The 144,179-nt window shown below is 41.8% G+C and overlaps 1 protein-coding gene across 2 annotated transcripts; it reads left to right on the top strand.

The window, feature by feature from the left end:
* Positions 1 to 43,669: 43,669 nt before the first annotated feature.
* HMGCLL1 (3-hydroxymethyl-3-methylglutaryl-CoA lyase like 1) lies at positions 43,670 to 135,446 on the top strand. Of its 2 annotated transcripts, XM_054988224.1 has the most exons (11): positions 43,670 to 43,746; positions 45,579 to 45,598; positions 65,878 to 65,897; positions 66,745 to 66,822; positions 72,675 to 72,782; positions 84,595 to 84,690; positions 88,129 to 88,277; positions 99,695 to 99,758; positions 105,801 to 105,989; positions 130,170 to 130,295; positions 135,345 to 135,446. In XM_054988224.1, exons 1-11 carry the CDS (start codon positions 43,670 to 43,672, stop codon positions 135,444 to 135,446), a joined length of 1,029 nt encoding a protein of 342 aa, XP_054844199.1. The 2 variants fall into 2 exon arrangements, with proteins under 2 accessions (XP_054844199.1, XP_054844190.1); XM_054988215.1 differs by lacking the exons at positions 45,579 to 45,598; positions 65,878 to 65,897 and having other exon boundaries at positions 43,670 to 43,771.
* Positions 135,447 to 144,179: the final 8,733 nt, after the last annotated feature.

Raw genomic sequence — 144,179 nt, 5'->3', positions numbered from 1 at the left:
GGTTTGCCAAATTACGTGAGGGCTGTACCATTCTTACTGTCTTTTAGTAAGGGGTGCAAGGCAATGTTATTTTGAAGGGCCTTCTCTTGATTCTTGGATTTATTTTAGGCTATGCTCTTTTCATTGGATTTAGGGACACAGTTCTAGATTTTATTAGTATTGATTTTATTGATGTTTTAGGTAATGTTTTGCTTATTGTGATGAAACTGCCTTGATGGAAGAGAAGTTATAATGATTGAAATAATAAATAATCCAATAAATTGTCTGTGGAGTGGACCTTTTTATGTTGCTAGCTTTATGATGCTTATTATTTATGTGCAAAGTGCTGGGATGAGCGGCTATTTTTTAAAAAGATATGCAATTTTTTAAAAAAAGTGTAAGACATATTATAAACAATGCAAAGCAACAAATAGAAAATGATTCTATTCCCTTTATTGTCCACCTGAATGGTTCCATTTTATTACAACCTTATTCCTTGTATAAAAATGTCCTTCTGAACAATTCTGTTTTACACATTCTGTGGAATGACCATAGTTTGGGAGCCTTCCTGACCTCCTCATTCCTCCCAATTAAAAAAAAAATCAAAAATATTAGAAATATACACATTAAACCCTCATATAAACATAACATTTCTAGTTTCTAGAATCAGACTCTTCTCCAAATGCACATCTGTGAAAGCAGACTTCCTGAGCCCCAACCTAAAGTTTGGTTTAAAGAATATCTATTGATGAATAACACAGTTCTGAATTTCTCCTGACCTTTTCCTTTTCAAAGCTTTAAAAAACCCCTTTGTGTTACTATATGTTAGTAAACAATACACGTTTCAAGTGTTTTTATAGTATTTAAGTAATAAACACCCATTAATGTATTATACTGACATAGTGTATGTGATTACTATAATGTGACCAGTTTTAAGAAATTTGTTAAAGGAATACAATGGACAAACCCTGGCATTAATATCACAGAAGAATACTTGCCCATTTGGCTGAACAACAGTGCTGTACTTCTATAGTGTTCTTTCTTAAAGGAGCTATGAAGTTAAGGCCTCAGGATACGTTACAAAAACTTTAGTGTGTTGTCACTTTTTTAATCACTTCAACTTCAGAGAGTAAACTCCCTGAAAGTAATAGCCTGTTAGTCCTCACATAATCAATATAATAACAACGTGCTGAAGTAAACACTTACTAATAGTGTAATTAGGTTAGGTATTTGCCTCGGGCTTTTCAAGGTTGAGCAATGCAAAGGGAGAATTTTATGCTTCTTTGTTCTTCCCCAGTTATGTCAAAAATCTGGGAGTGGCTTGACATACCCATTATCCGAGGGCCTCTTTATATGACCCTTGTGCGCTTCTCATGTCTCCCCCGTGGGGTGCCTGTCAGGAAGTCAAAGCATACAGTATGCCAGACTGGGTGGTTACAATGGACTTGAAATGTATGGGTTCATCTTCCAAGAAGGATGTTTTGCAGGCTGATGGTTTATGGGCTGAAAGAAGAGTTGCCAAGTCCCACTGGCAACTGGCAGGGGTGGGGGATGAGACTTAGCAGCTGCAGGGTGTGCTTACCAGTGCAATGACATCACAGGCAACAAGCTGACATCACTTCCAGAAGTGACATCATCGCATTGCCAGCCTTCCAGAACTACTCTATAATTTGAGCAAAAACTCCAAGGCTTTTGCCCAAACTCCAGGACATCAATTGGTGACAAGACTATGTCACTCCTGGATGTACAGGAAGTGATGTCAGCACATATCTGGTGATGGCATTATATTGCTGGAAAGTGCCCTGGCAGCTGGTAAGTCCCCCCACCATTTCTTGCCATTTCTTCCCCACTAGCCAGCTGAGCGATGGTAAGAGGTGGGGGGCTGGCAACTCTAGCTGAAAGGCTGGCTAAGTAGTATATGTTTTCTGTCAAAAGCCCCAAAGCCCAAGTCATGATTCAGTACACTACTGTGGAGTATCTTGAAGTAGGATAAATGGTGACATCCAGGGATACAGAGGGCCTGTTTGGTCTGGGAGTCTGTAGAGACAGAAAAATAATGTGATTTGTTTTCACAGTTGTATCTAGGAATTGAAATCTTCTGCTTGTCTCAGCAGATTTGGTGACAACCTGATATGAGATTGGTATTTACCACATCTGAGGGCAGAAAATCAGTGGCCTCATCCACACTCTTCATTGGGCCAGCTAAAGGATTTTGGGTGCCCTAAGCTAGGCATGGCAAGAAGCCACTACCCACCCTCGTTCCCCAGCAGCCAGTGAGGCAGGGCACCAATCCTCCCCCTCCAAAACCTTGGCAAGAAGCCACCTCTACTCTCCTCATTCTCCAGCAACCCAGTAGGGTGGGGCACAGAAGTGCCCAGTAAATTTCACTCCTTGCACTGCAGCAGGAAGATGCTGCCTGCCTCCTCAGCCCCCCTCAGGCAAGGCATGGCAGAGGTAAGGACGAAAAGGCTGGGCCTTCCCTGTTCTCCTAATGGAAGGAGGGAGAAGGATCCTCACTAGCTGCCCGTTGGGGCCACAGGTGCCTCCTGGGGCAGACCTCAATGCTGCAGGGGTGGCTGGGTGAGTATGGGGAATGACAGGGCTTGTTGGCATCCCTCCATTGCTGGCGCCCTAGGCAATTGCCACCCCTGACTCCTTATCTCATACCCACTGAGTCATGAGCAGACGATGCATGTACAAAGGTAAAGTGAAGTGTGCCATCAAGTCACAACCAACTCATGGTGACCCCATGAAGTTCCACCTCCTGAGGATTTCAAGGCTAGATGAGCAGAAGCCGGTTGCCATTGCCTTTCTCTGCATAGCAGCCTCAGTCATCCTTGGTGGTCTCCCATCCCAGTACTGACCCTGCTTAGCTTCCAACCTGTGATAAGATCAGGCTAGTCTGGGCTATTATAATAACTACTACATGTACAAAGACCCTGCCGTGATGTCTTACTGAATGAAGAAATCACTCAAGTGAACATTCTTGTTAGTGGTAGATGAATGCGAGGAATAGCTCTGAGAGAGTTCCTGATATTTGTAGATAATTGCACAGGCAGATGGGGGGGGGGGAGGAGGGAAAATCAAGAAATAAAACCTGAAACTGGAGAGTCACTGAAGCTGTGAAGAAAGCTGAACTCCAGTAGAAATGTTTACAGGCCCTAGAGGACTTCCTACAAACAGATCCATGAAACCCCTTTTGCAATATCATAGGAAGACACATAAGGTGATGCTTTGTTGCTTGTTGATACCTTACTTTTAATTTTGATATGCAGCCAGGAAGGTCCTCTCTTCTTCTGGCTTTTCGTTCACTGAAGGCTGCTTCATAGAGATTATGTTAGATCACTTTAAAGTATCACACAAAAGCATGCAAGTTGAATTCTTCTCTTGCAATAGGACTTGCCCATAATTTCCTGCCTGCTGAAGCCCAAACCTGTCTCCTAATACCTACTCATGATGCACAAGGACGAGATGGTCTGGGATGTGGCATGGTGCAGCAGTCAGGGTCTACTTTTATGACTGAAAGTGCCTTTCAATTGTGGAAGAGACTCCTCGGACCCCAGTCAGATCTGTGAATTGGACTTTATGAGCAATTTGTGTGAAATGAGATGGAGTATTTTCTTTAAAAATTGCCCAAAGAAGCCAGAGCTACCAAAGGACGGGATTGTTACTCTGCACTAAAGGATGCTTTCAAAATACTCTTGAAATAGTTATAGAAGAAGTCCATGGTTAAGTTCTCTATTTACAGTCCAAATCCTACCCCTTCTGTATATTCCTAGTCAAAAAAATTAAGCTGGGGTAGAATATTTTCTTCTCCACCCACCTATCCCTCAAACAGTAATCATGCTGGAGCAAGACTTCAGGAGCAATATAGTACATTGTAGTACCTCACCAAATACCACTGTATAAATATTTACCATTACTGGCATGATAAATTCTTCTCTTGGTCTCCCCGTGTTTTAATTAGAATAGACTTAAAATGACTACAGTTAGATGATTTGGGCTTTGTTTGTGCAGCCTACCTGCACAGGAAAAGGCTTACACATAATGATTTCCTTGGTTTGGTGTATTTAGATAGTGGAAAATGTCGCTGTTTTGATATGCAGGGCAAGAGTGGATGTAGGAGGTCAATAATTAGCGTTGGAAATGTTTATAAGTATGTCATCCATTAAACGTAAGCTTGGCTTGTTAATGACTGAAAGGACATCGTGTTGAGATGGCTTCTTTTCAAGAGTCCATATCACAAACCTATTTTCCACCATTCATCTCACTTCTGGCAGCGCTGCAATGACTATAGCTCCCTCCTTCTGAAGCCCATGCAAGGAAGGCATTTAAAAGGTTACCAGAGGTTGCCTGGCTCCCCATGGTTTGAACCCTTCCAGCATGGCTTCTAATTGGCAATAATGACTGCCTCTTTTAGCAACATCAGTAGCACTGTAGAATGAAGATGGATGGGGGGCAGGGAAGAACCTGTTGTCATGGCCCAAATGTCGAAAACGTAGAAGTACAAAATGTGTTACAATGACCTGAGCTGTTTTTAAAACTGCTGAAGATGGTAAGGGACACTGGATATTCAAGGGAAATTTGGGGGGATTATTGTAGAACTATTGAAGTAAAAATACCATAAATCCATATTGCTTTCAGAAACAGTATACATTTCAGCCTTTGTTGGCCTTGGGGCCCTGTTGAGGATTCAATTTTCTCTCTTGCTCTTGGGCAAGTTAGAAAGCCATCTCCATGCCTGGCTGTATTTATATATTTAACATTAGGCCATTCTTTTGGTAAAAGTCTAGGACTAGGGTTGCGAGGTCCCCTTACCTTCCAGCACTCACCTTTCTTCTTGTCTTCATGCATGTGTGAAGCGTGGGAGTACCCCTGAGGCCTGCACAATGATGTCATGTCACTCCTGGGTGTGACATCGTCATGTCACTCCTGGAGCACACCCAGGAGGCCTGTTTCCCCACCTTTTCCCACTGCTGGCCAGGTGAGTGGTGTCAGGGGGTGGAGGATGGGAGCGGGGGATCCCCACCAGGGGACCTGGTAGCCCTGTCTAGGACAATATGTACTTGTGTTTTGAATACGGCATCTAATCTCAGGCCTTCTTTTGTTACCTCAAAGGAATATAATGACAAAGAAGAATCTAGAGGTCTCATAGTTAGCTATCATTTATCTATATGAAACTTCCCTGCTGTTCACATAGATATGAAAGGTTAGAAATAAGGTGAGTACAAACAATAAAGTTAGCTTTGGGGTAAGTAGACCTGGTTGCGGTGCAAGATTCTCAAACTGTTATGGGCCAGTACTTTTCAATCCCTGGTAGTAGAAAGAAGCACATGACCTTTGATCGACAGGAGTTCAAAGTCTGGGCGGCTGAAGTTGAGTGGCTTTTGTTTCTCTTTGGCCAAGGAAGGCCCCATGATAGGTACAAGCAGGGCTATAACCAGCTTTCTGCACCAAGCTGGGCTGCATTATTTCTAAGTGGGACTTCAGAATTGAATGAGGGAATAACAGATTTCCTGACATCCAACAAAAACTTTTGTAAACCTGTCAGCAAGTGTGTATCAGTGACTGAAGTTAGAAAATATTTTCGAAGGAGAACTCCAGAAGAGAAACTACTGTCTAGGGGCCTGTAGCAGTGAATTAACTCTGTGACAAAAATAAGTCAAGCTTCATTTAAAGGTATGGGTGGAGGAGCCCCCCTTCCTCAGATGAGCAGGTTTATGACATCACTCATACAGGTGTCAGTGCAGAACCTTCTCTGTGGGTAATATATTTTAAGTGTTCAATATCTGTCTCATATAGTGGCTATATTTTTGCTTCTGATCTTAATGGGAAGGTGTACACTAACAATACCATTTCTCCATCTTTTCTTTTCTAGAACCCCTTCTTCTTGTACCAGTCAGCTTTTCAAGAGCAGCACAACCTCAACATTATAAGCTGTGTTCTGGTGCTACTCTAGTGCAATTGTGTATAGGTGGGTTCTGCTGGTGGAAAGAAACATATGCATCCTCTTTACTCCTTTCAGGGAATAGGATAGATTTAACTTCAGATTAGCTTTCTGTGCTCAAAGAAAATGCAACATGCAGCACTACGTAGCTCTTAGTATAGCTTTTAATAAGGGGGGAGTTAACAGGAATCTCAGGAACAGATGAAGGGGGTGTGGCAATGACTGTGCTGGGGGGAGCATGAAGGCCAGGGTGCCTGAGCAAACATTCCCAGCAATGCAATGGAAGAAGGCCTGTTTTAATTGGGTTTATGAGTTTATTTATTTCTCAGGGCTTTTGTCCATTGCAGCCAGCCCAGGAAAATGTCTTTGGGGCACATTTACCAAATAACTAATATTGTTCCTAACAATCAGAGAACACCTGAAAAGAAGAAGGATGCCTCACAAATTTCTTCTCTGGCCCAATTGTGCAGGAACTTGGGCTCAGCTACTTGTTCTGCCAGTGACTAGGACTTGGTGTTTCCATTTATAATTGCATAACTGAGGGCTAACTCCAGAACTCCAGACAATGCTTGGTTGGTAAACATATCTCGTATCTCCATTTTCTGAGCACCATAAGAGAGGCTTACACACACTCTCTCTTGTACATTTTAATTTTGTCCCACTTTCAAATTGCTCAAAGCAGCATACAAGATTTCCCCCCCTCCTCACTTTGTCCTCACTGCAGCCCTGTGAGATAGGCTAGGCTGGGAAAAGGACTTGCCCAAGGTCACTCAATTATAGCCCTATGCTGTTATCATGTTACCATGCTGGCTTTCAGCCTGATACTATGTTTACACAAAGGAAGCCCCTGTGGGGCTAACTTCCAGGTAACTCTGCATTATGGTAGTCTAGCCTCTGCTGCAAGCTCTGGGAGATTTCTGGGAAGGGGGCAGGAATGCACAGGATCAGGATATATCCACTGCCCTCCCATGCTGAGGCAAGCACTATTAGTGAAGCTTGTGAGGTATATGGAATTATGGTTGTTGTGGGTTTTCCGGGCTGTATCGCCAGCTGCTGGCGAAACGTCAGGAACTACAATGCCAAGACCACGGCAATACAGCCCGGAAAACCCACAACAACCATCGTTCTCGGGCCGTGAAAGCCTTCGACAATATATGGAATTATACTTACAAACCTACAAAATCTAACCTATACAAGTGAACATTTTGGTAAACACAAAACAAGTATCATTCCTTACAGACATTTTATGTTAAAGCTCTAGTTCAGTTTTTTAAACAATGTTTGCCATTGGGGAACCCATTCCTTATTAATTTGACTGTTCAAGGATCCTGTGTTAGAAAGGATTCTAGAGCTTCATCATGGGTCTGACCTTTTGAAACTCATTTTTAGCTCAGTTGACTTGAAAATGAAGCCAAGTGCACGATACACGCTCTCCTGCCCTACGTATTGCGAGAGAAGCCTGTTATTTGTGAACATGCTGTCTTTGGGGGGAACTTGTCTGATTTTATTGAGGAACCCTCTAAGGTTCTCTGGAATATTGTTTGAAAACCACTATATTACTTGGAAGAACAACAAATGAGTATGTTCTTCATATACAGTAAAGTTGGGTTATCCTTTTAAAAGATTTTCGTTTGGTATTATACTATACGTCCCCCAGAAGCAGCATTTTGAGGAATGCATTTTGGACTGTAGACGGTTATGTGTGTTTTCGGTGGCAGGGAGGGATTCATGCTCCGTGGGTGGAAATCATTCAATCTGTGGGAAAACTCCAGTGTTTCCAAGCTACAGGTTCTGAACTTTTCAGACAGACAAATTTACATATTTAAATTTCGAAGGTCTGAATTAATGAAACCAACGTAAAAAGCACCACATCGCTAAAGCCTTCATCCAAATTTGAAACAAAAATACTAAGTTCTCTGATTTTGCTGAAAGTTACTGGTTGTAACTGTGCTTTTATGTCCTGATGATGGGTTTGCAGAAATAAAAACATGATGGATTTCCTTGTATTGGTGTGTGTGTGTTATTAAGCTGCTACAGTTTTGAACTGAAGATGAGACTGGATAAATAACAAAGTAAATATCACTAAACACTTTATTCGTTCATGTGTCTATCAGCTGCAACCTTTTGGGAGAAAGTTTCCTTGGGAACGGTCTTAATTCTTTGAAAATATCTTACAGCCATGACCTTTCCTTATGTTCCCGAGGCAGATTGACTCATACAAACACAGGTTGAGGTTACTTCTACTAAAGAATGAAATCAGCATGTGTCTCTGTTACCCAAAAGATTTATGTGTGTATGCTGGGCATAAGAAAATCCCCAAGGCACCATTCTGGAGATGTGCTGTTGTTAGATAGTATGCATGTCTGGACACCCACCTTTGGATTTTGGTTTGTTTTACACCACCAGTGCTATTCATTTTCCAGAGAGGGTTAGCCAGGATTGCTGAGCTAGACATGAAGAACTTTTATATGGGGATTGTCACATAACACATTGTAAACTTTTGTAGCTAACTGTTGTGATGTTTCAAGAGGATGGAAAGATGGGATATGCTGGAAAAGTGTTTTCAAGATGGACAGGAAGGAGGGAATGGAGCAGCATTTTAAAAAAGCAATTAACTGTGAGTACAAGCCTAAACATACTTAAGGATGTCCTACTGAGAGTAAAAGATAATGCTTAGAATTGAAGCTTGGGGAATATTTACTGCAAATTAAATGTAAAATAAATGTTTAGATATTAAAGGCATTTGCAAAGTCACGCTGTTTTCATGTAAGCACCAGTTTTAGACAATCTTTAAAAGCGTCTTGGTTTAGGTTGTGTTGAGATGGTATCACTTTGTTTATATGATACACAAACACGTAGCAAAACCTGCGGATTGGATCCAAAGGTTCTGTTCTGACAATAGTGGAGCCTTTGAAAGAAGAATCCTTCTGCTGGCAGAGTATGCTCTGTACTACCTCTCCAGAGAACTGATCAAGGCAGCTTACAAAGTAAAATTAATAAAAATACAAATTATAAAAATTATCAACAATTAAAAAACAGCATTAAAAAAATGAATCCCAGCACTAAAAACCCAGCCAAGAGCATAAAAATGGGCTGGCTTCCTGTTCATTATGCCACTCTCTCCTCTTCCTCATCTTTCCCTTCCCTTCCTTCACTTCTCCTTCCTCCCCTCCAGGTGTCTAGTATTTTGAGTCCATTTCCCCTGGACAGCCCAAGAAAATACCAGACTGTCCAGGTGAAAACTGGATATCTGGCAACCCTACCCGCCTCACCTTTGTGAGTACAGGCACAGAAAGCAGGGCCTGTGAGGTAGGCCTTAGCTAGTGGGCTGGACTTATTTATTTTATTTTATTTATTTCAGATTTGTATTCCGCCCTCCCCGCAAGCGGGCTCAGGGCAAATAACAACATATTAAAAATACAATTAAAAAATTCATGTACATTAAAAACAACACATTTAAAACATGATGGTGGACAGCCTTCACAGGGAGGGTTAAGATTTATACACCCCTTTTTCCAGGCTGGTGGAGGCCCAGCCTCAGCCATATGCCTGGTGGAACAACTCTGTCTTGCAGGCCCGGCGAAAAGGTAGTAGGTCCTGCCGGGCCCTGATTTCAGCAGACAGAGCATTCCACCAGGTGGGAGCTAGGACCGAAAAGGCCCTGGCTGTAGTCAAGGCTAGGCGGGCCTCTTTGGGGCCAGGGACCACCAACAGCTGTTTGTCCCTTGATTGGAGTGTCCTCTGGGGAATATATGGGGAGAGACGGTCCCGTAAATATGCTGGTCCCAGTCCGCACAGGGCCTTATAGGTCAATACCAGAACCTTGAATCTGATCTGGTACTCCACTGGCCACCAATGCAGCTTGCGTAAGAACAGTGTTATATGCGCCTTATTTGGCACTCTTGTAATAACACGCACCACTGCATTTTGTACCAGCTGTAATTTCCGGGTTGGGCTCAAGGACAGCCCCCTGTAGAGTGAGTTACAGTAATCTAGCCTAGAGAGGACTGTTGCTTGGATCACTGTAGTTAAGTCACGGGTTGGCAGGTAAGGAACAAGTTGCCAGGTCTGCCGCAGATGGAAAAAAAGAGGACCTGACAACCACTGTGACCTGTGCCTCTATTTTCAGGGAGGCATCCAAGATCACCCCCATGCTCTTAACCCTCGGAACTGGCACTAATAGTGCCCCATCAAGGGCCGGGAGCCGGAGTCCCGAACCTAATCCCCCGTGGCTCATGCACAGGACCTCTGTCTTCGTTGGGTTCAGTTTCAGCCAACTCTGCCTCAACCAACCAGTCATGGCTGCAAAAACATGTTCCAGGACATCTGGGGCTGAGTCGGGCTGGCTGTCCATCATCAGATACAACTGGGTTTCATCTGCATATTGATGACACCCAAGTCTGAAACTTCACACCAACTGGGCAAGGGGGCACATATAGATATTAAACAATAATGGGGAGAGTATTGCTCCCTGTGGAACCCCGCACACCAAAGGGTGGCAGGATGACAATTTCTCACCAAGCGCCATGAGAGGAAGCAATCCTTCAAGAACGCTGCCCCCCAAGCAATTTAGGGCCTTAAAATTAAGATCCTGCAGGACTTTCCCACATTGGTGTGTGAGGGGCAGGATCAGTAGACATAGCATCATGACAAGCAGCACCATACAGCACTGATGCACCTGGACACCAGGAGGGCCCTTCCTGGGGCTGCCAGGTCACCCGGGGGCATGGGGGATCCCCTGCTCCCAGCCTCTGCCCTCCGCTGCTACTCACCTGGACAGCAGGGGGCGGGGAAGACCTGGGGAATGGACCCAAGAGGTAAAAAATCTCAGGGGCCAGCATGCAATAGGCATGCTCCCGGCAGGCATGATGACCTCACTTCTGGAAGTGATGACATCATGCCCACTGGGAGTGTGCACATGCTTTGCATGCATGTGAGATAAGCACCCTGGTAAGTGCCAGGTTCCCCCCTCATTCTAGGACGAAAAGGGGAACTGGCAACCCTAGCCCTTCCCTGTTGTCAGGCCTAGGATTGGTGGTAGGGGTGATGCACCTGGCTGCAACCCCAGACCTAGTGATGATGGTCTGAGTAGTAGAAGGTTTCCCATTGCCAGCGTGGGGGTGAGGGGAGCAAAGTCATTTGCCTAGGGTGCCAAAAACTCTTGGTCCAGCTCTGGTGCCCCCTACTCCTAACATGGCTAGTATCTCCAGAGGATTACCATTATCAATGATATCAAAAGCTGCCAAGAGTTTCAGGAGCACTAACAGGAATTTCACTCTGCCGGGCAAGATCATCACTCTGTCTGACCAAGGCCATTTCCATCCCAAACCCAGGCATGAATCTAGATTGAAATGGGTACAGTTAATTGGTAAAGTTGTCAGGCTGAGCCATGCAACCAGTAGGAGGGTTGGGGGCTCGGAGGCAGGCAGCTAGGGCTGCTGGTGGGAAGCTGCCTGACATAGCAGGAGGTCCAGCATCCTTATTAATCAGTTTCCTCCAAGACCACCTGAAGCTGTCTAGGCACCACACGCTTGAGCACCTTGCCACAAAGAGGAATGTTTGTGACCAGGCAGTAGTTATTTAGGGGGTGGGGGATCTCACGTGACTGCCTCTTTCAAAGCATTCAAAACTCTGCACTGTCATCCCGCACTTGGGTGGCTGCCAGGAAGAAAGCAAGCCGGCTGCAGAGAAGAGAGTAAAGCCACCACAATGGCGACCACCTGGGGAAAAGAACAAGCTGGCCACAGGGCTGACATCCTCCCACAGAGAAGCATTCATTACTTTCTTGATCCAATCAATCAACCCAACTTAGCTTTCCACCAACAGCTGTGAACAGCTGTGAACAGCTGAGCCTAGATATGGTGTGCCATACACTTCTAAGCATCTTATCTACTTCATCAGTTCTCACCAACTGGAAGCCATCTATACAACTAGAACTAGTGGCATCCTGAGACTGGCATCCTGTGGCATCCTGAGACTGAACTGAAACATCAGAAAAGAATCATAGTGTACCTATACATTTTCTGGGTCTACAACCACAGGGACCCCAAAATAAGAGCACTCTCACAACCTGGAAAAGCCTCACTGGATGATATTGCACAAACTCAGTGGTGGAGGAGGAGAGCACTTGTGTCACCCTCATCACAGCTAGAGAGTTGGCCTCATAATGCACACTCACTTGTCTTCAGTCTCATTTGCTTCAAACATTCCTCCACTTGTTCTCCAGATGCCTGCCTGACTGCTTTGGCACCTCAGTGGGGCATTCTGAGCTCCACTGAAGGGAAGAGGGCACCCCAGATCAATTGTGTCCTCAGCCTACACATCTTCATATTCCAAAGGTGCACTAACTATACTCTAGGAAATCATCTCAATTCATCAGCTTCCTTGGGTAAACCATCCAAACCAGCTTGCCACCTGTGTGGAAGTTCTGAGAGTCTAACTTCAATATATAGCCCATGACAAAGGAAGAGTGGAAAATTTCCCCCCAGAGAAAACCTAAGAACACTTTCCTGGCAGTAAGACCTAGTGAATAAAATGGAACTTACTTGTGAGTAGAGTGGTTTAGGATTGCTCCCTGTAAGTGGGGACCAGAATGTTCTGGATCAACCCCATGGTTTCTAGAGTGAAAAAAAAGGGGAAAGCTCAACATAAAATTGATTAGGTAATTAGAGATTGAGGAAAACCAAGCCAAAACGAACAATAGTAAGATAAATGCTGAAATTTTAAAAACATAATAATGCATCAATTTTAATGGTATAGAGAATAATAAAACATAAGATTTAAAACATTATATATATATATATATATATATATATATATATATATATATATATATATATATATATATATATATATATATATATATATATATATATATATATATATATATATATATATATATATATATATATGAGAGAGAGACCATATTCTTCTTATGTTGAAATCGTGTAAAGCAGAATAAGGGCAAACATAAGGAACATATTCAAATAGCCAGAACTAACTTTGTAATCAATGGAACACACACATTTTGGCCTTTTGTAGTTGTAGTTTCTTCTTTTCCAGGTTGGTGGAGCAGTGAAGCTGGGAGGGGACAGGGGAGCATTCATGGATGCTGTGACATCACTTCTGGGTGATGGAATATCGTTCATCCACAACATCATTTTTATCTGGCTGCTCAATTGATCAAGAACGGATAGTTGGGGGTGGGGCAGAGGTCAACTGCTGCAAGCATGCACATGGTATGCCTATATCCATACATGGCTATATTGTATAGATTTATTTTGAGCTGCACTCTAGGGCAAGCTCAGAAATGGATAAAAGATCACAATACGGTATTATGTTAAAAGTGGGTCCTTAGACTTATGACATGCTATTTCCGAACCAGGGCCTCGGCATAGAATTAATTTCTCAAGGATGTTTGGAAAGGGATAGCTAACCTAATCAAAAATTCACTGAAATGCAATGCTAATAAGAATATTTCAAAAATCTGGCTGTTGGTGTTTACATGGTTCTTTTTTATTTTAGGATTTATTATACTTGGGGAAAAAAAGATCTTTGAGGCATTCTATTTTTCAAAGGGGTGGCAGCTTTAACATATTTTTGCAATGTTTTGTTATCAAAATTACTGAATAGATTTAATTATGATTTTATGGGTAGTAGGATTACGCTTGCAGATGGTTTTTGCCATTGACTGGAATTTGGGAGAGGAGGGATTTTGCCATTCGATATTAAGATAATTTCCATGACTTGTAGGGTTTTAACCCTGTTAACAAGTCTTTTTGAAACAAATGTATCTATTCAAATACCCTTTTGAGAGGAATTTTTTAAAGGTATAAGAATGAATTATAAGGACCATTTGAAAAATAAGCTTCTGATGGGACAGTAGCATTTCCCATGTAAACAATGCTGGTCATTGCAGTCCCAGGGAAAATTTCTGCAGAATATAGAACTGTTTACTGAACACTTTGGGGGAAAATGTCATTTTATGTTATACAAGTGTGACTATTTACATATATATTATGGCCGCTCTCCACAAGAAGAACAAATATTCTGTAGTTTATTAATGGGGTTACTTTGTACAGAAACCCATTCAATAATTGCCTTTATAGTTAATAAAAGGCAGTAGTGGGCCGGCACAGATCTTAAAAGGGCCTGCTCTGAACAGTGTGTTGACATCAGATGAAAAAGGGAGGCCACCTGCTAGCTCCACTCTTGGCATTTCACATGATTTGCATTCCTGTGGCCTGTTGCTCTGCATGATCACTCTCAGCACTTCACAGCCCCCATGAGCTGCTTAATATCATGGATACCTTCCAGTCCATACAGGCCATCTCGCCTGCTTATGTCGTCCCTATGAAGAAGCATTTCCGTGCACATAACGTGATGTTTTCACTTAGTTTGCGCTCCATCAAAGAGAAGGAAATACTAGTATAAAAGGCTGGATTAAGATAAAAATAAAATCCATTATTGCCTAAGAGCATTAAACAGAGCATCCTCACCCTCCTATCCACCCCCCCAACCGGAAAGATAGTGCTTACTATTTGACTCTTAGCGAGGATAATATGAGTCAGATTGGAAGTTGCTTTCTGAGCCATTCCAAACAAACACAGAGGATCTCCACATTTGCCAACAACTTGATATAAAGGAAGGCCTGCAGACTTGTTACTGTGTTTATAAGGCTCCCACTTGATATGAAGGTAATGCACACATAACTCGAATAAAAAATCCAAGGAGCAAACAGGGTGGGAACAGTAAACTAAGAGGCACCGTCAGGTAGGATTATCTGTCTCCAGGCTGTGGCTGGAAATCTCCCAGAATTACAATTGATCTCCAGCTGATGGAGATAATTCCCCCTGGAGAAAATGGCTGCTTTTGAGGGTAGACGCTAGGGTATTATATCCTGCTGAGACCTCTCCCCTCCCAACCCCACCCTCTCCAGGATCCACCTCAAAAATCTCCAGGAATTTCCCAACTCGGAGCTGGCAACTCTACTGTCAGGAAAACAGACATGATCATTTGTATCAAGTAAGCCTGCTGTCTCATATCTATATATTGAGCGAAAATACTAGGATCATTTCTGTTATCTATATCCCATCCGCCTTCAAAGGAGGTTGAATTCACATGTTCACCACAGACCAGAGTTTGTCACTTACAGTACACTCAACAGTTCGCAAACCAATCCCATTTCTCTGATTAATATACCTGTATTATCAAACACCTGTTTGTCATATCATCCTAGGGTTGCCAATCACCTGCCCTGAGCTGGCACTTACTACCACCACCCAGCTGGTCATAAAGCAGAAAAGTTACTGTAGTGCAGGCCCTTCTTGGTGACACACTGCCAGTGATGTGATGACATCGCTGGTGAGGGCCCCCAACGCCTGGTAAGTCTTCCCCTGCTGGTTCCCAGAAGGACTCTGACACCCAACTCTATATCTCGCTGTCCAGGTCCCCACAGGATGAAGTAAAAATCTTAGATCACTGCCTGACTGCTGTGGTGAAATCGCTGAAAAATAACAAATTGAAATTGAGCCCAGACAAGACTGAAGTGATGCTTGTTGGGAAGGCAGAGATCTTGAAAGACGTTGTACTCACCACTTTTGATGGAGTTCGTGTGACCTTTGCAGACTCAATTAAGAGCTTAGGGGTTATGCTAGATCCAGCACTACTACTAGAAAAATAAACTTAGCAACCGCAAAAATGCTTAGTACAGTTTCACTCTAGCCTGGAAGATGGCTTCTTACCTCGACATGGCTAACCTGGCCACCTGGATCCATGCTATGGTAACATCGAAACTTGACTATTGTAATGCTCTATACATTGGTCTCCCATCTAAGTTAACTAGGAGGCTCCAATTGGTGCAAAATGCTGCAGCTCAACTGTTAGCAAGAGCGAGCAGGAGCATGAACATCACTCCATTGGCTACCTATCAGTTACTGTGCTCAATTCAAGGTATTGGTTATTACATACAAAGCTCTTCATGGCCTTGGCCCAGCATACCTACAGGACCTCCTCCCTCCCTTTGTCCCTCCACAGCAGCTTCAATCATCTGAACAGTGTCTCTTGCAGGTGCCAGCCTGCACATGGGTGAAATCAACTGCAGACCATACACGGGCTTTTTCTGTGGTGGTCCCTACCCTGTGGAACGGCCTGCCTGAGGAGGTCAGGAGAGCCCCTACTCTCCTGGCTTTATGCAAATGATGCAAACCCGAATTATTCAAAAAAGCTTTTTACTTAGATAAGAGGGCAGTATTGTAGGGAGAGGGTCTCAAATGCTTCACTAATGAGTTAGGGACCATAGACTCCAGCACTAGAAAATAGAGGCCAGGGTAATTCTGGCTTCAATCAATATTTGGCTTAAGCTCAGCCATTGTCCATCGGATATTACTTCCCTAATCCTTAAAGATAGGTACTGTTCTGCCTGGCTTGGGACCACCCATCAGAAATTAACAATGCTGGGCTTCTCATTTGAATCCCTACAGATGATGGCCCTGGACCAGGCAAGGGCTGTGGTCAAACAGCGTATACTGGATGTCGAAAGACAGAGGAATCTCGCGAGGGTCTCCAATTTCCTAGCCCCCCGCAAACAAGATATGTGGTTTCTCTAGCCTCTTATCTATCAAGCCTGGAGATCCCGTCCCACCGTAGGGCTTTCTCATTAGCCCGATGTAATACATTCCCATCTGCAGTACTTGAAGGCCATTATAAGAAGGTCCCAATGGCTGCACGAGTTTGTCCATGCAAGACAGGGAAAGTAGAAACAATTGAGCACATTATGCTTGCTTGTAAGTTCTACCACGAAATAAGTATAAAACATATCCAACCTGCATTGAAGAAGCTTTCGAGCCTTCCTGACACAGAGCTAACTAATAAGCTCCTGTTAGGTGCCGATCCCCAGATCACGTTGGCTAGTGCCAGATTTTTAGCTGTGGCTTGTAGAATCCGCAGGGAATGTGCAAAGGAGTAACATCTGCTTTTATTTCTAACCCTGAAAGCCCACACTTTTGTATTTATATTGCCAAGTTTTTATATAATTATATATTTATATAATTATTTTTACAAAGTGGTGTATTTTGTGTATGATACTCACTTATGTTTTTTACAAGTCTGTACTGGTTATTAACTGTAAATAAATCTGATTGATTGATTGACTCCAGCACTATGTTGCCTTACATATTATCTGTTGCTTTAAATTTGTACTCCTATATACTACCTGTACTTCATGTTGTCTAATGTTAGTCCTAGAATTTATTGTGTTCTGTTTCAGCAATTCTTCAGCTCTGTATTGGATCCTTGCTAATGCTATGTCTTTGTAAAATTGCATTTATTTAGCCTATGACATTGTTTATGGAAATGTCCTTTACACTGTATAGAATGTCCTTGATACTGATTGTACTAATCTCACACTGTGTAATCTGCCTTGAGTCTCAGTGAGAAAGGTGGACTACAAATGACATAAATAAATAAAAACCTTCTATCAACCTTTTCTCATTTTAGGCACATACTTAAAGGGGTAGAATGGCCATTTAAGGGAAATTTCCTGGTAGGCAACCTCCCTAAAAAGCCACTGGTAACCAGCAGTAAGCAGAGTCAAATGTTGACTGTTTTCACACTGCTTACCAGCCACAGATCATGCCAAGCTCCCGGAATGACAGTGTCTTCCTGGCATGATTTCACGTGAGAACTGCAGTTCTCGCACGAAATCGCACCAGGAAGATGCTGTCATTCCGGAAGCTTGGCACGATGTTCCATGGCCGGTAAGCAATGTGAAAACGGCCCTTATCAACAATGTTGAGATCCCTCAGAGAATGTGGTTCAGACATTGGAGGCAATGATTACTGGGCTGAATCCACACATACCGGCATAGCGCTAAACTGTCGGAATGCCAGCGTCTTCCTAGCGTGATTTCTGACATCATGCCACGATGCCGTTCTTGTGGTGCGATGATGTCAGAAATTGTGCCAGGAAGACGCTGGCATTCCAACAGTTTAGTGCTATGCTGGTTCATGTGGATTCAGCCCTGGTGTCAGGTGCCTCTTCCTGCATTGCCTCTAGTTTGCAGAAGGAGGCAATGTGTAGCCAATGCTGAGCGTCCCTGCCACACGGGCTTGTAGTGCAGCAAGGGCCACCCATCTTGGCTGGCTCCAGGGCTACTGTAACTGCTTAAACTGTCTCTGCACCCTTAGGAGTTGACGGAGGAAAAAGTGAGGAATAGGGAGAATTAGGGGATGTCACACATTAAAGCAGCTTTTAACCAAGAAATAGTTTCTAATGTACCAACATATTTTTACATTACATTTTTACATTACATTTCTTAAGGTTTAAATGAAATGACATTAAATCCATGATGCACAGATGCAGCAAAGCAGACATGGCAACACAGGAGAAATGGGCAATCGGCTTGCACTGGCTTTGCCAAACAAAGTCTTGCAGGAGTTGGATATAGCTGTAGAGGGGATATGGAAGGAGTTGGATAGAGAAGTGGCAGTGCCACATAGAATCCTTTTGAAAACAAAGTGTACCAGTATGGTATGTGTGGTGGAGAGGGACTCTTAGGCTACAGTTGGTTAAAGTCTTTGCTGAGTTAGAACAAGTCCAACTGTTCATACATTGAATGCAGTGTAGGAATTACTTAGTGTTTATATAAATAAAAATCAAGCATACACTGCCCATGGATTTGTATACACATTCACTATAGAGTTGTTCACAAGTTCCGGTGAATGCATGTTCAATCTATGTACAGTGTATACTTTCTTTTAAAATATGCGCATCAGGTAAGTTTCATGTGTGATACTGAATGTGTGATAATAAACCCCATATTTATCTAGATGCTGGTCCCTGACTTCAGTTGCAAAGTAAATACACATTGGCTGTTTCTTATATATACGTTTACTGTAATGTGTGGACAGGGCTACTGATATAGACATTCCTGCCAAGAGATTCAAACTTTAGACTTTCTGATTTGTAGCTTAAGGCTGTATTCAGATGTCACAATAATACTTAGTTTGTGCGATAGACTCTTACAACCCTCCAGCTGTAAGTATTAAATCCTGATATATCTATAATCTTCCAGTTGCTCTGCCACTGAGAATGCACCTTGGCTGCTACTGAGAATGCAAAACACTTCCCAATTCTGTATTACTCTCCTTCCAAGTCAGGCACTGAAGAGAGTGGTGCTACTCAACAAACTCTAGTTTGTTAAATTCTGATATAAGAAAAAACAACAATTATTACAAACTTTGGTTTATAAACCAAAAATATTTTCTAATTTGAAATCCATTTGCTGGACTATGTTCATTCATATGTCAAACTAAACATGGTTTGATCAAGCTATTATTGTTATGGTTTATTGTAATATCTGAATGTAGCCTTAGTCACTGTGCCTGGCCAGGTCTGTGAATGTTACAGAACCAAGCTCCCTACCATTTCAATAAATTAGGTCCAACTCTAAGGAATCTGGAGCTTGACACATTTCCCCAATTCCTACACTATAGAAAGACTGACTCCTCACTATGTGAGAAAAAATGTCCAGGCAGAGTTTCCATAGTTATTATACAGTCTTCAGAAGTGCAAGTTCTGACTACTCAAAATAATCCAACCATAAGGGTTCTTTCCCAGACATATGAGACAGACTGTTCTCATTAAAGAAGTAAAATTATTTTAAAACCAGAATATTGGTGTAAATTTTCCAAACATTTTGCTCTCCAGCTTCACCTGCAGTAGTAACCATGAACAGAGAGAAATGTGTTCTTAAACAAGGTGGAATTCTGAATTTGAGTAATTTTTTTTTTCTTATATACCCAGTGAAATGAAGAGAGAGAGAGACAAAGCCCTTAAGGAAAAGCTCCAGTTTGATTTTTGATTTTGACTACTATTTTGGGTAAGCTGAGAAATTTGACTAATAAAAGGAGACAGTATGATATAGTGCTAAAACACTTCCAGATGAGATCATAAGAGTTGGTAAGAAATACTCGTTTTGAGTGGAGTGTGAGGGACAGATGGAATGTGACTGTGCTGTGCTGTTCATCGACACGTCTTGGAATAGAGGTAGACTTGAGGAAGGAAATTGAGGTGTGGGGAAACTGGGAAATTCTGTTACTTTTCCTACCAATAAAAACTCCTATGAAAACAACGGGGCTTTCAAGCTTCAGTGTAGACTCTTGTTCCATGCCAACATGAAGGGTTATTTTCCGCCTTCAAGTCTCCAGCAATTTTTCTGTAATTTCAATGGTATTCCAGTAAAGGAATTAGGGAATGTTTGGGAAGAGTCACCCTTTTTATTTTCATGCTGAATGTTAGGAAGTTTCAAGGAATGGAAAGTGCCCATTCCTTGGAGAAAGTGATTTCTTTCCTCCCTCAGGTGTATTGACAAATTGTGATTTATGTGGTGGGTGTTTGGTTAATACTCATTTATTTGAATTAGCACAGTAGGCTATGTTGAATGTACAAGGAAAAATAAATCCAGGGAGATCCTGAACACATGAAGTTGCATGATACTCAATCAGACCACCTGTTCATCAAGATTTATTCAGTGTCCAGTGGCTCTCAGGGTCTCAGGCAGTGATCTTTCACATCACGTAACACCTGGTCCTTTTAAACTGAGAAGGCAGGGACTAAACCTGGGACCCTCGCTGTGCAAAAAAAAAAATGCTCTGCCAACTGTTTATATGATCTAACTGCTCTTACAATCCTTATCCACTTACAGATGATGTTTCTGTATGTATGTATGTATGTATGTATGTATGTATGTATGTATGTATGTATATATATATATATATATATATATATATACACACACATACAGAATGTATGTATGTATGTGTGTGTGTATATACACAAATATATTTTCTGTATGTATATATACATACATACAGTATATATATAACACTTTGACTCACTGTTCCTTTTAGACCGGAGGCCTAATAATGCCTGATCCCGCTAGATGCACATATGCATGTATGTGTATGAATGGATTTGTATGAATGGATGGACAAGAATTTATGAAGTGGTTGCAAACCTTGCGCTGTCCTGTAGGATTCACAAACCTTCCAAAGTTGCTTTGTAGGAAAGCCATGATGTGTGAGTGAAACTTCAGTTTCATTGCTTTAGCTCCAACCCACAATGTTTTCTTATTTTTTCATAAGAGACCTGAAAATAGGCTTCAATTGACTATTAAAGGCACAATTGGCCACAGCCAAGAATTTTGAATTCCCATTATTTCCATGTTTTTAAGCCGCTGCTATATTCAGTTGTACTGTTGTATTTGTTATTAATTGTATTGCCGCCATCAGGAAAAAGTGTGCTGCTATTTTTGTATGATATTTTTGTATGATGTTTTAAATGTTTTAATATGGAATGTTTTAAATGTTCTTAATGTTATTATCCGCCCTGAGCCTGCTCGCGGGGAGGGCGGAATACAAATATAATATAAATAAATAAATAAAATGTGAGAGTTAAGAACATGCTGAAGTATCTCTGGGACAGTAAAGAATTATTAGGGCACCTATATAATGATTATCTCTGGGTTACCCTCACAGCATTCAAACACAATCTACAAATCATGGGAAGTCAGATCACATGACTGGCCAAGCTCCATTGTTCTACAGCTGGATCAGAACCTCCAAATCCTCCCTCCCACTAGGCCCCCTTGGTGCCCTCAAATCTCCCTCACTGAAATAAGTTGTGCTCTAAATTTATATTACATTTGTAAAGAATGGTTATCAGTACAAAAATGAAATTCTACTCCATATGCTTTGTGGAGAATAATCACTCTGGTGAATTAGGTTGATGAAGTCACTGGATATTTTGTTCTACTTTCTGCATGGCTTCATACTGTTTTCATGTTTTAGAAATCTGTAATATCTCTTTATGAATCATGATAATATTTATAGATTTATTAAGCAGTGTGCTTGTCAAAGGTCAAAAGAAAGTTGTAGAGAAAGCGAAGCAGAGCTGAGGCGTGTCTTCCTCTTGCTCTTACTTAGCTCATCTGCAAGTTTCTAATCTGAAACATGGATTACAGTTTATTTTAAATAATGGCTATAACTTATTAAATCAACACTTCTTCTAGTTGACCATAATTATAACTGGGAGTGGAAGGGCAGCAAATGCAAAAAAGAACTCTGGGGATCCAGTGCACAGCGCCACCAGCACCCAAATCCAACTCTGGGGACAATGTATAGGTGGATCCCATCTCCACTGTGCCACAGTTGTGCTAACTGCGCTTCTACTAATTCAGACTATTGGTCTCCCTAGCTCAGTATTTTGTACACTCTGACTGGCAGCAACTTGAGTCAGAAACATCTTTCCCAGCACCTATTGCCTGAGAGATAGCAGGAACTGGAAGTGGGACATTTGGTATAAAAAGTCAAAGCCAGTTCTGTATACTGGTTAGGGTGCTGGACTAGGATCTGGGAGAACAGGGTTCAAATCCTTACTCTGCCATGGAAGCTCACTGGGTGACCGTGGGCCAGTCAGACACTCTCAGAGCTAAGCTATAACAGACGAATTGCATGAGGAGGAGCACGTGAAGGGAGTTGCAGTGTTAGCCAGGAAGCTGAGTTTTAAGAGAGATTGGAAGGCTTTGTCAATTTCCCCTCTCTACAGAGCCAGGGAGATGTTGCTCAGCGGGTTTGTTAATTTCCTCATTGCCTTCCAAAGTCTCTGTCAGTTTCACCTCCCCTTCTAAGAGAGGAAGAGGAAATAAACCAACCTTCCCAGCAGCCCTCTCCCTGGCTCTGTAGAGAGTGGAAATTGACAAAGCCTTCAGATCTCTTTTAAAACTCAGCTTCCTGGCTAACATTGCAGCTCCCTTCATGAGCTCCTCCTCATGTAATTTGTCTCTTGTAGCTTGGCTCTCAGCCTAACCTACCTCACAGGGTTGTTGTGGGGATAAAATGGAGGAGAGGAGAATTACGTAAGCCACTGGGCTCCCCACTGGGGAGGAAGATGGTATATAAATAAATAAATAATTATAAATAAAAAATAAAATGTATATGTTCCTTCAGTGAGCAGTCTCCTCTCTATGGAATCCCTCTCACCTTCTCTCATTATATTATCCAGGCACTTTCATCTGCCCTGCACAGATTAGTCCTGTTAGCACTTCATTGATGGGGCATTCCATAGCCAGGATGCTGCTGTAAGGATTGAGCACTGAGGAGCAGGAAGCATTTGCCATTGTAGCGGTATAGTGTGCCATGTAGTTAAGATGTGTTCTCCAAGACTGGAGAGGAGCACACTTAGGGTTGCAGGTTCCCCAGGGGCCAACTTGGGGGTGGGGAGGCAGTAGAGGCAGTGGTTGCATGGTTATCTCCCATGTGCATGCAAAGTGCCGGAAAATGATGTCATTTTCTGGCATGATGTGAAAGCTATGGGTCAATCTAGGTGTGTGTGGGGGGGATTCACTAAAATCACCCCCAAATGCTAAGTTTGTGGAGGGGGGTGATTTTTAGCGACTCACCCCCACACGATCCATAGATTCCATATTACACCAGAAGATGAAGTCATTTCCCCATGTGATATGGAAGTGTATGTGTGCTTTGGCTCATTTCTCTCTCCAGGTACTTCCCCTCAGCTGGCAAGGAGAGCAGAGGTGTAGGCACGGGGGCTGGGGATCCCTCACCCCCAGCGGGGGGTTGGCAGCCCTGGTACAGCTTTCAAATAACTAAATACAATACAATTCCTTTTTTTACAGTAATAAGATCATTCATGATATGGGATAGCATTGCTGGAAACAGGGAGTGAGAAGTTAGCCAATATTTAAAAAGTTGGATGAACACTTCAACACTGGAGTGATACAACAGATGCACACTTTAAAGCATTTCGTTAATGAGACAATACGGCATCCCCAAGTCTGCCATGGGGATGTGCTGACATTTTTTACAATTCTGTGGGTGCTGATCCTTTAATGCAGGTGAGGGAGGTGCTTATTTCTTGCTACTCAGCCACTGAGTACCAGACGGTCCAATTGGGAAGCAACAGGTTAATTCTGGATATGGCAAGTCACTGCTGGTAAATGCTTAAGTGGTACAATAGGATACCTCTTCCCACCGTGTTACAAATGTACTGGTTTACAATGTGTAGATATATTTCTGAGTTATTGATGAGTTTGTACAGTTTGAAGAAATGAGAAAACATAGTGTTCTAGAGTTTCTGAGCTGTACTTTAGTATTGGCAGCCAATGTGGATTTCCAAAGCTACTTGCTATCTGTTTTCCAAGTTAATTTACATATTCATAGGCATACATTTCTCAGTTTTGTTTTGTGAAATGCAAACTTTACACAATTTAATTGTAAATAGAGGATGCATTGCATAGATCTTATTTTAAGAGTTTTCCGTTTTTCATCACTTAATTTCCTGTGGTAAATCAGTTTGAAACTCAGTAATCTGAATTGCTCAATATTCATTAATTGCTCAAATATATCTATCATGTGCCTTGTTACAAGACAAGTTGAATAGCACTCTGGCCCTTAAAATAAATAGAATTCTTAAAATTATTGAGTACAACCATTGATGCGGAACTGAAATTAACCTGTGCATCTTAGCCGGAATTTTAACAACATAACAGCGGGCCTTCTTTCTTGTTGCCAACATTATTTCAACATTGTGAGACCCTGCTGAACAGGGTTTCCAAAGTTTATATCTCTGCAGGAAATTTCCTTGTATCTCTGTTCACAGCAGGTGGGTCTGTCAAATATGAATAATGACACCAGGACAAATCCTGTCAACTTCTCTCTTTTTTTGTCTCACAGACATGTTTTTCGTTATTAAATGTCTTCAACAGTTCATCAAACAGCTTTCTAAGCCTTCTTCTCTATTATTAAGTTGAATTAAACAATGATACTGTTTTGTCTGCAAGCGTAATGAAAAAGGGCTTTGGGGACAATCTTCTCTTCACATTCTTAGGAAATGGATTAGTCATGTGTTGCTTTAAGCATGTCCACACAGGCGATGTTTTCTTGATTAAGGTCTGGAAATATAAATCTTTACACACTAATCATAAATTATTTTGTTTCCAATTGGATTTAAAATCTTTAGTATAGGAGACAATTTGGGAAAGAATGCAACACGTTTACCCTGATAAGAACATATTGAAATATGCAAAAATTATACATTGTGAAGTTATATCCAAGCTAAGACTGGTAGTGTTGATAATGGCACAGAGCTTGGCCACTTTTTTCTGTTGTTATTCTAATCACACACAGATACACATCCTGTTTCAGAGCGTATGGGTCTCATTATTGACATCCAAGGAAGGGCATTGACTTGTATGGTTTATTAAAATTTTAACATGTTAAAAAATCCACGTTCAAAGGATGAGACACCCTGGTTTGCCTATCTGCATTATGACCGCCTCAAGTGGCATAGGAAGTTGTTTGTGGGTCACCTGTAGACAGGAGGAAGGCTCAGAGCCAAGCTACAAGTGATGCCTGACACAGGTTGGACACTTGTCAGCTTCCCTCAGGTTTTGATGGGAAATGTAGGCATCCTGGTCTTGCAGCTGTAATTGAGAGCCAAGCTGTAAAACCAGGATGCCTACATTTCCCATCAAAACTTGAGGTAAGCTGACAAGTGTCCAACCTGTGTCAGGCATCACTTGTAGCTTGGCATCAGTACCTGTGGATGTAGTATGACTGCCAACCTCCAAGTGGGCCCTGGAGATCTCCCAGAATTACAACTGAGTTCCAGACAATAGAGATCAGTTCCCCTGGAGAAAACAGCTGCTTTGGAGAGTGGACTCTATGGCATTATACCCTGCTGAGATCCCTCCCCTCCCCAAATCTTGCCCTCCCCAGGCTCCACCTGCCCCCCAATCTTCAGGAATTTCCCAACATGGAGCTGGCAACAGATCTACATTTCAATCTACTTCTCTAATGCTTTACCTCTGTTTTTTCCTGGGAATTCAACTGTAGCTAGAAAAAAGTCAAGGCGTGTCATGATCTGGCTGTATCAGGAAGGCCTAGCAAGGCCTCAGAAGCCTGTTAGCAGTGAGAGTAGGCCTGCCTACGATTCCCAGGTGCCCCTTTTGGCCAATCAGAACACAGGGGGCAAGTGCAATATAAGTCTGGGAGGGGAAAAGCCTTGTTCTTTCTCCCAGGGAGCAGGCCAGGGGAGGTTTCTGCTAGGGAGAGAGGCCTTCATCCAGGTAGGGTGAGAAGACAGACCTGCTGGCAGACAGAGGGGCAGTGAGTTCAGTCGCGCTAGGGCCTTTTATTTATTTTACTTTCACCCATCTATTGTTGCTAAGGCACCTTGTTTGCTTGTTATTTGATTAACTGATCCCCTTGTAAATAAACTCTTTTGTTTGTTGCTACTCTGCCGGGTCCTCACGCCTGTTTATTGGCCAAGCTACGGAGGTCAGAAGGGTTGGGAGGGTACTCTGGGCATTCCCAAGGGACCCTAAATCCCAGAGTGGTGGTAGCGTAAGGTGGCTCACCCCACCTGAGGCATGACTGCATGTTTGAGGTGGTGGTGGTCTATATCTGCTATACTATCCACCAAAGTAGAACTAACTCATTCTTTTGGCTACATTTGCTGGAAATGCCACTCATTAGTAGTCTACGCTGATGAATATGCATGTTCTGTTTAAAGAAGCAGAGGTTTATGAATGAGAAATTTTCAGATGGGAACTAATTATAAAATGCATTTTACATTTTAAAATTGAAATATATATTATGCAGAAGGAAAGTTCCGAAGTATTTTCTCTCATTCGTTCTCATTCCTTCTAGTGAATAAGTTAACACAAGCAAGGGCTGAACTCAAGTGCTCCTCTGCATCAATCAAACCTCTTTTGGTGACCTAATCAAGTTTTTGAACTCAGACAACTAAATTCAGAGTAAAGGTAGTTCCTTGTGCAAACACCGAGTCATTACTGATCCCTGGGAGGACATCGCATTACAACATTTTCTTGGCAGACTTTTTGTTACAGGATGATTTGCCATTGCCTTCCCAGTACAAAGTGAGTATAGTACCAGTTCTTAAAAACTGTGGAGGGTTACAGTAGAAAAAGTAAAAGCAGGTTATTCTAGCTTATCTAGTGTTTTTTGTTAATTTTATTAATTGATTAAAAGGCAAATGTTATTGATGATTTAATCACATGATAACCATAGCCTAGACGACTTAATTTTTGCTGTGGTGTATCTACAAGACTGCCATGGTAGCTAATAAAAATGAACACATACACTTTTTGTAACTATTCAGTTGAGGACTCTTACCCCCTACCCCTTTTGGAAACTGGTCAGTGATTTCTCTGTGGACCTGACCGGCCTTATGTTCATCCTTAACAGAAATAGTATGCAATCAAGGAATTATATACATTTGCTCCATTTCCCCTCCCTATTCTTGACTTGCCCGGTCATCATTTGTTCTTTATAGAATTGCTACGATAAGTTTAGCCCTTCTTTGCAGATGCTTGGGACAGTTATTTTAGTAAAGAAACATTTTTTTCAAATATATTAGATCCTGTAACTGTGGCTTGGATCTAGACTAATGTATCCAGAGGCACAAGGGCCTCTCCCCACAGAGTCTGAATTTCCTCCTTCACCCTGCTGCAGAACTGTGGGCTGCTGTGGGAGGAGGAAAGCCATAAATTTGCACTCCACAGATAGAAATCTTTGTGCCTGTGGAAACATTAATCTGGATCCAATGACTTATCCTATTACTACCTCTCAACTGTATGGAAAGTAATACTGTGGAATCTGAGTTTTGTTTGTTTGCTGAGGACTGTTTTCAGGCTGTAATATCTTTTGACAATACTCTCATTAATATTCTGAATCTTCAAAATAAATGACCTTATGAGAAATGAAACACCCTGTTCTTCTGTCTGAGACTGGCACATCAATCCTGAACACACTTGCTTGGAAATTAGACCCATTGATTGCAATGGGATTTAGGTCAGCCATCCCGTGACCCAAATTGGCTTTGAATGTGAATTTAAATGCTGCTACAGCTGGCTGCCTCACTTACTGATCCATTTAATGACCTCATCAATCAAGATGAAGAGAGTTGAGAAAATAATGTAATTATCACATTCTGAGGACCAATTTGAACTGAAGATGGGACAATCAGACCACAACATTGTTACACAATCCTTTATAGCATGTCTTTAGTTCAGCGCATGATGAGGATGTTTTGGGGTTATGTGAATTAGCTATTGATTTTTTTAGCAAAAGTATTTCACATCATGGCCTTAGGGATCCATGGCATGATAAAATTTTAATCCTGTTCCCACAAGTCATTCCCATGACTAAATTCATAATGTGGGAAGGGTTGATACGCATGCATAACTATGAATCAGACACAGCTATGCCAAGAATCTGGGAATGCTTCAGAATATTCATTAGACATGTATAAATTGTTCTCACATCATGATTCCATGGGAATAAGTTGTGGGAGCATGGATGTCAAAACTAGGAAGCTGGAATCCAATTTTGTGAACGGCAGGAGATGTGGGTGGATAGCCCCATGCTGTCAACAAGAGCTAGAGACAATGCAGCCTACAGAGCCCATGGGCAGGTTGAAAACTTCTTAGTCACTGGGTACAACTAATAAGCAAATTTCTAAGTATAAAATCTTTTCCACAGGCTTTAAAGAAAATAGTCTGGGAATTACTGAGATAGATGTGCTGTCTGGGAAGAATAAAACAAAGCAACAGAAGATATATCCTTGTCCATAAATTATAAGTATCTGACATATTTACATATCACGGTAGAGAGGCAAGTATATACCATCTGGACAATACAATTTTAGTTCTAAAGGTTAAAAATTCCACTTTAAAAGGCTCTTGTTTTTCAAAACTTCAAGTCATTCAAATACATGAGTCTCCTATGTTGGGTAAAGGAATAGCAAAATTTTATCCTTTTTAAAATAGAGTACCATGTGCAGTGTATGCATATGCCTGTGAACACAAAAATGGGACAAATAAAACCCCTAAAACCTAATCTTTCTATGCTCAAAAACATTTTATAAATGTGTGGCATCTAGGGGATTAATTTTAAAGCAGTTAATGTAAAAAAAAAAAAGATTATGTTGTTATTACAGTACTGTACCACTGAACAAGGAACACCACCATGAACATAAATAATAAAGATGTGCTTCAGATGTAAGCTGATCAAAAACTGAACAAATAATGTACTGTTCTTTAATGTGTGTATAACTAATCCTAATGAAACAGCATTCTGTCAATCAGAAATTGTTTCAGTGGCCTGGATAAGGTTTTTTGGGTCATCTGTAACCAACAGCATTGTTGTTTATTATTTTGGTCTACTATCTCACAAGAGATTTGTGTTTACAAGACTATATTCATCCATTGATCTATCCAATTTTTATCCTACCCTTTTGCTGAAGAAAAAACTTATGTGATTCTTCCTTTTCCATTTTATCTTTAGAACAAGTGAAAACACAATATAATCAACAGGTAGGATGTTCATTGAGCAAAGTAAAATAATGAACAACTTCAGTACATTTAGTGAAAGAGATACAGTAGGGTACAGTAGCAGAAAATTCAGAAAACAAGCATAAAGCAGAGTACACTGATGAAACAAAGCATAACTAATTTATATGGCATGTTTAGCGGCGGGGAAACTCCATAGAAGGCGCATGTCTGCATTAGCAGACAGTACCCAATAGAGCAGAGTATAGTCCCTGTCCCAACGGATCTCTGTAAGATGAACATTTTTATCATTTATAAAAATAGGGGTGAAACAAATATTGTATTTTATTCTTTCTGTAATAATAAAAAGCTAGTTGATAATGAAAATGAGTCTTCTGAGACTTACTATTGCTTCCTTACTCTTTTTTAAGTCTACTCATAACTGTACTCTATATAAGTTTAATTAGTAGATAAATTAGTTAACTAGGGGCCAAATTGCTTTTTAGTACAAATCCTAAAGAAGAGAAAGTTAATTTTTAATGCTGTTTTAGTTTTTGTGTAATACTAAAATAGGGAATAAAAAAGTATTAAAAGTTGGCTATTCCTTCCAATAAAGAATGGTGATTTTTATTCCCTTTCTATCAGTACTTTTTAAAAAGTATTATTTAGGGTGCTAACTTCTAACAACATGGACTATTTCAGTCTTGCAGAGTACAGGAAAGACTTTTGACTTCTAGAACAGGAATTTTAAGAATGAACTGTGAATTGAACAAAATCTTGGGTCTATTATCCTACATTTTTGTTTATGACAGCATTCAATAACCAGATGTCCCATGCAAAAAAACTCCTGCCTGCCTGCAGCAAAAATAAAATAATTTGCCCGTACTCTGGAGTTTTCCTCTAACCCCTGTCAGTTAGTGATTGGCTTATTTCCTGAAGCATGGAAGTTCATATCCCTTGTATTTATTTTAAATCCTACATAATATACCCGTAGATATTTTCATTATTTATATAATGGGCAGGGTTTTTTGTGAATTCAGTTATATCAAGCAGGAAAAGGGGCCAGGCATAGTGTACATTGTGCATAAAATTAAATTAAGTTGCATTGAAAAAATGATACACATAATTTGAACAATGATTTTTTTAAAAAAACTCATATTTTACTTATTTGTCATGATTCCATGTGTTAGGAATCAAAGGAATTACTTGCTTTGTTAACTGTATGAGAATATAATTTACAGTTTGTTTTCAAAAGCTGAATCACTGTTTTCAGATATCATTCCTCAGGAAATGTGTTTTCAATTATCTCCCACCCCTTTCGTCTCAGACTAACCACACAACTTATTTTAACAGGACATACTAATTTTCTCATGAAGATGCCTTCTTAAAAGTACCTTATTCTTCATTTCCAGTACAATGACTTTTGAGGTACATTATGCTATTTATTTCAATGCAAGTGAACGTTCCATTTTTGACTCATGAAAATTAGAAATCAGTATTGATTCAAAAATACATTTAAAGGACTCAATACGTATAGAACAGAGATGACGGAACACATTTTTCTTTTATCTTGTTTATAATGTGCACATAGTATTCTAGTTTAGGGATGAATTGTATCAGGGTACTGAGAAACGGGAGATTCTGAATTGTAATGGGTTTCCCATATTAAGGAAATCAGTTTTTCTTCCTCCAGTAACATCTCCAAGCCTGGGAAGGCCAGCCTCCACCAACCTGCTTTGGATCTAGGTTCCTAAAGAGAAACTACCCCATATCTCTTTGGTCCTTCACTCCTTTTCGTTTTCCAGTCTGAGCTAAATAAATGAATCATCTATGGTGTGTGTGTGCATGTGTACAGTGTCGCCAAGTTGCAGCCAACTTATGCTAAACCCTGCTGAGGTTTTCAATAATAGAATAATAGAGATCATTTGCCATTCACTCTGGGGCCACCAAAGCAGCTAACATCATTCTCCACTCCTCCATATTATCCTCAGAACAACCTCGTGAGGTAAGTGAGACTGTGTGTGTAAGACTGGCCCAAGGTCAACCAGTGAGCTTCCATGGCAAAGTGGTATTCTAGTCTCGGTCTCCCAGATCCTAGCCTGAAACTCTAACCACTACACTTTACACCTGTAGAGGTTCAGATTTAGGAGTTAGAATATGTCGAGATTCCTTGCACTGGCAGGGTGGTTGTGAGCAAGCTGATGCAATGGTTCTAGAGAAATAACAATTCTTTGCTGCTCTCATTGCTGCTTCATAGGTTGTTCAATGGGCTCTGTAGCATGCTCTATCAGTTTCAGCATGAGTTTTCCACCAGCATCTTTTCAGGCATCTTCCAGCCCTCTTTAGGTCTGTCCCAAGGGTCTGCTTCAAGGGTCAGAGAGGTCGGCAAGGAGTGATGTTGTCGATGTGTTCTGCTTTGGATTGTAGGTAGGGTAAGTTTTTATCCTCTCAGCTGTTGTGGGAAGAGAAAGTGGAATATCCTTAACACACAAGCCTTTTTTACTGAGGAGCATTGGCCTCAGACAAATCACTTTTAATATCTTAGCCAAAGCCTGAAAAACTAGTAGTGCACAACATGATTGGTTAGCTGCAAGTTGAGTGGGAACTGGAGGACTCAGCCCCCTGATATGGGATTGGCCAAACAGAATCCCTCCCAGCGGAGAGGCAAAGGATTAAATAGTTTGCTCGTGCTGTGCCGAGAGTAGGGAAGGGACAGGAAACTGATTGAAGTCTGCAGTGACCCATTCTCTATAAGGACCAGCACCCTTTTCTTGGGGAGAAATGTCAAGAGTAAAGCAGAGACCAGTGCTTTAGTTAGTACTTTGCTTTTTAAAGTTCATTTCCTAGTTTCTGTAATACCTGTATTATTGTTCTGATACATATTCCCATGCCTTTGTGCTCTTAGTTGATAGGAGTAATTTCTAGTTAAATAAATTTTAAAAATATGTCTTTAGAGGTCTCAGACTGTTTCTCACTGACATGCCTAGCTGCTCATCCATGCAGAGATAGGCTGAGCTGAGCTTGGAGGGTGGCACACAGGGAGATGAGAAAAGAACAAGAGTCCAGTAGTACCTATAAGACTAACAAAATTTGTGGTAGGGTAGGAGCTTTTGGGAGCCACAGCTCACTTTTTCAGATGAGAGCATAACAATTCCTTAAGTGTGTGTCACTCAAACCCCACTTTCAGTGTGTCAGACGGTTGAAGGTGAAACAGTGAAGTGGTAAGAGGTCCGATTAGGATTCCGTATAAGTGGGGGCTAATCCCTCACTCCCCTACACATGACCCCCAAGCCACTCAGTCACTCACAACGTAGAAGCCAAGGAAGGGGAGGGCCAAGTAGCTGTGATATCTGGATAACAACCCTCTTAGGGGGACCCTAGGCTGACAAAGAGACTGTCCAAAGGGTACCCAGTAAGCTTTATGGCAGAAGGGGAATTTGAAACTGGGCGTCCTTGTTCCCAATCCAACCTTTTAACCATGACACCTACTACTTGTCTAGACCAGGATATAACCTCGAGATTTTGGAAACCGTTTTTTCTATAACAGTGAGGTGGCACTAAGAAATAGCATGAAAATGAGTGACATAATAGAAGTCAACATCTGGCGAGATCACTTGTGCTTTTTTCAGACGAAGTCTGCTTTTGATGCCCAGGCTCTATCGGGCATGGGTGGAGCCAGAGTTTAGCAACTTTCGCTGCTAGTCATCCTTATACAAGAATCCTGACTCTGAATTTAGCTAACAGAACACTGATTTACTGGCATGGCTTGCAGAATGTGTTGAAGCACTGTCTTCTCATTCCCATCAATTTAGGTCAACCAGACGTAACATATGCGAGGAATTATTTACATTTTTTCTCCAATAAAACGGAGACGATGATGATAGTTCTGCTTTCCCCAGGGATCTCATGCAGTATTGGTAAGGCCTGTTGTTTTCTCTTATTCTGCGGGGGCTGGACTGTGTTACCCTCCTTGTGCTTGCCAAAAGTGTACGGCTTATTTTTGTTGCTTGAAACTGACCATATGTAGCTTTGATCCCTGCTTAGTAGGAACCTTGGCCATTTGCCTATTTTGGCATCTAATTTCCTTGCTTCATTCTCTCTTCACTGTCATCAGTACCCCCCTCCTCTTGATGCAACAGTGCTTGCAAACAATAAATCTATTTTTACCCTGCTGTTCTTGGCTAGAGATTGGTAAGAGGAGAGTGAAAAAAAACCCCACTGTTTTGATCATCCTGTCTGTAATGAATGCATGAAATGATTTCTACTTAAGAAACATTTAACTGCACAGATACATCCCCTGTCTAGAATAATTTAGGAAGTCTTGCACGCACGTGCACACACACACACAAACACAAAGATTCTGTTTCTACTTAATACATTAAGTTGGTGATATTTTTAATTTTTTAAAAAAAGTATTCTATTTTTTTTTGCGCATCTTAAAATGATTGACAAGAAAGTGTGCCAAATCCTATGATTTGTTCCAGAGATGCATCAAACCCCTTAGGCTTTCACAATCCTGGTAATGTCACTGTAAGTACCCAAGTCTTCTCATATGTACATTATGTATAAATAAACACAAGTATGGGACCTGCAAGATCTTGTGTTGTGTGTGCTTGTATGTTTTTGTTTTCTCCTCCCCCAGTTTTTTCTTTCCCTTCCCTGAATGACTCCATATTTTTATTTTATTTACTTTATTTATACCCCACCTTTCTCCACAATGGGGACCCAAAGTGGCTCACATAATTTTCCTCTCCTCCATTTTACCCTCACAATCAACCTATGAGGTAGGTTAGGCTGAGAGGGTGTGACTGGCCCAAGGTCACCCGGCGATCTTAAATGGAAGAGTGGGAATTTGAACCTGGGTCTCCCAGATCCTAGACCAGCACTCGAACCACTGCACCATGCTGGCAAGCTTTTCTCCTTTCCCTGCTTCCTTCTCCTTCCTACTTATAAGCCTACCTACCTTTATCTGCCCCCTTCTTCAGCTTTTTCTCATTCCCTTTCCCAGCAGCCTTTGCATGAGAAAACTATAACCCAGATATGCAATGCTGGCCACCAAGCCAAGCTTAGTTGCAACTAGAGATGGGCATGAACCAAAATACGAACCGAAGTTCGTGATGAACTTGGCTGGTTCATGGTTCCCCAACCGGCGGTTCATCAGAGCCGATTTCTAACGAACCACCACAAATTTTAGGCTGCTTTGTTTGTTTCATTTTTTGGTTCGTCACTGCAGACAGCCTGGCGCTGATCCTAGGCAACAAGGGATGGACTTCCTGTAGACCTTCTGCTGACCTGAAAGTGGCCTTCTGCTGAACCAGAAGTGACAATTTGCTGACCTGGATGTGACGGTTTCACAAACCAAACAAACCAGTTCGTGAACTGGGGCAGGTTCGTGAAAGTTTGTGGTTTGGGAAATAAGACGAACCATGAACCGCACGGTTCATTTTTCCCCAGTTCGTGCCCATGTCTAGTTGCAACCCCTTCTCCACAGTATTTCTTTTCCCCTTCTCCTGGCAATCCCCATATCCTCACCTTTTCCTGCTTCCTTCTCTCCTTCCCAACCGTCATACCAAAACAACAAAAAAGGGTTCTAAAACAACAAAAAAGGGTTCTTTGCTTACATTCAAGGTAAGAAAAAGAACAAGGACATGGTAGGCCCATTGCATGAGGACAGGAAAGTGAAATTGTAACAGGCAATGAGGGGGGGGGCAGAACTGCTCAATTCCTACTTTTCCTGTCTTCTCCTGCAAGGGAAATGGTGCTTAACATGACAATAACAGAACACATGATGAGGAGAGTTACAGCCTAGGATTGGCATAGGGGTAGTACATAAACTGTCCTCAGGGACAGGTGAATTGCATCCAAGGGTACTAAAAAAACCTTGCAGATCAAATTTCAGAGCCTCTGCCCATTATTTTTGAGAATTCTTGGAGAACAGGCAGGTGCCAGAAGATTGGAGGCGGACAACTGTTGTCCCCATCTTCAAGAAAGGGAAAAAGGAATATCTGGGTAACTACCGACCCATCAGCTTGACATCTATACCTGGAAAAGTCTTAGAACAAATAATCAAACAATCAGTCTTTGAGCATTTAGAAAGGATGGCTGTGATTACTAAGAGCCAGCATGGGTTTCTCAAGAACAAGTCATGTCAGACTAACCTTTTCTCTTTTTTTTGAGCAAATTACTACTTTGCTGGATTAGGGGAATGCCATATTTTGATTTCAGTAACTCTTTTGATAAGGTTCCACATAATATCCTTGTTGACAAGTTGGTAAATGTGGTTTGGTTCCTATTACTATTAGGTGGATCTGTAACTGGTTGACAGATCGCACCCAAAGACTGCTAGTTAATGGTTCCTCATCCTCTTGGAGAAGAGTGACAATTGGAGTTCCTCAGGGATCAGTCCTGGGACCTGTTCTGTTCAACATTTTTATAAATGATTTGAATGAAGGAATAGAGGGAATGCTTATTAAATTTGCAGATGATACTAAATTGGAAGGGGTAGCAAATATGGTAGAAGACAGAGTCAGGATACAGGATGATCTTGGAAGGCTGAAAAACTGAACTAAAACAAATAAAATGAATTTCAACAGATAAATGTAGAGTTCTGCATTTATGTAGGAAAAATGCGTAATTATAAGAAGAAGGAGACTTGTCTTGGCAGTACTATGTGCAGAAAGGATCTAGGGGTATTAGTAGACCTTACGCTGAACATGAGTCAGCAGTGTGATTTGGGCTGTCGTCACAGGGCCACTTATTCCATCAGTTTTGCACCAAATAGCATGGTCATTGCTATCGCCATCAGAACGGATTCATTCATCACATCACGTATGCTTGCACTTCCAGTTGTTCACGCAGAAGCGCTTTCTGAACCAAAACAGACATGGAGTTACTAGAGTTCAACTCGTGTTTCCTTACCTCAATGTTTGTCAGGAAGTGTAGGCATCCTTGCAGCTTAAAGTTTAACATTTACAGAGCTGCAGGGAGGGAAATGCAGGCGTGAGGCGCCTTTCCTCCCATTCTCCAGGTGGATCGCTGTATTTCACCTTTCCTCGGTCGCGTGGACCGGAGCTACATAGCTCGCTTGCATGGAGCATCACTTCATCCCCCCCTTGCCCGGCCTGGCCTCCGCAGAGCGACACCAGGCTGCACCAGGAGAGCGGGAGGAAAGGTGCCCAGAGCATCACTGCATCTCCCCCCCTTGCTCGCCTGTCCCCTGCCTGAAGCCATGCAGCCCAGAGCTGCATAGCCCGGCATCGCTCTGCCTTTCCCTGGTCGCACGGAGTGTCACTCCACCCCTCCCACACCTAGCCCCTGCAGAGCGACACCGGGCTATGCAGCTCTGGGCCACGTGGCTTTGGGCGGGGGCCAGTCGAGTGAGGCGGGAGATGCAGCGATGCTCTGGCCGCCTTTCCTCCCGCTCTCCCGGTGCAGCCTGGTGTCGCTCTGCGGGGGCCAGACCAGGCGAGGGGGGGGGGAGATGAAGCGATGCTCCATGCGAACGGACTATGCAGCTTCGGGCCGCGCGAGCGGGAGAAGAGGAAATGCAGCGATCCACCTGGAGAGTGGGAGGAAAGGCAGCCCATGCCTGCACTTCCCTCCCTGCTGCTTTGTAAATGGTAAACTTTAAGCTGCAAGGATGCCTACACTTCCCGTCAAATCGTGAGGTAATAAAAAAAAATTGCTTAGGTGTATGATTGCCGATCGCGAAAGGGCTTCTGGGAGTGAGGGGCGGAAAAATCAATTGAAAATGTACGAAGGATAAGTGGGGAAGTGAGCGCTTTGGTGTTGCGAAGTGTTCAGAGACGATCCTGGACATTCACATGGAAGCGGATGAGATCAAGAAAATGAATAGTGACCTGTTTGGGAAGGAGAATGACGATCTCACAACTGGAATGGAATAAGGTGGGCATTCAGCAGGAGATGTTGCTAGTTTGACGCGAAATTTATGGCCGTGTGACGACGGCCTTGGTATCCAAAAAGGCAAATGCAATTTTGGGCTGTATCAACAGAAATATAGTGTCCAGATCACACAGAGTGATGGTATCGCTCTGCTCTGATTAGATCTCACCTAAATTATTGTGTTCAGTTTTGGGCACCACAATTTAAGGATATAGAGAAATGGAATGTATCTGCAGGAAGGCAACAAAGATGGTGAGGGGTCTGGAGACCAATTCCTATGAGGAAAGGTTGAAAGAGCTCAGTCTGTTTAGCCTGGAGAGAAGATGACTGAGAGGTGATATGATAACCCATCTTCAAGTACTTGAAGGGCTGTCATATAGAGGATGGCATGGAGTTGTTTTCCATTGCCCCAGAAGGTTGGACCAGAACCAAAGAGTTGAAATTAAACCAAAAGAATTGTTGCCTAAACATTAGGAAGAATTTCCTGATAGAGTGGTCTCTCAGTGGAACAGGCTTCCTTGGGAGGTGGTGGGCTCTCATTCTTTGGAGGTTTTTAAGCAGAGGCTAGATGGCCATCTGACAGCAATGCTGATTTTGTGACCTAGGCAGATCATGAGAGGGAGGACAGGAAGGGTTACATTAGTGCTTAATTCTTGTGGTCCCTTCTTACATGCCCAGGGTAATGCCGATCGCTGCTTTGGGGTCAGGAAGCAACTTTCCTCAGGCTAGTTTGGCTAGGGATCCTGATAATGTTTTGCCATCTTCTGAGCATGGAGCAGAGGTCACTGGGTGTGTGTGTGGGGGGGAGGTAGTTATGAATTTCCTGTGTTGTGCAGGGGGTTGGACTAGATGACCCTGGAAGTCCCTTCCAACCCTACCTTTCATCTGTCTCTTATTTTTGTTGACAGACCATCTATACAACAATAGTCATGAAAACTGATTAAAGAGTAAAGAAAGTTTGTTTAGGAAATAACATACTTGATAGGAACACAGAGAGATAGGGATAGATTTCTAGCTATCTAGCTGACTGAGAGGTTCCGAAGAAGCAAGATATTGCCCTGAGAGTGCCAATCTGGAGACAAGACAAAGAAATGACACTCAATAGAAAGAGAGGTGCTGACCTCTCATTACTATCTAACTAGTCCTTGCTGCCTCCTGTAGGGTCTTCTTCTCTTGCTCTTTGTACACAAGACATTGCTTCTTCCAACGATCTTCAGCTGTATTTATTTATTTACTTCATTTATATCCTGCATTTCTCTACAATGGAGACTCAAAGCAGCTTACATCATTCTCCTCTTCTCCATTTGAACCTCATGTTAACACTGTGGGGTAGGTTAGGCTGAAAGTGTGTGACTGGCCCAATGTCACTCAGTGAGCACCATGGAAGAGTAGAGATTTGGGTCTCACAGGTTTTCATGGGGTGGCTGCTTTTGAACAATAGTAAGGAGCTGGGTAGCAAGTCATCCAGTGGTTGCTTCTGGGTCTGGTCCCTTTGAGTCCTCCTTCAAATGCCAAAGCAGCCCTGGAAAGGGCCTTGCCCCTTCCACCTGCCTTTTCCTGAAAGAAACCAGATTTGAAGTCTGGCCATACATTCGTTTCTTAAAGCTACAGGTGCTGTTTCTGTTACTTTGAAAGGTGTTTTTTTTAAGATTTCAATTTTTCTGCAGACCTGGGACATTTTTCAAGTTTGTAGAAAGACTTAACTTCTCTGTTCTTGGCTCCAATTTCTAGATTTAAGAACCCACAGATTTGGGCAAGTTGAGAATTAGACATATTGATGAAATTAGTCAAAATCAAATGAAAGAACAGAACCACACCCATAGTTTGATTATGGATCTGCCTGTGTGGACGGGCCAAGAAGGGCTGCGATGCAGGAGAAACTTGCTAAATTATTTTGACAAAATCTTTTAGTTTCAGATCTGATCTCTTTTTTTGTGCCATGAAAATGGAAATCAGTCACCTGACTCAGAGCATGTTCTGTCCAATTGGACAGAGTATTTATCTATCTTTGTATTTATACTCTGCTTTTTCTCTGCTCTGGGGACCCAAAGCAGCTTATATCATTCTCTATTCCTATGCAAACTAGAATTGACATACTAGCCATCTGCCTGTAATCTACCACTAAACTGATCAACTTAATTATCAATCCTCACAGGAAGTATATTTTCTAGATGCCACTGTACAATTACATGATGGATGCTTAAGAACCATCTATGATGGAATGAGCTTTTAAATGAAAGGCTTACTAAGTGCAACACCAAGAGAGTGGAAGAGAAAGGGTTAAAATACCGCCTGAAGGGAGAATGATTGACTGGCTGCTCCCCGCACTCTGTGATTGCCCAGTGAAAAGGTAACAATTGGTGCTGACAGAATTGGCAGAGGAGTGGGAGTCTGACAAGGAGGGTCAGTCTAGTAATCCTCTTTGTGAGGGAAAATGAAAAGTTTGCCATCATTGGGACAGCTTTAGGTTTCTGGAAAACTATAGTTAAAAGTGCTTAAGTGTGAAAGCCAGCACTGATTTACATACATAAGTTAGAACTGCGAGTGTGTTGTTGGCAAAAGAAGTGGGTAGTGAAAGGAGAGTCCCCTTCAGCCAAGTTATCAGGGTTATGTCTTTTGGAGAAGAATAATTCTTGTTCAGTGTCTAAAAGGGGGTTTTGGCTCTGAAGAGGACCCTAGGTCTAGTGTAAATAGTGCTATACTGAAGTCAGAACACCTAAGCTGTAAAGTGAAATCTATGAAGAAACCTTGTTAAAATAACCTAAGTCTGAAACTACCAACTTCTCACTTTTAGGATCTGTAACTACTGAAACTAAACTTTAAGATTATTATACCTAAAGCTTGTGAAGTATTCTATTTTACAATCAAAATTTACCTAAGCTTTACTTTCCCTGCCTACTTATATACCAACCCTGCCTGTTTAATAAACCTGCAGTTTCCTTTTTGAACTTTACTCTAGTGCCATTTCATTTAAAGAAGATGTGGGCTGTCGCTTCTCCCCTTCAAAATATTTTAGGCTGGGATATAAGCCATAAATAAATAAATATATTTTAAAGTGTGGGACAAAAGGAATTTAAAATTATACCCAGAGACACTTTACCAGAGGCTGCCCAGCCACAGCAGGCTTACTAATCTTAACTGTTTTGGAGCGAAAATCTGCCTTACAGTGGGGGTGTGAGTGTGACTTACATCATACCATTTCCTACTGGAAACCTACCAATCAGCAAACATCTACATGCCTCCAATCACCATCCTAAATGCACCAAACAATCCATTGTCTACATTACAACCGCATCTGTTCCAATCCCTCCAACAGAGGTTTCCATCTTCAGAATCTACAACAGACATTTTTGCAACTACAGTATCCACCTGATGCAGTAAAGAAACATATCAACAAAGCCAGAATAACCTGCTACAAGATAGGCCCAAACAAAGCAACAGTAGAACACCACTGGTGGTCACATACAGCTCTCAGCTCAAACCAGTTCAATGCATCATCAATGACCTGCAACCAGTAGCTTGTATCAGACCTCTTAAGAAAGTCTTGGAATGTGTGGTTTACAGGTCAGTGTTTTCCCCTGACTATGGAAATAGATAAAAGAAGAACCTATGTGGACCTCTTAAAGGTTAAGATCTCCCTAGAGACTCTGTATGTGTCCTCACCATCTGAAGTGCAATTGGGGGCTACAAGTGCCTTTCTAGTAGAGGCAAAAATTATCAACCTCCCTATCAAGACAAGATCGCGAGATGGTTTGTTATTGGTCTTCAGACCAAAGGTAAAGGTCATCTTATTCCAGACACCATTTGGCACCTGATATCTGCCTGTTTTAGACATGGCTTTCTGTGAGTTTGCTGTTTATTTTGGTTTGATTTTTTCACTGCTTTTGTTATTTTTATTGGTGTCATATAGCTGCCCCATAAATTATTGAAAGTGGCAGCATGCAGGGCTCATTTTGGGGGGGAATGTGCAGGAACGCAGTTCTGGCAGTTCCCCAAAGAGGTCACATGTCAGTTGGCCCTGTCCACCTGACTCTCGGCCATTTTGGGCCTGTTTCAGCCTGGATTGGGGCCGAAACGGCCCGGATTGGGCCTCTGACAGGTGGTGGATCACTCTCCCACTCAGCGGCGGCCTGATCCTGACCATTTTGGGCCCCTTTTTGGCCATTTTCAGCTCCTTTTTGCCATTTTGGGCACAATTTTGGCCCTGAATGGCCAGGATTGGGTCCAAAACAGCTAGGATAGGTGATGACAGGGGGTGTGGCATATGCAAATCAGTTATGCTGATGACACACTTCCGGTGATGGCAACGGGCGTGGCATATGCTGATGAGTTATGCTAACGAGTTATGTTCCTCCAGCTCTTTTTCTCTACGAAATGACCCCTGCCTGCAACCTATGCTGGGCCATAATACTTTTCTCTCACAAGCATTGGAAGGCAAACCTTTTCTTGTCCACAGACATTAACCCTTGACCTTAAACACCTTTAATGTAAGATTGCTGAAATAGAATTCAATGACAAATTTGGTATAACAGACCCCTCCTAGGGCTGAACACTATGGATGCTAATGTCTGCTCTAATTAAGTTGCATTCACATCTTGACATCAACCTTTGCTATACCCCTCCCATCTAATCAAGCTGCTCTGTACTTTTACATCCTGATGCCCTCCACTCACCCTTGGCTGCAATATAAAGGTTCAGGGTCCATTTCTAGTGTCTGAGTCTTGAAAGCACACATTCTGAAAACCTTGTTGGTCTTTAAGGTGCCACTGGACTCAAATCCTGCTGTTCCATAGGTCCATAATGATGGCTCAAGAAGGTGATTTAAAAGAAGAGTTTGAAGGTAAAGCAGTAGGTGAAAGAAACAAAAATGATAGTACAAGCAATCAAGGCTCAAGGCCAATAATGGCATTTGTAGTTGAAAAAACTTTGGAGGACTAATTTCAATAGTAAAATACACATTCGGTTCTTAGGTGCCCTGCCTTGGACAGCCCAGGCAAGCCTGATCTCAGGCTCTTGAGAGGTAAGCAGAGTTGGCCTTGGTTGGTAATTGGGTAGGAGACCTCCAAGGAAGACCAGCAGGGTTGCTATGCAGAGGCAGGCAATGGCAAACCCCTTCTGCTAGTCTCTCTTTTCTTGAAAGCCCCAGCAGGGGGTCACCATAAGTCAGCCACAACTTGACGGCACTTCCCACTACCCCGTTTTTAGATGGAAAATGTTATAGGATGGTATTTTTCCATCTTTATTATGGAAGACAGTTTATTCTGATGCTTACATTTATCATAAGACCTAAGGCCTCCTAGTCAAGTAATCAGTAGTATGTACAAATATGTTGAAGATTTTTCTTTTCTTCTTCCATAATAGACTGAGGATCCATTGAAAGGAACCAGCTAATACTCATATGTAGACTAGGATCTACATATCCTAGTCTACAGTAGACTAGGTACAGTAGACTACTGTACATACATCTACAGTATGTACAGTAGATCCCTTGGATAGATGTCTTCCAACTATGTATCTACATTTGGACTTATAGTATACTAGTATAAATTTGGTCAGCATAAGCACTGACTCCTTTTTAAAGTAAGAGGCTTGTGGAAAAATATCCACGTGTTCATAGATTGTCACTGTGATCATTCTTAATTGCGCTTCTTATTTTCGGCTTGTATGTACATAATTTGTGTGTGTGTGTTCATGGATATTAAAGCTATTCTATACTTAAGATTGGCATTGGTTAAAATGATGCTCAGGGGGCTTTTAAGTAATGTAATTTACATGTTATACATAGCAGCATTTTTAAATTTCCTACTTTCTAGGAGTACTTTCCTCTGTGTGAACACATGCAACTTTCTTCTGCAAGCTGCAGCTGTGCATTGGAGTCTATAATGACAGGCAAGCTGTTTTTCAGGGAGGATAGCCTTGTTGAGGTACTCCAGGTAAACTTAACACCAAAAACCCACACCCACACCTAAAGTTCCTTTGACTGAATTTGAAAATCACTGGATACCAGCACCAGATTTTGAAGAAACCACACCCTAGTGAATTCTGGGGTGTAAATGCGTGGTGGAAGAGTAGGGAAAGGGGCCTCACTTACACCCAGGGAGTCAATCCCTACTGAACTCAGTAGGACTAATGGGTTTGGCCAGTTAAGGAGTAGCACGGCTGGAGCACTGGCCTGGAAGCACAACCCGGCCTCGCTGCGTTACCTGGTGACGCAGCCCAGGCGAGCCTGCGGCAGCATCACAGAGCGGGAGGGATGCAGGGCTGCCCAATTCCCAGCAGCCGCCTCAGCCAATCACCGGCGTCGCTCTCGCCCGGGATCGCCCCCCCCCCCCAGACCCCGTGTCGGAGGCTGCCGCCGCCGCCCGCCCTGAGTCTAGGTTCCCGCGGCGACTGCCTCGTGATGGCTGGCAGGGGGCGGCGGTGACCTTGCGGCCCCTGGAAAGCGTGCGGCCCGAGGCCGGGCGGCCGGGGCCATGGGCAACGTGCCGTCCGCGGTGAAGCACTGCCTCAGCTACCAGCATCTCCTCAAAGAGCAGCTGTGGATCGGGGAGCCCGCAATACAGCCACCCGCGCAGGTATGGCCTCACAGGGGCAGGCCAGTGCCTGGCAGCCTCCAAGGGTCGCTGCCCGCCCGCCAGAGTGGTCGCGGGCGCCACTGACGCGGAGGGAGCTGGATGGTGACGTGTTGAGAGAAGTCGTGAGAAAATAACGGGGCGGGGGTGGGACTAGCGCCGTCCGTTGCAAAGGAGGCTGCGCTCGTCTGTCATTGGAAGCAGCAGCAGCTAGAGCGGAGGATGTGGGCGGGGAGCGTGTCTCTGCCCCATCCAAATGCTCTCTCCAGTTCGATTATTATAAGGGAGAGGAGCTGTCACTGGCTTTGTATGGGATCATGGATACCTCAAGGCTGCGATCCTATGTCCATTTAAGAGCAAGCCCTTCGAACAGGCTGGGACTTACTTCTGAGTAAACACGCATGGGGTTGGGCAGTGTGTGTCCTTGATCTAGGAAACTGATCTTCCTCTCCCCCTGCATACCTGTTATAAAGCTAAGTGCCCAAAGACATTGCATCCCTTTGTCCCCCTACCTCACAGTTGCAGCAAAGAATATGAGTTTGGATATGGCAGTAAAAATTTACTGGAAGGAAGGGGAAAATGGCTATCGGGATGCATATAAGTGAACCCTGACCCCAATTTCCCACTTTCCTCCCCACCCTCTTGGATATCATCAGAAAATGTAGAACCTTGGGTACCACTGGTTTTTCAAATAACGTTGCATGTATTGGGTTCTAAGCCTTCCCCTACATATACAGGAAAAAAGTTATGCAACATGATCTGCATTATAGTGGTGGAATATTGACATGTATTTGTGGCAAAACTGGTAGTCTGCCCTGAGTCTCCATAAGAAAAGCAAACAATAAATAAATAGTACTACATACTTGCATGCATGTTATCCACACACATGCATGCATGTGTGCAGTATTATTTATTTCTTGTCTGCCTTTCTCACTGAGACTTGGCAGATCATTGGTTGTGCCACAGTTTTCATTCAGTTTTCTGCCTTGACTTAATGTGTGAGGATGTGCATGTTATGAGAAGGCGAGAAACACACAAAGATGGATGTCTAAGAACATATTAATGGGAAGTACTGGCAGTTAAAAAAATGTTTTTGCTTATGTGGGATGTTAGGCCTTGTCTATATTTACCCCTTCCAGTTCTACTTAGGTGTAATTATTTGGTAAAAATTGTGCTGATTTAGAGAGGGGAACACACATTCGAATGCACAGTAGAATCAACACCATATCCATCAAGCACAGTGAAGTCCTGACAGACTTTTGAACTTGCGTACTTGTTTCAAGGATAATTCTGATGTGCGTTCCATTTCTGTTCTTTTCTCTCTCAGCTTAGTTTGCTCAAGAAGTTGTGTATCCAGATGCTGATCATTTCCCCCACCCCTTCATGGAAAGTAAATTAAATACAACTGGATAGAAGGAAAGTTCTGGCTAATGGTCTGCACCAGCAGAACAACACTCCCCTCACTGGAAACTGAGCCTGTCAGACTAAACTGACATCCCTGCATGCAGTCCTCCATCTTCGTGAAGAGGCACTTTGTTTAGGCAGGGATCTTTTCACCTTGGCAGCCTCGATACCTCTCTGCTTGCCTTGAAGATATTGGCACTGGCCCACCCATGCTTCTGGCAGATGCTGGAAGGTCTGAATAAAGAACAAAATATGGAGTGGCTGGAATGGCCATCAGAAAGTGCTGACAGGCTGGAATGCCATTCTCCTTCCATGTGCTTCCTATAGTCTTTCCAGCCACCCTATGTTCTCAAATTGCACCAAACCATTCCACTAGGCAGATTTGAACAGGGTATGCAATTTACAGTGCAGTCCTAGGTAGACTAGGTCCACTGAAATCAATGTAGCCCTTCCTAGGATAGTTTTAGGTCGGGTAGTTGTGTTGGTCTGCAATAGAAAAGCAGGATTTGAATGCAATGGCACCGTAGAGACCAAGAAGATTTTCAGGATATGAGCTTTTGAGACTTTTGAAAGCTCCTACCTGAAAATCTTGTTGGTTTCTAAGGTGTCACTGGATGCAAATCCTGCCTTCCTAGGGTTGCAGTATTATTTTCTGCTCTGGCTGACTTTGCCATGTTGGATCAGGCCAGTGGCCCATCCAGTCCAACATTCTGTCACACACAGTGGCTAGAAATCCAGTGCCATCTAAAGGACTGTCAGTGAGGCCAGGACACCAGAAGCCCTCCCACTGCCTTCCTTCCAGCACCAAGACAACAGAGCACCACCTCCCCACAAAGAGAATACCATCTATCTCCTGTGGCTAATAGCCACTGATGGACCTCTGCTCCATATATTTGTCCAGTCCCCTCTTGAAGCTGGCAATGCTTGTAGCTGCCACCACCTCCTGTGGCAACGAATTCCATGTGTTTATCACCCTTTGTGTAAAGTAGTATTTTCTTCTATCTGTTCTAACCCGACTGCTCAATAATTTCATAGAGTGCCCACGAGTTCTTGTATTGTGAGAAAGGGAGAAAAACACATCTTTCTCTACCTTCTCTAACCCGTGCATTATCTTGTAAACCTCTATCATGTCTCCCCTCAGTCGTCTTTTCTCCAGGCTAAAGAGCCCCAAGCGCCTCAATCTTTCCTCATAGGGAAAGTGTTCCAACCCTTTAATCATTTTAGTTGCCCTTCTCTGTACTTTTTCCAGTGCTATGATATCTTTTTTAAGGTGTGGCGACCAGAACTGTACACAGTACTCCAAATGAGGCCTCACCATCGATTTATACAGAGGCATTATGATACCGGCTGATTTGTTTTCAATCCCTTTCCTAATAACCCCTAGCATAGCATTAGCTTTTTTTATGGCAGTCGCACACTGTGCTGACGTTTTTAGTGAGTTATCTATCATGACTCCAAGATCTCTCTCTTGGTCAGTCTCCGCCAGTTCAGACCCCATCAACTTGTATTTATATTTTGGATTTTTGGTTCCAATGTGCATTACTTTGCACTTGGCTACATTGAACCTCATTTGCCACATGGATGCCCACTCTTCTAGCCTCGACAGATCCCTTTGGAGTGCCTCACAATCCTCTCTGGCTTTCACCACCCTGAACAATTTCGTGTCATCTGCAAATTTAGCCACTTCACTGCTTAATCCCAATTCCAAATCATTAATAAACAAGTTAAAAAGCATTGGACCCAATACCGACCCCTGTGGCACCCCACTGCTCACCACGCTCCACTGTGAGAAGTGCCCGTTTATACTCACTCTCTGTTTCCTATTAATTAGCCAGTTTTCGATCCACAAGAGGACTTGGCCCTTTATCCCATAGCTACTGAGTTTACTTAGGAGCCTTTGATGAGGAACTTTGTCAAAAGCTTTCTGGAAGTCAAGATAATATCTATCGGGTCTCCCTTGTCCACTTGTTTGTTCACTCCCTCAAAGAACTCTAACAGATTGGTGAGACAAGATCTTCCCTTACAGAACCCATGCTGAGTTTTCCTCATCAGCTTTTGGTCATCAATGTGCCCACTAATTTTATTTTTGATAATAGTTTCCACCAACTTACCCGGTATTGACGTCAGGCTGACTGGCCTGTAATTTCCCGGATCTCCCCTGGAACCTTTTTTAAAGATGGGGACAACATTAGCTACCTTCCAGTCCTCAGGAACAGATGCAGAGTTTAATGACAGATTACATATTTTTGTGAGGAGATCTACAAGTTCACACTTGAGTTCTTTCAGAACTCTTGGATGTATGCCATCTGGGCCCGGTGATTTATCAGTTTTTAAATTATCTAGCAGTCGCATAACCTCCTCTCTCGTCACCTCGATGTGACTCAGGTCTTTCAAAACCCCTCCCAAAGTCAGTGCTTCCGGAGTGGGCATGCACTTCTTATCTTCCACAGTGAAGACAGAAGCAAAGAACGCATTCAGCTTCTCGGCCATTTCCCTATCACCCTTTAGTAATCCTTTTACGCCTTGGTCATCCAAGGGCCCCACTGCCTCCCTAGCTGGTTTCCTACTTCTAATATATTTAAAGAATTGTTTATTGTTTTTCTTTATGTTCTTTGCAATATGCTCCTCATATTCCCTTTTTGCCTGTCTGATCACAGACTTGCACTTTTTTTGCCACAGCTTATGCTCCTTTTTATCAACCTCACTCCGACTAGTTTTCCACTGCCTAAAAGAATCCTTTTTACCTTTTACAGCTTCTATTACATTGCTTGTTAACCATGCTGGCCTTTTCCTAAACCTATTTGTGCCTTTCCTAACCAGCGGTATATATTTAATTTGAGCTTCCAGGATTGTAGTTTTAAATAGTCTCCAAGATTCCCCAAGTGTTTTGATCTTTTTTACTTTCCCTTTCAGTTTCTTCTTCACGTACCCCCTCATCTCAGAAAAGTTACCCCTTTTGAAGTTAAACATGGCTGTGTTGGTCTTATTTGGCAATTTCCTATTTATACATATGTTGTACTCAATAACATTATGGTCACTGTTCCCAAGTGGTGCAATCACATTTACATCTCTCACCAGGTCTTCAGCATTACTGAGGACCAAATCCAGGATCACCTCTCCCCTAGTAGGTTCTGTAACCATCTGTTCCATAGCACAGTCATTGAGACAGTCTAGAAACTCACTTTCTCTTCCCCGATTCGAACACCCATTGGCCCAGTCAATGTGTGGGTAGTTAAAATCACCCATTACAACACAGTTTTTTTGTTTAGCAGCCATCTTTAATCCTGTCATCATTTTATAATCCTCCTCTATTTTCTGATCTGGAGGGCGATAACAAACTCCCACAGTTAAGTTTCCATTTGGGCCCGTAATTTCAACCCATAGCATTTCCAGAAGCGAATCTAATTCAGTTACCTTCTCAATCTTACTGGAATGTATACCTTCTCTGACATATAGAGCCACCCCACCACCAACCCTTCCCTCCCTATCCTTCCGATATAATTTATATCCAGGAATCACCGTGTCCCACTGATTTTCCTCATCCCACCAAGTTTCTGATATGCCCACAATGTCTATGGATTCACCCAACACTAAACATTCCAGCTCCCCAATTTTACCTCGGACACTTCTAGCATTTGTATATAAACACCTGTAACTTCCCCGGCACACTTTGCCTCGAGACGTAGTTAGGTCATCTGCACTGTTTGTCTCCATCTCAGTTGACAACTCTAATCTATCTCCCTGTAGAAGTGTTATACCTAGCCCTTCATCTCTCTGAGATGAACCATCCTGAACCAGAGACACTTTATCTCTTGTCGGCTTTCCCCTAGCATTTAGTTTAAAAACTGCTCTGCCACCTTTTTGATTTTAAGTGCCAGGAGCCGGGTTCCTTCTCGGGACAAGTGGAGACCGTCTCTCTTGTACAGCTCCCGCTTGTCCCAAAAAGAATCCCAGTGCCTAACAAACTTGAACCCTTCCTCCCTACACCATCGTCTCATCCACGTATTGAGACTCCTGATCTGCGTTTGTCTCTCTGGCCCTGCGCGTGGAACAGGTAGCACTTCTGAGAAGGCTACCTTGGAGGTCCTGGCCTTGAGTCTCCTGCCTAACAGCCTAAATTTTTGTTCCAAGACCTCACGACTGCATTTCCCAACATCGTTGGTTCCAACATGGACCACGACCGCTGACTCTTCCCCAGCACTATCTACCAGCCTATCTATAACACGCGTAATGTCCGCTACCTTCGCACCAGGCAGGCAAGTCACCATACGGTCAGAACGCGGTTGTGCCACCCAGCTATCTACTTGTCTAAGGATCGAATCACCAACTACCAAGAGCCTCCCTCCCGCCCCACCCAGGGATGGTTCCTTGATGCGAAAGGAAACCTGCTCACCAACTGAAGAAGAGGTCCCTTCTGAGGGCATGCTCCCCTTATCCTCAGTACGGTGCCCTGATTCCACAAGATCCTCATTCTCCTTGACAACAAGAACGCTGCCATTTTTAGAGTGGGACACATCTATCCTGTCCCTGAGAATCTTGTCCTCGTGCCTATCTAACTGTCTCCGCTTCTCCAGGTCAGCCACCTTGGCCTCAAGGGTACGTACTCGTTCCCTGAGAACCAGGAGCTCCTTGCAGCGAGCACACATCCAGGACTTCTGACCAGAAGGCAGATAGTCATACATGTGACACTCAGTGCAATACACTGGAAAGCCCCCAACCCCCTGCTGGCATTCTGACTTCATTATTCTGTTTTAGGAATAACACACTAAGAGGAAAGAAAACGGCTATGATCCCCCGGCTAAGAGCCACAGGCCAAGAGCCCTTTAGCTCTCGCCCTTCGGCTCGCGCCAAAGGCTCGCGCCCCTGCCCAGCAGTTGCCTTTTCAATGCAAAAGGTCACTTCCTGCTAAGCACAGGAGGTGAGCACAAAGCGGGTGTGTGGCTTGTACTCCAGCAACCCCCAGCAGCCTTACAAACACACTCACCCTCAAACACAATCAAGCCCAAACACACTCAGCCTCAAAACTACACTCAAATCAACACAAAACTACACACAAAAAGCCCCAAAGCTAGAGAGGACCACCCTTAGCTTCTCAGCTTAACCCACCACAGCCAAGAAAGGCAAAAAGCCCTTACCTCCTCTAGCACCTGCAGACCATGTGCTCCTGAGCCCAGGTGACTCTGCTTTGCTTATGTTCTTATGTTCTTATGTTCTTATGCCATTCCACTGACTTGTATTTTGTGTATAGTAAGGGGAAAGGGGGCATAGATCTAATACTGACGCATCCTAAACACTGTAAAGTATTACAGCAGCATGCCATTGTTCTCCCCCCCCCTTTTTTCTGGTTTCCACAGTGCTGGTATTAAGAGTGAAGAAAGAGTATGTCCGGATGCCCGCCTTTAGCCTTTTCATCACACATTAAGTTCACCCATCTCTCTCTTGCAATTGGTCCTTTCCCAAGCTCTGCTCATTGCTATAATAACCCTGTCTCTCTGAATATATACGCTTCTTAATGGCTAATTTCATCAGCTTCCTCAAGAGACTGGGCAATGGGATTCTAACATTGACGTAAGGGGATGCCCTATTCCTTTGCTCCAGAGTTGGCTTTGCCCCCTGTTTTGGGCCAACAGTAACCTTGATGCCACCCTACTACAACCTGGTAAAAATCCATGCACAACTTGCACTGTCTGAGGGAGGCCAATGACATACAGACTCTATACATTCTTAACAATGACATTCTAAGACCATGAAGAGTGTCCCCAAGAACCTAATGTGGATACAAGAGCCGCATGAGCAACACCAGGTCTAGTAAGCAGAACTGGAGAGGTTTCAAGAAGAAAGCGATCTGTTGCATAGGATGCCACAGTAGCTTGGCAAACCTCTTTTGTCCTTCCAAAGGAATAGCAGGGAACAGGATTGGGCTGCTACTTAGAAAGTTTACTTGCTAAGCTTTGGGGGATTTAGTTGTTATTTGTAGAGGCAAATGAAAAAAAAATACAGTGGATATATGGCAGGGATAAGCAATGTTAGATTCTGATGCTATGCATCATTTGGATTGTTTCATTGCATTGATCCGACTTCCCGGACTTTCCCTCTGGATTCTGCAGATGCCCAACTGGAACTGGTTTCTGCTTCTTTGGCATTTTTACCATCACTTTTTCTAATTTATCTTTGGGGCCACAGGAAATGTTCAAGTGTTGGGTTTTTTTCACTCTCGGCATTGACGTTCCCAGAACTGTATCACACACCCACACAAAAATTCCTTCAGAATACGTTTTATAGGAATTCTGCTCTGTAGTATTCTTTGGTATAACTCATAGCTGGTAAATCCCTTTGATATCAATGGGCTAAAGCATGCATTAATGTCTCTAGCCCTCTGCAAGGTTATTCCAGTCTATACCCACTGAAATCAAGTGGCCCAATCTATCCACAGTTGGTTGAAAACAATGGAATACAAGTTAGTTGAATATAGCCTGTTCCCCTGATTTCAGTAAGTTACACTAAGTGTAACTCCAGCAGGGGTCGCCATAAGTCAGCTATGACTTGAGAGCACTCTTCATCACCACAAGTGTAACTCATTTTGGCTGGGCCTGGTTAAAATAACAGTGTTTTATTCATTGTCATGAGACTGTACCTCACAAAAATTTAGCGTTCATTTGGGTGTTTCCGACCATACATGTTAGCCAAAGTACAGGTGTTTGAAAATAATAGTGTTACGTTTGAACGCCTCAAATAGCAAGCAGCCCCCAAAAAGAGGGGGTTGTAGAGAGACTACAGTGAAGCACAAGACAACACTTTAGTGTAAATAACTTTTAAAATATATTTTCTCATGAAAATGAAGTTTCACAATAATAAAAAGATGTGGTTTATCAAAAAATACAGGGTGATAAGAGAACATCCAAAATATTTGGATAATATGAACTTAGAATAAACAGTGCTGTATCAATAAAGATTTGTTAAGACTGGGTGGAACTATGAGCTCAAATGTAAAGGACTTCTATATAATCATAGTTGGATATTGGGGATTTGTACTGTGCATACCCTTTGCCATAGGAACCCCATCCCCAAATACAAAAATGCTAGTCTTGTTACTTGAATAATAATAACATTCAATTTATATACCGCCCTTCAGGACAACATAACGCCCACTCTGAGTGGTTTACAAAGTATGATATTATTATTATCCCTACAACAATCATCCAGTGAGGTGGGTGGGGCTGAGAGAGCTCCAGGAAGCTATGATTGACCCAAGGTCACCCAGCTGGCTTCAAGTGGAGGAGTGGGGAATCAAACCCAGTTCTCCAGATTGGAGACCCGCACTCTTAACCACTACACCAAACTGGCTCTCTGGAATGAAGCATGTTGTTTAAGCATACTTGAGCTTCTTGTATGCTACAAGTCTAGGCAACTGTCTATATTTTATTGATGCACTTTAAGATAGCTACCACTCTAGAGCACGGTATGCAACCTTTTATGAAATCTTGACATTAAAGCATGTGTTGCCTGTTCATATAGCTGTTACATGAATTCTAAGGGGAAACGCCTTAGGAGATATATTGATTGACGGCAAGATTTCACCTTGCACAAGTATGAAGAGTTTCTGATTTCTACATCCTTTTAATGAAAAATGTAGTGTGAGATTGGCTGTGCAAGTGTCTTTCTTTTGCCCAATGCCTGCATTTTAAAAAGGGCGTCTGTTACTGAGTGTAACTGTTGGGCTCAAAAGAAAAAGCTGAAGTTGCTCTTTTGTTACACAAGCGTGGGTCTGAAATTGTAACAAGTGAATGGGAAATTAGACCAAAGTTAATACCAGTTTTACCTACTGCCAACTATTGTAGGGTAAGTTTCAGTTACATTCCAGTTAAACTACTTGCAAAAGTTAACAGGTACTGCTTTATTTGTTGAGTACATTTTAATCCTGCCATTGTGTCATGGAGAGTGACCAACATTGTTCTCCAGCTCTATATTTTAGCTTCAGTACAACTCTATGAGTTAGTTTAGGCTGAGAGAAAATATCCCCTTGTATGTTTCATAGAGAGCAGGGCTTTTTTTCAGCCAGAATGCGGTGGAACAGAGTTCTGGAACCTCTTGAAAATGGTCACATAGTTGGTGGCCCCGCCCCCTGATCTCCAGACAGAGAGGAGTTTAGATTGCCCTCTGTGCCGCTGGAGCAGTGCAGAGGGAAATCTAAACTCCCCTCTGTCTGGAGATCGGGGCAGGGCCACCAGCCATGTGACCATTTTTGCCAAGGGCAACCCACTTTGTTCTACCACCTCTTTTCCCAGAAAAAAAGTCCTGATAGAGAGTACTGATTTGAACCCATGCCTAGCCTAAAACTAGCCACCGTAATCTTGCCACTAAAGCCGTTGAAGTTACTAGCTTGCCTGCCCATGTACAACTATAGTAGTCATTAGTGACAAGTTAGTAGATTTAGGACCTTTATAAAAACATTCTTGACTGGCTATTTGTAAGCAGGTACCGTTTGCAAGCATGATTTGTGAAAGAGACTTTGGTAGTTGAGAACAGATCCACAGAGAGGCCAAAAGAATAAAATAAGTTAATATGACCTCTTATCCAAAATACACATAATACTGTAAAGCTCTTATTTGAATCATCAGACTTCCATATAGCTACCTAACAAACCATAAAATAACATAACATTCTTGCCCAAAGATTTTTTTTCTGCCCAATGAAACTGTGTGTAGGTCATTCTAATCTAACCCAAATCCTTTTGTGCTGTTACAAGAGTGATTTCTGCTATTACTTTCTTTTTTGCTTCTATGAACAAGTAAAGCTAGGGTGATGTGATTTGAGGGTCTAAATAGGTCTGTGGAGGCCTAGGCTTAAGGCTGCCAGTCCCCCGTTCCCAGCCTCTGCCCCTCATTACTACTCACCTGACTGGTGGGTGGAAAAGGCCTGGGGAATGGGTCCAGGAAGCGAAAAACCTCCTGGGCCAGCACACAGTGGGTGTGCTCCCTCTGGGTGTGACATCACTTCCTCAAGTCACATCATCGTGCCTGGCAGCAGCATGTGCTGCACTTAACAGGGACCCAGATTGGCCCCTGTGAAGCAGCAGAGCATGCCTTCTGCTCGGTGTAATGACATGCCGGGGGCGCACATGAGAAGATCCAAAAGGTTAGTGCCAGGTCACAACTCCTTTAACATAAACTTCCTTTTTGATTTGAGAAACATCTTTTGAGAAACCCAGGCATTGGGTTCAAAATTTATAACTTTTGGGTGGTCAGAAGCATGCAGTTGATGATAAATGAAGGTGTAAGGTAGCAAATCTTCCTGGGCTGGCCTGGAAGGCTAGCTGTAGGATAAGCAAATCTGTTAATATTTAGTGGCAAGGAACCATAGCCTTGGAAACAGTTTGCTTAGCCAGAGAAAAGTAACTGGCTCTTGATTCCGGAGTCCCCACTGTCTGTCCTGGTAACAGATGTGAGCTGCAGGTTCTTCTCAGTTCCCATTAGGATTGCTGGTCCCTTGGCGGGGGGGGGCACAAAACCCTTTGCTCCTAGCCTCCACCCCCTGCCACCACTCATCTGCCTGGCGGGGGGAAAGGGGGGAACAGGCTCCCTGGGGCACATTCCTGGCATGGTGTGATGACGTCACTTCCAGGAGTAATGTCATTGTGCAGGCCTCAGGACTGCTCCTGCACTCTGCACTGGGCTGACTTGGGCTCCAAATGGGCAAATTCTTTAAGAATTGGCCCAATGCAAAGCATGGGAGCGCTCCTGGGACCTGCATGATGATGTCACTCCCAGAATGACATAATTGCACTGTGTTGGGAGCGCATGCGTGCGCAAAGTGTGTTCATGAGGAAATTCAGAAGTGCCAAGTCCATCTTCCCACTAGGAGGGTAAGAGAATCTGGCAACCCTATTTCCCATGCATGCAATGCCCAGTTCAGATCGTGACTGTGGCCCATGTGGGGAGAGAGGGCTTCAGTCTCCCCCATGCCATTTTCCAACCTGAAAAAGCACCCCCCGCCAAACTGTTTGATCCATTGGGGAAACCTGGGCTTTGAACCAGGTGTGTATGTATCAAGAACCTAAAGCCCATCCTGATCGGACTCTGATGAGTATACGTGTAAGAAACACACATTTGTCATATTCAGACTGTACATTTTAAGCATATGTTTAACGCTTAGGCAAACACATCTAAAAACAAAAGCAGTGGATAAAAAGGCCTTTACGTGATCAGTGAAAGGTTTTGTGTGGTATGTGAGAAGGTGAAACTAAGATAAGACTTGAACATCAGAAGAAAACCTGCATCCCTTTATGTATACATCCTTGATTTGTTTCAATCTTTGGGGGATTTTGATTACTTTCATGTTCCAAATCTAGTAGTATTCAGGTCAGCAAATACCCCTTGGTGCATTCTATTATTTCAAATGTTTATGTCCTAATGGGTTTTAGAAGACATTATTACTTGTAGTAATTGGTTTATTAGTATTGTGTATCACAAGAGTATGGTTTTAATTTGAGGTTACCACAAGTCTTAGATCATTTGAACCATTTTATTGCTACATATTCTCCATCAAGTTCTCATTGTCAAACTCACAGTGTGCTATTCGTTTACTTTGTATTACCCATGTTCATATACCATTTATTCTCCATAAAGTTCTCTTCACTTCAAGACTTTTGGCAACTTAAAAAAATTGTGATGAGTTTACTCTTTTGGTAGTTCCAGTTATTTTTCTTCTGTAATGCTGCATGCACACTTCCATTGAGAATAAAATACCCCCTCACCAATTTCCATTGCTTCTAATATATACCTTGAGCTGAGAAGGATTTGTTTTGACTTTCTGTTCATATTCTGTTACTCAATGAGAATCTATACAAATGGCCCAAACTGCCTTGCACTGAGCTCTGTCACCTTGAATATCACGGCTGTCTGCATTATAATTATGTTACCAAGTGGGCCAGAGAATTCTGCTCCACATTAGATGCCAGTTTATGGTGGGATGTGTGGCGAAATGGTCATCTGTGTAAACTCTTAAGAATATTTTGAGATATTTCTAGATATTTCTGAATAGCCATTATCAATTTTTTTCAAAAGCCCTCTGATGGCAGAGTGGGAAAAATGGTAACAACGAGGGGCTGATGGAAGGGAAGCGTGCAGAAAATTACGGTGTGGAAGCTCTGTTGCCAATGCCTTTTGCATTTCTAATTGGCTATGTGGAGAATTCTTGTAGTATGGAAGAGGTCAAAGTTATATTGAATTCTACCTCCTGGCTCTGTTTATGAACTACTCCTATATCTTTGGATGCTGAGACCACAATCCTATACTTGGTTGCTTTATTGCGGGACGTTGCCCAATGGGTATCCCTTATTTGACTAAAGCAACAGTTTTTTTGAATTGCAGGGGATAGATCTGCAATGTTGCTAACTACAAGCCAACTGCCTCTGTCGTTGTCTCTGAACTGGAGGAGATAGGCTTGCCAGGTCCTCTGGGGCCCAAACCAGGGGACAGAGGAGTTGTGGGGAGTGCTCATGGGGAAATTTACCATGTGCAGGCACAAAGTGGGCACACGCTCCAGAGCCTCCATTGTCGTGTTGGAATGATGTCATTCCTGGTATGACAAGAAAGGGAGGCCCCCATACATGCACATGGGGGGAGGGAAGGATGGTTAAAATCAGCTGAAATCAGTGTGCTCCGGTCCGCCTGTTCCCATTCTGTGCACCATTTCCCCCCCACTGGCCAGGTAAGAGGCAGCCAGGGAGCGAGGGCTGGGAGTGGGGGATTCCCTGCCCTGACAGATGGACCTGGGAACCCTAGGAGGAGACCAAGATTGAAAGACTGGAAAACCTGGCGAAAATGGTGACTCAGTGTGTGGCATGCAGTGAAAGAGGCAAATTCCATGCTGGGGATTGTTAGAAGAAGGACTGAGAATAAAGTGGCCCACATTGTAATGCCCTTGCATAGTGCTATGATGCAGCCTCATTGGAAATATTGTCTGCAGTTCATGTTGCCATATCTCCAAGGACTTGCAGAGCTGGAAAAAGTACAGAAGAGGGAAACCAATTCGAGGGGGTGGAGCATCTTTTTTATGAGGAAAGGCTGAGAGGGGACATGATAGAGGGTTATAAAATTTTGCATGGGGTGGAGAAAGTGGAGAGTACTTTTTCTACCTCTACTATAATAATAGAACTCAGTGGCACCTAGTGAAGTTGATGAGCAATAGGTGCAGGGCAGACAGAAGGAAATACTTGTTTACTTAACAAGTAATTAAATTGTGGAACTCACTGGAAGTGGATGTAGTGATGGCCATGATTAGGGCTGCCAGACCCCCGGTGGGGGTGGGGGATCTCCTGCCCCCACCCTCCCACCCCTGCCCCCACTTACCTAGCCAGCGGGGGGGGGGGCGCTCATCTTCCATGCATGCCCCCCTGCGGTGCTGTGCGGCCCCGCGCACAGCAGCCCCAGGATCAGGCCTGTTTTGGCCTGGATCGGGGCCCCTGTGGAGCGCAGGAGCATTCCTGTGCTCTGCAGGGGCCCACAACGGGCCCAATCCACGCCTAAATGGGAGCAATCCGCACCCATTTTGGCACAGATAGGGTCCGTTTCGGCACGGATTGGGCCCGTTGTGGGCCCCTGTGGAGCGCAGGAACGCTCCCACGCTCCACAGGGGTTCAAAATGGGCCCAATCTGCATCAAAACAGACCCGATCCGTGCCAAAACGGGTGCGGATTGGGCCCGTTTTGGCACGGATTGGGCCCATTGTGGGCCCCTGTGGGGCGTGGGAGCGTTCCTGCGCTCCACGGGGGTCCAAAATGGGCCCAATCCACATCAAAATGGACCCGATCCGTGCCAAAACGGGTGCAGATTGGGCCCGTTTTGGCGCGGATTGGGCCCGTTGTGGGCCCCTGTGGGGCGTGGGAGCGTTCCTGCGCTTCGTGGGGGCCCACAACGGGCCCGATCAGCGCCCAAACAGGGGCTGCGTGATGACGTTGTTGCACAAAAAAGTGCTCTTTCCCTTTGCCCCTTCCAATCTTCTGAGCAAAAGAGAGATGAGACAGACAAGGGCTGTTGTAACAGAGTATATTTGCAAATATAGGGTACCAGCTTACAAAATGAGCTTAGAATGTACCACCGAACAAAGGAGCACATGCTTCTTTTAAGGGCTCATGACATCATTTTGGAGAAACGAAACTCACATTCAAACAAAACGTGATCTCTTTACACCTATGGATAGGCTATTCTCCATTTCTCACTCTCGCGACAGCTTTATTCTTCACAGTAGTCACTCGTTACTTTCACACACACACACACACACACTCTTCCTCCAAAGAGGAGGGAGGGGAAACTTATAATTCTCCCTTTGTCTCTGCCTCTGCATCCCAAGAATGTTCAGTTATCTATTCCCAAGGACATTTCTTCTGTCATAAACAACTAGAGAAAAAGGGGGGGGGGTAGCTAAAGAGCAGAGACCAGTTACTTTAAAACATAAAAATCCATTCTTTTCCTCTTGCTAGCTTAAATCAATAATTACATTATTGATTCAAGGTCTCCACTAAAAATTTGCTAATCCCACAACGTCACTCCCAGAAGTGATGTCATCACGCTTGCAGGAGCGTGCGCACACGAGCTCCTCCAAGGTAAGAGCCAGGCCGCAGTCTCCCGCTGGGAGATTGAGGGGGCCTGGCAACCCTAGCCATGATAGAAGGCTTTAAAAGGGATTAGGCACATTCAAGGAGGAGAGGTCCATAAATGGCTACTAGATATGGTGAATAAAGGGAACCTCATGTGCAGAGGCAGTAAATCTTTGAAACCCAGTGCTCAATGCAACATCATGGGAGGCCTTGACCTCTCTACCATGTTTATTGACCCTCCAGGGCAATTGGTTGATCACTGTGTGAAATGGACTCAGTCTGGCAACCCTAGATCTGTCCAAAAAGTCACTGCAAAGCCTGTTTGAGAAAGATGGGAGAAAAGGTGGGGAAACGCCAATAGGCACATGAGTGCAAAACTGTGTGGAAATGGCCATAGACTGAGCAGCAAACTGGGTGGTATTTCCATAATCAGAACTGGGGTAAGTATTTTGTTAAATGTCTTTGAATTCCAGAATCCACATGCCAGGGAAGTATTAGCAGCTCGTTGCGAATGTGTATGTGTACAGAGTTGGCTTGCTTACCGTTGGGTAATTTTGAGAAGGTTGCGATCTCATGATTAAAGGCTAGTGGCATTTTTCTATTACACATTTTCATCAATTTGTAACCTGGGGGTTGGAGCATTTCCAGGGAGATATTTGGCAGAAAGCATTTCAAGAGTTGGTAGTGTTTTTTTCCTCTCCTTCTAAAATGGGGGTGTGGGTGGAATGGAGGGTGGGGGCAGCACTGATTTCTGTTTCGAGGAGGGGTCACTTTTTTCTTGGTTTCACATACTCTTTGTTCTTCTTTGGCACCGCTTGATGAATGGAAAACTTAAATGCCCCAGGCTCTTAGCCTTTTATGTAAACCATTTCCTTGTTGATATTCTGCACAATTCACCCATAGTACTCACCACTTGAGCCAATATCTAATTCAATAACTGCTCATTATCCATAATGACCGGGCAAGCATTCTGTTGCATCAAACTACGGAAGAAAAGTTAATGGAACTATGGGACAGCCTTTCCAGTGAGGCTCTTTGTATAGTTTTAACCATCATATTAATGCTTTAAAACATTTCTCTTTGTTTTTGTGTGTTTTTAAAGTTTAATTCTTGTATTCGGGATGACTATACTGGCTTTTACATTGTTCAGGTTGTTTATTGGACTTGTCTTCTACATCTTTTAGAAAAATATATACTTTAATATTAAACACTGCTGAGGTTTTGTTTTAAGAAAAGAGGTTAATAAATTCTGTAAATATATTTTAAAACTAAAAAAGAGCAAGGGAAAACTGTTATTCTGTTCCTGTGGATCCTAATATATGTAAGATCTATCATGAGTGGTAAGAAGTTCTAGGGACTGTGCTACCAGTGTGTAAGAGAATGCCAGAGCTTTAGGATGTCTCTGTAATATTTTATTTATGTAGATACAAGCAGAGCATAGAGGAAACACATACTTCTACAGCAAGCAACAAATCTGCCAATCCTACTGGAAATCTTGAAGGAGCACAGAGGAAGAAACAATTAGAGAGTACAGTAGCAACTACAAGACTAACAAAATTAGTGGTTGGGTATGAGCTTTCATGAGCCACAGCTCAGATAAATCTTTCGGGGTGGGGAGGAGGATTTGACCCAGAGCTGTGAGCTGTGGCTCATGAACGCTCAGACCCTACCACTAATTTTGTTAGTCTTATAGGTGCTACTGGACTCTTGCTCTTTTCTACTGCTACAGACAGACTAACACAGCTATCCATCTCGAATTAAATAGAGTTAGTGATTAGTGAACTTTCCGTTCAGCAATTGATATTTTTGAGCATTTTCAGCAAACATTTAAGAAAAAACTCATCTGATTTTTTCACGAGCTCTTAATTGTTGTTTTGGTCCACATGTGGTTATGATGCTACATGCACGCACGTTATTACGTTATGTCTGGAAACTGTTGTTTGGTTCTTTCTGCTTTGTACTTCTCCAATAACACCAGCCAGGAAATTCAGCTGCCCCCTCCACTAATGTATGTTCCAGGAAGATAAAAGAGTGTTTAGATATTGTTGGGGAAAAACAATCACAGGAAACATTACAGCAAAGCAATAATTGATTGATTCAGATGTGGACGATGCTTAACAAAAAGGCTACTTGCCTGGGTAGATTGGCCATGTACTTCACATCCATCAGTGAGTTGCACCAAAATGAAGAGACTGCCTTTAAAGAACTGCACAAGTGCCAACAAAGCAGCTGGCTTTGGGTACCAGGTGTATTCTATACTGACGGTACATGCTCAAAATCTCACAGAACATACCAGGATGAAGAGACAGAACTTGGAGACTTGTCACTTGATTTGTGCAGCTGGACATTAGGATCTGGACATATTTTTATACTGAACCAGGTAATTGTGAAATTCAGGTCTCTGAGATTGGAGACCAGGGCAACAAAATAATCCATCCCTTCAGTGTAGAAGCACCATTGTTTTTATCAATTATACACATTGGGCTTAAGTCAAACCTACAGTGCAATCCTAAACATCCATCTGCTATCAGTGGGTTTAGAAGGCTGTAACTCCTAAGGATTGTACTGCCAGAGAGCTAGTTTGAGTTGTGGACTCCAGTCGTCGGGATCGGTGCTGTTCCCGCCTTTTTTCCCCTACATCACCTGGCCCTGTGTAATTTCACTGGTGTCATTTTTTCAGTATTGCTGCCATTTTAAAATTTACCATTTATACATATGCAGCGTGTTTAAAATGGTGAGTGGGGGAATGTGTGAAGAAAGGGATCAACAACACAATGGTAAGGAAACACTGGGAGAAGATCTCCTCCCACAGAAACTGAAAATCCTACGTATTGTGTGAAGCCTTGATTCTTTTCCATATCTTTGAGAACAGATATGATCTTGATCCAAAGAAGAGAAGGCAGCCTTAATTTGTCACAGATAACAGAAAAAAGAAAACGACTGAAGTGATAATTATTATTAAACCACTTTTAGCCATATGTGGATAATTGATAGATCAAATTAAGGTGGGTTAAAATTATCACCCGTAATAGAATCACATGTCACTTGTCTGTTGAGACATGCAGGATTGCAGCCATGTTTAACAGTACAGTTCGTGATCAGTCTACTTTACAAGGTGTGTCTTGCATAGAAAACAATTATGACAATAAAAGTTTTATGTGCATTTTGAATGTGTTCTATTTAAAGTATGATTTGTTTAGCACATTTTAGATCCTCTTGTTTCTGTCACAGATATAGTGGTATCATGAATGTGACATTTGCCTTGTAAGAGCAATTATCTAATAGTCTTGGAAACCTCAAATATATATGCTTTGTGAGACTTTCAATTTATAATAAAAGTGTGAGCTTTTTTTAAAAAAAGGAAAGGAGATTGGTTATGTTATGTAGCAGATGTGAAAGTTTTGCCTTTATATTTTAAAGAGGTTTATGTTCTCGCCAAGTGTGGGCCCAGCTTAGTCCAAAACGGGTTTAGAGTGCCAGATGTTGCACGTGATCAGAGATGTTATACAGCTGTTTCCCATTTCTTTTTACAGTGCTCACATAAATGAACAGTAAATGTACTGAAATATTTTTACTGTACTTTAGCAATCACTGAAAGATGTTACTACATGGAACTTAATTTAATATGTGTAGGCCGTTTGTGGCAGGTGACACCAATAGCAGTAAATGTGAAAGCTACCCCCAAACAGACAGACCTGTGCTGTGTTGTTTACTTGGCTCCAGAATTTATCCCACTCTTTGTGTGATGCTAAAAGAGATGCGCTTTGGATGAAAAATGGTTTCGCCTTTAATGGTGAACATTCTGAGGCTCCCTGAGGTATGTTTTCCTAGAGAAATGAATTTCTGACTCTTGCCTTGGCATCTGTGCAAATCCCAGCTTTTCAATGCACAAATCATCCCCGGTCCGTTGCCAGTTTCATTGATCCATGGGAACTTGGTGAAATAAAGGTCATTATTGCGAGGGAAGTGGCCAATCAAACTCCTTGAGTAGCTTCCTTTGGAGTATTTCAGGTGTTGAAGCAGGAACCTTGAATTCCACTGCTGTTGTGTATATCATTACCCTCTGAGAGCTCACATTCCTCTCTACCTAGGGTAGGACAGTGGTGTTTGAATTTCTTTGTCTCTCAGGTTATCTAATAAAAAAACTTTATCTCTCCATTTTCCTATCCAGTTTGTCATTTCTATTAATAGCATGTTTGTTAGTCTTATATCTATTTAGCATCCTGTCTGCTGCAAACAAACTCTTCTAACAGTTTGCTTGCTTCACTTACCAATAAACCCAATTCCCAAGTTCCAATTATACAGAAACCAGGTTTTTGGTTGTCTGAAGCCCTGGTGAGCAATTAATTTTGCAACGGAGCCACTTTGAGAACGGTTTGCAGAGTGGAAGGGCCCAGTCTAGCTCCCAAAGTAGTTTTCCAAAATATCAATTATCACAGTCTTCCACACTGCTCATTTCCATATGAATTGGTAACAAGGACCAATATACAACTCCTAAAAGGACCAAATTTGATCTTCCTCCCTTGCTGGCTCCAGATCAAAAAGTATTCAGCACATGACTGTAGAGAGAATTTTAAAAAGCATCTATGGCTAAATCTGTTTCTTGGCTGTGTAAATTTTATGGGAAGCTTTGATCTGGCTCTAGAATTTTAAAAGAAGCATAATTTCTAGAGCAAGGGGAGCTGAAGCTCCCACCTGCCTCAGCTTTTCCCATCTGCTCTGGAATTTCTGCTCTTTAATCCTGTATGGAGAAAAAGATATCTGCTCTGTGGGGAAGAAAAGGCACTCTAAACATACTCTGAGATATTTTTGTTTGTTACTATTTACATAATATCAGATTGATGCCATTGTGATGAATACGGTCCCCAAGCTTTTTGAGCCTAAGGACTATGGTTGCCAGGTCCCCTGGAGCTGGTCATCCAACCTGAAACATCCCTGATGGGTGTTATTTGCCCCCTTGGGGAAAAATATACTGTGCATCAGAAAACATGGTTTCCCCAGCAAGGTAAATAGTGCCCACCACAGCTGTTTCATATCAGGAAAACAATGCTGTGAGAAGGCTTGAGACCCCTCTCCCTGTACACTTTTGGACTCCATGCATCTGGGAACTGAATTTGTGTGACAGCAATAAGAAAGGCCAGTGCTATGCTGGGGATTATTAGGGAGGGAATTAAAAACAAATCAGCTAGTATCATAATGCCCCTGTATAAATCAATGGTACGGCCTCATTTGGAATACTGTGTACAATTCTGGTCACCACACCTCAAGAAAGATATTATAACACTGGGAAAAGTGCAGAAAAGGGCAACTAGAATGGTTAATGGGATGGAACACTTCACCTATGAAGAAAGGTTAAAGCTAGGGCTTTTTTTCAGGGGGAACGCAGGGGAACGGAGTTCCGGCACCTCTCGAAAATACTCGGAAATAGTGCTTGAAAATAGTATGATTTCAAAGAATCCTGTGTGTTTCTTCCTCATTTCCCTCTTGAGAGTTCTGCCACCTCTTTTCCCAGAAAAAAACCTCTGGTTAAAGCGCTTGGGGCTCTTTAGCTTGGAGAAACGATGACTGAGGGGTGACATGGTAGAGGTTTACAAAATTATGCATTGGATAGAGAGGGTAGAGAAGAAGTATTTTTCTCCCTTTCTCGCAATACAAGAACTCGTGGGTAGAGATGGGCACGAACCACATTACGAATGTCAAAAACCCACGAAAATGGCGATCGTGCAATCGTGACTCGGCAGATCGTGATCGGCCACGGCCAACAAACCAGCAGTTGGGAGAGGCCTGGTTCGGGGTGTTCGGGCTCGGTTCGGGAAGCCAGACACTCAGGCACCAGCAATCTATTCCCCTGGCAACGGAGCCAGGGGAATGCCTGAGCTCTATCTGCCCTCCCTCTGCCGCCCTGGAAATCCGAATGGAAGCCCAGCTTTCCTTGATCAGCAGGGCTTCCTTCCAACCACGGAGCTGCAAAGTGGTTACAAGTTGGGAGAAGACACCCAGGGGAGGGAGGGGGAAGGGGGTGTTCTGTAGCCATGGGCACTCCAGTTTCATCCCTGCAAACCCTGATAGGCAGCTCTGACGGCCAAACACAGACCTCCTGTGTTGCTGAATAGGACCCATGCTTATAAATAGCCATGGGCTCCCAGGCTGGGTTTCACTTTCTGCGAGCTGTGGAGTGGGACAGAGCTCTTGCTTGCCACTTGCTAGCCTTTGGAGAGAGAGACAGAGAGAGTACAATTGAGCTTGGCTTTGGTGGATAGGGATCTATCTCTTCTGGTTCCAGGGCTGCTGCCTGGCTCTGGGGCCAAGCTCAGTGGGCACCTCAGCTGAGGGCTCACATTAGTGCCTGATCTGTTCAGGTCTGTGGGAGTGGTGGGCTAGGGCTCTAGTCCCTCCCTCCCTCTGGTTCCAGGGCTGCTGCCTGGCTCTGGGGCCAAGCTCAGTGGGCACCTCTGCTGAGGGCTCACATTAGTGCCTGATCTGTTCAGGTCTGTGGAAGTGGTGGGCTAGGGCTCTAGTCCCTCCCTCCCTCCGGTTCCAGGGCTGCCGTCAGCACCCACCATTCATGTATCGCTGGGAATACCAGCGTGCTCCACTTTGGCCTGGCGGGCAGGCATATGGGGGGTGCTGCCGGCGAGCAGCCAGACCCCCCACCCCCTGAGAGGAGGTGGCTCAACGCCGCCTCTCCGTGCCCGCCAGGCCTGGCGGCTGCCGTCCACACCCACATTCCTTTCTCTCCTGGAATACCAGCATGCTCCAGTTTGGCCTGGTGGGTGGGCACATGGGGGGTGCCGCCTGCGAGCGGCCAGACCCCCTGCCCCCTGAGGGGAGGCAGTTCTCCGCCACCTCCCCGTGCTCGCCAGGCCCAGCGGCCGCCGCCAGTACCCACTGTTCCTTTCTTGCTGGGAATACCAGCGCACTTCAGTTTGGCCTGGTGGGCAGGCATATGGGGGGTGCTGCCGGCGAGTGGCCAGACCCCCTGCCCCCTGAGGGGAGGTGGCTCATCGCAGCCTCCCTGTGCCCGCCAGGCCTGGCTGCTGCCGCTAGCACCCACCTTCTCACATAGCTGGGAATACCAGCGCACCCTGCTTTGGCCTCTACGATCCAGATCCGGTTCAGGAACGGGAGGTGTTCATTGCGGTTCATTAATTCGGGATCGTTGTCGGCACTGAACCACGATCCGCTGGTTCATTATTTTTTTTTGGTTTGTGCCCATCTCTACTTGTGGGCACTCAATGAAATTGCTCAGCAGTCGGGTTAGAACGGATAAAAGGAAGTATTTCTTCACCCAAAGAGTGATTAAAACATGAAATTCACTGCCACAGGAGGTGGTGGCAGCTTCAAGCATAGTCATCTTCAAGAGGGGATGGATAAACATATGGAGCAGAGGTCCATCAGTGGCTATTCGCCGCAAGGTATAGATGGAACTCTTTGTCTAGGGCAGTGATGCTCTGTATTCTTGGTGTTTGGGGGGGCAATCAGTGGGAGGGCTTCTATTGTCCCTTCCCCACTGGCAGACCTCCTGATGACACCTGGGTTTTTATGGCCACTGTGTGACACAGAGTGTTGGACTGAATGGGTCATTGGCCTGATCCAACATGGCTTCTCTTATGTTCTTATGACATTGCAAAAAATATCTGATCACCATGACCCAGGGAGGATTGTGAGGAAAGCACAATTTGTAATTAGGCCCTCAGTCAAGAAGTTCATTGGGTAACCGTGGGTGTGACACTGGCTGTCAACCTAATGTACCTCGGCAGGTTTTTATGATGATAAAATGGGGTGGGTGAAAAGCTGTATATGCCACCCTGAGCTCCTTAACTGAAAGGTGGGAGAATACTGTAATAAAACAAATTGTTTCTTGTCCTTGAAAACAGTTCTGGGTCAAATCTCTGCTCCATCCCCAGAGAAAATTTAACACAGATTAAATCCTGGTCTTTAATTTGTTTCCATTTTTTTCCCTGTTACATTTCAGGAATTGCTCACAAGTGGATTTCCTGAATTTGTTAAGATAGTTGAAGTTGGTCCAAGGGATGGATTGCAGAATGAAAAGGTAATTTAATTATTATGATTGTAGTGCTTTGATGTAGACCTTATATGTGTTTATGTCTGGAAAGCAGTGTTTGTCACTGCTGATAAGATTATAATTTTATATTAATGTATCTGTCTCTTTTAAATATACCATTCTAGAAGATGATGGAAAGTTGGGGTGAGCAGATTCCTCTAATCCCATCCCATTTCAGATTTCTCCCACTTTGGTCCAGGCATTTTGCTTCAGTGTTCATCCCTGAGTCAATGGGTTATTGTTGTACTCGGATCTGGGAGATCCAGATTTGAATCCCCACTCTGCCATGCAAGCTCCCTTGGGTTAGTCACATACCCTCAGCCTAATCTACCTCACAGGGCTGACAGACTTAACTTTCAGTATTAAAATTTCTAGTGGGAGTACACAAGATTTGGGCAGTCTTCACAAGCACATTGAACCACGTGAGAGCATCGTCTCCATGGTGATATACACTTGATTTATGTATGTTTTCAAATACTTACATGTTGCCAGGGGTCATTTCATAGAAAATGCCAGAGGTCTTTTTCATAGAAAAAGAGCTGGAGGAACTCATTAGCATAACTCATTAGCACAACTCATTAGCATATGCCACGCCCCTTGACATTGCCAGAAGTGTGTCATTAGCATAACTGATTTGCATATGCCACAGCCCCTGACATCACCTATCCTGGCTGTTTTGGACCTAATCCTGGCCATTCAGGGCTGAAATTGGGCCCAAAATGGCAAAAAGGGGCTGAAAATGGCCCAAAAGGGGCCCAAAATGGTCAGGATCATGCCGCTGCAGAGCAGGAGAGGGATCCACCACCTGTTAGGGGCCTGATCCAGGCCATTTCAACCCCAATCCAGGCTGAAATGGGCCCAAATGGTTGAGTCAGGTGGGCTGGGCCGCCTGACATGTGACCTCTTTGGGGAACTGCCAGAACTGCGTTCCTGCGCATTCCCCCTCAAAATGAGCCCTGCATGCTGCCACTTTCAATAATTTATGGGGCAGCTATATGACACCAATAAAAATAACAAAAGCAGTGAAAAAACCAAACCAAAATAAACAGCAAACTCACAGAAAGCCATGTCTAAAACAGGCAGATATCAGGTGCCAAATGGTGTCTGGAATAAGATGACCTTTACCTTTGGTCTGAAGACCAATAACAAACCATCTCGCGATCTTGTCTTGATAGGGAGGTTGATAATTTTTGCCTCTACTAGAAAGGCACTTGTAGCCCCCAATTGCACTTCAGATGGTGAGGACACATACAGAGTCTCTAGGGAGATCTTAACCTTTAAGAGGTCCACATAGGTTCTTCTTTTATCTATTTCCATAGTCAGGGGAAAACACTGACCTGTAAACCACACATTCCAAGACTTTCTTAATAGGTCTGATACAAGCTACTGTGCAAAGTAAGAGCCCTGTGGTGCAGAGTGGTCAGCTGCAGTACTGCAGCCCAAGCTCTGCTCATGACCTGAGTTCGATCCCGGTGGAAGCCGGCTTCAGGTAGCCAGCTCAAGGTTGACTCAGCCTCCCATCCTTCTGAGGTCGGTAAAATGAGTACCCAGTTTCCTGGGGGTAAAGTGTAGATGACTGGAGAAGGCAATGGCAAACCACCCTGTAACAAAAGCCTGCCAAGAAAACATCGTGATGCAACGTCCCCCCATGGGTCAGTAATAACTCAGTGCTTGCATGGGGGACTTTACCTTTACCTTTTTACTGTTAACTCTGCTGGTCACTTGGGGATTAATGGTGATTCTTAATGTGCTTTATATAGTTTTACATTTTATATTAGTTTACTAGTTTCAGTTTTTTAAATGATTTGTAAGAATTTTTAAATATGTATTTTAAAAATCATTTCCTGGTGAAAAGTAGTGTATGAACATTGAGTTGGATTCTGTGACTCTCTTGTGTTACTTGAGATGGTGTGCTCTGTCAAAGGAAAACCTCTTCGCTTAGCAGGAGCTAGGGATGTGCGTTTCGGCATTCAGAATGCCGAAAGAATGCCGAAACAAAAGTGTTTCGGCTTCTTTCGGGGAATGCCGAAACGTTTCGGGGAATGCCGAAACGTTTCGGGTAGCCGAAAGAAAAAAGCCGAAACGTTTCGGGATTCTTTCGGCTTTCTTTCGGCTTTTCTATGGGAAAATGCCTCCGTCTTCCAGGACGCCTGGAGGAGGCATTTTCCCACCGAATAAGCCCAAAATTGGTGGGGACCTTCCTCTAACCCTTCTCTAACAACCACCCAAGTTTCAGACAGATTGGACTTTGGGGGGCCATGTTATGGCCCCCCAAAGCAGGTCCCCCCATCCTCCCATAAGAAAGCGAAGGAGCAGCATATTGTTAGCATGCTGCTGCTGATCTTTCTTCATTATTTCCTATGGGGAAAAAATGAAGAGGCAGGCTTCCTTTGCCAGGGGTGGCATTTTGCATGCAAAATGCCCCCCAGCCCTCAGGGGCCCTTCTCCCACCCCTCCTCCCACCCCCCACCAAGGCTCAGCCTGCTCCCACTTGGGGGGGCCATTTCATGGCCTCCCCAAGTAGGTGCTCTAATCTCTACCACTGACAGCTGGGGGAGGCTTGTGTTGCCAGGGGTGGCATTTTGCATGCAAAATGCCCCCAAGCCCTCTGGGGCCCTTCTCCCACCCCTCCTCCCACCCCCCACCAAGGCTCAGACTGCTCCCACTTGGGGGGGCATTTCATGGCCTCCCCAAGTAGGTGCTCTGCTCTCATCTCTACCACTGACAGCTGGGGGAGGCTTGTGTTGCCAGGGGTGGCATTTTGCATGCAAAATGCCCCCCAGCCCTCTGGGGCCCTTCTCCCACCCTTCCTCCCACCCCCCACCAAGGCTCAGACTGCTCCCACTTGGGGGGGGCCATTTCATGGCCTCCCCAAGTAGGTCCTCTCAGCCCCTAAAGTCCACCCCTTACAGCCCCACACAAACCCAATTCCCCCCCAGCTGCCACACAGAGACCCAAATCCCCACATTAGCCCCTCACAGACCCAAATCCACCCCCACCTGCCCCACACCCATAACCCCAGGAACAGGCTGGCAAAGGCCAGCCCTCTCCCTTTGTTCCCTATGCTGGGAACTTCTAAACTCTGTTTCCCTAGGCAATTCTGCACAGCCCAGGGGTGCCACAATGGTGGGCACACTTCTGAGTGCCAGCTGGTCCCTGTGAAAGAGCACCTGAACCACAGACACCCTCCCTCAAATTCCCCCACCACCTACAGAGATGGCTGGCCAGCCAGCCCCATTGTTCCCTATGATGGGAACCAACTGCACAACAAAGAATAAAACAAGAACAACACAAAATAAAGTTTTAAAAAAATTATATTCTCCCTTCCAAAGTACAAGTAGGCAAAGCATTATGACACATTACACCAGCAGTCCCCCACACAGAAAAATTAAAACAAAACTCACTTAACATCAGAGAATCACAAAGCATGATTCCTGTCAAAAACACTTTATTTCTTGAACAGCTTTAGGTTACACAGCAGAGGGGAACACCAAAGGGCATGGCAGCACTATCTTACACAAAAATAACACAACTCACTTCACATCAGAGAATCACAAAGCACAATTCCTGTTAAAAACACTTTATTTCTTGAACAGCTTTAGGTTACACAGCAGGGGGGAACACCAAAGGGCATGGCAGCACTATCTTACACAAAAATAACACAACTCACTTAACATCAGAGAATCACAAAAACACAATTCCTGGCAAAAACACTTTATTTCTTGAACAGCTTTAGGTTACACAGTAGGAGGGCACAACAGGGCATGATAGCAATGTACTACAAAAAATAATACAACCCACTTCACCGTTTTTGACAGCAATTGTGTTTGTGTGATTCTCTGATGTGAAGTGAGTTGTGTTATTTTTGTGTAGTACACTGCTTTCCTGCTCTGTGGTGCCTTCCTAAAGCAGTTACAGAAATAAAGTGCTTTTGACAGCAATTTTTTGGGGTGATTCTTTAATGTGAAGTGAGTTGTGTTATTTTTGTGTAAGATAGTGCTGCCATGCCCTTTGGTGTTCCCCCCTGCTGTGTAACCTAAAGCTGTTCAAGAAATAAAGTGTTTTTGACAGGAATCATGCTTTGTGATTCTCTGATGTTAAGTGAGTTTTGTTTTAATTTTTCTGTGTGGGGGACTGCTGGTGTAATGTGTCATAATGCTTTGCCTACTTGTACTTTGGAAGGGAGAATATAATTTTTTTAAAACTTTATTTTGTGTTGTTCTTGTTTTATTCTTTGTTGTGCAGTTGGTTCCCATCACAGGGAACAATGGGGCTGGCTGGCCAGCCATCTCTGTAGGTGGTGGGGGAATTTGAGGGAGGGTGTCTGTGGTTCAGGTGCTCTTTCACAGGGACCAGCTGGCACTCAGAAGTGTGCCCACCATTGTGGCACCCCTGGGCTGTGCAGAATTGCCCAGGGAAAGAGAGTTTAGAAGTTCCCAGCATAGGGAACAAAGGGAGAGGGCTGGCCTTTGCCAGCCTGTTCCTGGGGTTATGGGTGTAGGGCAGGTGGGGGTGGATTTGGGTCTGTGAGGGGCTAATGTGGGGATTTGGGTCTGTGTGTGGCAGCTGGGGGGGAATTGGGTTTGTGTGGGGCTGTAAGGGGTGGACTTTAGGGGCTGAGAGGACCTACTTGGGGATGCCATGAAATGGCCCCCCCAAGTGGGAGCAGTCTGAGCCTTGGTGGGGGGTGGGAGGAAGGGTGGGAGAAGGGCCCCAGAGGGGGAGGCTTGTGTTGCCAGGGGTTGCATGCAAAATGCCACCCCTGGCAACACAAGCCTCCCCCAGCTGTCAGTGGTAGAGATGAGAGCAGAGCACCTACTTGGGGAGGCCATGAAATGCCCCCCCAAGTGGGAGCAGTCTGAGCCTTGGTGGGGGGTGGGAGGAGGGGTGGGAGAAGGGCCCCAGAGGGTTGGGGGGCATTTTGCATGCAAAATGCCACCCCTGGCAACACAAGCCTCCCCCAGCTGTCAGTGGTAGAGATTAGAGCACCTACTTGGGGAGGCCATGAAATGGCCCCCCCAAGTGGGAGCAGGCTGAGCTTTGGTGGGGGGTGGGAGGAGGGGTGGGAGAAGGGCCCCTGAGGGCTGGGGGGCATTTTGCATGCAAAATGCCACCCCTGGCAAAGGAAGCCTGCCTCTTCATTTTTTCCCCATAGGAAATAATGAAGAAAGATCAGCAGCAGCATGCTAACAATATGCTGCTCCTTCGCTTTCTTATGGGAGGATGGGGGGACCTGCTTTGGGGGGCCATAACATGGCCCCCAAAGTCCAATCTGTCTGAAACTTGGGTGGTTGTTAGAGAAGGGTTAGAGGAAGGTCCCCACCAATTTTGGGCTTATTTGGTGGGAAAATGCCTCCTCCAGGCGTCCTGGAAGACGGAGGCATTTTCCCATAGAAAAAAGCCGAAAGAATGCCGAAATAATGCCGAAAGAATCCCGAAAGTCGAAAGCCGAAAGAGATTCTTGTTTCGGCTTTCGGCTTTAACGATAGAGAATCTTCTTTCGGCTTTCTACTTTCGGCTATAGCCGAAAATTTTTGGCTTGCACACCCCTAGCAGGAGCCATAGGATCCAACCCAATGTAAGCAAGTAAATAGAGTAACTTTTACAGACTTCTGAGAAGATCCAACAGTTGTCTGTGCGACTCACAATTGGTTCCTGGGCCATTTCCCTGCATGTGTCAGTTTTCTTATGCCTAAGAAAATAGCATCTGGTTACGAGTTCTATAATAATTTAAAATATCACTGGTGATATTTTTTTTACACTGTTATAAATAACTTTCTTTTTGTCCCAAATGTTCTTACCACATGGCATACAGAAAATATTTTTCTCCCTGTTCACAGGCTATACTCCCTACAGATGTCAAAATAGAGTTAATTGACCGACTTTCTAAAAGTGGCTTGCCTGTCATAGAAGTGACAAGCTTTGTTTCTTCAAAATGGGTACCTCAAGTAGGTAAATATTTAATAGTTCCATGGTTAATCACAAAGCTACTAAAATCTGCACTATTCTCACATTCTATATCAAATCAGTGTCTCCTGACCACTACTACCCTACCCAGCCTTGTCTCTCCTCTTTTCAGATACCATCTAACTGTATCTACCCTCTCCGCTACCCGTTGTCAGTTCCCCGTCTCCTCTATTCTGTGCCCTGATCCCTTTGATATCTATCCAACTCAGACTGTAAAGTTTCTAGACTAGAAAGTTGCCATTTCTGTTTTCAGTCAGGGTCCTATCAATCCTAAATGTTAAACGGTAAGAGAGGTTTTTTTAAAAAAGGAAGCAGAAAACAACCTTGTTTGAGTCAGCTGGCCCAGTGAGTTGGAACCAAATCTTATACTAAATGTTCACTAAATGGAAATACTTTTGTGGGTATGAAAGCCATCTGGCATGAGTAAAGCTATAACGGTACATAATGGTTCTCACAAAATGATCCTCGATATTCCAATATTTATTTCAGATCATTTCCTGGACTGAATGAAACTTGGCAATTCTTTGATAGCAAAAATGTTAATTGTGTGAAACAGAAATATTCTTAGTGCTACTCAGTGAAGATTCTAAATATTAGTAATGTTTATCTTGCCACAGAGAGAACCTTTGTTACTTTCCTGTCTTCATCCCTCATGAGATTAATGTGTATTACAAATTTTTGGTGTTTATCCCAAGATTGCCAAGAAAAGAAAGGAATTTGAAATTGATAGACCTGGATCTGTCAAGTGCATTAATAATAAAGGACCAAAAGTATCTCTCCAATTTTGGGGGAATGGGAAACAAAATGACAAACGAGAATGTTAGTGTAAAATGATGCTTAAGTGGGGGTGAGGGGAAGATCATCACAAATATACTGTAAATGGGTATGACTAACCAGGAAAGGGATGTTTGGTTTATGGTGAATAGATCAATGAAAACTTCAAATCAGTGTCCAGTATTACTGGAGGGAAAAAAATCCTTGTTAGAGACTATTAGGAATGGGATTTAAATTAAAGTGTATAAATCAATGGTACATATGCATTTGGGAAATGTGCCGTTTTAGTCGCCACATCTGAAACATGTTACAGAACTGGGAAGGTTGCAAGAAAGGTCAACGAAAACCATCCAGATTGGATTACCTTCCCAATCAGGAAAGTTAAAGTATTTGTTGATTTTTAAAGTATTTATCGATTTAGAAAATAAGACGACTAAGGAGTCAGGGAGGGTGTATGATAAATGTATATAAAACTATTCATGGTGTGGAAAAAGTGGACTGAGAGACCTTTTCCTGCTTCTCCTATGTTACTAGTGAAATGCTTCCATACCTAGTGAATTTGATTGGTAGTAGATTCAGTAGAAACCAAAGTACTTCTTCACACAGTATATAATTAACTTATGGAATCACTGATGCAAGATGTAGTGATGGATTTAAAATGTGAGTAGGGGAGTTCATGAGGGATAGGTCTATCAGCTGGTGAATGGAATCTCTGTAGCGGTTCACTGTAGTGGTTAGAGCATTAGACTAGGAACTGGGGGAACCAGGTGCAAATCTCCACTCTGCCTCAGAAGTTTACTGGATGACCTTGGACCAATAACGCACTCTCAGCCTAACTTACCTCACAGGGTTGTTGTGAAAACAGAGGAGAACAATGTTGAGCAGCTTTGAGTCCCCATTGGGGAGAAAGGAGGGGTGTAAATGAAGTTCGTAAATAAATATTCAGAAGCAGGGGGCTGATTAACAACAGCGCAGAAAGGCTTGCCTTCGTACTCTGCTTGTGGGCTTCCCAGAAGCATGAGGTTGGTTTCTGAGGGGAAAAGGATATTGTTCTGATGCAGTAGGGCTGTGTATGTTCTTGTGGCCAGGATTGTAGGATGAATTTGAAAAGGTCATAGCTTAATTATGTTTACATGTTTTGATCCCTTAATTGCTGAAATTGATCAGTTAAATCTTTATTAGCAGTGTTTCAAAGAAGATCTGCATAGATACAGCAGCTCTTGTGCCAGACTGGATGAAAAAAGACATAAAAAGGATCTCCCCCAATCCAATTTTTATTTAAAGCTATCAGACAGCTTTCCTTTCAGAACAAAACTATGCTATCAGCCCTTCTAATAAAAATGATTCACAGTCCACCAAAACTGAATGTGCTGAACAGAGTCATATATCCATAAACCAGATCTTCTGCTACGCTGATGGCTAGTAGTGATTTATGTTCCAGTATCATGTCATCAGAAATATTCCACATGCCCAAATATATTAAAACGCATGGAAAGGGAAATATTAAACCTTTCCTTTTAATCACAAGTGATAACTTAAAAAAAATAATTTTTTTTTAAAAATTTTTTATTGGATTAGAAATCACTATAATATCCATTACAATCAATTTCCTTTAAATATTCCAGTTCTAACCCCCTCCCTTCCCCCCCCTTTTGTTGACTTCCAACAGTTTTCCAACCCCTTATCCATTTTTCCCCCTACTCATTTCAAACTTATTTTATTCTATTAAGCATATACTTTCACTCTCTTCTAAGCTTCTCTATTATAACACCGTGCTATCTCTATTCCCTTTCCCACTTAACTTATCAACTAAGTATTACATTCCTGGCATATATTCTTTAATAATAACAATCTTTTGTCTAATTTTTGTACTCTATATTCTATCTTATTCATTCTAGTCTTATCAATATGGGACAAACAATTTGTCCCTTATTCTACACAACTTTAAGTACTTCTATAAACATTGTATACATTCACTATAAGTCAATCAATTTAACTTGTACTCTATATGTTGCTCTTTACTTCATCTATCAATTTGACCCATACTCTACATATTTCTAGGTACTTCTAGGTACATTCGGCATAAGTCAATCAATTTAACTTATATTCTATATACTACTGTATATTTCTTTCCGCCTTTCTTATATTCATTCTATTTTAGTTATATAATTTCTCCATTATACAATTATCTGCCAGAAATGAAATTAGTTAGTCTCTGTCCTTACAATTCTTATAATAACACCTCTATTACTTAATACTATATATAGTAGTCAAATAAAATAGTTGCTTAGAATTCCTCATTTAACTCTCCTCCCCTCGGTAAAGTCACTTCCCTCTTCTTTTGTTGTATTTCAGTAATTTTCAAACTGCCACAGTTCTCCCACCTCCCATTTTTTCACCAAATATTGCTTCAACTTTTCCCAATCCATGTTGAACTGTCCTGGATCAAGGTCTCTCAGTTTTCTTGTCATTTTGTCCATTTCCGCCATGTACAGCAATTTGTAAATCCAGTCCTCGATAGTTGGCACTTCTTGTACTTTCCACTTTTGCGCATACAAAAGTCTAGCCGCTGCTATCATGTAAAATAACAATGTCCTGTATTGTGCTAGAATATCCTCCATTCCCAAGTTCAGTAGCAGGGTTCTTATTAACTTGAAATTGTAAAATCTCACTTATCACTCTTATTATTTCCCCCCAGTACTGCCTAGCTACCTCACAGGTCCACCACATGTGGTACAAAGATCCTTCATGCTTTTTACATTTCCAGCATTTATTAGACATGTTCAAATTCCCTAACGCAATTTTCTTTGGTGTCAAATACCAACGATAAATCATTTTGTAGACGTTCTCTTTAATATTAGTGCATGTCGTGATCTTCAACATATTTTTCCACAAGTATTCCCACGCCTCCATTGTTATTTCTTTATTAAAGTTTATAGCCCACTTCACCATTTGCACTTTAACTGTCTCATCTTCTGTGTACCATTTTAACAACACTTTATAAGTCCTAGAGATTTCCTTTTTATCCTCTTGTAGAATTACCTCCTCTAGTTCCGAATTCTCCATTCTTACCCCTCCTTTCACACAGTCCGAGTTATAAAGATCTCTAATCTGTCTATATTGAAACCAATCGTAACTTGGAGACAACTCATCTTGCGTCTTTATTCTTAGTTTAGAAAATTCTATTCGTGTTATCTCCTTGTATGTTAAGTGCTGTTGTTCATTATCGACAGTTCTCGGATCTATTACTTCATAAGGAACCACCCAGGAGGGAATTCCTTCCTGTAGGTAATCTCTATACTTCTTCCAAATTGTGAAGAGGCTTTTCCGAATATAATGGTGTAAAAACATAGAGTCTGCTTTTACTTTGTCATACCACAGATACGCATGCCATCCAAATATTTTTTATATCCCTCTAAGGCCAGTAATTTGCGTTTTTTCAGCGTCATCCAGTCTTTCAACCACACCAAACAGATTGCATCGTAGTAAAGTCTAAGATTGGGCAGTTGCATTCCACCTCTCTCTTTTGCATCCTGTAATACTTTCATTTTCACTCGAGGCTTCTTGCCTGCCCAAACAAAGTCCGATATTTTCCTCTGCCATTTTTCAAACTGCTTAGAGTCCCGAATAATTGGTATTGTTTGTAACAGAAACATCACTCTTGGCAGCACGTTCATCTTAACTACTGCAATTCTTCCCAACCATGACAAATTCAATCTATTCCATTTAATCAAATCTTGCTCTATCTGAGTCCACAGTTTCTCATAATTATTCTTGAATAGATCTATATTCTTTGCAGTCAGTTCAATTCCCAAATATTTCACCTTACTTGTTACTTCACAGTCTGTTATTTCCGTTAGTAACTGTTGTTTTTGTTTGGTCATATTTTTACATAATATCTTTGACTTCTTTTTGTTTACATAGAATCCTGCCAGATCTCCAAATTCCTTAATTTTCTCTATTACCTTTGGCATGTTCTCAATTGGATCTTCCACAATTAACATTATGTCATCCGCAAATGCTCTGACCTTGTAGGAAAAGTCTTTTATTTTTATTCCACGGATTGCATTATCTTCTCGAATCTGTATCATCAATATTTCCAAGACCAAAATAAACAACAGTGGAGACAACGGGCACCCTTGTCTTGTACCTTTACCTATAGTCAATTTCTTAGTCACCTCGTCATTCACCACAATTGCTGCACTCTGGTCTCTGTAGATTTCTTTCACTGCTCTTATGAATCTTTCCCCCATTTGTAGCTGTTCCATAGTGGCAAACATAAAATCCCAGTTCAAATTATCAAATGCTTTTTCAGCGTCCACAAAGAAGAAACCAACCTCCTTGTCGCAGCGCTTATCATAGTATTCAATAGCATTTATAACTGTCCTTAAATTGTCTTTGATTTGTCTGTTTGGTAAAAAACCAGCTTGTTCCTCCTCAATAACTTCGGATAGCCATCCCTTTACTCTTTCCGCCAATATCTTCGCAAAAATTTTATAGTCATTATTGAGTAACGAAATAGGTCTATAATTTTTAACATTAGTCAAATCTTGTCCTTCTTTGGGGATCAATGATATGTTTGCTTCACTCCAAGTATCTGGAATCCTTTGATCCCTCAAAACACCATTATTTAAAAAAAATAATTGTATGCACTATTTAATAATTAAGAGATGCATTCACCTTCCTTCAGGGTTCCCCCAAAGTGAGTCATGCAACTATATTTTAAACTAGTAACTGACAAATCAGGGTACAACTGACAAATGCAGGTTTTTAATCAGTTGGTAACCCTATTTAAAATGTTTTGTCGGTATTCTTACTTTCCTTATGTTGAAAGTACTTTCCACTTGTAAAGAGGTAGTTGTACTCAGGAATGAATTTCAGTACACATTATACAGAATGTATTAACAAACATGAATATTTATGCGTCTCCCTTTGAAGTATAAACACCTAGCACCCATTACATGGAAAGAAAAAAGATTCACATTATTGAAAGGTACTTACTCTAATTTGTACCTTGCTTTTGAAATGTTAAAAGATGCTAACCATAAGACTTCAGAGACCATGAAAGAGAACCAAGAGTAACCATTTCATTTTCATTTCTTATAGAAAAGCATCCTACACTATGTCATTGGATGCTGTTCTCCTTGAAAACAATTGTTAGCACCAACATCATGTATTTATGAATCCCATTAGAAAATAGCATAGGAAAACAGCATTAAAATCCTATGGCCAGCTAGTTGTATGCGGTTGCTTTTGAGCTGAGGATTAGCTTTTTGTTCCCCACAACAGTGTTTGTAGTATCATACATAGGGCTTAACCCTGCATGTATGGTGGTGCAAATAACCACCTGATCATGGGTAGTGACTTGGCATGTGAAAGGTTTTAGAAGGGACCCTGAGACAAAAATGAGGCCCAGGATATGGTCCAAAGATTATTTCTTATGCCTCTCTTAAAACTTATCCTAGCACATTGTACAATGTAACATTGAGGTTTGATGGTTATAGCACTGAAAGACCAAATTGTTCCATCTAGTAATATATAAAGCAAGCATATACCACCATTTTCCTCCCTCCCCCCCAACCCTGCTGATTTTTAAAAAATGTGTTTTTAATTCCTTCCTTTTCCTGTGAGTCCTTTTGGGTAGCAAATTTGGCTTAGCCTTGTCAGATATGAAGGAAGGGGGAGAGAGAAACAATTCCTTTTTATTCTCATTTCAAGTCTGGATGTTTTGTTTTAATAGCTTAGTTGATGTTTAGATTAAATTCTGTTTATATGCTATGGCTGCATCACTTGGAGATGGAGCACAGTCTCACTTATGCCTTCTTAGTACTCCTTTATTTTCTTAGGTCCTGGGAATAGAACTGCTGGTTATGTTTCCAGTATGGATTCGTTTTCCCCCCTTTTCTTTTTCTTTTCTTTCTCCCCTCACCCCTTTTAGTATTTTAAAGCTCTTTTACCATTTCCCTTCTAACATTTTGTTTGGCAGAGTGTTTCTGACTGAGAACAGCCAGAAGAAATCAAAAAAGTTCTGCAGTAGCAAAGGTGCCATATAAAACAGGATCCCACACCTATAATCGAAATCGCCAAGAATGATAAACTGCTGCCATTGAAATACTTATTGCTTAAGTATCTTACTACACTTTGAAAGTTAATTGCATAAATGTTAAATGTACATGTTAAAGTAAGACTCTGCTTACAAGAAAAATATCAAGGGGACAAATACATTATATAAACATGATTTGCAATGATTGAGTTTCATAGAGCTTCCAGTTTAGCCTGTTAACTGTATTTTCAGTTCTGCTGTAACTGTTAAATGCAGAGGCTTTTGTCATACTGGTTTATCGTTATGGTAACTATTTGGTTTCATAGGTTTCCCTTGGTCTGGGAGGCTGAGATGGCATTTGTTATTTAATATAGGAATTAAAGTTTTTAGAACTGGGCTGAACAGGCAGGGCACAGTTATGTGGTGGTTTAATTGATAATTTTTAATGCTGCTTTTCAGCATTCAAGCAGCACTCCCCTCCTCAAGCATTTAAAAACCATTCAATATGAATAACATTCACAAAGCATTCAAACATGTTTTGAATGTTAACAAAATAATTTGTTAGTGGAAATACTGCCATCTGGAATGGACTGGTAAAAAGGATCTGGAATGTGTAATTGTCTTATTATTTAAAAGAGAAGGAAAGGAAAACTAATAAAATAGAATAATGTGGAGTTGGATATTGTTTGTTGAACAGTAGAAAACAATGTTTTTATTTAGTTTATTTATTACTATGCATTATTTTTTCTGATATAAAAAATCACACAAACACATTAAGTTTTTAAACAACCTCTCTCCTCTTGGGATTATATTCTGACTTTAGACATAATAAATGGTTTATTCAATGAAAATATAATGTGTATATGGTAGGAATATGTGTGGAGTAGAATCCACAAAATCTATTAGCCTTTTGCTATTGGGATGTACATGGACCCGACCATGGGATAATTAAAATCAAGCTGCAAACAGTCATAGTTCAATGACAGGGTCATTGAAGGAATAAAGATTAGATACCGTAATCAAAATAGTTACAGTAGAAGCTTAAAATGCCGTGGGCATGAGGTTCCTGAGATAGCCCAATGAAAAATATGCATCGTACACTTCTGGAATAAATTGGTTCATCTCTATAGGTGAACATAGCCAGCGTAGCTTTTTTGTGAGTCATGTAATGTTTTTGACCATCTTCATCTTGGAAGGAAATACTCTATCCCTCCTCGTCAGGCAAGTGATTTAGTGGAGCGTTGTTCTCTGGGACATAGCTGAGGATGTTGTTGTAACAATGCTTTTTAACTGGAAGCAGGCGGTCATCCTAGAGTCAGATACCTCCTTTTCCTTGGTGCATGTATGCCCTCGGACCAAGTGTCACTTTAGTAAAGTCTGCTGAGATTCTGGGCCAATCCCTGGTACACATTTAGTAACTGCATACAAGTACAAAAGATAATTTTGTTAGAAACTGGTACAGATAACCAAGTACAAAACACCTCTATTTGAAACTTCTTCCCTCCAGTGCTTTCTGAGTGTTTTAAAAGGGAGCTAAATTGAACACCTGCTTGCCATCTTGAGTATTTGTTCTTATTTTATACTCTGTCGCCTGTGCCCAGACTGGTGAGGTCCACTGTCACTCCATTTCTTCCCCCTCCCCCTTTTTGGGGGGCTTATTAACACAGAAAATAGCATTAGACAATGAACAAAGTATCAGAAACAGAATATGTAACAGAGTATTACAGCTACAAAGTATTTTCTCCTCTCCTTTCCCATACTTATTAAGTTTAAGACAGTTGGTGGGGTTGAGGCATGTACATTTGTATATATTTATGCTTTCTTTTAACAATATGAGCAAGCACAACATTTTGGCAGAAGACATTGACTTGCTCTGCTACTGTGAAAGCTGCAACTTGGGGGCAATTTGCAAAGCTGTTAGGTCTTCCATTATTGATATTGCCATCTTTGCGCATGTGTTGTCTACAACTGCTGAAAGTATTTTGAATGATAGAAAGTAAAAATAGCTACTTACCATAAAACCACCACTTCAGACCATCCTCCTTTGTGACTTTAACTCTATGAGAAGCCAGTCGTGCCACTTCCAGCCATATTAGTGAGTTCCACGCAGGGCTTTTGCCCAGTGTGGCCAGTGGAATGCTGCTGTTATTTTTGTGACCCTCCACATGGCATCGTGCCTATTCTAAGAATGATTCATGGGGCTCTCCAGGCGTTCTCTTTTCAGATGGAATAAAAGAAAAATCTCCTTTGCTCCAATTTAAAGGAAAATAGTGTGATGGCTGTGGGTAGAGCACGTTTGTGGAAGCTCCACCTGTAGCCAGCCAGGAATGCGGCTCTCCCAGCACGGCAGAATGCCGCTCAAGCTGGGAGCCGTCCTTTGCGGCCCCGCCCTGGAGGAAAGGAGACAGGCTCCCTTCCTAGGCATCCTGGGCTTAGCTGGGGGGCGGAGCCAAGAGCCTGATCCAGGCGGCTCCGCTCTCTCCAGCTGCAGTCTCTTCGAGCGCTCGGCCCACCCACCTCACCCTGTTTTTAGTGCAGGAATAGCCGGCTGCTGGGTTCAGAGCCAAGTAGGAATTTTTCCCTCTTTTCCCTGATTGGCTTTTGGGAAGGGGTTTTTTTCCGCTTACCTTGCACTAATTGCAGTGTTCTGAGTTATTGTTGGGTTTTGCTGTTTCGTTAGTAGTTGGCAGGAGATTTTGGGAATAGGGTGCGGGCCGGTGAGCCCCTGTGGCATTCCGCAAGGTTGGGGAACAGGGTCTGTCATTAGGGCGGTATGCTTGTGGCGGATACCGTCAGGGGGGGGCAGACGCCTGAGGGGATCCCCTGGCACAAGGCCTAACCTCATGCTAGACGGCTGGGGCGCAACAGATGCTTGAGTGGGGATCCTATGGCCTAGCTGGCCGGGTTGCAGCCATTCCTGAGATGGCCTACACCCGGGGCATTGGGGCTCGCCCAGACAGGCAAGGCAGTGGTCAGTGTGCTGACCCCAGGGCTTGACCTGTACCGCTTAGTTAGCTCTTGCCGTGCATTACCTTTATGGTCATTTTAATAAACGGCCCTTTATTCCAAACCTGTGTCTGTCTCTTCCTTCCGGCTGGGGTTGCAAGGCAGATCTATGCTCTGTTTTTCTCCCTCACTTTCGACCCTTTAAAGGGCTTTTGGGAGGGATGATTGTCAGCTGAGCTGCGATATCCCTATCACTGCATCTCAGCTGTGAAGGGAGAAGGAGTTGCTCATGGGGGGCACATGATTGTCACTGTCATTATGATAAATAATAAGGAGGAAGAGCAGGAATGAGGGGTAGCAACAACAGTAAGAAGCATGGGGAACAGGGACATGCAGGGGGCAGCCTTGCTCACCTTGACAGACTTATACCTGTTGAATTACTTGACTTACGAATCCAGAACTAGTCTTACACATTAATCAACCACAAAAACATAAAAACACTGTAATAATGACAAAGCTATAATAATGCATGACAATAGAAGCACAAAACAGAAGTACAAGATTGTTCAAACAATAATTGTAAGGCAATTAACAAAATCAATTACAAACATATACAGAGATGAAACCCAATAGAAACTGTAACCCAGTTGAAACTGACAAGGGCCTAGGTATAATCTAGTTTCACATGAAGTCTTCCTCAAAATCAACTTCAGGAATTCAGCTTTGATAGTGCAGTTCACAATCAACATACAGCATTCGACATGAAGTTTCGAAACAGTCTTAATCTGGAACCACTCTTCAAATCACAAGTAAAAGGCCAATCATATTTTTCTAGGAGCAACACAGAGTTCAGATTTCAGTAGAGGTGGTCCCAGAATGGTTCCAGATTAAAGAAGGTTTCCAAACTTCCTGCTGTATGCTGTATGCCGTATTTTGGTTTCTATTGTCATGTATTATTATAGCTTTGCCATTATTACAGTGTTTTTATTTTTCTGTGGTTGATTAATGTATAAGACTAATTCTGAATTCATAAGTCAGTAATTCAACAGGTATAACTCCATGATGTTCTCTTCTTCACTTTTCACACTGTGGTCCCTTGCTGTATTTAAATTGCTCACCTCTATGCTTCCACGGCAGGGCCCTTGCTTTATGCCTCTGTATTGACTACCTTATTGTGAGCTACATTCTCTCTTTTCTTACCCCTGCACAATACAGATTAGACCAAATTATTTCCAGTTCCTCACATGTTTACAACTGCTACAGTGGGAATTTTAAAATGGTAATGACACAGTAAGGGCCCGTGTGTTTTCATCTATAGGTACCCCTTGTGTTGTGGCGAGTAGCTTAAAATCTAAAACCTCTTCCTTAGTAAATGGAAATGGGGGGGGAAATTGAAGCTGTTTAGACTTGCCATGAGTGATATAAATGTGCTCCGCTTACTTTTTTTTAAAAAAAAGAGCAGAATTCCGTACTAAAGAAATGTAACTCTATTATGCAGTCTTTAATGATGTACTAAGCTAATGCTCTTTAGTGAAACAGAATCTGTTTGCCCTGTTGCATCTCTCCACTCTTGCAGGAAAAAAAGTTAAATTGTAAAACAAGGATAAAGAAAAGCCGGTTGTATCACGTTCCCCCTTCCAAGTTTTAATACAATGATTTTCAAATATAAGATGACAGGATGGCGATATTATCTCCGGATTTTTAATTTACTTTTTTAAAAGTGCCATCACTTACATAGTAAACAGATACACATGTATAAGTGCACAGAGAACTGTAAAACCAGATCCTTTGTTTTGTAGGAAACATGCAACAAAGTACATTGCAATGAGGACAGTTTTTATGTAATGACCGTTTCCACCTGTATTCCCTGCAAAATGAAAACAGGGATGTTTTGCTGTTGTATTAAAATTAGAAAAAGAAAATGGTGTCATCCTGTAAATATCTGTAGCTAGTTAACCTTTGGGTAAATGTCTGATACAGTCCTATGACATTAAGAAACTAAATCGGCATACTTGTTTTTCTCTTTTAAGATGGCAGATCACACAGAAGTTATGAAAGGAATAGAACGTTATCCTGGAGTCCGATATCCAGTACTCACTCCTAATCTTCAAGGTTTCCATTCTGCTGTATGTATGCTGCTTGCAGTATCAGTCCATGTATTAAAGAACACATTTGTTACAACCGGAAAATGCCATGTGAAGCAACATTTACTATGCTGTCCTAAGCAGAGTTCCACTCTTTTAAGTGCATTGAAGTCGATAAGATTAGAAGGGCTTAATTCTCCTTAGAATGGCACTTTGTCAGAAATGAGATGGCCTAGTTTAAACTTTGTGAGTTTTTGTGGGCCAAGTTAAGCAAATTCGCAAAGCTGCGTTAAATTTTATACATGGGCTGAAATGAATAACGATGCTTCCCTTTTTATCCCTGCCTGACCCTCTCTTTGTTTTCTCCCTTATGACAAAATTTAGATTGTCGGGTTTTCAGGGTAGGGACCTCTCTTCTTGCAGCTTGCAAAGCACACTATGTGCATAAATAATATTGATGGATGAAACTAATGGCACAGTGTTTAAACAAGTTGGCATACGGTGTCAGTGCCTATCTGAAAATATGGAAAAGAAGAAAGAATTGTGTAATGGCTTATTTATGTTTTCAGTCTACGTTGGAGTACATTTCTTTCTCTAGGCATAGGTGAAAGGATTACAAAGCATCTGAAATCTGATTAGTGAGTGAAGAGAAAATTTAATTCATCCTGACAATTACTCCCCTCCCCTCCCCCCTCTGGAAGCTTTAGTGCCTATGGAAAGTGCATGGCTTCTGTCCCAGAACCTTCATTTGTTTCCATGTGGGAAACTCATCATACTTTAAAGGAGTCCCATTTATTTCAATGACAAAAGTTTGCCTGAATAAACTTTCAGATGATTTCAGGGTTAGAAGTGCACTAATGTGCTTAGGTAAATCCTATTAAATTTATAGAGAAAGAGGCCATCACAAATCAAAAACAGTGTATTGTTTGTTTCTCGGCATGATAATCAATAACTGGCACAAGGATTTAATTTAGTTTAATAAATGCATTAACCGACATATAAAACTAGCAAATTCATCCCAGTTCAATGGTTAAATCTCTTAAGGTGCCACTGGGTTCTTGTTTTATTTTTCATATAAATCACAGAAAGAACTTTGCCGGAGAATGTGATCTGATCAAGAGCTTCCCTTGTCTGCAGTCAAGGTTGTTCTCAAGGGAGAAGGTCTTGTTGAGGTTCACAGCATACCAAGTGAGAACAAGCATTCTGGCACTACCCCTTCATTACTTGTGGTCGCCAGAATGTAGGTAGAGCACCTAGCTGCTTCATGCCCTGCCCACATTCTGCAACTACATTTAGTGGCTGTGTGGCCAGCATGCTTATTCTACCTAGATATGCCATTTGTCCTGGGGGACAATAGGGAATCTTTGCAAGGAAAATGTTTTATTTTTTTTCATGGCTAGAGGTTTATACCAGCAGTAGAAGCAGCATACAAGTAATTTGTATCTCAAATCAACGAATGAAGCTGCCATACACTAAGTTAGACCATTGCTCAGTTAAGGTCAGTATTATCTCCTCTGGCAGACAGTATAGTATATGGGCAGTGGTTCTCCAAGGTCATGGATCCTACCTACCTAATATTGCAGCTGGAGATTCTAGGACTAAATCTGGGACCTTCTGCATGCCTCTTGCTGAGCCACGGCCATCTCCCACCAGTACTGTAACAAGCTTTTGCATACCTTCTTATTTATTTATTTGTTTGTTTGAAACATTTCTATGCCTCCTTTCCACCCATACTAGGGTTCCTAAGGTGGCAAACAACAAATATTAAAACATTTAAAACCTTAAAATTATACACAAACCAGGGTAAAGGTAAAGATAGTCCCCTGTGCAAGCACCGAGTCATTACTGATCCACGGGGGGACATCACATCACAAAGTTTTCTTGGCAGACTTTTTATGGGGCGGTTTGCCATTGCCTTCCCCAGTCATCTACACTTTACTTCCAGGAAACTGAGTACTTATTTTACCGACCTTGGAAGGATGGAAGGCTGAGTCAACCATGAGCCAGCTACTTGAACCTGCCTTCCTCCAGGATCGAACTCAGGTCATGAGCAGAGCTTGAGCTGCAGTACTGTAGCTTACCACTCTGCACCACGGGGCTCTTACAAACCAGGGAGGAGGCCAATAAGAGTTTACTGGGGATATGCCAAACAAAGCCTGAAGGTCTTCAGTCACTGGAATATCAACACTTTAATGCCTGAGTATTAAGATTTGGATACATTTATGTACAAGTGAGGAACCCATGAAACAAACAGAGGTGGAAGTCTTATACTTTCCACACAGTCAGTCACTGTCCAGACCACCTGCTATCCCACAGCACTGCCACCACTGGCAAGTACTGTTTCTCTTCCCTCTGCCTGCCTGCAGTGGAGCAGTGGTGAGGGTCTGGTGGCGGTGACCTTGGCAGCAGAGTGGATGGGTGATAAAGGCTCTTGGTTCTCCTCTCCTACTAGCCTGCAGCACTGCTGCCTCAGAGGTAGAAGGGGGAAGGGGGCAAGGCAGCTACCAAAGAGGAGTGGTAGGAATGGCAGAGCAGGTAGTCAGCAGTGGCTCCCAGTTCTCTGCCTCCTCCCCACCTGCCAGCCCAGCTAGAAGAGAGCAGCAGGGGGGGCAGTGGCAGCTCTTACTCCTCCCCCTCTGCCCCTCTGCCTGTGAAGGAGAGGTGATGGCAGTGGGGCTGGCATCAGCAGAAGTCTCTCCAGTAGCTTCTTTCAGCTGGATCCTCCCTGCTGGTGATGGGGGGCTCTCACTCCTCCTCACTTGGCTGCTGAGCAGCAGGCATGGCAGTGGCTCCCCCTCTTCCTCACCTGCCCAGCTCATGTGATGGTGGCAATGGCTGTGGCTCCCCCTCCTCTGGATCTCTTTGCCTGAGTCGGGCACCAGTGAGTTTACCTCTCACTCTTTCCTCCACCCGTTTTTGGCCCACAAAGCCACTCTATTGCAATGTACTGAACAAGCTCAAACAAACTTCCGGTCAATTTTTTAAAAAAACGTTTCTCGTTTTTCTGCAGACCATCTGATCCTGGCTCCATTCTTTGAGTTTATTGATCTGCCAGATTTAGGAATAGGTATGGGATCAGAGAAGAAAGATCCTGTTCAGTTCCTGAAAAGGGTGAATTTAATGATGTACGCAAATAGAAGTAGAAACTCTGATGCTATAAAGGATTCGAATACTTCTCCATTGCCTCTCCCCCTCCCACCCATATCCTTTGCTCAGCAATGTCTTGTAAAAGGAATATGAGACTTGCATATATCTGGCCTTTCCAGTGGCAGCCAGTGAATTGGAGTGAGGGACAGGCAGATACTGAATATCATGTTGTCTGATCACACTTTTACTAAGTTTTACATGTGAAAATATAGATTACTAGTAGCTGTGTATCCCCTATGTACATTTACTCTAATGCAAACATGATGCTGGACAATTATTACATTCTTAAGAAGGAAAAAAGAACTTTTTTCAATTTTTTTCTGTTTATTTCAGATTGCTGCTGGAGCAACAGAAGTGTCTGTCTTTGGTGCAGCATCTGAGTCTTTCAGCAAAATGAATATTAATTGTACTATAGAAGAAAGCATGGACAAATTTGAAGATGTCGTTAAATCAGCAAGGAATATGGACTTACCAGTGCGAGGGTAATTATAAACATACTCAATATGACCTTTGTGAGTGATAGCTCTAATTTCGTAATGAAAGAGGTCTTAAGAGATAAATGTATTGTGTCACATATAATAAATGGAGGGAGTACAGCTGTTCCATTTTATCACTCCTTTGCTAATCCATAGGTACAAGTGTCCAGAGTGGCTCTGTTTTACTGTAGCATGCCCTGTAGTAAGCTACATGAGAAATGGCAGCTTCCATTTCAAAAGCCAATACCAGTCTGCAGGCACAGCCATAGCCATATGCTGCGTTATTTATTTTACCTCCAGGTTCACTTAAATGTCCTCAATAGGAGTGTGCATACATAAAAAATGTGGTAAATCTGAACTTGGAATACTGAACCAGAGGAAAAAAATTGGTATTCCCTGAATACCAAATTGATTTTCCTGTTCGGTTTGGTAATACAACAAATTCAGTAAAATTTGGCCATTGTTCCCTATGGGAAACTCAATTTGGGAGCTATTTGGTGGGCTGGAGGGAGTCATTTTTCAACTAATCCTCACTAATTTTGCAGAGAACCTACTCCTGACTGTCCTCTAAATCTCCCTCAACTATCATGAAGATTGGACCCTGGGGGCAAATCTTATAGGCCCCCAAATAAAGTGCCCTAGCCACTCTCCATTATTCCCTATGGGTAAAACTATCTGGGAGCTGTTCAGGGGGATGGGAGTGGCATTTTTCAAGACAGCTTCACTAAATTTGCAAGGCGTCTACTTCTGATTTTCCTCTAAAGGCCTCCAAAGTTTCAGGAATATTAGGCCTTGGGGGCCAATTCTTTGGGCCCCCAAAGAAGGTGCCCCCAGCAACATTGTTCCTTATGCGGAAAAAGATAAAAGTGACTCCCACTGCTGAAGCACAATTTGACAAGGCTGCCATGGCCAAAGCACCTTCTCAAATGCAAGCTGAGCTCATCCCAGATAAATCCCAACAGAACAAAACTGAAGCACACAAATGGAATCTCCCCAGAACCAAAGTAAAGCAAGGGGACCAACATCACACCAGAGAATCACATCCATGCCACGCAACCAAACTGAACCAAAAGACACAGTTCCAATGTAGCCCAAAAGAAGCAAACTGGAGCAAGGGAATGCCTTGTGCTTGTGGCTGGGTTCAGCTTGGTTCTGTTCTGTGGTGTTCCACCACTGGCTAAACCCAGTGCCCAGCTTTTGTGAATGACACTGTTTCCATTGGTCTAAGGTGCATTCCCTTTCCTTGATCCTCAAGAGTATTTTTTTTCCAGATTTTTTCCTGCAAACCTGGGACTTTCTTCAGAGTAATCCCCTGTATCTATCCCTATGTCCATTTTGCCAATCTATTAATTCCCAATTTGGAATTAGATATAGGATAAAGAAATGTAACAGTGATCCAGTTAGGAGAGTGTAGGGAGTTCTATTTGTGCAAGATTTAAAGACTGATTTCCTTGCTGATGCTCATATAAACACCATTTAAAACACCTTTTGTGATTTCTAATGCTAATATAGTTTTCCATTGTAACTCATTCTAAAGTCTTATGAAGGGAGAATCTTTGGATTGCCGTGTACAGGGTCAGTATTTTTCTGAATACCAGATTTAGGGGAAAAACTTCAGCAGGTGGCTGAGACCTATGAATTAATTTTGTTCTTGGACATTTTCTTGGGGGAAAAAATGGGGACTTATTGCCCCATTTGTGTGTGTGGGAATTTAAAAGGGTATTTTTTATTCACTGGAAGGTCATTCCACCCACAAAATCCCAGGTGCCCAATTTCACCGTAAGTGGGAACTGTGGAGGCAGGCAAGGTGGTCCAAACTGGAGGTAAGAAGCACAGCAGCATTGTTTGTTAAAGGCAGTAGCACCAAGAGAACAAAAAACAAAGAAAGGAGGTAAGCCTTAAATGGGCTCCAAAGATAGATTTATGAACTTGCCTAACACATTTTGATAAAATATATGTTTTGTCTTAAACTCCATAGTTTGGAAGAGCCTTTTTGCTATAAAAACTCTTGCAGCTGTTGCCCCTGAAGGTTGAGCAGCTATGGAAACTGAAGCAATGTTTTTCTTCAGTAGCCATTTGACGTTCACATTTTCTCTCAGTTTTGGGAGTAAGACAAGTTGGTAGATTTGCCTTTTCTGCCCAGGTACTAAGCAAACCATTGATGGTATGCCAAATGCCTGTGAAATCTGTCTTTTGCCCTGATTATACATTACCGTAGGTAAGTGTTGAATGTGGAACTGAAAATAGATTGTATCTTCCCCAGACAGTTAAACCTTGATGCTTCTTTGTATGATTTTGTAGGTTTCCCTAGTGGAAGCTTTTCCGCAGGGTGGGAATTTCTGCTTGAATTTCCCCTCCTGCTCCAACAACAAACATTGACGTTTCCACTGAGAAAATGAACTGCAAATATACACACACATACTTATTTACCATTCTTGGAAATGAAAATATATAACCGATCCTCTCCTCCTTTCCAGGTTATCATGTAGCCATCAGTAACTCATACCACCCCACAGACAACAAAGGAATTTGTTGAAACAGAGCAAGTATTTATTGTATGCCAACCTGTTCAAAACTACCTATGTTAACCTTAGCATGATGATGTAGAAAATGTTCTACCTCAGAGATAGGCATAAACCACATTTTTCATTTTCTTTGGCCAGCAGCCATACAGTTGCAAGTAGAAAATGTTAACGTCTAACTGTATAATAGTTGCCAGCAATGGCAACACTTGATGCTGAACAAACAAGCCCTATGCAGGACCTATATGACATGATGATGTGTGGAACTAGGATCCCAATCAACATCCCAGCACGTGTCAGTCACAGAGATATTCCGTCAGCGGCATTTACAGCCCTGTCTTATGCTGGCATAAGTTAACTGCCCTGTCTTATGCCTTGGTGAACTGCCTGCATACATGTCCCTGTGCAAGTACCAAGGAGGTAAAGGGAGAGATGAGGCTCTATGGCTATCACTCTTGCAGGTGTTGTAACCATGCAGGGAAAAATTATACTCATATTGTCCTGGATCCTGTCTTGAATCCCACAACTACCATGAGCTCAGCAGATGGCCTTGGGTAAGCCACTTCTTCAGCCCCAGCTCCCCAGATGGATCATGGGAATAATAATGACACTAACTTTGTTCACCACTCTTAGTTGGACACTAATTTGTTTAGAAGAGTGGTATATAAGAGCAATTATTATTGTTATTGTTGTTATTAGAATTTCCATGGGTGCGGAGGGAGGGGCACAGTTTTTACCAGTTCCCTCTCTACAGAAGAAAACTCTGATTCTCCCAAGCTATTTGTAGGGTCCCCTGCCCCCTGCACTGGTGAGGGTATTTGGGTCTGCTGTGGAAAGGGGGAATTGGCAAAAATTGCCCCCATTGCACTCACAAGGTGGGAATCAAGCCATTGCTTTTTTCAAGGGACTTTTAAAAATGCAATTAGATATATCTGCAGGAACTTAGTACTTTGATTTAACTCTTTTAATTTTAAGCAGAAAATTGGTTTCAGAAATGAACTTCAGTTAACAAACACACACGCAGTGCTTTTTTTTGAGGAGGAACGCTCTGGAACAGCATTCCGGCAGCTCTAGAATCTGCCCACGTGATTCCTTCCTCCTTCAGCCCTGCAGGCTCTGCCGAAGATGTTTAGCTGCTTTGACTTCATTCTGTTTTCATTCCTGTGTGTGTGTGTGTGTGTGTGTGTGTGAGAGAGAGAGAGAGAGAGAGAGAGAGAGAGAGCAAGCTGGGGCCTGATGCGGGCTCTGCAGAGGAAGCTAAGCAGCTTTGAGTTCATTCTGCTTTCTTTTCATTCCTCTGTGTGTGTGTGTGTGTGTGTGTGAGAGAGAGAGAGAGAGAGAGAGAGGGCTAAGCTGCTTTGAGTTTATTTTGCTTTCACTCAGGGTTTTCTGTGTATGTGTGTGTTGCTTTGAGTTCATTCTGTTTTATTTTCATTCGGGCATGGGTGGGGGGCTGTGTGTGTATGTGTGCTGCTTTGAGTTCATTCTGTTTTCTTTTCAGGGGGTGGGGCTGTGTGTGTGTGTGTGCTGCTTTGAGTTCATTCTGCTTTCATTTCATTCGGGCGTCGGTGGGGGGCTGAGTGTGTATGTGTGCTGCTTTGAGTTCATTCCGCTTTCTTTTCAGGGGGTGGGGCTGTGTGTGTGTGTGTGTGCTGCTTTGAGTTCATTCTGCTTTCATTTCAATCGGGTTTGTGTGTGTGCTGCTTTGAGTACATTCTGTTTTTTTCATTCTGGCGTGGGTGGGTGGGGCTGTGTGTGTATGTGAGCTGCTTTGAGTTCATTCTGCTTTCTTTTCATGGGGGGGTGGGGGCTGTGGGGGGCTGTGTGTGTGCTGCTTTGAGTTCATTCTTTTCATGGGGGTGTGTAGGGCTGTTCGTGTGTGTGTTGCTTTCATTCTTTTGTTAACTGAAGTTGATATTGTTATGGTTCCCACAGCTTTAGAATGCAGATTGGTTCTGTTTTAGTTAAATATATCAGTTATGGTTATTTGTATTAGTTAAAATGGTTATGGTTATTCCAGTTTTATGCTAGGAATCGATAGCTGTGTCCAAGTCACAGAAGGCTTTCATCAATATATTCATCAGCATATAGGTGTTCTTATGTCTTAATAGCTGTAACTCAAATGGTTCTCCCCACTCTCAGCTGATTAACATCACTGAAATTGCAGTGGATGTATGGGTGTTAAGGAAGTTTTATGAATATTGTTTGTCTGAGACGCTGGAATATTTATGAGCATTTCACAGTGTCACAACAGCTTAGACACTGGTAAGGTAGAGTCGCCGGGCAACAAAAAAAGCCATTTTAAACTAAGTATAAATCTAATGCAGCTAAAGTTGAGTATCTAATTTTGAATTGCTCCAGTAAAGCAAAACCCTCCCTGAAAAAATTCAATATTCATTGGATTAGGAATTTCAAACTCTGTGGAATTTTGAGAAAGAATTTTGGATTTTTTTTACTACGCTGGCAGAGAGAATCTGTTAGAATTTAGATTTGTGAGATGGGTTTTGGATTTTTAGAGGCCCCTTGCTTTTTGCATATTTTAAAATATGATTCCAAAGAAATGAAATGTTTGAGAAGGGGAATGGAAGATTTCACTTTTTGTAGTGGATACAGAAAGGAAAAAAACCCTTTCTCATAATAGTGTAATTTCCCAAGCTTACTAACATTTATCTCATCGTAATGCATTGTATTGAGTTCCAGGAAGCGGCGTCACTTCCAGGAAGCAGCGTCACTGTATGTACTGAGTGAGAGCAAGTGATGAATCTTATGAAAAATGTAAAGTGTCAGTGAAATTTTGAACTTTTCTTTGTAGTGTTGCTACATTTAATAAATTATAGTTTGGAACATTTATGCTGAAAGTTGTTACTCTAAAAGTCTTGCACAGTGCAAAGTATTTTAAGTGTCTACTGAAAGATTTCAAGTGCTTGTTGAAAAAGAAATTAGGAAAATTATTTATTAATGTCATAAAGGTAATTTGTCTTATGGATGAAATCCATAAATTTACAACCCCCCCCATGCCCCCAGAACTTAGTGGGAAATCAGATATATAAGAAAATATGATGTCATCTAATTACTGTTGCCCCTATTGTACATGTTAAATTTTACTGAAACCTCTCAATTTGAGATACTGTTGTTCAGAGATGTAATTCAAGTTGCAAAGAAATTCTAAGTATATTTTTCATTCATTGAGTACTAACTAGTTATTTCTCAGTGGAAGATGGCAACATATAAGTACAGTTGCTGCTTGTGTATTATTAGGAAATGTGAATGTACTACAAGGAGAAAAGGTTAAATAGATATATGATAGTTAACCTAGAATTGGTATAGTACATCTGTAACATTTAGATGTCAAATTCCCTACTCAGCTAGAAAGCTTACTGTGTGGTCTTGGCAAGTTATAGATTATATAGAGACACACAATCTCACAAGACATTATGCAGATAAATGGGATGAAAACTATGGAGCACAATTAAGTGTTTTTCTGAATTCCGAACACTAGGATTGCCTGAGGGCCTTGCAAATTGATTCTTTGGTCTCATGAGATTTCACTTCTGTTTCCATAAACTGAGAAACAGGTGTTTGGGGGACTTCAAGTATGCTAGAATTGACCAGTTCCTACTACAGACTTCACATGCTTATTTGACTTCACATTAGTTATTTGATTCCCTAGATTCACCCAGAGTGAGAGGAGAGGTGGGATTTAGTCCTTTCTGCACCTTGAGTAGAAAGTAGTGAGTAAGCCAGGGCAGGGTGATCTTTTTAAAAAAACCAAGAACACGAAGAAAAATTTCATTTGAATCACATTTCTCAGTTTTCTTGTTAAAGGTTGTTGGTTTGTAACTGAATGGAGCCTTTTTACAACCTAAGAGCATAACAATCATAAAACATAATGCGTTCCATAGGAACTTCAGGATTATACAGATAAATGACATATTTCTGTTCAACTCACTCTGTTGATATGTCAGGATTCTAAGCAAGATCACTTACTTAATGTATAAGGCTTCAGTCCTGTATACACTTACTTGAAAGAAATCCCAGAGAACCAGGTGAGATTTACATATGAGTCAATGTTCATAGAATGGTGTAGTACATTCCAGAACTTCTAGAAGCAAGAGCTGGGCAAAATAGTTATTTATGGGATGGGAGTTCCACTGTTGTCTCCATGGTATTCATAGTTTGTCTGCGAATTCATCGTTTGAAAACTGAACACATTGCAGAATAGTGGTAAGCTGCAGTACTGCAGCCCAAGCTGTGCTCATGACCTGAGTTTGATCCTGGCGGAAGCTGGGTACAGGATAGCCAGCTCAAGGTTGACTCAGCCTTCCATCCTTCCGAGGTTGGTAAAATGAATACCCAGTTTCCTGGGGGGAAAGCGTAGATGCCTGGGGAAGGCAATGGCGAACCACCCTGTAAAAAGTCTGCCAAGAAAACGTCATGATGCGACGTCCCCCCATGGGTCAATAATTACTCGGTGCTTGCACAGGGGACTACCTTTACCTTTACCTACTACATAGATGTTCTGGTTGAGATCTAGGATGACATCTTTGTAATACTAGCTCATGTGATGATTACCCAGTCTCTGTGGGTAAATACATCAGTGGTCTTCAACCTGTGGGTCAGAATCCTTTTGACTTGTTTTTCACGGATGCTGAGGAGCAGAAAAATGGTGTGGTAAGGTCACTTATTGGCGGAGAGCATTCCTTTTTAGTACTAACTCCCTCTCTGCAGTATAAATTTGAAAAAATGTATATTAATAATCCTATTTAAATATTAAAATTGGATGTGATTTTTATAAATTGGCTTTGTTTACCCACCCTAGAATGAACCAGAAAGTTTATATGTCTTGTTGATCACTACTTCCACTTAGTGAAATGGGAACAGCTAAAGAACAGGGAAATGAGTGTGTAAACTCAGTTCTGATCCTGGGGAGTCAAGTAATGAGTGAATAGCCTCTTGTTTTCACTTCTTCTGAACAACATTTGGGTTTTTAAAAAACCAAGGCTATGGCCCCTTGGATGTTTTCCTGGAAGTAGGTCCCTTTGAACCCAGTAAGATTTACTTCCAAATAGATATGCATAGGATTGATCTGTAATTTGGGAACTTCTGGAATTTTTTATCTATTCTACTGTGATCTCTGTGGATAGTCAAATTCAGTCATTTGCTTCGTTTCTACAGCTCAGTTGCATACAAACAGATGAAAACCAACCAACCTATGTAAGATGAGAACCACCGTTACATCCATCTCCCAGCAATTGTAGAATTTTTTTTCTGCCATAGAAAGTGTTACCCAAAAAGGCTACTGATAATCAGGCTTTAGCTGGTGCTTGGATACCAGTGAAATAAATGGGACATAAGTATCTTTGATTATATATTTTGTTGAGGCCAGAGTGTCTTGCAGCTGTTTGAGCTGATTTCACAACTAGCCCAACAGAGGATTTTCCTCAGTGATCTTCCAGTCCCCACTGATTATAGTTTAACGATACTCTTCATTTGCTTTGTATTTCTAATCCTTTCTCCTTCCTTTTCTTCTTCTTCTGGCAACTTACGTAATGAGATCTGTCTGTCTACTGATTTTTAATACTGGAATTGACTCCGCACAATCTAGAGTTTGTGTATTTTGATTCTTGTTGGGAGACTCTGCCCAAACATTCTAGCCGTTTATAAGTCATTTCACCATCTCCCTGCTTCTGATTGTAAAAATTTAGCTGCTTTATAACACAGGGATATATTAACAGCTATAATAAGAATGTTCCTTTGGAACAGACATCTCTACTTTTAACATGGGGCTTTCCAATGAAAATAAATAGCACTGCAATGAACAGTGTAAATTGTATGAAAACTTACAATGTAATAATAAACAGGAAGTGGCAGCATCTGTGCCTAGGACAAGGTTCTCAGGAGGCTCTCTGCATTCAGCTGTGCTAGCAGCTGTGTATATATGGCTTTGTAATCATCTCTGACAGATTCTTACAAGAGGCGGACTCCTGTGCGAGACTTTGGTTTTGGCTTGGATTGATTTTACTTTTGCTGACTGTTGACTGAGATAAATTGTACCGCTACTCCATATGGGGCTCACATCCTGGTTGTAAGCTCTCCTTACAAGGCCCATGTCACAATAAAACATCATGTTCAGGTCCCTGTAATTTTCCAGCCACAGTAAGACTCTTTATATTGCTAATCTTTTGTTTTACTCAACATAAACAACAATGTTGTCTTCCATTTGCTTTGGAGTATTTGAACTCTCTTAATATGCACAGGACATTTTTATTTGCCCATTAATATATAAGTTTAACTGATACATACTTTGATTTGGGTGGGTGGGTGGGGGGTCTGTGGGGGGAATCAAGCAGAGGTCCAGTGGCTCCTAGTTATGGTGTGAAGCAAAATTGATGGAGACAATGACTTTTTAAAAAAGGAACAAATTCATGTTTAAATATAAACACAATCTTAACCCATAGCAAGGAGATATAGAATTTTCATTTTTAAAAACTGTACGTGCCAATTAAAATTCTTTCCTGGCAGACTTTAAAAATAACATCACAAATAATCAGAGCACCCTGCTGCTACTCAGTAACCCTCTCTATTTGTTCCAGAATAGGAGACTAAATATATAATCTTATTCCCAGGTTTTTTCCCCAGGGGGTATACTCTGGTATGGAGTATCAGCAGCACCTCTTTATGGAGTACTGGCACCTCTTGGTGGTTCAGGATTTACCAGCACCTTTTTTTTTAAAGAAAAAAAGCACTGCTTATTCCTGTGCTATCCTTCACCAGCTTTCCTGTTAAAACGAACCGTTCACTAAACTCTCCTTTCCCCCCCACCACTTCCAGTTTTCTCATCGGTCAGAACTCAACTGTCAGTTCTTAATTCCCTGCTTCACAGTGCTCATCTGCTGTTGGCTGTTTCGGAGCACTACTCTCATTGGCTTCAGGGTTGCTGGGATAATTTTCAGTGCTTTCATGCTACAGTGAGAGGGGAACTGCAAGTGACGGGTTACCTGAGTTTTAAACCTGTGTCTGCTGACTCAATATTTGATCGATTTGTAGGGTTTTTTTTAACACAGAGCCTCAAGGTCCCCCCCAGAATAGGTGTGCAGTGGGGCAGCCCTACTCATGCAGGTTTGTTTTCCTCCTAATCTCACCTCCTGGCTGGTGAGCCTCACCACTGTCTCCCTGCTGTTAACTATACCCAAATGTGTTCAAGGCACAAGAGATTGCCAGGCTGTGCCTGGGGGTGTCACTTGGCAATCCTCACTGTGTACAAAAATGAACAGATTTTGTATTATGAGCTGATTTGTATTTCTTTCTTTTGAAAAGCAGGGTGGAACTGTTCCTCAGGAGTAGTGCAGAGTGATTCTTGAGCACTTAACAATCCTGGAAGAGGGATTCATTCAGAAAGCACCCAAATGAAAGCACAGATTTTGCCCAGCTTACCCACCCTGGTGCTGTTGTTAACACTGACAGGGATGGATTCAAGTAACTTTCTAAACTGGAAGGAACTGGGATGGGGGGAGGACTAGATGCCTCCAGTTCCTTGTGGCTTCTGAAACCCAGCGTGTCAGCCCTGCCCTCCTTCTCCCTGGCCCCTTTGCAATGAAGCACCCACCGGAGCTGAATCCGAGCTTTCCGTTCTCTGCATGCGGATTCAGCTCTCGTCTGAACAAGTGGAAGCAGGGTGGGCAGCACTTGTTTACGTTATGACCTGAAAGGCATGGAGAGGAGCAGGTGAATTGCTGTCTTCCTCCTGCATCTTCTTTGAGTGAGCTGGTCAGTCAGCAAACCCACTCAACTAGGGCTACCCTGCTGCATACCTGTTCTGGAACAGGGCCTTGCAGCTTTGTGTTAAATAACTACAAATCAATTAAAAATGGAGTTAACATACATCAGGGCCGATTCCAGACGGCCCTCCCCATCGCGAAACGTCGCGCGTCGTTGTGCAGAAAACGCGAAATATCGCGTTTTCCGCGCGACGACGCGCAACGTTTCGTGATGGGGAGGGCCGTCTGGAATTGGCCCAGTTTAAAACCCGGGGAACCCATCACTTGCAGTTCTCCCCAGTCTTTCCTGATTGATCAGCAACATCCATCCAGAAAAGAATGAGTGATCATGTGAACATGCAATTCATATGCAGTTCCCAGCCAGTGTTATGCAACATTTCTGCATAAATTGCAATTGCACTTATTATACTTGGAGCCCAATTTAAAACCTTATGATACTGGAATGGTGAAAGTGAACACAGAAGCAGCAGCATTAGGGATATTCCTTAATCTTATGCCAGCATTGGAGCTAATCTGCCAGTGCAATTGGAGAGTTAGTGGTCAGGTTGGAAATCTGTCAAAGATATTAAGAAATGACTTCAACAGAAGATGGCGGGATAGACTTCTTGGTGTTTGTGTACATATTTAAAGTATAAGGCTGCTGTTTTTATTGTTCAACTCCCATATTGAACACAGTGGGCATAATCTAAAAAAGTGGTGGCAAAACTAACAGCCCAGTCCTAAACATGGGGGTGTACGTTGGAAAAGGATGTGTAGGACTGCAGAGTCTCATTTACTGAAAGCAGCCATAGTTATAATGAATTTAAGTCCTATGGAGTTCAGTGGGACATGCAGCCCAATTCTCTGCCTGTTCACTGAGAAGGGAATTCCATTGAGCTACTTACTCCTAAGTAAGTGTGTGTATATTTGTATATAATTACAATCTTAGGCATCACTAATGTACTGTTTTGCTTTCAGTTTGCTTGCACTTGCATACTAATGTTAAAGGATTCTAATGTTAAAGTATTAGATTTCCATTATTCTTCCTAAGTTAATTGTACATCCAAGTATTGAAGAACATTTCTGATTATGAGAGGGTGTATCTGTGCTGGTTACACACATATCTGTGTTCTTTCTTGTTTAGGTATGTGTCTTGTGCTTTGGGATGTCCTTATGAAGGAAATATTGCACCAGCTAAAGTGGCAGAAGTAAGGCTATTTTTAAAAGAAGTTGTCTGGAAACACATATGTCTGAAATATATCTGTTTTGTGTGTAGTTTTTCATTTTTCTGGAACACCTAGCTACTTAGGAAAATCTATTTCCTCATGAAGACAGTGAATTGAAGATTTATACCACAATATCTGTTTGCTTACTAGTGATCTACATTGAGAATGAGAGCAGACAAGCTCTTGACAGGCAGTTCTGGATTGTAGTAGGGACACTCAAATGCTTGCCAGTTCTGTTCTTTTTTACCAGTGGTGATTAGGCAGCTAATTAATTGATGGGCTGTTTAGCAGTTCACAACCTGTTCATAAATATTTACAGGAGAAGATTACTTGCAGACATCAGTATCCAACTCCCAGCTGATGAAGGATCAATTAGGAGCCACCTTCTGATCTCCTGCTGGAGAAATTTGCTTTGTACCTAGCAAAGTTTTTTAAGTGAGGGGGGAGGAGAGAAGTAGAATCCTGTATCATTTGAAAGTCGGGTTCTTCTTATTTTCCATCCTGGAAACTTTGTTGCCTCTTAGACTTGTTGAGAAGCAGCAGATTTAGTGGGAGAGGGGTGTGATGAAACCCAGATGATTTCCCTTCTTTTCTCCCTATCCTAGGATGTTAGTTTAGGCTGCAGTGAAAACGACAGAAATGAGCTCTTTCTCGTCTCCCATTTGCAATGCAAAGATCAAAAGAATTGCTCAAAAGAATGAGCTCTTTTTTCTCTCCAACTTCACTATGCAGTTATTTTGCCAGGGAGGGGTAGATCAGAATCCAGCTCCCAGCTGATTCTCTCATCAGCTGTAAGTAGGCTTCTAATCAACAGGAAGCTTCAGACTTGTTCAGTAGCGGTTTGAGCTTGTCAATCAACCTGACCATATCCCTGACTGAAAATTTTGAACAAGTTAAGTTCAACTAACAAACAGGTTTGCTCTAAAATTTGCAACATTCCCCATCTTTAATTTCTCAGTCCAAAAAGAGATCTTCAGAGCACTGTTCCCTTCCTGCATATATTTTATTGCTTCAGTGCTTTTTATTGCACACCACCTGTACTGAAAACGTAAACTTCTGTATCTCCTTCATGGGTTACAATTGGTTACACTGCAATTACAAATTGTCTCTTTCAGTCCGTCAGCTGAAAATATGAGATAGTTCATAGCTAGCAAGTACTAATGACCAGGGCTTATTAAATAATACTCATTTGCCTGTCACCAAAGCAACAACTTGACTACCTCTAGAAATATTAGTTGAACATCATTGTTGATTAAAAATCAGTCAAGAAGTACAAAAGATGGGTTTGCAAGAACAGTCCCATTATACCTCAATACTATGGGCAAACACTATGAAATTTTTTTGCACAAACCTAAATTTTGGACCAAAGCTGGTAGGTAAAGGTAATGCAAATTCTGTCTCTCTTTCTCTCTCTTTTAAAAGCATGAGATGGTTGTATGTATATACGTGCCATCCAATTGCAACCAACTTATGGTGATTCTGGCAAGGGAGTTTCAAGACAGGTGAGAAGCAGAGGTGGTTTGACATTGCCTTCCTGTGCAGATTCTTCATTGGTGAGTCCCCCATCCAAGTACTGACCCTGCTTAGCTTCTGGGATCTGATATGATCATGCCACCCTTTCTCCTGATGAAATAATTACAGCCCAAATACATTTAGATGTTGAGTGAGTGTGTCCAAAGCTTCTACAGGAATCCTATTCATAGTTTCACCCTTCTAAATCCATTGAAGCCAATGGGCTTAGAAAGGTGTAACTCTGTTTAGGATTACACTGATAATGTATTCCATTGAAGTCTCAGGGGAGGATATACAATGGATAGATACCTCACCAGCGGTAGACCTCAAGGGTTCATTGTTGGCTAGGAGTCTTTCAAAGAATGCTGGTCCAAACATGTTTTGCTCTAACCCAAAAGATATTTCTTTAGTTCTTAAGCAAAGGTGCATATTCAGAACAATTTAACACCGTTTAAGTGATTCCCTGTATGCTCTCTTGCTTTGCAAACTTAAAAAAAATATGGAGCTTGGGTAGTCTATTAAGAGGCAAAGTATGTATGCCATTTATTTGGTCTTTGATCTGTGCATATCAAAATATCCTATGCTTGCAGTACTCTGAATAACAGCATGGATTATGTGGTAGGTGTGTTATAAGAATGGAATTGGAATGTCACAGGGATGTACACTGACTGATCTGTGATTGCAGACTCCACTCATCCCTGACTGGACTTGTTGCCAGAGCAGGTTAATTGTGACTAATATATAAGCCCCAATTTAAGAAACATGGGCCAATTTAGAAAAGTTTCTCGTATGTTTGTTTGTTGTTTGATGGCTCTAACATCAGATAAAGACTTTAATATGTACAAGTGCTATCCAGGCTCAATGAACACTTTCACATCACCTGACATCAACCTCAACACAATGCTTTTTACAATACATGCAGTTGTTCAGCAGTGATGTATGTGCTTGGGAGAACCAGACTTTAGAAGATTGAAAGGTGAGGCAGCATTAGGGTGGAGATTGCTCATCGGGACCTATTTGGTAGAAGGAACTATCCGCAGCTGCTAATGAGGTGCTAAAAATCCAGGCACTGTGTATTGTCCCTCTTGGGTTCTACAATTACAACACTAGGGTTTGTTTCTACTTAGTTTTTCCTTCTTGAACACTCTCCATCTAGCCTGAATCTCTATTTGCCTGGAGTTTATTGTAATACTTCTCCTGCAACAGACACATGTCTTACTACTTTCCTAAGGATAGCAGTTTTCTGATTCAGTTGGTTTTCATGAGAAGCTCTGTGTGACGTATCTTTAGATATATTGGTGATGACAGGTTAAACTGTGCTGCTCCCAACTTTCCTATTACAATACCATATTGCAGTTTAACATTAAAAAAAAACTCTAGGTAAAGTTAAGACCATTCCCCCCCTCCTCCCACCCGCTGTCAACAGGACTCTTTTGAACATTTCAGGGGAAGCCCAACTTCTTTTCCACAGAGCTCCTCCTGCTAATGCTACCTTCTGCAGCAGGGGCTATTGAAAGTCACAAATACCAGACAAAGAATTGCTTTAGAAATAAAAATATTGTATATGTCATATTCTTTCCTTCTTCTGCCCCATGTCAGACCTTTACTTGGGTAAGACGATATAAAACATGGAACAGTTACATCAAACGGAAATAAACAGCAATAGCCATGGGGTTCATAGCTTCCTTTGTGGACTTGGAACAAAACAGTTTAACTTTCCTTGTGTCCCTTTTTCATCTGTTCTTTACATAAAAGACATAATGCAGTCACTCCAGGACAACAGGGACTAGTAACTCTACACTCTGTCAACCTTCATCACACATGTCCACAGCTGGTTCTCTAGTAAAGCCCTTGAATTTCTTTAGCAGCCTGGTGCTACTAGAGCACTATAGTGTATCTGAAAGCCTTTTGTAGCTGTTTTGCACATTGATTCATACTAGGAGGGTACACCAAGAAAATTTCCATTTCAGTTTCAGTTTTGTGGGTTCTAGATTAATTCTGTTCCATTATTGGTTTGTTCTGGGTGGGCTGGTGCTGGCTCAGATCTGATCAAGGGGGTTTATTTTTCATGAGTTTCAGCCCATTGTGCATGCCTAAGGCAGGCGTTAGTTGCACATACACAGATGTACGCTGTTCTTTTCAATGGAGTTGGGGAAATGAAGCTCTGGGGTAGCTGTTTTTGCACTTGACGGCATCAAAATCTGTCGAAACACACTCCTCGATCCAAATAATGAATTGACCTACTGAGTTTGAACATAACATACATACGACAACAACAGGGTTCAGTCATGGACCCTGAAGAATGCTTTGAGATGGGAAAGGTGTCAAGGTGAGTATTGGGGCTGTGTGCGCGCACGCATGCGCGTGCATACACACACACACGTTCTTTTGAAGGGAGGGCAACGAGGCTTTATTCATGCTTAATCAAGTAAAAGCTACAAATTCATCCTCCTAGTCCAAAACTCCATCGATCCAAAGAGTTTCTTCTCCAGCACAAAACACACACAACAACAATGGACCCCAAAGAGCACGCACAATGGCAGGAAGCTGACTGGCAAAGCAGTGGTGGTGGCCCGGTGCCTGAGCAGGAGAGTGCTCCATTGCCATCCAGCGCAGTGAAATTTTTAAAAAATCATGCTTTATGATAATGGCAATAAATTACCTTTGTATCCTGCTGTTGCTTCTTGATGTCATGTTTCCCTGCACTTTGTAGTTGCATTCTGATGATGAGGGCACCCCCCAAAAGAAGCACACCATCTTCCCTCCTCCCTCCAATGGAGTTAAATTGAAAGAATGTTTCGAAAGCTGATGAGCAGGAAGGAGTGCATGGTAGTGCTCCCCTGAGTCCAGATTGGCAGGGAGACAATACTGGTGCCCAGGTGGCACCAAAAAAGCTGCACCTTTCCTCCTCTCTGCCAATGGAGCTGGCCCTGACCTGGGTAGCTCAGGAGAGCCTGAACTTGTCATACCTCAGAAGCTAAGCAAGTTTGGTCTTGGTTAGTAATTGAATGGGAGACCTCCAACAAAGATCAAGGTTGCAGAGGCAAACCACCTTTGTGAGTCTCTTGCCATGAAAACCCCACCAGGGGTCGCCATAAGTCAACTATAATTTGAGAGCACGATTTCATTTTCACCAATGAAAATTAAATTTAACGGATGTTTCTGAAGCCTGACGGTGGGAGGAGGGGTTATTGTTCCTCCTCTTTCGATGACCCAATTGGCAAAGAGACTGCCCTGGAAAAATACACTCATGCACAGGTAAGAACTTAAATGAAATACACAAACTTTTTGGTGGGATTGTTGCAGTCTCATTTTCTGATTTTGTTCTGCCATTCTGGAAGCTGCTTTAACTGACCAAACCAGAGATTTCTGTGTGTATTTTTAGCTTGTTTGTTCTGCTATGCACACCCCTAGTTCATAATGTAGTGGGCTGTAGGGTCTGACCATTTGACTGTTCAAAATAAAAAATTGGTGACTAAACTTGTCAGAGATCAGTCAAGTACTCTGAAGTATTCAACAAGAAAAAATACTTTAATCATTAATAATTGATTCCAGTGCCAGTTGTAAAAACAAACTAGTAAACGGTCTTTAAGAATTTTAATTTCATCATTTCATGTTTCTATTTTTAAAGATTATAACTTGTAATAATGTTGACTAATGTTTCCATAAATATGAATCGTATGGTGTGGAGTTTGGTTTGGTACTGGGAATTAAAAAATGAATTTTTTAGCCCCCAGATTGAGTTTCCCTTAGGAAACAATGGCCGACTATTACCGAATTTCTGCTATATTACTAAACCAAACTAGAGAATCAATGTGTGTTCAGGAAATACCGAATTTTTTCTCTGGTTCAATATTCCCAGTTTGGATTTACCTAATTTTTTTGTGTGTGCACTCCTCTAATGATTGGTTTATTGAACAATGCATTTTGGTTTTTATTCTAGTTTTTATCCTGGAACTCCAGGAGCATCCTGAAACAAGCATTTCAAACATAGCATTTAACAAAAGACAAAGTTATAATCATGAAGAATATAGAGTCTCTCTACATAAGACATCTTACACGAGTAGGATCAAGTGAAAGAGCTTACACTTGTTCTCCCATTGTGGATACACATACAGTGCTAGGGAGACAGAGTACACTTGAATATAAGACCACCCAGAAAGTAAGTCACTTGAGCGTCCCTGTGTAAGATGTCTTGTGTAGAGAGACTCAAGTCAAGTGGTAATGTCATACTCAAAGAACCCAAGGAAGAAGATGATATGATTTTGGGTTTTAGTTGTAGAAAATTTTCAGGAGATAAAGTTTATTAAAAATTCTCAAGGTCAACATGAAATGGAGATTAATCTCTTTTGGGATGGCATAGCCATTATAACTTTTTTATATTCCTGGAAATTCTCACTATAGTTGAATTCTTAATGGTCAGGAATCATAAATACTTTACAATTTTATATTTTCATTGGGAAGGGTATTGTTTCGCTTGTGTCTGATACTCTCATTTCCCCCCGTCATCAGGTTTCTAAAAGGCTATACAGCATGGGCTGTTATGAAATATCGCTGGGAGATACAATTGGTGTGGGGACTCCGGGCAGCATGAAAAGAATGTTGGACTCTGTAGTGATGGAAATCCCTGTGAAAGCCATTGCGGTGCATTGCCATGACACGTATGGCCAGGCTTTAGCAAATATCCTTACAGCTATGCAGGTAATTTCTAGCCTTTAAATACAAATAATGCTTCTGAAAGCTTTATAGATCTCAGTCTTTATTTTCATGTTGGTTTGGTAACAAGAGGAGACAAACACAAGTATGTGATTAGCTTAAAAGTTGTAATGGGGAGGAGCAGCTTCCCCAGGACCATAGCTTTATCAGAGTATGCTAGGAGTGGCATGGGAGTTCTTTCCAATCTCATTCTAGCATGACTCTGGTACAGGACATCACCAGCTTGCCCACCCCGTCAGCCTCCTTCAGATTTTACTAGGACTTATATTGGTGTAGCTACACCACAGTAGGTCTTATACTATTGCTTGTAATATATAGAGTGAGATGAACATCAAGCTTACATACAATCGTTATAAGCTAGTAACAAAATTCTGCAGTTTATGAACCTGGTAAAAGTGTTTGTGGGCATTTTTATTCATTTATTTGACAAAATATTCATTTAGAAATGGTTAATGGAAGTTATGAACCCAGTTTGTCCCTTGCAGGGTACCGTGTACCTAACGAGTGAGATTGTGGTTGAATGGCAGAGCTCCTGCTTTGCATGCAAAAGGTCCCAGGCAGTTAAAAGAATCAGGTAGTAGGTAATGTGAAAGACCTCTGCCCAAGATTCTGGAATGCTGCTGCCAGTCACAGTACGCAACATTGTCTTTGACACATCAAAGGTCTGACTCAGTATAGAAAGCTTCATCTGTTTGTGTATTCTATTTCTAAATATTGGATTGATGCTAGGCAATAACATTCATGAAAATCAGGAGGACTGATGGTGGTGATGATAGGATCCAGTACTCATTAGGCTTTCCTGTAAGTGAACATTCTCCATTATGTTGTAGTAGCACTGCAATCTATACAATGTGGATTAAGTGTTTAGATCCAGGGCCAGATGCACTGGTGGTCTATAAAAATTCAGTGCAAGCTCTTTCACCTTGTTATCAAATGGGCCTATAAGGCAGCTTACAGCAATAAAACCTAAGTCAGCTGTCACAAAACAGAAGCAAAAAGAGAGAGATTAATGCATACACATACCAGAATCACTGTTAAGGCAACACCCACCTTTACAGCCCAGTATTCCTTTGTGACTGCTAAAGTCATGCTTTGTTAATCCTTGCATGGCATGTAGGAGAATCAGCGCTGCACAAACTCTCTAGTGGCTCCAGTTGGCTCCTGAGGGCTGTGAAAAGGAAAAGATTTCTATAGCTTCTTTCCCAGGGCAAAACTGGGAAATAATAATCCCCCCCTTTATTATAACTGTACAGTTGAAACAGAGACTACTTTAAAGATAAACCAAGATGATTAAGGAAAGCAAACTATGGAAGTGAGAACGGGCTCTGGCTTCAGTAATAAAGCATGAACTTTGTACAGGGTTCCATGTTCCATTACTGGCATCTCCAGGTAAAAGGAGTCAGTTATATGCTCCAGTAATATGATTCAGTATAAAACTGCTTCATATGTTCAGAAATTTTTATTTATTTAATTTATTTATAACGCTGTTCTGGATGAGACTGGTCAGGCCTGATTCTGATATAGGTGTATGCACTTCAGAAGCCCTAGAGCCCTAGTTAGCTTTCCTATATCAGATTGTTTAATTCCTGACAAGAGGTACATGTCAACAATGTTTCTGGTTCGTTATGGTTATAGTACACAAATGATACTAGGAGAGCTGTGGTTATTGAAGGCTTATACTGCATTGGAATTGGATGGTCTAGCCATTTTACTGCTACAAACTAACACGGCAAACTCCTTTGAAGCCTCACACCAAAAGGAGATGTTTACATTTACTAGCAAAGGAATGTTTTGGTTGCATCCTCCCTCTCCCCCCCTAATTGCATCTTCTCTCTCCTCCCCTCCTCCCCCCTCCTCTTCTATATTTGACCAGTTTCTGTACCATGCATCTGACGAAGAGAACTTGATTCTCGAAAGCTTATGCTACAATAAAATTGGTTAGTCTTAAAGGTGCTACTGGACTCTTTTGATTTTGCTTCCATTCTAATCCTTTATTACAGCTTAACTGTTTTGCATTTTGTACGCTGATTCACTGAATAGAAAATTATACCATCCATTATTGCTACATAGATAATTAAAGAAGAGCAATTACATAAAAGTATCCTACCCAAAGATAAGCAAGTCAGAAGCAAGGAGACCCTTCTAAGAAGAAGCTCCCAATCAATTTAGTTTCTCATGTTTTTAGGTTTTTAAAATAATCTCCTAAAAATAGCTAGCTGTCCTACTCGATAAGGACACACATTCTTGGCTGACTAAGGGAGCAATCCTAAGCAGATCTACTCCAAAGTGACTTCCATTTTAGTCAATGCGACTTACACCCAGGGAAATGTTCATAGGATTACAGGGTAATTCTCCTATAACTTTATACAAAGTTATCTATACTTGAATATCTTATATCAAACTATTAGTTCATTCTTGCTACTTTTTATCATAACTAAGTCTATTTAAAAATAGTGATTACAGGATTCTCATATGTATGAATATCTTTTGGCTCCCAACCAGTATTCCTCACTTTGAACTATGCATCCATGAAGTTGGACATTCCTGCCGTTCTCAGATGCTTTTGCACCTGGCCCTCAACATGTAATAACCGTTGATGTGGGTTAGATGGTTCTTAATCTACAGAAGGCCATGTTATTGTATTACTCTTTTGTTTCCTGCCCCTTTCCAAAGCTATTGTATTCCGGTTTTCTAAATTCCGTTTTTTTTAAAACTCTCTCTCTGGTTTGTAGAAACGTTCTCCACAATCTTTTTGGTCAAGTCCAGCAGCTGTTCCTCTGTATTCCTGGCCATATCTGTGACAATTGACCTTTCTCGCGGAAATTGAAAGTGGATTACAGGAAAAAAGATACTTGTATAGCATAAGATATGCAATGCCCGGTGCAATAGGACTATGATTACAGAATTAGAAGACAATACAAACATCAAACTGCATAAGGCAACATATACTATAAAAAGTGTAACAAGTGGAATTATAAAGATAGAATGCAGTAAAAGCAGGAAAATACCTAGAATAATTATTGCAGTAGACTACAATTGTGTTCCATTCTAAAGGAGCTCTCCTGGACTTTTTCATTCTGCCAGAGTTCTCACTCCTTCATAAAAATGCCCTGAACATTTCTGTTTTGCACATTTGTGGGGATGATAGAAGTGTGAGAGCCTTCCTTACCTCCTCTGGCAGGCAGTTCCAGAAGGTGGGAGCCACCGCAGAGAAAGTGTGTGAAAGTGAAATGTCCCATCATTGACATTGGCAGAAATTGCTTTTGTCACATAATTTTCAAGCTTGTTGGAATTCCAGCAGTTCAAACTGAACCCAGATGCCTAGTGCCACACACAGTTTTCTTTTTCTTTCTTTCTTTCTTTCTTTCTTTCTTTCTTTCTTTCTTTCTTTCTTTCTTTCTTTCTTTCTTTCTTTCTTTCTTTCTTTCTTTCTTTCTTTCTTTTCTATTGTGGCTCTCTCTGCTCTTTAGAAAAAAGAAGATAGAAATTTTTTTCATAAACTAAATGACCCCAGTTAGTAAGTCCTGAATCATCAAATGGAAAACCTGGAATATAATAACTAGAACAGGCTTAACTTTAAAACTCAATAATGTATCAGACATGCTTGTTACCATGCAGAGCATGATAGAATCATAACTCTAAATGAAATAATGGTGACACAGAGTTTATTCTTTCATTTGCTACCAACTAAACCATTCACTTTCCTGACCTAGATAGCCCAGGCTAGTCTGATCTTATCATATTTTGGAAGCTAAATAGGATTAGTACTTGGATGAGAGACAACCAAGGATGTCCAAAATCACTACACAGAGGCAGGCAATGGCAAACCATCTCTGAACGTCTTCTTCCTTGAAAACTCTACAGGGTTGCCATAAGTTGGCTGCGACTTGATGGTAAAAAAAAAAAGCAGTCACTGTTAGAAGCTGCAGAGGATAAAACAACATTTGCTATGTCTTGTTAACAAAGGAAGACAAGTATTGATCTGCATGTGGATAAAGGAGCCTTAAAAATGAAGTCTGTTGAATTCATTATCTTGTATGCTCCTATGATAAGCATTTTTGTTAACAGAGCTACTTGTTAACAGAGCTACTTGTTAAATTTTTTACTTGAGTTTTCCAAAATTGCCACTCGTTCTTCTGTTTTATAATCTGCTCCCTGTAAGTGTTTAACTTTTTCTTGAAGCGTCAGGCTTGATTCCATAGCCTCCTCAGCGACTTTAGAGACTTTTTGCAGATTGTTGTTGATTTCTTCAAACCTGGCCATCAGAGGCTTTATTATAATGGCAATCTTGTGAAGGATCTTTTCTTCGATACAGTCTATGTTTTGCTTCAAAGTATTCATAGAGCAGTGAAATTCTTCTCTCATTGAAAGAGAATTATCTACTACTTTCAGTTCCTCAGAGGCCTCCATTTTGTTTCTGTCAGTTTCTTCTGCTGCTTTGCTCATTGCTCGACTTGCTGACTGGAAATAAGCTGGGAGAGAGCCCGATTGTGTCAGAGAGAGTTTATTTTTATTCACCCCCCCCTTTCTTCATTTCTTTCAGGTTGTTTTGTGATTTATAGAAGTCTCAGTTGATCGAGACAGGGCTTTAAGGGAGTCAGAGCTTTAGTCCTGAGCATCTGCCATGTTCACTCAGGCATCACACACACCTTAATGGTGCTTTTTCTGACATCATCGAGTCATTAAAGGGTATCATCCCGGAGATCGTGCTAGGAAGATGCTTCATGCCCTGTGTTTGCGCGATCTCCTGGGGCGTGTGTGAAAATGGCCAGTGTCCGACACAGCAAGGTTCACCTACCAGCAAACGGGTTCTGATAGAGAATGAGAAAGGGATTTTGGGCCTAGCTTTAAAACTGAGCTCAGCCAACTAAGAAATTCATTAAAGAAAGCAGTACAAAATAAAACATAAATGTCTGTAGTTGAGATCCTGATGAGTTCTAATTTCTTCCTTAAAATGTGTTTTAATGCAAATATAAAAATCATATGAATAAATAGTTCTAAATAGTAAGATTTTAAACATGTGTCACATGGTGACTAAAACCTGGCTGACTCCAAATTAAAATATTAAAATATCAGAATTTAATGATGTGACAAAGTCAGCAAGAAAAAAGAAGGCGTGGCTAGTTGTTTGTGAACAGAGTGTTTTGAGTAAAATTGCATGTATAGATAGGATAATATGACAGATAAAGTATTTAGCTGAACAAAATGGTAAAGCACATTTATAGGAAACTGTTGCAGACCTCCAAAGGAGGGCAAAAAATGTATCGGGGAAGTTTTGTATAAGTAGGCTTCTGTAAGGCTAGAATATAGATCACGGGGGATTTTTGCTGAGACTGAGAAAGAGACCTTAGAGTCATAGTGAATAGCTCAATGAAAGTGTCGACTCAATATGCTGCAGCAGTGGAAAAAGCAAACTCTGTGCTTTAGGAAAGAGATTGAAAATTCAAGACAATATTATAATGGTCTTGCATAGATCTATGGTGTGGTCTCATTTGGAATATTGTGTGCAGTTCTGGTCACTGTATCTCCAAAAGGATATTGCAGAGCCAGAGAAAGTACAGAAGAGGATAGCTGAGATGATGCAATGGTTGAGACACTTTTCCTATGAGGAAAAGCTAAAGAGTCTGGGACTTTTCCGTTAAGAAAAGAGAGGATGAAAGGAGAGGTTATAATAGAGGATTATATGAAATTATCCATGGGGTAGGGAGTGGACGGAGATAACTTTTTATCCCTCTGCCAAAATACTAGAACATCCAATGCAGTTGATGTGCAGTAGATTCAGCACTGAGGGCCAAGCTACAAGTGATGAATGACACTTGAACGGCAAGTGGATCGAGTAGAGAGCAAGTGGAGGGTAAGTGAATAGGGAGGAATACACTTGCCATTCAAGTGTCATTCGTCACTTGTGGTTTGGCCCTGAGAAAATGAAATACTCCTTTATACAAGAGATTAAAATGTGGAATTCGCTGCCAGAGGGTGTAGTGATGGCTAAAGGCATACACTGTTTTAAAAAGGGATTCGAGAAGATTCAAAGAGGATAGTATCAGTGGCCATGGTGACTAAAGGGAACCCCCACATTTAGAGGCAGTAAACCTCTGAGTATCAGTGCCAGGAGGCAGCATCAGCGGGAGGCCTCGTCCTCTTATGCCCTGTTGTTGGTCGTCCAGAGTAACTGGTTGGCCACTTTGTTGGAGAGGATGCTGTGCTAGATCGACCACTGGTCTGATCTAGCAGGGCTCTTCTTGTGGTACCTTGACATTACCTGGAATAGAGCTTACAGGACAGGCAAGTTTGTGTGTGTGTGTGTGTGTGTTAAATAGGTGGCTGCAAGCCCCCTAATTTTTAACACAGCTTGTCCAAATAACAAAAATTATGTTATGCTAACTTTATATATGAATCAATCTTTTTGGTTAAAAGTAGTTTTGACATTGGACAGACTGCAGTTGCAGAAAAAATGTCTCTGACAATGCCACCCTAAGCAGAGTTACACACTTCTAAGCCCATCGACTTTGACAGATTTAGAGGGCTGTAATTTTGCTTAGGATAGCACTGTTGGTGTTCTGTTTCCTGATCTGAGTTTTCATGCAAATTCATTTGATATGAATCCAATGATATCTTCTCCTGAGGGTGCTTTACAGTCTGGACCAACAAGAAGAATTCCTGCTGCTAGTAAAATGCATTTATTTAGTTGTACCAGTTTGCTAGCTGCTATCTAGAATGTACAAAATGTATGGCCACTGCCTAAATATAATCTGTAAGGGAGATAGATAGGAGAAAAGTGAAGCAGGGTGTAGAACATGACAAGTAGTAATGACAAGATGTTATAAGGGTGAGTTGATTGCAAGCAAAAGGTTCAGGGGCAGTTGTCCAGGAAAGACTTTCCAAAGGATGTGGGGTCTGAAAAAGGATTTGGAAGTCGATCTTCCAGACAAGCAGCTGATCTGGGGATTTAAATGTCCCTTTCCATGCTGCTGCAAAGCGGCACGAAAAGGGGCATTTAAACCCCATGAACCAGTTCGCGAACTGGGGCAAGTTTGTGAAAGTTTGTGGTTCATAGTTTGTGAAACTCCACGAACCACACAGTTCAGTTTTTCCCGGTGCGCTGAATCTATGCATTAAAGAGTGGTTCTCCGTCGACAGTTGGGACTACACACCAGGGTCGTTTTCACACCGTCCCTGAGGAAGCGGACATCTTGAAACAAGCTGTTTAATCCAGACGCTTGTAGGGCGGTGCAGCCATCAACCCAGTGTGACTGGATTCCCCATAGGGTACTTCACATCCACAGTGTGACCCACCCCAACTCGGAGTTTTTCTTAGGGACCCTCAATGCTTTGCCATCTGTGGCTAGATACTCCAGTGAACTAGGGGAATGCACCTGGAATGTACTGCATGAAAAATCATTTACAAGTGTTGTTCACTGGTGGAACTCATTGAGGGTTTATGGTCTATTGTGAAGCAATTAGTCACATTGTTAAGAATGTTTGATTATACTGTCATTTTTGTATGAACATACTTTATTATTGTACACAGTATACACGACTAAATTGATTTGTACTTTGTTATATATTTCATTGTGGCTCCTTATTGTTGGTTTGTCGTTTATTGTGTCTAAGGAGCTGCCTCTGGTTCTGTTGTATAAGGTGAGTTGTGTGGCATCATGTCATCTGGTAGCCACCACCACCACACCTAGGTAGCTTGTACAAAGAGCATAGTAGGAAGTTACCCAGTGGTCGGTGCTGGGCCTGGCCCCAATGAGTCCTCCCTCCAGCATAGGAGGGAAGGGTTTAAGGGTGGGCTGGGGAGCCAAAATAGCCCTGGATATGGCCCTCCCCCTGCCTTTTACTGACAGAAGCCAATGCTGAAGGCTGGCAATACTGTTGCAGCTGACTAGCAACTCTCATGATAGCCTTTTGAGATCTCAGGCAGTATTCATTACTTAAAGATACAGGTGCTGCTTCTGTTATGGCAGGTGTTTACCCCCCAATGTATTTTGGTATTTTAGACTTTTCTGAAAATCTGGGGATTTTCTCAGGTTTGTAGAAAGTTATACGTTGATTGTTCATGGCTCCAGTCTTTCAATTTCAGGATCCACAGATGGATACTTGACTGCTTATGACTCTAATCTCTCAATTTAAGTATCCACAGGTAGGACCATGTAAAGAACTAGATATACTGGTATATTCTCTGGGGTACTTCACATTATACTTCCCACTCTAGAGCTTCTGGTAGGACAACATCTTGAAGTGCCTTTGAGTGGCATCAGGATATAAATGGAACGACTTGAATTGGGACTTTGAAGCTCATCTGGAAAGGGATAAGTTACAGCAAAGATCTAAAGACAGGGTGATAAAGATGTGCTGAAACAGTGATAAAAACAAAACTGATACGTATAAAGTGATGAATATTAGTTACCCATGGAGAAATTAACAATGACATTTCACCCTCCGATAAACCTCTCTGAATATAGCAATTTTATACAGCCCTTAAAATTAGAGCCTTGATCTGGATGAATAACACAAATACCCTAATTAAGAAAAAGACATCCCTCTTGATCAAGCTAAGGTTCCTATACATAGAATGTGCATGGCAATTAATACCCAGTGAAGAAGGATGCTGCATGCACCTTGCTGGGTATTTAACCATGTGCACAATAGAAGCTCCATGCAAGGTTCCACTCCCTAATTCAGTGGTGATGCCTATATAGACCCTTCTTAGGAACCAAGTAATTGAGCTTATCAGCTGGAGCAGCAGCAGCTGGGATAAAGAAGTGCAGTAATTAATACCAGCTCCCCTCTACCTGGCAATCAGCTGTTCAGTACTGCAACTACTTTTTGAAAAGAGCTTTGTGTGTGCAGCCTTTGCACAGGCACCCAATTGGATCCAGGCTGTGAATCTGGGCTCCAATGGTCAGTTCTCACTGAGCTTATTGAATAGCTTCAGTGTCCATTTTGAACTCTTCCAAGGAAATGGACTAATAAACCAAGATGCCCACACGTGTATAATTGATTATAGCTGCTGTATGTGGGGAAGTTCTGGTGACTGTAAACGTAACTAATTCCTACTAGGCATACTTTGACTTATGACCTTAGCAGTACAATCCTAAATGGTGTTACATTCTTCTATGTCAGTTGAAGTCAATGGGCTTAGAAAGTTGTAGCTCTGCTCAGGCTTGTACTTTAAGGTTCCTTCAGTCTTATTAATATTTTTTATTAGTGAGTCCTATTGAACACATGAACATGTGAAGCTTTCTTATATTGAATGAGTCCATGAAAGTCAGTATCGCCTGCTCGCACTGGCAGTGTCTCTCCGGAGTCTTTGGCCTGGTCTTTCATATCACCCGCTAACTGATCCTTCAACTGGAGATGCTGGAGCTTGAACTTGGGACCTGCTGTATGCTCTGCAGATGCTCTACCTCTAAGCCATGTGCTGGGTGCCCTCAACACTCCAAGAAAGGCAATATTATATGGTTTAATACTAGGAGGGAGAAGAAGGGAAGAATAAAGCGAATTATTTAGGAATTACATATATGTACATTACTAAGTTTCACTGTTACTAGATGGGATTGTTTATGGACGCAGCTGCCATCTTGCAGATATGATCAGGGAGGTTTGGCAGTGCAGAGTAAAAAAATGCCAGTTGAGAGTCTGGTAATGGGCAAATAAAATGGGGTTCATTGGCAGAGCAGGGAATCTCAGAAAGTAATTTGAAGCTTGACCTTTGACAATAGAGTATGAGGTAGAAGTGGGAGTGGATTTTATGTGCAGAAGTCAAGTCGGTGTTGACAAGCTTAAATTAGGCACAATTCTGTTCATGCAAAAACATTATGCAGCAGCAGCTACAGTTTTCTGCTCTCCGGACGTTGCTTCCTAGAATTTGGTTTGAGCTGTTGGACAAAACTTTGGCTCAGGCTCAAAACCTCAGAGATCTTTCTTGACAGTTTTTCTTATTCTGGAATTTAGCCTTCCACAAGTATATATCAAATGCCCCTTGGGGAGTTGCCATGTCAACTAGGGATAAGATCTATGCAATGTTTAGAGACTTTAAAGTCCAGAAGCTTAAACTTCATTGAAGAAAAAAAGAAGGCTCACAGTTGGGATGCATTTGGCCCAGCCATTTTGCACTGCTCTCTCTCTAATGGTTTCCTTTGGGCTTTGTTCAATTGCTTTCTACTGGAGGTAATTTGTATTTCAGCTTTTCTAATTAAATGTATCAAACTCCACCACTGTGAATTTTTCTGCTAGTAATAGCCAGCCATTATTGAGTGTCACATAAATTGCCAACTTTTCATAACATAAGAAGTCGTTGTTTGCTTTTGGCTCCTTGAGAATCAAGCATTTAACACCTCCTTAGCAATCAAAGCTGGGTGTATAAATTTTGGGTGCATTTGTCAGGACAAGAACCTGCTCCATGTTGGTCTTTACTTTCCGGTTGCTTGGAGAAGACACAGAAAAGAGACATCCTTTAGGACCTTTCTGTTTCAGGATGATATCCACATATTTCTACGTAAAATCATTCTGCAAGAAAAACAATTCAACTACAAAGCATATTTAGGAAGCATTTTTCTCTATTACATTTTTATCCTGCCTTTCTTTCAAGGACAGCATACGTAGTTCTCCCCTCCTCTGTTTTAATCTCACAGTAACCACCTAGGCTAATGATGGGAGAGAATCACTGATTCAAGATTTCCTAGAGAGTTTTAGTAAAGCAGATATTTTAATCCAGCCCTAGACACTTCAACTACTATGACACATTGGATCATATACAAATCAGTTACCTCCTTGATCTTCAACATGTCCATTTTTGCCTCCAGTCTAAACAACCATCCAAATTAGGCTGCTACTATTACATCCATCACAGAAGTCACTGATCACTGGTGGCTAAAATAACCCAATGTGTTCATGGCTAAATTAAGGATTAAACCTTACACCACACTTTTCTCTGCTTATCTCTTTCACTGTTTATCTCATGAGACCTGTACAAAACAGCCTCTGTGCTCTGAAGAAGAATTGCCTGTCTTCCTCCAGTTAATCCCTGTCACAGCCTACTGGCAGTGCCACGTATTCAGAAGAAGGCTTGTAGAGTCCAAGCCAGCACTGGCAAAGTTTCTTCCTTCTTCTAAACGTTCCATGAAAGATTCTCATCAGTTCTCCTTTACAAACCACAAGAGGAGGAGGCACTCTTTGGTTTGAGCATTTGCTTGGCTGGACAATTTCTGTCAAAGTTAGGAAATTGTATTGTCTTATAGCCCAACCAGAATATAATGTAACTTTAAACAATTGCTTCTTGTTTGTCTCTCTGTTGTTATGCTAAATGGCTTTTCCCAACCGTTTCTCCATGGTGTTTGGAAACTGTTCACATGCATTCCCTTCTTTGTTTAGGCCAGTGGTCTTTACCAGGAAGCACAGTGGAACAGTCCTGTTCTAGAAGAACATTCTCAATTTTCTGAGCTTTATCTTACATGTCACGCATTTTGAATTCTATCTGCCCCTACCCTTTAAACTTCTGGGCTGTGTGCCTCTGGATTTGGTTTGCCAGTGTCCTCTTTAAAAAAAAGTGGTGGCCAAAACTGCAGACACTTCTCCATCTCAAGCCAGTTCAAGCTAAGACAAACTGCAGCTGTGAAGAGCTTTCAGGAGGGATCTGTCTCATACAAGACAACTCGTTAAGACTTAATTTATGCATGCTGTGTCATGTTTTCTACTTACACTTTGGCTCTGCTGACCACCTCAAATCCCTTCTTTTGCTTAATGTTGACTATGTTAATGCATAAGGGGAGTGGAGATTAGACTGGTAGCTCCACAGGGAAGGGGAAAATATAACAAACAGATGCTTCTCTAAACTTTTTACATGACACTTAAGAGATTTTTCTCTTTTTCTCTGTTGTTTCCCTTGGATCTTTCCAAATGATTGTGTGTGTGGGAAATAAAATGTGCAGTTGTTATCCCTGTGCTGCACCAGGTCCAGATATTGTTCCTCAAACTTCAGTTGAGGGAATATCACATTTTTTGAGCATTCCAACCACAATATATTCTTTCTGGGAAAATGTGATTTCCTCCCTTCCCTCTTGTAGCCAGCACCGCCATTAGAATGGAAAGTGCTGTGTGGAATTTTGTGTGTAAGTGTGGTGGGCATCTATTGGAAAGTGCCTGTGAGATTATTAGTTAAGAATGCCAAAATGCAACCATCCTCCACCCAACAAGTGCACATTCATAGGCTTTAAATTTAGGGGCTGGTGGTCACCCTTATAGCACCCTTTCCCTCATCTATAGTGTTTCCCCATTTTTCTTTATTTTTAAGTTTCCCCTTCTCTAGTGCTGAAGTGCACATCTTCAAGATGAAATATTTCTTCAGTACATCTGTTTCCTCCCCAGCAAGGCTACACAACTTCTGTTAAGTAGGATAGCTTGCAGAATTAAGTAGTGTGACTGCAGTGAAAAGTGTTTTGTTGCCTGAAAGGGGCCCCAGACACGCTTTCAGTAGCCCTATTCCTGTGCAGTTGCAGCAGACGCCTCTGTATAGATCCAGTCTCATCTGACTGTGCCTTGTTTCACTTGAGTATTCAAATGACTGTGTTAGGAGTCAGTATCATCTAATCTTGAAGTGGACTGGGCAATAATCCAGGCTCTTTCCTTTGTGTCTTTGTGTGTGTGTGTCAGAAACAGACGTTCATTTTCAGAACTAGAAACAAATTGGTTCCAAATGCTGTGAATGCAAGAAGCCTTTTTTAATGACTGTTTCTTCAGTTTATAGAATCAAATGTTTAGATTCTTTCCTTTACATTTTAAATAAAGTCTATTTTAAGCGGAGATTTTCATAATTTTTGGTGCCTATATGGCTGTAATGGTTAGCTGAAGCCCTTAAATACAGGCCTTCCAGTTCAACGTTATGCAAGTGTGTATAACATTTCTTTTGCACAATTACCCGAAAGGAAAAGAAAAAAAAACGAAGTTGGTTGGTCCTTTTAAGTAGGGCTGTGCAGGATCTGAAGGAGGCAGTCTTCCCCCATGTCTGCCCCAGCTAGTCCTGGCCAGCTGGCAGCAGCTGCCTGACCAAGTTAGGTATGCCAGATAAGACCTAGCTGGGCCACATCCGTATGCTACATGTGATGGACTGGAAGGTGCAGGCTGAGCCTCATCCTTGGTGCTTCTTCCATGCCAAGCACAGTACTCTCTCCCTGCTACTTTCTTATAGTTCTGCCTAGGCATTCAGAAACAATTTAGCTCATGGCTCGTCCACAAGTTGCAAACAGGGAGCCAGTTTTTCAGTGGACTGTTCATCAGCCTGTTTGTGGTTGTTTGGCAAGTTTCTTCACCACATTCCTTCCTAACAGTGCTGTACAGTGCTATTAGTTTTTCACACTTGCACATTCTCACACTGCTCAGTTGAGTCCTGCTCCCCCGAACAGACCTGGTGATCAGTATACAACTGATCAACACAAACACAGTAAATTTGACCAGGGGCATGCACTTCAAAAAAAAATTTTCATTTTAATTTTATTGCAAGTTTTCAGAAAGAGCATGGTTACTTTTAGCCTGAAATTTCAGAAGTATTTTTTTAAATTTTATTTTGAAATATTAAAGACCAATAGATTGTGAAGTACGCTTGTAACTCAATAGACCAACATTCAACCTGAAGTACCCAAAATCAGAAAATAAAGTAGTTACACAATACAGTATTAATAGTTTCAATATAAGTCCTTATCTAATACCAACATATACAAATTTCAAAATCCAATATTTATACGGGATAGAATAAACTTATTTAAGTGGACATCCATATCTTATAATCAGAATGATTTGGTATAACGTTATTGGTTCTAAAATAAGCAATAACTGGATCCCAATAAGTTTGCATATGGTTAAATTTAGAAAGTACAGAATCTCCCATAAAAAAACAATTTCGAATAATTTGAGACATAATATAACTTTCCCAAATCCTATCATACCATATTTCAAGTGTAAGTTTTGCAGAGTCTTTCCAACAAGAAGCAATAGTCTGCCGAGCTGCAGCTACCAACAAAGAGATAAAGCTTCTCTTGCATTTTTGCACTGAAATATCTGGCCAGTGATCCAAAAGCAAAAATTCGGGACTAGGAGGAAAATTTCAGAAGTATTGAAACATATCAGGAATCTGTTTTGGGTGATTTTTTTCAGGTTTGGAAATACTGGGTATCTGGCCTCTATCTGGTCTACTGCTACTGTTTTGAATGGGTGATAGATCTAGTGTGCAGACTTCCAATGGACGCTGAAATGATATTGAAAAGATCCTTTAATTTGAGGGTATAGATTTTGGGAAGCCCAAAATTTCAGGAGGGTCTTTTGCTGTTTTGGATATCCCTGAGGCAAAATGAAACAGCAAATTTAAGCTATAATTTCAGTTTAGAAATATTTGAACACACCTCTCAATTCAACTGTCAGACACTTTCATTGTGAAATTTGTGGCATCTCTAGTGCTGCACGAGTGATTTCGGGCATCTTCTTCCTATGTGACACATGATGTTTCCTACTTGTCATTTGATTAGTGTTAGAACTCATGTTCTTGACTTGCAATTTCACATTGGTGCTCTGTCACCCTACATAGCCAACAACATTTAGGATTTTTTTAAAAGTAAAGTCGCTTGAATATCCATTCAGCTAGCCACATGGGCAATATACGTACAAAGATTTATGCTTGGCAAACACATGCCTAAAACTATCTGCTATGTTATCTAAAAATTTCCCTTCATAATCTAATAATTTTTAATTGATCATACTTATAGCATAGAGTAGTATGGTTCAGAGAAATGAATAATTAGAATGAGTGATCCTTTCTATGATGGAAAATGATACTCTTTTTCTGAGCTTCTTTTGTATTTATGACCTACTCTTAAGCTTAAAGATACAGTAGGCAAAAGGAAAATGAACAATACATTTTTAATGAAAAGCAGTTCTTTTCTGATAAACCTGAGTCCCCAGAGCCACCCTAGGCAGGTCTTGAGTGCTTTTAAAAGGATGCAATCCAGGTGAAATCAAGCACTTTTAAGTTCCATTGATTCATCTCTTTTCCTTGAGATCAGCGGGATTTAATAGTGCCAAACATTGCATCCAAAATTAGCGAAGAGGATGTGATAATATTAGCCAATCAGGGCTCTCTGAGCAGGATGACATGTATCTCATTTGAACACTGATGGAATAATAATACATTTTATTAGTAAATGCATGCCACATTGTATAAGAGAAACAAATGACAAATTTAAAATAAGAAGTAAATTAAAAGCCACCTGACCATTGTAGGTCAATAGTTTAATACAACACAGAATATTAAAAATACCTAGTTATATGTTCTTTCAGTTTCCAAATGAAACCTGGTCTAGAGTTAATCTAAATAAAGATTTCTGTCATAAATACAGTTGGGGCTTATCCATGACTTTGTGAACGTGGCATATCAGTGGAAGAAATATTGACTGGTTGTAGCTTTAGAAAATATTTTAGAAATTGTCCATCTGAGGTCCGGGGTAATTAGAGGCTATTCTGTGGAGATTGACAGGCTAAATTACTGGCTAATGTTTACACAACAAAACATATGCCCAGTACAATATCCTACACTGATGTTAGTGAAACCAGAGTCCGGAAATGTACAGTGGAAACAAGACCTGGTACTTTTCTTGTGCCAACACAAACAGCAATTACAGCACAGTGTGAGAGGAGTCATAAGGAATACCAGTGCGTATCAGTAGTTCAACAAAGTCAGCACTTTTGTGTAATTGCAGGGGAAAGGGCTGAAAAACATTACAGATCTCAGCAAGAAATGGCCCTTTATACTTTTAAACTGATCCTTGATAAAACAATGCCGGGGTCATGAGAAGGCTACTCTGCCAATTTTGCTCTCACCGTGGGATCCATGGACATCTGGCTGAGCTGCGGAAGCTGGAAAACATCTTTAATATTCTCTTGACAGTAAAAACGGACATGTGGAAAACATTCTAACCTGTTAATCTGTGGTGCTCCTGAAAAAAAAGGAAAAAGAAGGACATTTGGCTTTATACTTTGTGATGATAAATAGAAGTCTTCAGGTTCAGCAGTAAATGGCATGAAACAAAGACTGAAAGCTCCATTCCCCAAGTATAGCTGGAGAAGAATATGCACCTGTGTGACTCTCATGATGCTATAAATGCCAGGAGTTACTTTTAATTTGCCCCTACATTTTGACAACCTGTATTTCAAAATAATGCAGTTAATATTCTTTATAAATATTCTTTGCAAATAATGTATAGTCACTCAAAAAGTTGCTAAAAATATATTTGGAGAACGCCTTTGAAATTATTGTGTATTGTTTTTCTTAGTGACTTTTCTGTAACTCCACATAAAAGCAGAGCGAGATGTTTGTTTTGAAACTGTAATTCAAAAAGTCAAGTGTGAGGGGCACTTAAACATGCTAAAACCAAGGAGAGCCTAATGGTGTGATCCTAAACAGAGTTATATCCTTCTATGTCCACTGACTTTGATTGACTTAGAAAGTTGTAACTCTGCTTAGGAATGCCCTGTAAGTCTGTAATAGATTGTGGCCATAGATTTAAGGTCACACAGTCTACCGCAGGGTTTACATAGTGATTTCAAAGGGCTTGTGTGCCTAACTTTGTGTTGGTTATAGACTCATAGGATTGGATCCTACCAGGTTTCTGTGTCATCTAGGGTTGCCAGACTCCAGGTGGAGCCTGGAGATCTTCTGGAATTACGACTGATCTCCAGACTACAGTGATCAATTCCCCTGGAGAAAATAGTCTCTTTGGAGGGTAATCTCTATGGCACTATAATCTGCTGAACTCCAGCCCCTTCCCTAACCTCACCCTCCCCAGGCTTCACACCCAAAATATCTAGGTATTTCCCAGCCCGGAGCTGGTAGCTCCAGTGTGATCCTACCTGATTCTTCTGTCATTGTAGCCCCTGTCTTGTGTGACTTTAATTCAGGTTTGAAACTCTAGTTAAAAAAACTGAAGCATGATTCAGATGACCGTCTGAAAATGCTTTAATTTCATTGTTTATCATGTCCGTTACTGACATTGTGGTTTGTTGTTACATGAATGGAGTCGGGGAAATCTTTGGGGTCCTACACTCCCTCCCCTCATGTATGTCCAGTTAAAATGTTTGCATTCATGATAGAACATTGTTACATCAGAACCACAAACTGCGATTCTCTTCCATCCAAACCAGAAACCATGGTTTAGAATCCTTGTTTATAGGGCAGAAGAAAAAACACACACTCATAGTTGTGGTTTAGATTAAATTACACATTACATTCTTCAGAAAAAGTGGAAGTGTTTAATTTTTGAGCTATACTTGAAGTCTAGACAATGTGACAGAATAAGACCTAGCTATTTTCATTTCAGTAAAATAAGGAACAGACTACTTTGCCAGATTTAAATCATTTGATAGTCATTTTAAAATTAAAATTTGTTTCAGTAAAAATGATGAGGAACAGTAGAAGCATGGAGATTGAAGCATATGACCTAGTCCATTGCACACACCACATGACCATTGCACACTGATCATTTTCATGTGCAGGCTGCCCTATTCATTTTGCTTATGTAGACTGGGTTCCTGATTGATAAGAAGCTTTAGGGGTGCAGAACATTTGTTTGGGGACAATGGATCACTCATGACTGTAAACAACTATAGAAACAGAGTGCTTTATTGAAAAAATTCTGATGCTTTGCTATCTGGAATCGTATTTATCTTCATTTAGTCTTGTAAGTGAAAAGGGAAATGTTACAGCACTTAAGGTAAATTCCCTGAATTATATTGCCATACATTGCAAATAGACATTATGTAGTAGAGTAGCAAATATTCCAAATGCTTCCATGGGATATGGCAAGAAATAATAATAATACACAGCATAGATTTCAACCTGTGTTATATTGAAATCCACCTTAAACAAAAGTAGGAAAAGAAGTAAAAATGATGGATTTCTGGATTAGCATGGAAGTTCAAGGTCCATGTAAACCATGAATTATATTGTTATACCATCTGTGTTACAGTGAAAATATCAGCAGGTTTTTACTAGAGTCCTTTTAGAGGTGTTTAGTATATTTTTTGTTACCAGGCAAGTGATCCTGAAAAATACCAGCATTCTTAAAATAATAAAGATGACTTAAACCAGAATTCTAAAGGAAGAGTTGTGTATTCCAATAACCCTAAGAGGAGAAGCAAAGACTTCTGCTGCAGTAGGAGACTTTTGAGAAGGCATGCTAAAATAACCTTTCTTTGGGGAAAAATGAAAAGTTACGTACTTAAACTGAGATTCAAAGGACAGGGTACCATTGTTAGATTTCATTATGATTTTTGAATTCTTGCTGTAGTTGGGCTGTTCCTATACTATATACTGATTTCAATAGGATTAGGTCTAGAGATTTCAATAGAGACTGAGCATATGTTTAACTGCCCTATTGGAATGAATGGGACATAAATGTGCATAACTTTAGATGGGTCATACTCTTTGAATTTACAAGTTTCAAAATGTTTAATTCTTTGTCAATATAATAGCCCCATGAGGCAAGTCACAGTAATTCCCATTTGACAAGTGGGGAACAAAATCTTAACATCAAGATTTTATTTACTTATTTATACCCTGCTTTTGTCCCCAGTGGCAACACAAAGCTGCTTACAACATTTTTCTCCTCTTGTCCATTTTACCCTCACAACAATAATCCTGTGAGGTAAATTAAGCTGATGGAGTAACTTGTCCAAGGTCAACCAGTGAATTTCCACGGCAGAGTGGCATTACAAACGACTCGCCAATTTCTTAGTCCAGCACTAAGTCTAGCCACTACACCAAGCTGAGATTTGTTCATATCACACAGTAAATCTTAACTAGAATGAGGTCTGAACAGATAGTCTAGGTTTCAGCTTAGTAATAGATTCACTAGAAGCATACTTGTGTAGAGAATTTATATTTTCCCTCTCTAAGGACCTGCTCACAAAGAAAAACAGTTCAATAATATCATTAAAAGCAACAACATAAAAATATAAATATTAAAACAAGGCAGAGCATCAAAACATATAAATTAACATTCAGAAGCATAAATCAGTATCTCTGATTCTTGGCATGGCCAAATCAGTGGATACTTAAATCCAAAGTTTGGGGCCATGAACAGAGAAGATGAATCTTTCTACAACCCTGAGAGAAGCCCCAAGTTTGCAGAAAAATCTGAAACCTAAAAACAAACAAACGAAAACACTGAGGGGGGGGGGGTTAATCCTCCCAAAATAATAGAAGCTGCACCTGCAGCTTTAAGAAACAAATACCCTCTGTAGGCAATCACAACAGCATTGCCAGCTAAAACATTGGTTTGTCTCAGTAAAAGGCAGCAGGAAGGGTCAGTGACCTTTCCAAGCAATTTTGGCTTTTGACAGAGGAATCATTAAGGCCAGGCCTACCAGTAACCTCCGGGCAACTTGATTCCACATGACTTGCATAATTCACCCAGGATTGGTTGCTTGCTACTGTTCAACAGCAGCCACCCCACAAAAGGCAGGTGGTGTAGTAGTAAAGGGTTTCAGACTAGGATCTCAGAGCCTGAGTTTGAACCCCTCCTCTGCCATGGAAGCTTGTTGGGTGACCATGGACCAGTCATAGATTCTTAGCCTAACCTCATAGGGTTGTTATGAAGGTAAATTGGAGACGAAAATAATGTAAGCTGCTTTGGGTCCCCATTGTGCAGAAAGGTGGGGTATAAATCAAGTAAATAAATATTAAATACAGCTGAAGATGGGGGGCAGATAAAAGGGAAGTCAGCTGTGGGCAAGGAGAGAAGGAAGCAGGGAAAGGGGAGAATATATGGGGGCTATCAGGAGACGGGAAATAGGAAATATCAGGGAGGGGATACAGGAGAAAATGAGATGCCTCCCACAAGTCCTTGTGGGTCCCCCACTTGCAATATCCATAAAACCATTCTCAACCTAGAAGCAAACTATTAAAACAGTTTTTAAAAGATAAAATGCGCTCAGTTAAAAGTCCAGGTTTTTAAAAAATGCCAGAGATAAAGTGCCATCACAGAAGAAGTCCTATCTTTGGTTGCCACCCATTTCACCTCTGCAGGCAGGAGCATGGAGAGGAAGGCTTGGGAAGAGAATCTTAACGGACTGTCTGAACATTCAAGATTCTGTTTAATACTTCTGCTATTGGCCAATCACAAAGCACATTTTGAGCAGATTCTTCCAAATGTGACCACACCCATAAGTCTTCCCCATTGAGATCAATGGGAATTTTAACTTTGGATTGATTGTGTTTTGTAAGTCATGCACATGTCTGTCTGGATATCCATATCTTACAGATATATCTATTTAATATATTAGTGGTTTCAAACACATCACTATCCATGGGGGAAATACAGAATGTGAAATGGTGCAGACATTCTAATTTCTTTATATTCTTGTATGGTGTTCTTGTCAGTTTCGGTCAGTTTCTTGTCATTTTCATTGCTGCCTTTGACAATCTTTTGGGTTGTTTTATGCCATCTGTGCAGGGCCGGCGCGCCCATTGAGGCCAGGTAGACAGTGGCCTCAGGGCGTGGGGTGCCAGAGGGGGTGCTGGAGGAGACGTGGGGGTGGGAGCGCGTGTCACAGAGCTGCAGCCTCCTAGCCCTCCTGCCACAAGCCGCCGCCAGCACACGCCCCCGGCTGGGCTCAGCAGCCGCGGGCAGGCGTCTGCGGCGGTGCAGGGAAACAGAGCAGGAGAGCTCAGAGGCCACCCACGCGCCTTCCCAGCCGTCCGCCACAGCAATTGGGCTGGCGGGGTGCACTTGCCCGTGATGACGCGTGACATCATCATGCAAGCTGGTGCGTGTGCGCGGGCGCCCGGCCACTGGCCAGCCACAGGCGCCAAAAACCCTGGCACCGCTGCTGCATCTGTGCATCATGTTTATGGCATTTGATATTTATAAGTAACTGAGGCTGAAAAATGCTTTAATTTTAAAAAGAAATTTTTGGACTGGAAAAAAGATTCAAAAACCAAGGCTCATGGGTTCATTTCTTAAAAGGTTCTGAAATAAAAATGGGGCTATTCAAATGGAAGCAGACAGCTTTTAAAATTTGTTTTCATCCTTATATTTTGTGTATTTGGAAGATCATAGGATGAGTCCACAAGTGAGAGAACAGATGCAATGTGAATATGAAAATGTTATTCATGTCTGCAAATATGTAGAAGGTCTAATAAAAGGATATCACTGCACCTTGCTAATCATTCTGTCTCTCTTTTATGGAGACAACCCACCATTATTTTGTTTTGGGTAGCAGTACTGAGAGAGAGAATACATTTTAAAATGTCATATTAATGCTCTCCATGCAGCATTGTTTCCCCTTGCTTGCTTTACTATTTAAAAGTTATTAAAATCTTAAATAAAATGTTACAGTTTCCAAATTGTACTAGTCACTCAAATAGAAAGTGGCACTTTTTGAGGCAACAGTGCCTCCAAGTGGTCAGTGAAACAATAGTTTTCACTTTTTGAAAAAAAAAGTATGATGATTCATTTCAGGAGTATGAATCTTACATACCTACAGGATTGAGCCTTAAAAAAACACATCCACTATTTCCCCCATTCTTTTCCATCACTATGGAGTACAGTTTGGAATATCTGAAGCACTTCCAACAATATATTACTACAATAAATTACTAGGAACACAGTTACAAATCGAAATGATAATAGAGACACTAAAGTACCACTGCGTACAAATTCAATGAAGGTTCATATTTACATGTGTATATCAATAAAGCCTTATAATGGTTGTTTTGCAAAATATTCACTGCACAGATTATAAATCCATAACCATATATAAATATGAACCTTCACTGAATTTGTACACAGTTGTACTTCCAACAATTCCACTTTTTTATTTTCCTGCCCCATTCCAATGTGTTCCTTTTTAAATGTATTTAGATTAGTGCTATAATGCTATAGCACTGTAATGACAAGTATAATAGGTTCTCTGAATTCTTAGTTTTCATTTAAAAAAGTAAGTCTCTAGCCCTATCACTTCTGGAGATACAAGGAAAAGGGTGTCTCTCCAAGGAAAAGGAGCTAAGGACTTACTTTGCAAAAAATGAAAGCAAAGAATCTGCTGTGCCTTTCAGTTCTATAGTGCTATAGTGATATTTTGTGTTGGTTTTTTTAATGCAAAAGCCCACGGGGGGGGGGGGTAGCTACTTCCAGTGCCAGAAAAGGTGTTGCTGTTTGAAATGGCCACAGCAATTCACATACAGTTCATAAACAGATATAAATGCTGTTTGAACACCCCGCCCCCTAACACACACATTACTTTACATGGAGTTGGAGCAGTAATTGATAATAACTGGGTTAAAATGGAAACGTGAAAGGGACCTTATGGTTGTCAGCCCTCAACTGGCAACCCTCAGAAGCATTGTTACATCACTTCCAGTTGCGTACCTGAAATTTGATGTCATGGCACCACACAATGCTCCCCCCCCCCCATATTTACTGTCACTGCTCCACTGAGTGGCAGCACTTGCCCACTGTGGCAGGCAACCTGGCAGCCTAACCACACGGGAACCAGCAATTCATGTTTTGCTGCTTTTGCCCAGTAAAGCACAATAGATTTCAGCAACACATGGAATATTAACAGCCAAACAAAAACTCGTCCATCATACTGGGCCATATTTACTCATTTGTAGAAGTCTAAAGTCCATTCATATTGTTTATGTAGCTTTGGGAGACCTTTAGTTGGTGCACTTAATCACAGCTGCCTCTGACACATTGAGGAGTAACCTGTAGACAAAGTTTTGTCACTTCGATATGTGAATATTTGCAAGTGGAAAATGGTAATCACTCAAATGCATGCAAGGGAGAATATAAGCAGCTTTTCTCCCAAACATATACTAGTAACTATTCCTATTGAATATTGCCTGTATTTCAATACAACTAAATACATTAAAGTCCATATTATGTTAGCTGATGCCTTATAATACATTAAATTCACTCTGAGTCTTGTAGAGCAGCTTTATAGTGACATAGTTCTTTAATTATCACTCTTTTATCCAAAGATTTAACCTTGAAAGCATTTGGATGGTATCCAAGATACTTGATTTTTTTAAAAAGCAAGACCACCTGTGTAGTGATTTGGTAAAGACCTCTTCAAATTGGCTCAACTGTGGAGGTGATCTTGAGCAGCCTGCCTCTTTTTATTGCTCACTTATCTAATCTGATAAAGCAGGCTATAAATTGGTTTAATATCCCAGTAGACAAGTGGGCCCTGCCATTTTCCATCCTTGTTCAAGAGCTGATAGGCCAGGCCTGCACAAGTAGTAACTTGCCAAGCTGAATGCAGGATACCACCTGTGCACTGCAGTCCTCAAGGAGCTCAGGTAACCTTTTGGTTTTGTTGCTTGCTTGGAAATGTACGAGCAGAGGTGTGAGTGTGCGGGAGACTTGACCATCATCAAACAGACCAGCACACATGGCTAGCCTGTCTTTGGCAAGGTTTGTTACAGGCCTATTTCTGGCAATTTGTTTTTAGGGTTAGATTCCAGTAAAATTTTATGTGATGCACTGTTTTTAGACATTGAAAAAAGCCGATGCAATAAAGGAGCTATGAGTGCCAAGGATCCTGTTTCTTGTGATTGCTTGTTGGGGTTGCCAAATGCTAGACCGCTGGATGCTGCTAATTGAGATAATCTCTTTTGAAAACATAGTGAAAATAGTATTTTCACACAAGATTTTTTAAAAATCCTGTTCATGAATGCAGTCCATCATATACTTAAATCCCAGTGACCCATTCCCCCCCCACATATAATTTCAAAACTATGCAGAGTTAATCTAGACTAAGCCCATTGAAAGCAATGATTTTAGTTTGGAGTAAATCTCCATTGGATTTCACTGTTTGGAACAACATTGCAAGATGTAAAGTGTTTTTGTTCTCTCGGGACTACTGCAACTTGGTAGGAGCATGTTAGGAACTTGGTACATGTGCAAAAGTGGAGTCACACATTATTGTCTAAAATGCAACACCACACAAAACACAGGGTGTGTTTTGTGTGTGTGTGTGTGTGTGTATAGTTACCCATGAAATGAAGAAAATGTGTTCAGCTTAGACATAGCGCAGCTGCATGTGCATTTTAATTGTGAATGATCAGCTTGATGGAAACATGACTTTGGTGGTGCTGTGATTGCTTTCTAGATGGGGGTCAGTGTGGTGGATTCTGCTGTTGCTGGTTTAGGAGGCTGTCCATATGCGAAAGGCGCCACAGGAAATGTCGCCACAGAAGATTTAATATACATGCTTAATGGTTTAGGGATCAACACGGTAAGATATCCCCCCCTCCCCATATTCATTTATAAGATTTTGCATGTTTCTAAAAGCTCTGAATTGGAGAAGAGGGAAGTACCATTTGTATAAGTACATGCTTGCTATAATGCATTCAAAGATGAAATGTATTACAACAAACAGATGTTTACCAAAGAATTACTCTTCCCCTTGATGCAGTGCAGATTGTTGACTGTGAAATGTTGGGCTATTGGGCATATATATGGTCTTGAGAAAAGACTTGCAGGTATTTGTTACTAGAAATAATCCTGCTTGGCAATTCATTATTGATAGCAGAATATATCTTATCTTTCCCAAGGACATATTGTGCAACTCTGTTCTATATGTAAATAGTGAAATAGACCCCATTCCAGGAATTTGCTTGTGCATTTTGAGTTTTGTGTTCATGAAACAAACGATCTGTGCATGCAAAGGCACTCATATGGGTGAAACACATTTTTCCAAGGATATGAATGTGAGAAGCTGGCTTATACACAATCATACCACCTGTTTGTCTGTCTCAGTGCTATCTCATCCACTTGATGGTGGCTATTTAAAATTTCCCAGCGCTGTTCTTTCAGGCCTCCTTAACACTAGTGGTACCATGGATCACATGCAAAAGATCTAGCATTGGACTATGGCTCTTCCCTTGATCCATTCGATGTGCAGAAAACCAGCATTGGATTGGTAGTCATTGACAAAGTTGCAGGCCCACTGAGTTGCCCTTCAGGTAGTCTCACAGCTGCATAATAGCCCTATGAGGAGCTCACACATGCATGTATATAGAGGTGGGGGATCTGCAAGGACTTGTGGGGGCATCTCATTTTCCTCCCCCTCCACCATGTCCTCTTTCCTTTCATCGCCCTCCATAGCCTCTTCCTTGTTCCTGCTTCCTTCTCTCCTTCCCACCTGACTTTATCTCCCCCCCCCGCCTTTAACTTTCTCCCCTCCCTGGGTGCTTCTTCTCGATGACCCAGTTGTATGGTACCAGCTGAGCCAGGCCCAGTTGCGTGGTGGGGAACACGCAAGGACTTGTATGGGGCATTTCACTTTTTTCTGTATTATCTTTCCCATATTATTTCCTCTTTCTCTCCTCCTGGCAGCTTCTATACCTTCACCTTTCCCTATGTCCTTCTTTCCACTAAACAACTTACTTTCTATCTGCCCCCAATCTACACCTATATTTCTTAATTTCCTTCCTTTATGTACTACCTTTCATCACAGTGGGTACCCAAAGCAGCTTGTTTCCATATTATATATATTATCCTCACAACAATCTTGAAAGGTGCTGAGAGTGTGTGGCTGGATCAAAGTCACCCAGTCAGCTTCTATAGCAGAGCAGTGATGCAAACCTGAGTCTCCCACATCCTACTCTGAAACTCTTAGCACTATACTACACAGGCTTTGGGGTGGGGGGTGGGGGGCTGCTGTTGAGCAGTACCAAGCAAGTGGCCTGGGTGAGTCATGCAAGTCTTGTGATATAGACTTGCCCGGTGGTTGCTTCTGCGTCTGGCCCCAGTGAATCCTCCCTCAAAGGACAAAACAGCCCTAGAAAGGGCCTTCCCCCTCCTCCTGCCTTTTAGTGACAGAAACCAAACCTGGAATACTTGCTAAGCTGTTGTGGTGTCCTAGCAACAGCCACCAAGGGCATCTGATTAAAGTTACAGGTACTCCTTTTATCATTTGGGTTTTTAACCCCCCCCCCCCATTTATTTCAGATTTTTGTGCAAACTTGGAGGATTTTTCAGGTGTGTAAGAAGATCTTTGTCCATTCATGGCTCCAATCTCCGGATTTAAGTATCCTCAGATCAAGGCCACTGGCTATTAGTATATAAGATGTTGAAAGATGGCAACATAATTGTTGTTGAGCATGATGTCTGAAGTTGTAGTTTTTAGCATTTTTTAATTTTACTATCACAGTTATGTTCCTGTCTAAGAGTTTATATTCCTGTTTGCCAGCATACTTCTGTTGATAATAAGTAGCACTTACTAAAATTAAACATTACTTCATGTTTACCTTTAGCCTGAATCATCTCCTGGTTTCCTTTCAGCTCCAGGTTTCAAGGTCTTGCTTTGTTGACTGAAGTCACCTAAAAGGGGAACTCAATGGGTGAAATCCATTCTGAGTATTCATCAGGATAGTATTTATTGCCTCTTTGGAAATATTTTTCAGAGACAATTAATCAAGGAATGGCCATCAGCTGAAGGAAAGCTGAATCAGAACCAACCACAAATATAGTGTAGCATTCTGACAAATACAAAGTAACGTCCTAGTGCCACAGATCTATAACACTGGTAGAGATTCTCAAAGATGCTTCATAAAAATGAATTTTTACAGAAGTTGTATGCCAGAATCAACAGGGTTTGGAATCATAAAGTAGTAATCATTTTGTACACTTCAGTCTTAAAAACGTTTTCCCACAGGTTGAATCCCCTTTATCTATACAATTCATATGAAATTATAGTTCCTTAGTCTCAATGGAACATACTTTCAGGTAAGTGTGTATAGAATCATAGTGCTACTTCAAAGTAAATAGATGCTGTCCTAGCCCTCTATTTTCTTAACCTTTTCTTTCTCCAGAAAACTCTGACTGGCTTTGCTGTCCCTAATTCCCACAACAAACCTGTGAGTTAGCTTAGGCTGAGTGACTGACTACTCCAAGGCTACTGCCGTTAGCTTCAGAACCCTGGTTCCCACCATCCTAGGCTAACTGTGGCCGTTTTCACACTGCTTACCAGCCATGGAATATCATGCTGAGCTCCCAGAATGATAGCATCTTCCTGGCATGCCAGGAAGATGCTGTTGTTCTGGGAGCTCAGTGCGATGTTCCGTAGCCGGTAAGCATTGTGAAAATGGCCCGCACCATCTTGCTGGCTCTCTATATTCTCCAAATAGCCCCCCCCCCGTCTGACTTGCAGTGAAGTGTTTCCTACACACAGCTTTTCTAAATTAAAATCAGAGAACTGTTTACCTGAAATGAAGCAGGTAAGGCAAGTATGTAAGAACAGTTGACCCTCAAAGGACCCCGCTCCCCCTGATCTGGTGAGTAATTGTTCTACATGTTCCTCCTAATTGGAGAGAGAAGTTCCCTGAACAATGAACAGACCAGCAACAAGTGTCCTCCTCTGAGGGCCAAGCTACAAGTGACGAATGACACTTGAACAGCAAGTGTATTTCTCCCTGTTCACTTGCCCCCCACTCAATCCACTTGCTGTTCAAGTGTCATTTGTCACTTGTAGCTTGGCCCTGAGGCAATGATAATTCTTCTGCATCTTCATGTGGAGAGTGATTAAAGTTCCATTCAAATCTGATATAAAAATGGGGTGGCATTGATACCACAACCTCCCAGGTTAATTAAAAACAGCATAGTAAAGCATGCAGATGTGCTGGGGGGGGCCTTATCTTTCCTTGAGCTCACTAGAGCCTTAGCTGATTTCTCGTGGCACACGACAGTGGCTTCCAGCCCGGTACTTGAGAGTGGCTCAAAATCTGACCTACAAATCAGAAAGCCCCAAGTCTGAATCTTGCCTCAGTTGTGATCCATCTGGTGCTTTGGGCAATACTCTTATACTTGTATCTAGGCCAAGGCTGCTAGAAAATGAGGGTTTAAAGGCTTGTTACAGCCTGATTAACAGAGTTAAATGTGCAGTAATATCACAGCTAACGCTGCATTTAACTTAAGAAAATGAGTGGAGACTGGGAAAAGGAAAATGAACGGGGAAAATCGTAAAGAAATGTACTTTATTGAATAAAATTCCATTTACATCAGGAACAAACCTATTAACTATTTCCTACAAACAGCCCCAGTGGCAGGCTGCTCAGCAGACAAGCTGCAACTTGTCTGCCTCTCTCTCTCATGGAGGTGAGAGAACTGCGTGTATCTGCTTTAAGCAGCAACCAGGAGGAGAAGGGAAGAAAGATCCAAAACAGGAAGGGAGAGAAGAGAAACTATCCAATTACCTATAACACTTCACCTTTGGAGACAAACACAGTGCCTCCCAGTGTCCCACACATTAAGTCGAGTCTCATCAGGTCTCCTTTCCAACCTCGTTGTCTTTTGGCTTTCTTTCTTGTGGCCTTCAAAAAGTCCACCTGATCCTCAGGCCTTTCCCACCTACTTTCCTGAGCTCCAGCTGACACACCTTCAAGATGGAGTGTGTGGATTAGGTGGAATCAAATTACATCTGGCTGAGGAGATAAGTGTTTTGGCTGTCCCATTTTTTTCCTACAGCAGTGTGTGGTGTGGGGGAAGCAGCCAATGTGCTGAAACAGCAGTGGAGTAGAGAGATGTGGGTAGCACTTGCCATTTACCTATGTGCTGTTTTCCTCATCTAAATCACCCTCTATAGTTGTGGTAAGCCCATGGGTATAGCATCTTTTCCCCTTGGGCAAATACAACGGTGTCCGCTTTCACGAGGCTGATGCCTGTTAAGATCCTCTTTCAAGGCCTTGCCCTCTGTCAGTCTGTTTGCAAAGGTGAGGTGGGTAGTGACCAGAGAAAGCACCTGGCTTTTGGCATGCCTTCCCCTTTGAGGCTTGCCTGGTGCCTATATTGCTATCCAAAAACATGTATCTTTATTCTGGCTTTTAGCCACAGGACTCTCCTTTGAATCTGTTCTTATGGTTTGCCTCTAGTCTAAGAGCTATTTTAGGTTGCTTAATGTTGTTTTGATGCCACTGGAAGGCTCTCAGTTCGTTTTTAATTACTAGTTTTTAATATTGGCTATTTTTATGGTGCAGTGTTTATGATGTTATTTATTGTTTTACTCTGTGAGCCTCCTTGAGTTGGTCTCTGGACAGCAGCATGTACACTTTTCTCAATAGATAGATGAAGAAAAGCATTCTTCCCCTTCTCCCCACATTTAAGCAAACTGATCAAAAGAAAAATCTCAGGAGATCTGATAATCAATCCATTGTTCCTTATATTGTTTGGCTTCAGGTTATTGCAGTATATGATGATTGTGATGTTAATAAAGTTTGCACTGATAAAAAATTATCTGATTTAATAGACATGACAATAATGTCTTTCTTTCTTTCCATCATTTTAGGGTGTGAATCTTTACAAGGTTATGGAAGCTGGAAATTTCATCTGCACAGCTTTAAACAAGAAAACAAATTCTAAAGTTGCACAAGCTTCCTTCAGTGGCTGAAGTGTATGAGATGAAGTGCTCATTCATAAATGTTAGATATGTGTCCATCAATATGCTCTTTTTATTTATAGCTGCATAAAGCTGCCCTATTGCAAACAAAATACTTTGAGCAGATAAAAAAGGGCAGTGGAGACAATATATTATGCTTATTGTAGCTGTATGTAGAAAAGCAGAAGAGAAGATGTCAGAGCTGATGGCCAAATGAAACTCTGTTTCCTTTTACTTAGGTTTTCAGAGAGAGTGCTGTTGAAATTTGCCATAGCTTCCATCCATTTGGCCCCACCTAGCCCTTGATCCAATGTGAATTGAACCCCACAGACACCTGGGGTTGCATCCAAGCATGCACCTGCTTGCTTACTAGGGTAAGGGAGAGAATAAATGCCTGAGGTGGAGAAAATGCCCATGCCCCTGTATTTAAAGGAACATACTTTTATGTGAGAAGTACATGTCTATCAGTAGAAGTACATGTCTATCTGTCTAAGTGAGAAGTACATGTCACAGGACAATTTTGAGCTGCATTTTACTTTTACTTGCACGCCAGAGGGGCAAGAACACAGTCTGCCTATCTATCTACCTAGCATGCTTATATCACCTCTGAGACACCCATGCTTGGATGTAATGTTTCCATTGAGTGTATGCATGTAATTCTAGCACATAATAACAAAAGAGCTCTAATGGATCAGACCAGTGGTCCATCTAGTCCAGCATCCTGTCTCACACAGTGGACAACCAATTACTCTGGAGGGCCAACAACAAGGCACAGAGTCTGAGGCCTTCCCCTTATGTTGCCTCCAAACATTAGAACTCAAAGGTTTACTGTCTTTGAATGTGGAGGCTCCTTATAGTCACCGTGGATAGTAGCCGCTTATAGACCTATCCTCTATTATCCTGTCTAATCCCCTTTTAAAACAGTCAATGCTTGTAATTTTCACTACATCCTCTGGCAGTGAATTCCACATTTTAATCACTTGTTATGAGCTATTTCCTTTCCCTCTATTCTGAATCTACTGCCTATCAGCTTCATTGGATGACCTTGAGTTCTAGTGTTACAGGAGAGGAAGAAAAAGTTCTCTCTGTCCACCCTTTCTACCTCGAGCATAGTTTTATAAACTTCTATCATGTCCCCACTTAGTCATCTGTTTTCTAAACTGAAAAGTCCCATACTCTTCAGCATTTCCTCATAGGAAAGGTGTTCCGACCCCCTAATCATCTTGGTTGCCCTCTTCTTTACTTTTTCTAGCTCTGCAATGTCCTTTTTGAGATATGGTGACCAGAACTGCACACAGTATTCCAAATGAGGCTGCACCATAGATCTCTACAGGGACATTACAATATTGGCCTTTTTATTTTTCCTAAAAATCCCTGGCATAGAATTTGCTTTTTCCACTGCTACAGCACACTGGGTTGACACTTTTATTGAGCCATCCACCATCATCCCAGGGTCTCTTTCCCTCAGTCTCAGCAAGTTCAGACCCAATTAGCATATGCTTGATGGTGGAGATTTTTTGTTCCAATGTGTATCACCTTACACTTAACTATATTGAACTTTGGTTGTGGGGGGTTTTCCGGGCTGTATTGCCGTGGTCTTGGCATTGTAGTTCCTGACGTTTCGCCAGCAGCTGTGGCTGGCATCTTCAGAGGTGTAGCACCAAAAGACAGAGATCTCTCTGTCTTTTGTCTCTCTGTCTCTCTCTGAAGATGCCAGCCACAGCTGCTGGCGAAACGTCAGGAACTACAATGCCAAGACCACGGCAATACAGCCCGGAAAACCCCCAACAACCATCGTTCTCCGGCCGTGAAAGCCTTCGACAATATATTGAACTTCATTAACCACATTGTTGCCCATGCCAGGTCCTCCTGGAGTTCTTTGCAGCTGGCCTTGAATAATTTTGTGTGATCTGCAACCTTAGCCACTATACTGTTCACCCCCAGTTCCAGATAATTTATGAACAAAATGAAAATAGCACCATCCCCAATACCAATCCTTATGGGACCCTACTGCTTACTTCCCTCCATTGCGAGATCTGTCAGACTATTTATATTCTCTGCTTCCTGTAGTTTAACTAATGTTTAATCCATAAGAGAACCCATCCTCCCATCCCATGACTGCTAAGCTTATTCAGGAGGCTTTGATGAGAAGCATTGTCAAAAGCCTTTTGAAAGCCCAAGTATATAATGGCTGCTTCCACACATGTTGGATAATGCACTTTCAATGCTCTGTAGTGATCATTTGGAACTGGGTTTTTGTGTGTGAAACACAAAATCCACTTCGAAAGGATAACTAAAGTGCATTGAAAGTGCATTATTCAACATGTGTGGAAATGGCCAATGTCTACCAGGTCAATATTATCTATGTTTGTTCACTTTCTCAAAGAACTCCAGAAGATTGACAAGGCAAGACTTCCCTTTGTAGAAGCCGTGCTGGTTTTCCCTGAGCGGGATTTTTCTCTGTGTACTTCATAATTCTATCTTTACTTGCAGTCTCTACTAATTTGCCTGGGACAGATGTTAGGCTAACTGGCTTGTAATTTCCTGATCCCCTCTGGATTCCTTTTTAAAAAAAATGGTGTAACATTTGCTACTCTCCAGTCTTCTAGCACAGTAGTTGATTTTAGCGACAAGTTACAGATATGAGGTAGTGGATCAACAAGCTCTCATTTGAGTTCCCTAAGAACTCTTGGTGTGTGCCATCAGGACCCAGAGACTTACTGATTTTTAATACACAGGGCAGATCATACGGTTAATGCTTGGAATTTTATCAGAGGAATTGATTGCATTCAAGCCTATCCATGTGATATTTTATACAATATAATTTGTTAAAATATTACATTCAGGGCACAGCAGGGCACATTGGAACAGGCACATTGCAGAGGTAGAGGGGAGAGAAACATGGTTTTACCCAGTTTTATAAATTGCCGTATGATCCAGATCATTGTTCTTACTATAATAGATTAACCCTCTGGAATGTGCCTGCCTGTGGCTCATATAAAATAAACACCCCACCAAGAAAGATTTCTGTGATAAAACATTAAATAAGTAATCTATTTTAGATTTAAATTTTGAACATTTTTTTCTAAGAAATAATTCACAGTTCTCATTTAGAACTCATAATACACTCCCATGATGTAAAAATCACACTGTGGTGAGTTTGTTAAGTTGAAAATTAATTGGATAATTGAGTGGAGAAACACCAAGGCATGGCATGGTAAGTCAGGAAAAGAATAGCCACCAGTGTCAGCTCCTTACATCTGAAATTCAGGGCCAGCCACCTGGTCCTTTAGGGTAGACCATGCATTTGAAATCACTTTGGGAAAACTTCCTGGTTTTGCAGCTTGCTTGGAACTCTGAACACAATTTAGGGAGCTCCTTCCTACCATGTCTTCAGTGGTATTTTAAAGCACTTGGGACACACTTGACTGTAGAGTTCTAAAGATAGTGAGTATATTGTTACTTCTTAATCAATCTGGCTTTTAATGCCGTATAAATATTTGCAGCAGTCTATGAGGTCCGTCATTGTGTGTGGCCTTGCTATTACAAGTTTTATTTCTCCAGATTACTTCTTTTCATTTGCCAAGTCAATTATGTTAGGAACAGGGAGCCAAACCCAGATTTGCTCTGAGTAGCATTTTTGTGATTTTTTTTAAAACTATGGTTGACATCTGTTAAGTATATGAATGACTTTATCTTGTTCCAAGAATTTGTAGGGAATGGCAGTCTGCCACATTTTGCAAATTTATGGAGCCCTCCTATAGTTGCTACATACATTATATTCCTGGTATATCCTGGGAGTTATTTAAAAAATTCGAGCAGTAGTAATTGGGAGGATAGCTCTAATGAAGCCCTGCTGCTGTACAGTTTCCATCTGTTTTAAGAGGCATGTGCAGAATTGCTGCACAAATGTCAGTGAAATAACGGAAGTTGTGTGGTTGGTCCTCTCCATCATGCATTTAAAACAAAGGGAAACAGTTTCTGCCAGGCTTATATTCGTAAAATGGGTATAACTGCAAATTCCCCCTCTCCCATTGGAATTTTTATCCTGCCGTTAACTAAATTTTTATCTGAGCCCGTAGTTGTAAAAGTGGATTAAAAAGTGCTAGTTTAATGGCTTCTTCCATTGTACTGAATTTTGTAGTTTGATACTGCAGTGGAATATATGGCATGTAATCAAAAGGACTACACAATTGTGCGGCAATGAAGGAAAACTAATTTAAAGCAATATCATCTTTGCTTATCCATGCTTCTCAGATAAGGAAATGAAAATATTTTAATCCTTGAACTCCCCTTTCCCCCAGTCAGTACTTTTCCTGGGGAAAGTTTATTTTCACAATTTACCATCTTTCCTAAATTAGTTTATTTTTCAGAAATCAGTATATTCCAGTCAGTTAAGTCTGGTCATTTATAGTGAGAACGAATAGCTCAAGGTCACCCAGTGAGTGTTATATCAGGCAGTGATGTGAACCTTGGTATCACTAGGCCTAGTCTAATATTCTATAACACCGACTCATACTAGTCCTCCATATGTATGTTATGCTGCCCTCCCTCAGTGTATCATTTTACTTTTAAGAGGAAGGAGAAGACCTCTGCATGCTATATTAGTCAGCCCGATATATTAAAACATGGTACATTCAACAGCAACAGGTGACCACTCTGTGCATCAATCATTAGCAAATAAAAGCCACCTTTCCGTCGAGTGTTGACATTATTAGGCTATAACCTGTACCAAGTGCATTTACTTCTAAATCATCCTTTTTATCAGTGGTTCCAATCAGCTTTTATAGGTAATGGCTCCCAATTGATAAATCTCAATAACGATGGCAACCAGCAATGAAATCCTGAGTGGAGTTACACTGTTCTAAATCCATTGTAGTCTATGGGCTTAGAAGAGTGCTTCTCTGTTTAGGATTGCACTGCAAATCCTTCTCTTCTTTGTCCTGGACAGTTCTGGTTAGGATAAGCAAACCTATTTCAGAGCAAGCTGTGAGACTGCTATGCTCATAGATCTGTTTATGGCCCCTTGCCTAGCTCACAGATATATCCCAAGCCATTACCATTGCTTATCTACCACCAGTCATATTTGAAAAATGTCTTTTTTAGTGATTAAACATAAAAGCTCCTGCTCAGCCCAGCAAGTGGACTGTGTATGAGGAAACGTTGTTTGCTTTTATGGGATGTTAGTATTTGAATGAGTTCTGCATGTGGTTCACATGCAGTTCTTCATATTAAGGTTGCTCATGGACAATGTTATGAGAATAATAGTACAGATATTCTGTACAGTACAGATACTCTGATCCCACCATCTATTACAGGCAGTAGGGTTTTGGTGCACACAGGGAGTTCCTCCATCTGCTAAGATTTCAATGGATAGAGTAGCTGTGCGCATGCAAAGGAATGTACCAACTGGGCCATGTACTCAATTGAAGTTAATTGGGAAGCCCAATTCAGAGTGGAGGTCCATGTGCAAGTACAGTCAGGACTTTTGTGTTGTTAGTTGAGAAATTAGACAGCCTGAACTGAGAGACTCCAGCGTTTGCTAGGAGCAGAAAGCAAACAAAAGTCTCTTTTTAAAAAACCCTATCTTAACTAACTCTATGGACATTCTAGGCTTTTCCTCTTGTCTCCCCAGAAGTCCTTCCATTCCAAGCTTCCCTTTGACCCGGAATTAGGAACACTCCTCCAGATTACAGGAAAAAACCAACCAGTTACTGACTTCAATGTCTTGTGTAAGCTGCTGTTTTTACATATCAACTAACTTCAGTGACATTAAAATGTAAAATGGTGTGCAATTTGGAAAAGAAAACAGAAACTCGGATATGCTGGGATCAAAGTTGAAAATCAATCTGCAGTTGAAAATCCCACTTACCCATTGGTTTAGCTTGTAAGTTCTTCAGGGAGGAATGCAAAGTTTCCTATACATCTGCTTCCTTACGTGTTTACACTGATTAACAGCAATACTGTCTTACTCCTCAAGCCACTTGTGATGCATATGTAGAGAACAGAAGACAACCCATGAAGAGTAAATAGAAATCTGAAATATATACTGTATGTCTTTCATAAACTACTTTTTGTTTGAATTGATTTTACTTGAAATAAATGGCAGCTGGATTCAAAAACATTATAGCTTCCTGGGCAGTTTGTTGTGATGGGTGTACAATCTCTAGAAATAAATAAATATTTATTAGCTTAAGTGTTTCAGACTGTTAATTTAAATATGACAAGGAAATGGATGTGAAAATCTTGCAGCCTAATCCCATGGTGGGAAACATATGTGCCAATACCAGTGCTGAGTGTCTGTTGCCCCTTATTTGTTGGCTTTGGCCGATGGAGCTATGGGACTGGAAAGGAAACTCAGATGCATATATCTCATTCACCACTCATTAATTTTGATTTATAGGGTCAAAAATGAGGCTATTGTACTAAGGATAAGTAGATTTCCTTTATTGTTCCAGAAGTTCATGTTCCCTTACATGCCATTCCTGCAATACCTATTATTTTTTTAAAAAAAATAATTATCTATTATATATAAAGCATCTACAATTTCTAGAATAGCCAACAAATGTGGCAAATAGTCTGCCACTTTTTTGTCCACAACCAATCCCCTTCATGTCTGGTTGGAGTGTGAAGTGAGCAAGTAACACAACCAATCTGGCCCCATGAAACTTTGCAGAACAGGGGGAGGGGGGAGCTGAGAGGGGGGAAATGGTTAAATGGTCATTTTGCTGTCAAACAGTGTTTAGTTAGAGAATTCATGGTCTCGGAGGGCAAATGTATGTTATGCTTTTCTTGTGGTTGCCACACAAATTTTCAGTCATATGCCAGCTGCAAGTTTCCCAAGGAGCTTTAGAAGTACCACAGGGGCCTGATTCTGGTTGGGACTATGGCACAGTGAGAGGAGGGGCTAAAGAGCCTGCCTTAGACTAAGAACAGCTAGGGCGTGTAGGGAGTGAGAGACAGAGGAACTCCATGTATTGTTGAAGGCTTTCACGGCTGGAGAATGACGGTTGTTGTGGATCTTACGGGCTGTATCGCCGTGGTCTTGGCATTGTAGTTCCGGACGTTTCGCCAGCAGCTGTGACTGGCATCTTCAGAGGTGTAGCACCAAAAGACAGATCTCTCAGTGTCAAACTGTGGAGAAGATGTCCTGTGGAATACATCATTGCAAATGTAGAAGCTGCCATTCGTCATCTACCTGAAGAGGAAGCTGAGGAAATAAGAGGAGAGACAGCCAGGATTCTACAAAAGGCAAAGCTTCCCACCAGCAACATAACATGCAAGGAGAGGAACACCATCAAGACCCTCAATGCGGATCCAGACATCATTATTCTACCAGCTGACAAAGGCAATGCCACAGTGATCATGAAAACAGAAGAATACAAAAGGAAGATTAAGGAGCTCCTGGACCCTTCTACCTACAAAAAACTAAAATGAGATCCAACCCACAAAATTACCAGGCTAACAAATGGCGCTGATCAAGAATTCCTCATTTCATCCCGACACGCACAGAAAACTATGCAAGACGGAAGCACAGCCACCACGACTATATGGACTCCCTATAATTCATAAGGATTCAGTCCCACTCTGACCCATCGTGAGTGCCATTGGTTCACCGACATATGAATTAGCTAAACATCTGGCCAATCTTCTACAGGACCACATTGGAAAAACCACGTCTTACATCAAAGATTCAGCACATTTCATCAACAAAATCAGTTCTCTGAAACTCAATCCACAGGACATACTCGTCAGTTTTTTTTTAATTTTTAAGATTTTTATTAAATTGAAATAAAATACACAATCAATAAACATTCAAGTTGAAGAAATAGTATAAACTATATACATAAACTCTGCTATCTCAATTTTTATAGCCATAGCAAATACATATGATTGATATAAGCGACAATTATGCAAACATAATACTCGTCAGTTTTGATGTTGTATCCCTGTTTACTAAGGTTCCAGTAAAAGACACAATTGCACTTATTAATCAGATTTTTCCAGAGGATGTAACAGCCTTATTCCACCATTGTCTGACAACCAGTTACTTCCAATGGGATAACCAATTCTATGAACAGATGGATGGGGTGGCCGTGGGAAGCCCTCTCAGCCCAGTTATAGTAAACTTCTACATAGAACATTTTGAAAAAAACAGCTCTAGAATCAGCACCCCACAAACCTACAGTCTGGTTCCGGTTCATGGACGATGCCTTTATCATTTGGAGCCATGGTGAGGAAGAATTGATGGAATTTTTAAACCACCTCAACAACATCCACCTGAACATACAATTCACCATGGAGAAAGAAATCAAGGATAAACTCCCATTTCTAGGTACCTTGGTCATCCACAAAGCAAACTTTCAGTTAGGTCACAAAGTCTACAGGAAACCAACTCACACGGATCGGTACTTACACAAAAAATCCAATCACCACCCTCGACAGAAAAGAGGCATAATAAAAACATTAGTAGACCGTGCAAGACGGATATGAGAACTGCACTCTCTCAACGAGGAAATTAATCATCTAAACCATGCACTTCAAGCAAATGGCTACTCCAGAAATGAAATTAGAAGAGCAATTAAACCAAGGATAAATCAAACAACTAAGGAAAAACAGTCTCCCACAGGAAAAGTGTTTTTGCCATATATTAAAGGAATCACTGATCAGATGGGAAAGCTTATGAAAAAGCACAACCTACAAACAGTATTCAGACCCACCAGAAAAATAGAACAGATGCTACGA

The sequence above is a fragment of the Eublepharis macularius genome, chromosome 1 (assembly GCF_028583425.1).
Source record: "Eublepharis macularius isolate TG4126 chromosome 1, MPM_Emac_v1.0, whole genome shotgun sequence".
Taxonomy (NCBI): Eukaryota; Metazoa; Chordata; class Lepidosauria; order Squamata; family Eublepharidae; genus Eublepharis; species Eublepharis macularius.
The sequence above is the reverse complement of the archived record's forward strand: the minus strand, read 5'-3'. Positions and strand labels throughout refer to the sequence as shown.

What these genes read in the sequence shown, in the direction of transcription:
- HMGCLL1 (XM_054988224.1), top strand. Translation starts at nt 43,670, where the DNA reads ATGGGCAACGTGCCGTCCGCGGTGAAGCACTGCCTCAGCTACCAGCAT. An exon ending in ATGGACTTACCAGTGCGAGG is followed by an intron (nt 88,278 to 99,694) that starts GTAATTATAAAC and finishes TTTCTTGTTTAG; the next exon opens with GTATGTGTCTTGTGCTTTGG. An exon ending in CACCAGCTAAAGTGGCAGAA is followed by an intron (nt 99,759 to 105,800) that starts GTAAGGCTATTT and finishes CCCCGTCATCAG; the next exon opens with GTTTCTAAAAGGCTATACAG.